The sequence below is a fragment of the Phascolarctos cinereus genome, unplaced genomic scaffold (assembly GCF_003287225.1).
Source record: "Phascolarctos cinereus isolate Bilbo 61053 unplaced genomic scaffold, phaCin_HiC Scaffold_726;HRSCAF=1367, whole genome shotgun sequence".
NCBI lineage: Eukaryota > Metazoa > Chordata > Mammalia > Diprotodontia > Phascolarctidae > Phascolarctos > Phascolarctos cinereus.
The window spans coordinates 24,984,050-25,126,714 of record NW_027556098.1 but is presented as its reverse complement, the minus strand read 5'-3'; the positions used below and the strand labels follow the sequence as shown (position 1 = coordinate 25,126,714).

At 38.0% G+C, this 142,665-nt stretch overlaps 2 protein-coding genes, 1 long non-coding RNA gene and 2 pseudogenes across 12 annotated transcripts; 1 reads left to right on the top strand and 4 right to left on the bottom strand.

Annotated features, from left to right (window-relative positions):
• Positions 1 to 4,165: 4,165 nt before the first annotated feature.
• Positions 4,166 to 71,627, bottom strand: ASMTL (acetylserotonin O-methyltransferase like). The gene is given in 14 exon segments (XM_020992916.2): positions 4,166 to 9,561; positions 12,692 to 12,814; positions 14,953 to 15,096; positions 33,584 to 33,716; positions 37,210 to 37,394; positions 38,222 to 38,384; positions 45,252 to 45,647; positions 45,649 to 45,673; positions 46,974 to 47,082; positions 53,169 to 53,230; positions 57,399 to 57,463; positions 64,295 to 64,342; positions 67,032 to 67,163; positions 71,299 to 71,627. Coding segments are annotated over 14 exon segments (1,890 nt in total). The 5' UTR covers positions 71,392 to 71,627; the 3' UTR covers positions 4,166 to 9,349.
• On the bottom strand, positions 15,103 to 28,551 carry LOC144454422 (small ribosomal subunit protein uS12 pseudogene; annotated as a pseudogene).
• Positions 71,628 to 83,406: 11,779 nt separating the features above from the next.
• On the top strand, positions 83,407 to 141,972 carry LOC110212819 (beta-1,3-galactosyltransferase 5-like). Of its 10 annotated transcripts, none has more exons than XM_020992914.2 (8): positions 94,848 to 95,460; positions 112,314 to 112,361; positions 113,847 to 113,927; positions 114,319 to 114,397; positions 123,957 to 124,068; positions 124,141 to 124,234; positions 127,202 to 127,315; positions 138,759 to 141,972. In XM_020992914.2, the coding sequence occupies exon 8, from the start codon at positions 138,759 to 138,761 to the stop codon at positions 139,713 to 139,715; it is 957 nt and encodes a 318-aa protein (XP_020848573.1). In that variant the 5' UTR covers positions 94,848 to 95,460; positions 112,314 to 112,361; positions 113,847 to 113,927; positions 114,319 to 114,397; positions 123,957 to 124,068; positions 124,141 to 124,234; positions 127,202 to 127,315; the 3' UTR covers positions 139,716 to 141,972. The 10 variants fall into 10 exon arrangements, with proteins under 10 accessions (XP_020848568.1, XP_020848573.1, XP_020848567.1 ...); XM_020992908.2 differs by lacking the exon at positions 124,141 to 124,234 and adding an exon at positions 96,454 to 96,542; XM_020992909.2 differs by lacking the exons at positions 94,848 to 95,460; positions 124,141 to 124,234 and adding an exon at positions 83,407 to 84,476.
• LOC110212823 (uncharacterized) lies at positions 94,332 to 102,809 on the bottom strand. Its single transcript, XR_002325768.2, has 2 exons — positions 101,985 to 102,809; positions 94,332 to 98,425 (listed from the first exon to the last, which is right to left on the bottom strand). It is a non-coding gene; the product is annotated as an uncharacterized LOC110212823 (long non-coding RNA).
• LOC110212822 (small nuclear ribonucleoprotein Sm D1 pseudogene) lies at positions 103,728 to 104,134 on the bottom strand (annotated as a pseudogene).
• Positions 141,973 to 142,665: the final 693 nt, after the last annotated feature.

Sequence of the window (142,665 nt, the reverse complement as noted above, 5' to 3'; positions counted from 1 at the left end):
CTGGCCCTAAGTCCACGAGTAAGTGATAGGATTGTGGAAAAGAACTACTGATTTGAACTTCCAATTTATTAATAAAAAACTGAATCTCAAAGAAGTCAAGTGACTTGCCCAAGGTCACACAGATAAAAATAGATAGGATACTAACCCACGTTCTCTGACTCCAAAGCCAGCTTTCTTCCCAGTTTACTATAATATGGTCAAATATTGTTTGTTAGGCATTTCATCCCTTTGCATTTGCCTTTTTGCCAGATACCATTTTCACTTTATTTAAACTGAACATCCACCTTTGAATGTTTAAGGAAATTTTCCAATTAAGGTTAGCTAAATAAGGATCAAATCTAGGCAGGATATCCACAAACATCCCACAGACTGCTCCTTTAAAAAAAAAAAGGAGGAAGAGTAAGAGAAGAATCTTGTATATGGCACACTTGTATACTTGGCACACTAGGTGAATAAAAAAGAATCTTCATTGACTTTGTCAACAGTGAACCTCTAATGGGAGAATATAGTGTACTGACAAATGAGGATAAGCTTGTAAACATGTTCATAAGGCTCCTTTATATAGAAGGTATTCTTCATCTTTGCAAAGCTGAAATTGATTGGGAGAGATCTACTGGCAATCTTTTTTTTTTTAATGAAAGGTGCAAAGGTGTGAGTTGCCCCATTTCTTCCAGAAACATTACCCCTCACCTCACTGATGCCCTCTGTGTAGGAGCCCTTCACTGCTATTACTGTGCCCCAACACAGCACTATTGCTATATGCTTCTCCTTATGTTGCCAAAACAGCTACCCCAAAAATGGCACAGATGAGCAAGGAGAGGGGCTCAGAATGGAGGAAGATTGGATTACATTTCAGAAATGCTACCCTCAGTGTTCCCAAAGTGCTCATTGCTGCAGAAATCCATTTATTCAACTAATGATGTCATATTGATACCAATCACGGAACATCATGATTCTAGAAAAAAAATGAAATTATACATAATCAAAGGGCAGTGGAAAGATGCATGGTAGCTAGAAGCATCCTCTATAGCATGTTACCAACTATGACATTGTTGAGGACAAGAGTAAAAGGACAATACAGAGTGAGAGCAAGTAACAAGAGATGAAGTGGTCCATTCGCACTCCTGAGATACTAAAAATACTAAAAGAAAGATGACTTCTAGAATATTGGGCAGATCCTGTGTGGAAAACCTGTGGAATACAGGGACAAGAACCCAGAGAATACAAAAGCATGCAGCAATTGTACCAAGAAGATCATGAATTAATCAAAATTCCCGAGTCAAAACAAAACAAAATCCTGCACTGTGAGTTACAGAATTACATCGTCCCAGAACTGGAAGGGTCTTCAGAGGTCATCAAGCCTAACAAATAGGTTTCTTGTCTTACAACCCTGACAAGTGGCCATCTAGCCTTTATTTGAAGACCCTTTAATGATGTTACTTCCCAAGGCAGCCCATTCCACTTTTGGAAAGGTGATATCTAGCTTTCACATCACTCAGCACTGGAAGAAAACTCATGACAGTTGGCATATACTAGACAAAGAAGTTATCATTGTACACAGGAGACAGAAAAGTGGGTCCATTTATTTCTTATCCATTTCTTATCCATTTATTTCTTGGCTTAAGCATCCTAATTTGAAAGTACTTTGTTTTTTGTTCATGGGAGGTGAAAGGGACAATAGGAGAGGAACAGAGAAAATAGTCACAGACTTGATTTTATGCTGAGAAACTTCATTCACCCTCTAGAAAAAAAATCTAGCTCCTGTGGTTACAGTATTTCCTAACAAAATTATTTAACTCATTTACTTCTATAAGGGTGGTGGCAGTTGTGACTCACTAGAAGATGAAAGTACTAAAAAGAGTAATTGAAATAACTAATCTTGGCTCTAGGGAAGGGATAAAAAAAACCACAAGTCCTTTCAGGGAGTGGAGAGGGATGACAGTGAGACTGCTAGAGACTGGATGCTGTATGCAATGTCACACTCAGTTTACTAGGTTGTTTTTTTTTTTTTGTAGGGGGAGGATTTGTTTTTTGCTTGTTTTTGTTTCAAGGAAAGTGAGGGTAAAGGGAAGTGAGTGTCCATATACACAAATGTTTATAATATAAAAATATTTTTAAAAGTTTATTGATTTTTTTTCTACATCATCAAAATTTCTCCTCTCCTCTCCCATAGAGCTATCCCATACAACAATTTTTTAAAAGAAAAATAAGAGAGGAGAAAAAAAAAGAAAATCAGCAAGATCAATAAATATATATCAAAATTATGAAAATATATGCAATGTTCTACACCTGTGGATCTCCCACTTTTGCAGAGGAGGTGGGCAAGTATCTTATTTTTCTTTTTTGGAGACCATGTTTGTTCTTTGTAATTTTTTAACATTCTCTTAAATTTTTTGTGGTTGTTCTTCCCATTTACATTGCTATTGTCATTGTGTATATTGCTTTCTTGGCTTTGCTCACTTTACTCTGCATCAGATTATGTACGTCATTCCATGCTTCTCTTATTCATCATATTCATCCTTACTTATGGCACAGTGATATTCCATATTCATGTAGTGGAATGTAACCATTTAAATTTAACAATGTAGCCATTTCTCAGTGGGCATCTGCTTTGTTTACAATTCTTTGCTCCCACAAAAAGTGCTGCTATAATTATCTTGATTTCTATGGTAACATTTTTCCTTTTCAATAACCTCCTTGGGACCTAGTAATGGAATTTCTGGGTCAAAGGATATGGACATCTTTATCACTTTATTCCAAATTGTTTCCAAAATGGTATTCATAGCTCTACCAGCAATACTCTAGTGTACCTATTTTTCCATAACCCCTCCAACACTTGAGCATTACCATCTTTTGTTATCTTTAAAAATTTCTGGGCATGAGATGAACCTTTTGGACTGTACAATAAAAAATTTTAAAGTGAGGACTAATCTGTTATCTATTTTATCCAACACATTTTTTTCACATTTTCCAAGAGTTATTTGATGTCTTAGCCTCTCCTAATCTTAGCCAGTTTCCTAATCTATAAAATGGAGATCTTACTTATATTCACAACACTACTGGGTTACTGTTCAGAAAGGACTTTGTAACCTCTAAACACTATATAAATGTGAGTTGATATTAGTGATGATTTAAATGTGACCCAAACTAAAATTTTACTCTGTATTCTCTTAAAAACTGCTACCTTATTATGACAGAGTTCTCTTCCTCTAGCTTAATTTTACTGATAAAAGCACCAAGGAAACTCTTAAAGGGAAAAAAAACCACAACAGAAAATCAGCCAATTAAGAGTCACCAACATAGCTTCAGTTAATGCTAATGTCAAGAGATCTGTGATCTATTGATGTGGGTTCTCCCTCAGAGAGTAAAGATTGCAACCCTTTTATCCCTCCTCATCTAGGGCAGTTCTGGTCCATTCCTACCCAAATTCTTTAGAGAAGAACAACCTCTTAGGGGAAGGACTATCTCTAGGTATTTTAACATGACAAAGATAACTCTAAGTTTCCAGTCATTTCCTTGTCCAAGCATACATTTCCTGAATGTTATCCTCTACATCCGAGCCCTCTCACTCACCTCTAGCAGCCTGTAAAACTTCCAAGTGAGCTGGACCAAATTAAAATGCAATTGGTAAATGTTCAACAAAATAAATAAAAATATAATGCAGCATAATGTTAATTTGTAATTTTCTAAGTCAACATGAGGCTTCCTGGGATCCATCTATATTTGAGTTTGACACTACTGCTCTTATATTACTTCCATCCAAGCTATCACTGATTAAACAATGCAATTTGCTGACTCCCATCATGCCTCTCTCTATTGCCTTTTGTTTTTAATATCAATATTCTTCCAGTGGTTTTGTGTCATGGAACTCCATAGTCTCTGAAGAATCAAAACTGATCCAAGGAGCTGTGGATGCTACTATATTGTTGCTGTGAGGAGAGACCTATGTGAACTGTAAAGTGCTATTTTATATAATTGAACTATTAACTATTATACATTTAAAAACATACCAAAAGGTGGCAGGTTCACATACCATTTAACAATAATGTCTTTTGGGTTGTTGTTGTTGGTTTTTGTTCTGTTTTTTTTTTTATTTTATTAGTGTCAGATCTATGATTTCATTGTTATAAGGAATTCTTAATGATGAGGCAATTCCCACAATAAATCAATGAATCAACAAGTATTTATTAAGCAGCTACTATATGTGGGACATTGTGCTGGGCACTAGGTGGTTCAAATTGCAATAAATGAAACAATCTCTACTAGAAAGCAGTTTACATTTTAATGGGGAACCCAAGGACACATATAAGTACATACAAAATAGACATAAGGAGAATGAATACAAATACATTCAGTGTAGCTAAAAAAAAAGGTTGTTTGGGAAGGTGAGCTCTATTAAACAAGATCAGAAAAGTCATCATGTAAGACTTGGTGGTGCTTAAGCTTAGCCTTGAAGGGAGGGAGGGACTGATTCTAGGTGGCAGACCTGAGAAAATACATTCCAACCATGAGGAACAGCCAGTTAAGTACAAAGACACAGAAATGGGAGAGAAGAGCATCTTTTGCCAGGATCAGAGAGAAGACCGATTCGCCATAATCCAAAGTGTTGGACAGAAGTAATCCAGAATGAAACTGGAAAGGTAAGTTGGGGCCAGGTTGTGAAAGGTTTTAAACGCTAAATTTGATCCTAGAGGCAATAGGGAGCCACTGAAATGTATTGAGTATGGAGTGACTTGGCCTTAAAATGAGGGCCTAGTGACAGTAACATCAAACTCAAATAGAAAGGTATCCCTGCAGGCTAAATATTGATTTAGAAAACCACAAATGAATATTGTCTATGTTGTATTATATTTTTATTTATTTTGTTAAACATCTCCCAATTACATTTTAATCTGGTTCACACTGCATTTGGGAGTTTTGCCTGCCCCTTGCTGCCTTCCTTTGACACTTCTGGAGCATTCAAATTTAGCCATCTGAATCCCTCTCTGTTGAATAGAGCTAACAAAACAGAAGAAATTCTTCTTGGTTTTCTCCAGCCATAATTCTCCTTTGGGGGTAGAAGGAAGACAGAATGTTTGAAATATATAATGTCTTAATTATTTTTGTCATTACTCAAGGTAGACCTGGATCTTTGTTGATAAACCAGCTTTAATCCAAAGACCTCTGTGCACTAACAATGCCTTGTGGGAAATCTTGTCTCCATTAGATACTTGGGAAAAGGGCCAGAACACAGATAAAGGTTTAGAATTTGGCTTCTATCTTCACCACTCTACTGAACCTGCTCTCTAAAGTCACTAATGATTTCACTGTCAGATCCAACGGCCCTTCTCCAGTTCTCTTTGAACTCTCTGCAGCATATAAAGTTATTGGCCAGTGCTTCCTCCTAAAAACTTTCCCTGCCCTTGGATTCCATGACATTGCAAAAGGTTCTTCATCTACCTTTCTCTGGATGTTCCTTTGCTAAAGCTTCTTTATCCCACTCCCTACATGTGAGTATCCCCCAGCTTTGTCCTTTGCTGTTTTCTCTACATTCTTTCCCTTAGCGACCTTATGGCTTCAAGTATTACCTCTATGCAATTAGCTGTGAAATCTTTCTCTCTAGTATTTCTTTAGCCTGAAGGCCACTCCAACATTTCCAGTTCCTGCTGGATGTCCTTTCCTCACTTCCTAACCTCCCTATTTGTGTTGATGGCACCATCACTCTACCAGCATTAAAATCATAATAATAATAATAATAATAATAATAATAATAATAATAATAATTACACAAGAGTACCTTGAGGACAGCTGAATAGTGTGGTATAACCTTTCTTGGAGTCAGAAGACACAAGTTCAAGTCTAGTTACTAATAATATACTTCCCTTGTGACACTGGGCAAGTCATTTAGCCCGAGTCTCACTTTACCAATCTATGAAATGGAAATAATACTTGCCCTACTGACCAAACACAAAACCTTGGAATTATCTTTGACTGTTCATAATCCCCTATACTCTATTAATTCTGTCTCTGAAATTTCTCATTCATCTACCTTCCATTTCCATGACTAACATCATGCCCTTGCTATCTCTTACCCGTGCTACCATAATGATGCCACAGAAATTCTCCTCATGACCAGATCTGACCAGTGACTTCTCTGCTCCAAATTCTTCACTGGCTCCCCATTAATTACTAAGAAAACAGAAATTCCTACACCTGACATCCACATTCTGGTTCCAACTTTCCTGTACAGCTTTCCCACCTTCTACTTCCCTGCACAATAGTACCTTCCATACAAACTGTAATTCTTTCTATTTTCCTATCTTTTAGTACCCTTTCCTGTCTCCAGGCCTTTATGTGTTTGTGAAGTTCTAGCAAACAATGTAACCAATAAACTCTTAGCCATCACCCACATATAATTTGTTCTACAGTCCTAAGCTAAGCAAGGAAAAGCAGATCTAAGTGTAGGGGGTTAATGCTGTCTTCTGCTCCACTGAATATTTAACTGATAAGGAAATACTACCAGCCTGTTATTTAATGCCCAGCACTAGGCAGGTCTCTAAGCAACTGCTTCACCACAAGAATTGTCAGTTAAGATCTCTGAATTTCTTTATTTTGTTGTTTTATTAACATAAATGGAGGGATAAGACCTTATTTTTCATACTGGTACCATGCTTTTCTTTCAAGATCAAATACTTACCTCTCTTCACCATATCCTTGCCCTTCAAAACCATTACTACTTAAATGTTTGCTTTCTGACTGGGATTCTAATCCTTACAGGTAGGGGGAAAGCTCATATTAACTTTAAAATACTGTCCATCTATCTGGATTTATAGCAACAGAGGAAAATTATGAAGCATTATTTACTATAAGTTGCTTATATTTTAATGTGCTGTAATTTCATCAATGGGAACTTTGAAAATTTCTATGGCCAAAAACTTCATTACTCTGAAGTCGATCTAGTGATGCACCTCTCTGAACTTAAGCTAGAATGATCCTTTGACAACAGACCTATATGCCAATACCAGACCCTTGCTCAAAGAAGTTTTAGAACTAATTAAAATGTGAAGCATCAGGTTATAATGGCTGAGATGATGTCTTATTTTAAAAGGATCCCTCTTTGACTGTCATAAGCATTTTGTGCTTTTCCTATCATAATGCATAGCTTATAAAATACAACATGGATAGCAGAAAAAGAACCAGATTTGGAATAAGGGAGACCTATGTTCAAGTCTTATCTGTGACACATACTAACTGTGATATTGAGTAAGTCACAACCTCTCATTTGCCCAGGGATCGCTAAGGCTTTAAGTTACAGACTGGTTGTCAACCTGAATCCTCTACATCAGGGGTGGGGAACTTGCAGTCTCAAGTCCATACGTAGCCCTCTAGGTCCTCAAGTGTAGCCCTTTGACTGAATCCAAACTTCACAGAATAAATTGTAAAACTCTAAGTCAAAAGGTCACAGCCCAGGATCTAGAAGGCCATATGTGGCCTTGAGGCCTCAGGTTCCCCACCCCACCTCTACACCAGTGAAATCACAGGTCCAGGGGTCCAGGACAGAGGGTCAGGACGGCAACAAGGACTGCCTATGTAGATTAGACACTCATCTTAAGGAACTGATGACACCACCCAGAAAGAGAAGAGGAGGGGGCCCAGTCCTGAGGTGTGGAGGCAGAACATGAATGATGGTCTTGCAAATGAGACTAATGCTGTTGTCCTGACAGGTAAGAACAGAATCACAACAGAATAATGTCACAAAGATTCCAGAGAGAGTATTTCAAAGTGGATAATCAGTAGTGTCAAATGCTTCCACAGGTTAAGATTAGAGTTAAGAAGAGGCTACTTGATTTAGCAATAAATAGATCATTGGTGATTTCCAGGAAAACACAGAATGTTCTAAAAGTCTCAGTGCAATTCTAAGCTATTAAAGCCTTTAGTGCACCAAGTATATGTTTGTTGCTTGCATTCATTAACTAGAATTAAGTGAGCAGAAAACAGTGGAACAATTCATACAGTGGCTAGAACTTTGTAAAGGGAAACAACTGTGAAAGGTCTAAGAATTAGGATCATTTGTGTTTCCAGAAGACTGATGATAAATCATGCTGATCATCTCTTAGAAGAGATTTGATAGAGTAGTACAGAATGAGACACACCTTTGGACATGATCAACATATAGATTTGTTTTGTTTGACTATTTGTTATAAAAGATGGCTTTTGGAAGTGGGGTGGAGAGAGAGGGACGGGGGAAGAATAGTAATGGTGATATAAAAAAAGGGGGGAAAGAAAGAAAATAGCATCCATGAATCATTTAAAAATATGTAGGAGAAGGGGCAGCTAGGTAGCTTTATTCATGAATAAAGCACATCCCTTGGAGTGAGGAGAACCTCAGTTCAAATCTGGCCTCAGACACTTACTAGCTGTGATCCTGGGCAAGTCATTTAACCCTGGATTGCCTCCCCCTCCCCCCAAAAAAATGGAGAAGAGGAAGTTCAGAATAGTCATGGACTGGTAGGGAAATGTTGGAACTAACATGTTAAATTTGAAATATATTTTTAAAAAACAAAGAAAGGTTTAGTTGCTGGGCATGAAGAAACACACAAAAGACTGTTCAACTCTAAGTACAAAAGAAATCTTATAGAAAAGGCCTGGGAAATGCTCAAGCTAAACAACAGCTTTGGCTAAAATGTGTCATGTAAGGGGCAGCTAGTTGGCACAGTGGATAGAGCACTGGCCCCGGAGTCAGGAGGACCTGAGTTCAAATTCAGCCTCAGACACTTACTAGCTGTGTGACCCTAGGCAAGTCACTTAACCCCAATTGCCTGGGAGAAAAAAAAATGTGTCACGTAGATGTTATGCATTTGAAAATCATTTAAAAAAGGAAAAATTAGAGAAATATAGATGTCAATGTATCTAAGATGAACTCTCAAAGCAAGTCAACATAAGAGCATAAAAAGAAAACATATCTAATAAAAATGCTATGAAGATATGGTAATGAAGTTACAACAATCGATTTCCATTTTCTCATTATTCTTCCTAGTTCACACTGCCTCCTATGGTGTAAATGCCGAGTGACTGTGCATTTTAAAAACCCTCAAATATTCACTGAATTCCTCATTGTTACAATATACTTTAAGGTCAGTGATATAGAAGGATTCATTATTAGTTCGCATTTATTGGAAGATGGGAAATGTTTTATAGATCATAGATATATATATGTTTTCAATAACCAAATAGGCCCATGTTATTTTTACAAGCCTTTAAGTTGAAATGATATTAATTTAATAAAATTTCATAAAAGATTTATTTTCAAAATTTATAAATGTACTTGAATATATAGAATACAGCCAGAGAAGCAGTATGATTTTTTTCTTTAACACTTAGTGCATAAAATTATATCTAACAAACTTCCTGTTTGCACAATTTCTACATTTCTGAAACCATGTTGTTCGAGTAAACATCTGTATTCGTAGCTGCTCCTCTCCTTTCCCTCTGTCTGGACAAGCATGTTCAAGGACTGCAGCCACGCACTTCTGTTTCTCTTCTTGTCATCTAAGACCATCTCACTCAGCAAAAGGCCAGATCCTGATGTTGAAAATGCAAGACAAATGTTGAAAAATTGAAATCATCTTAAGAACTGCAAGGAGTCCACCATGGCAAGGTCTTGCTTGACATTAAATATCTGACTCATATCATTGCCATGACAAGTGACTGAAGGATATAGAAAAGGTAAAGTCAGCATATGGTTCATAGGAAGAGGGTTGTAAAAAAGGTGACGAGCAAAGGAATAGAATTGAAATAGATACACTTAGGAAGACCTGAACTCTCACTAGAGTGAAACTGTTCTTCTGAGAGGTAGCATGGCATAACAGAGATAGAATGGTAGATTTAAGAGTCCAGAAGACTCTTAAGTTCAACCTCCATTTCTGACATTTACTCTGTAACCTTGAGCAAGTCATAACTTCTCTGAGAGTTCATTCCCTCATCTGCATAAAGAGGGGATTGGACCTGATGGTCCAATGATCAGCTATCATAGCTATGGTCAACTATGATCCTATGATTCAACAGCAGATGGCAAATGGTAACACAAAAAGACACAAAACTATACACACATTAATGGCTATGAAAGCTTTTATTGAAACAAAGGCAATTTTACTTTCTTTCTACTTTCTTCTACTCATTAGCCTTTGGCTAGCATTCAGGATTAACAGTCACTGATGCACTCATTCAAAATCTAACTCTGTGTTAACCTTCGCAGTTCACTTTTATCTATCTGAACAGAAGTAGGTGAGATGAAGTCAGAGCTATGGTACACTAGTGCTTTGAAAATGGTTTGAGTTCAAGATTCAAAAATTCTTGAAACTAAGTGCATGCTCATTTTAAGTTCCAAAATGGCATTTCATAATGATATTCAATTTCTGAAAAATCAGGCAAAATTTGCCTATAATTTCATATTTCCTAAATTGTAAAGAAGTAACAGAATTACTTGGCTAGCCCAAAAAACCAAACCAAACCAAAACAAAAAACTGAGCTAAATTTCAAGAATACACACAAAACATGTAACACATAGAAATTCAAGAAAAAAAAAATCCAGGCCTTCCAAAAAACTTGGCATAAGCATGCCTGGAAACGTGCCCATACAACAGAACACTTCTTCATTTATAATCTGATCAGCGGTGCAGTCCTGCAGTCTCAGAGATGAGTCCAGTGCCTGTTTTGAATGCCAAGAGATGATAAGGCAACTGGGATTAAGGAGCCTAATACTTTGCATCTATCCTATGGCTTAAGTTGGTATGGGTGAGAATATTTGCTTGCATACCCACAGACCATCATTACAGCTATCCACAAGTAGGACCACACTGTTTGAAAGGTTTAGGCCCAGGAAGAATCTGAGAAGAGCTATAAAAAAGGTCCAAGTGATGACATGAAGACTTTTCCCTAGATGACTAAACTTTATTTATGAAGGTTATGTTATGAAAATAGTTGAACTTCAAAATCCCAAACTGCTTAATTCATGGTATGTGTGGTTTTTTTAAATCCCAAAATAGCATCCAAAAAGTTTCCTGTTATCTTAATTTGCACCTGGGTAAATCCATATTTTTCCAACAACTGTTTGTATTCTGAGCTACACCTCTGCTTGCCTTCTGTGATACTAAGGGACTGCAGCACAGCTCCTGAAGGGTCTATCTTTTCTTCGCCAAGTACAATTTCAGCTACTAGTAAGGCACAGCCTGTATTTTCAAAATAAACCAAAACACAGTTCATTAAATTGACAGGTTTCTTTACACACATGCAGTTGATTGCTTCTAAACAAAAACCCAAGGCTAAGCTAGGAAAGAATTCAGAATCCTAATGAGTGGGCAAAATTGCAGAGTCTCTATAACCCTCCACTGAAAAGGTAAGGTCAATAGCACAAATTTTATCTTTTCACAGGGTAGCAAAAGAACAGGAGGATGGACAATTATTAGGAAGACAAGATAACATGAAACCCCTTGCAAGTATTTTCCATGCCTGTACTGTTTCTTTACTTACACAGATTCTGAAAGTATTAACATCTTATTTAAATGGGAAGTAAAATCAATAGATCTAGCTGTGTACAAATCCGATAGGTTCACAAGACACCAGAACAACCAGCAGATGGATGATTATTAGAAAAACAGGCTATCTTGAAGCAAGCTGTTAGATGGTGCTTGGGATAGAATGCAGGGCTAGGCAGAAGGAAGACCCGAGTTTAAATACTTCCTCTGACCCTGGGCACATCACTTAACCTCTCTCAGCCTCAGTTTCCTCATCTGTAAAATGGGGATTATAACACCCAGGGTCATTGGGAAGATCAAATGAGATAATATATAAAGCACTTTGCAAACCTTAAACTCTCTGTAAGTATTAGCTATTATTATTATTATTATTATCCAGCATATGTCTATGGTAATTTATGTATCTAGTATCAGAAAATATTAACATGCCATTTAAATGACAGATAAATCAAGTCATAAACTTCTAGTTCTTTTTATTATTAGCAAATGCTCTGGTTAAGGAATGAGCAATTTCTAAAAAGCCATTATATAGTAATATATTATTATAATGTATTACAATATACTATAATGTATCATTAATATATTATAACCACATATTACACACTATATTATAAAAGATACATTTTTACTGTATGTATTACATATAATTATATGCCATATAGTTATATGTAGTAACACATCTGATACAATATATCATTATAATATATTATGATATTATGATAATATATTATATTATTATAATGCAATACAATCTATAACATTTTATCAGCATGCCAATAATTCTAAAGGTTTAAATGCACAGGCAAAATAAATCAAATTATATCTGCCATGAATAACAGGAAATATTTTACATTATAAGATGACAGAAGTAACTTCCCTTGATAGGCGTAAATTTTGCTTGGTCATAAACAGGTAGAATACAAAAAGCAGAAATCTGACTTTACTTTAAAATCGTTTAAAATAATTTCATAAATGTCCTGTACACTGCTGTGAGATCAAAGTATTCAGAACCCACAGAACTAGCTTAATGGTTATTATCTAGGTCAACTTTGGTAGAGGAAGTACTCTGGCCCAGAGAGAGGGAAGAGGGACTTGTGGAGAAGCCACCTAATATGGGTGTCATCTGAGGAGCAGCTCTAGCCCAGCCCTCTCACAACTTCTGAAACTGAAAGTCTTACCTGGTGTGCAAAGATCTGAAATTTTACTTAGTAATGCATTAATCTTGTCATCTGGCCAGTCATGGAGAACTCTTGAAAGAATGTAAAGATCAGCTTCTGGGATGTTATCTTTGAAAAAGTCACCTAGTTACACAAAACAAAATGAAGAAAAGTTTTAGAAAGCGTAAGGCATTTCAAATATTCTTAATGAAAGGGCCTATGAGACTTTTGCCCACAATGCAGAGATGTGAGGATAGGGACTGGAACCACTATTTCATTGTCACTATGGCAACTCCCAGGTGAGGAGACTCCCTTTAGTAATGCAGGTCAGCACCATCTCTGTAACCTATCGTCTCAGAGAGCTGTCTTGAGCAGAGGTGTGAAGTATGCACAGGCCACATGTAGCCAGAAACACTCCAGAGTGTGGCTGGAACCAGATTAAAATGTAACCGGGAAATATTTAACAAAATTTTTAAAAAAAGAATAAAATATGGATAATGTTAGTATGTAGTTTTCTAAGTCATAATATGCATCTACAGGCATCCTTATGTACAGTTTAATGGCCCCTATATCTATTTGAGTTTGACATCACTAGTCTGGATCACTGAGAAGAGTGACTTGTCCAGGGTCCTATAAATAATATGCACCAGAGGTACTTGAACTTTAAATTTTTTTTTCAGTTGTTGAGCATTTTTTCCCCTCCCTCCCACTTTCCTCTCCCCAACCATGAGGAAAAAAAAAAAAGAAAAAGAAAAATGGAAGCTTTGTAAACAAGTGAGCAGTGAAGCCAAACAAATTCCCATGGTGTCCATGTACAAAATGTATGTCTCCACTCAGGAAGTGAGTAGCGTTCTTTATTATTTATCCTCTGGAATCATGATTGAACCCACTGACTTCAAGGCCAATTCTCTATCCTACTAGGCCATATTGCCTCTCACAAAGAAGTAAAAAGAGGCAAGATAGGGAGGCAGAGTAGGACAGTTAGAAATAGGACTCAGAGAAATAGAAGAGTCTATATGTTGTTTGTAAAGGTCATACTTATTAAAAAATAACCAATTTCCTCCCAAATTCTGTTATCATTATATTCTAATCATTGCCAGCAAAAGAAGGCATGCACAATGAGAAGGTAAGGCTGTCTTTTGTTTTCAATTTCAAATCAATCTAGGTCTAAGCCCACATGTCTGAAAGCTGAATCAGGAAAAATATTAAGGTGAAATCTTCCATTTCTTCCTGCACCCTATCTGAACTGTGCTAGGACTACAATGATAAAGAGTTCATAGCTGAAGCCGTCTTATCTTAACCACCTTGATTCTTTTTTTTTTTAATTTTTAATTTTTAGGCAATTGGGGTTAAGTGACTTGCCCAGAGTCACACAGCTAGTAAGTGTCAAGTGTTTGATCTGAGGCCGGATTTGAACTCAGGTACTCCTGACTTCAGGCCCAGTGCTCTATCCACTGTACCACCTAGCTGCCCCAAACACCTTGATTCAAGGGCTTTACGGACTCAATCTAGAGGACAGATGAATTCCAGAAATAAAGAATACACACAAAGAGGGGCAGCTAGGTGGCGCAGTGGATAGAGCACTGGCCCTGGAGTCAGGAGGACCTGAGTTCAAATCTGGCCTCGGACACATAACACTTACTAGCTGTGTGATCTTGGGCAAGTCACTTAACCCCACTGCCTCGCCAAAAAAAAAAAAGATTAAAAAAAATACACTCAAAGAAGTCTTAAATTATTCCAATTTTCATTCTGGTCCATGAAGCATAATGAGACAGTGGGACCATTTTCTTTTAATAACCAAAGATATGTTAAAGCAACCTTTTTAATTATGATGCTCAAAAAGCTTTCAGATTGAAAAGTTTTTTTTAAACTAGCAAGACATTTAAAAATTAAAACAAAAAATTATTTAAAATTAAATTAGAAAATTACAAAAATTCTCAAATTTCCCTTAACAACCCATACCAGTTTTTACTATTGCTTTGAAGTTCTAACTAAGATCTGACCCTCGCATTCTGTGCTACATAGAGGCAAAGCTCTATTTTGTGTACATGATAATATAACACTCTTAGGATTACAGCCCTAGAGTGGTAGGGACCTTAGAAGTTATTTTGTCCATCCCCCCATGCTTTATAAATGGAGAAATGGAGGCATATAGAGGTTAAGTAATTGGCTCAAGGTCACACAGTTAATAAGTGGCATATCCAGCATTTGAACTCAGATTCTGTGACTGAAAATACCCCCACTGCCTCTCAGCTTTCTTTTCACTTTACATTTAAAATTACCTGATGTGAAAGTTATTCGACTGGTGTCTTGTCCAGTAGGCTGAAAACCAGAAACATTTTCAATGACATCAGGAAGGTCAAATACAGTCACTTTTAGATGTGGGTATTCTTGTATTAGCACTTGGGCCAAAGCTCCCGTGCAGCCTGTAGGCAGAAAAGAATTCTGAACCAAAAATACTTTCCTGGCATTTATAAAGAGCTTGAAGCACAGCCAAGTTTGCCTTTCGGCAAGATGGAAGATACAAGCTGAAAGATGAATGTTAAGGAATTCTCTCTAATTATAGACTTCAACACTGCAAAGACCTGTTATTTTGTAAGTGTGGGTAAACCCTCTACCTACTCAGACTACAACCATTCTATAACTTACCAGATAGGCTTTAAGAGTCTGTGGCTAAAAAAAAAAAATCCATCACCCTGTGACCAGCCTGACAAGCAGCTTCACAAAAAGCTTAGCAAAGTTTGTCTTTAGAAAACAGAAATGCAGTAGAGACCACTATTCAAAGCATTTCTAGGTTAGTGTGTTGGAATGCTAAAAATACGAGTAATACCATTGAAGAATGATGTAATGCAAGAGAGTGCTTCTGCACAGCTCTCTTTCTGTTCCCACGGTCAGTGACCAATCATAGAGATTACTACACTCAGGTGTGACTCTTGACTAGCTCTGGTGATATAACTTTTTTTTTTAAAGTATCAATAAAGTATTCACTAGGCATTTGACACAAGAAAAGTTTCAAGCATAAAGAAGAGCTCTTACATCATTCCAGTCTTCAGTTTGACCCTTAGCTTGAAACACTGATGAGATGATGGAACCATTTTATTTTAATGCCTTAAGATAGGTTAAACCAACTTTTTTCATGATGACATGATGCTCACAAAACCAGTTTGTTCTTGAAGGGTCTTCATATAGCCTTGTAACAAGAAAACCTGCAAATATGCTTCCTATTTCTATAATCTGCACAATTCCATTTAAAAAAAAATTTATTTTAAATTCAAATGCAAAATGAGGGGAAGAAAGAGAACATTTCTATGCACACAGCAGACCATAAAATGAGGATTCAATATAAAACCATGAATTTCCATTTCAGAATGTTCACTTTTTTTTTTAAACATGAAAATTTTTTACTATGACAAAGGCAACATACAATTTTTATGATCTCGGTCTTTCCTTCTCAAGCCTTTGTACAAGGCCAGAAGAGAAACATTTGCAACTTTTACAACCTTGAATTGGACTCCAGGAATATCACCAACAGCATGACCTTTTCGACTAAATCCAGCAACCAAAACTTCATCATTTTCCTCAATAAAGTTCAAGCAGCCATCATTGGGAACACAGGCAGTGATGTTTTTTCCATTCTTAATTAGCTGGACTCACACACACTTCCTGATGGCAGAATTGGGCTGCTTGGCTTCCACACCAACTTTTTCCAGGACAATCCATTTTGCGTGAGATGCCCCTCCAAATGGGTTGGCCTTCAAGGCAGTGCCCAAATGATCTTTCTTATATTGTTTGTCAGGCCACTTTTGGTCTCTCCTGTGGCTTCAGAGCTTTCTAGCAGTATGAAGACCACGGCACTTACTCATGCTGTCACTGTCTGGGCCGAGAGGCCACTTTTTTTTTTAAAAGCCATATAATAAACTATATCCAAAGGGCTATAAAAATGTGCATACTCTTTGATCCAACAATAGCATTTCTAGGACTGTATCTCAAAGAGATCATACAAATGGGAAAAGGACCCACACGTACAAAAATATTCATAGTAGCTCTTTTTGTGGTGGCAAAGAATTGGAAATTGAGAGGATGCCCATCAGTTGGGGAATGGCTGAGCAAGTTGTGGTATATGAATGTAATGGAATACTATTGGGCTATAAGAAATGATGAACAGGCTGACTTCAGAAAAAGCTGGAAAGACTTATGTGGTCTGATGCTGAGGGAAGTGAGCAGAACCAAGAAAACTTTGTACACAATAACAGCCACGCTGTGCGATGACTAATATTGACAAACTTAACCCTTCCCAGCAATACGAGGATCTAAGACATTTTCAGAGGTCTTGTGATGGAAAATGCTATCCATATCCAAAGAAAGAACCATGGAAGTTGAATTGCTATTTTTTTTCTTTTCTGTTGAGTTTTGTTTCCTCTTTCTGATGGCTGCTCTTATTTGTTCTAATTCTTCCTCACAACATGACTAATGTGAAAATATGTTTAATAGGAATGTATATGTATAGTCTATATCAGATTGCGAGCTGTTTTGGGAAGGGAGTAGGAGAGGGAACGGGAGAAAAATTAAAAACTCAAAAGCTTATGGAAGTGACAGTTGATAAATCAAAATAAATTAAGAAAAAAAAAAGAAAAGCTATTTAATAAATGCTGTACATTGTTTTAAAAGCTACCCTGCTTTTCTGTGCTTCCTTCTAAGTTTTCCTTTTTATTCTGCTGTGCACTTTTAATTTTTTTCTCCCTCTCTCCCCATTCCACCCACCCTAGAGAAGGCTACAATTAAATGTGAATATATACATATATGTAAAACCATACTACAGGTTCAGCCAGGAGCCAGTATGGCAAAGTAAGAAGTAAGTCTCTTTCACCCTCCCTTATTAACCTCTTAAAGCTCAGAAAATATAGCCCCATGAAAAATCCTGGAACAGCTGAACCAGCAGAAAGATGAGAAGTTTGTAGCTTGAGGAATATAGTGGACAAATTTCAAAATTACCAGGTCAAAGAGAAAATAATAAAATAAAATAAAAAATAATTTAAAAAAAATTAAGCAGCCAGAAAGAAACAACTTAAGCTACAAGTCCAGTAGCCCAGGAAGCTTGAGGGATTAATAGGAAAGGCCCCTCTTGCCCTGGGGGAGGGGGAGCAATACAGAATGGGAGATGTCTCAGCAAGCTAGAGGAAAGCCCCACCTCAGCATACCAGGGGGAAATCCTGAACCCCTGGTGGTGGAGCAGGCAAGCATCAACACCAGGACCCCTGAGTGCCTCAGTATGGGCAGAGGAACCAGTGGAAATCGGCTTGGAAAACCACCATGTGCCACGGCATTCTCCAGCAGCCAAGTCTCCCAGTGCCTTAGCAAAACTCTGGGAAGCACAACTGCAAGAGGCAAAGCCCCAAACACAGAAACATCCTGCAGCAGCAAAACATCCATCTGCATGGAGCCAAAGAAAGCTAAAGGCCCAGGTGAGCAGGCAGTCTCCAAGGGCCAGACTCCCCAGCCCTATCCCTAGAGCTCCAGTGTGCTGATTCCAGCCCAACACCAGATAAGCTGCCAGAACCCTACAGCCTCCAACTGCCACCATCTGAGGCCCCAGCACACAAAGCCAGTGACCAGGCCCTGGGCTCGCAGCACAACAAGCTTGGGTCAGTGCCCCCTGCTCCCCAGCGAAGGAGAGCTGAATTTTTTTAAAGGCCAGGAAATAAGTAAACACCATGTACAAAAAGAAAGATATCATAAAATGCTTATTATGGACAGTGAAGATCAAGGAAGAAATTCTGAAGAGGACAACACTGTCAACCAACCCACATCTCTTTTTTTTTTTTTAAACAAACCCATATCTGAAACTCAAAAGGAAATATGAACTAGTCTGAAGCCCAAAAAGCCTTCTTGGAAGAGCTCAAGAAGGATTTTAAAAGTCAAATAAGAGAGGTAAAAGAAAAATTGGGAAAAGATATGAGAAGTATGCAAGAGAGAGTCAATAGCTTGGAAAAGGAAGGACAAACATTAACTGTAGAAAACAAGTCCTTAAAAAAAATACAATTGGCCAAATGTTGAAAAGGAGACAAAAAACTCATTGCGGAGAATTCCTTAAAAAATAAAATGGGCAAAATGGAAAAGAAGGTTCAAAATCTAATGGAAGAAAACAATTTGTTAAAAATTAGAATTGGGGGGCAGCTAGGTGGCGCAGTGGATAGAGCCCCGGCCCTGGAGTCAGGAGGACCTGAGTTCAAATCCGGCCTTAGACACATAATACTTCCTAGCTGTGTGGCTCTGGGCAGGTCACCTAACACCACTTGCCTCACTTAAAAAAAAAATTAGAATTGGGCAAATGGAAGCTAATGATTATATGAGACAGGAAGAATCGGTCAAACAGAAACAAAAGAATGAAAAAATAGATGAAAACATAAACTACCTCACTGGTAAAACAACTGACCTGAAAACTAGGGGCAGGAGAGACAATTTAAAAATTATTAGTCTACCTGAAAATCATGACGAAAAAAAGAGCCTGGACAGCATCTTTCAGGAAATCATCAAGGAAAACTGCCCTGAGGTCCTAGAACCAGAAGGTAAAATAGCCATAGAAAGAATCCATCTCTCACCTCCTGAAAGAGATCCCAAACTGAAAACACCAAGGAATATAGCAGTCAAATTTCAAAATTACCAGGTCAAAGAGAAAATACTGCAAGCAGCCAGAAAGAAACAATTTAAATATGGAACCACAATTAGGATTACACAGAACCTTGCAGCTTCTACATTAAAAGACTGTAGGGCATGGAATATAATATTCCATAAGGAAAAGGAGCTTGGAATACAACCCAGGATCAACTACCCAGTGAAAATGAGCATGATCTTTCAGAAGAGATGGACACTCAACGAAATAGGGGACTTCCAAACCTTCCTGATAAAAAGACCAGAGCTCAACAGAAAATTAGATCTTCAAATACAAGACTCAAGAGAGACATAAAAAGGTAAACAGGACAGAAAAAACAACATGTTATTAATAAGGGCAAACTGTTTACATCCCTACAAGGGAAGATGACACATGTAAGTCTTGAGAACTGTATTGTTATTACACCATATTAAAGGGGTATACCCAGAGGGGGTGGGTATAAGTTGACTTAGATGGAAATGATTTAAAAAAATCTAATCAAGTGGGTTAAATGGATCTAAGTAAGTGGATTAATCTGATCTAACTAAGGGATTGTACTGGGAGAAAAGGAAAAGAGGCAGACAAGGGTAAATTACAGTTTCAGGAAAAAAGCACAAAACCTATTAAAGTAGAGGGAAAGAAAGGAGGGAGATGAGCATTGTTTGAACCTTACTCTCACATCAGATTTGCCTCAAGGAGGGAATAACATAATCAGTTAGGTACAGAAATCTAGCTTGCCCTATAGGCAGTAAGACAGAAAAGGGGAAAGAAAAGCGAAGGGGCTAACAGAACAGAGGCAGGTGGGTGAGGGAGGTGGTGGTCAAAAGCAAAACACTAGTGAGAAAAGAGAGGGAGAAAGGAGAAAGAACAGCATAAATAGGGGGGAAATATAGGATAGAAAGAATGACACAGATAGTAATCATAACTGTGAATGTGAATGGGATGAACTCTTCTATAAAACATAAGCAGTTAGCAGAATGGATTAAAAATCATAATCCTAGAATATGTTGTTTACAGGAAACACATCTGAAACAGAGGGGCACACACAAGGTAAAAGTAAAAGGCTGGAGTAGAATATATTATGCTTCAGCTGAAGTAAAAAAAATCAGGGGTAGCAATCCTGATCTCAGACAAAGCAAAAGCAAAAATAGATCTTATCTATAAGAGATAAGGAAGGAAACTACATCCTGCTAAAAATAATCATAGACAATGAAGTAATACCACTACCAAACATATATGCACCAAATGGTATAGCATCCAAATTCTCAAAGTTCAGGGAGTTACAGGAAAAAATAGACAGCAAAACTGTGCTAGTGGGGGACCTCAACTTCCCCCTCTCTGAAGTAGATAAATCTAACCACAAAATAAACAAGAAAGAAGTTAAGGAGATGAACAGAATATTAGAAAAGTTAGGTATGGTAGACCTCTGGGGAACACTGAGTGGGGAAAGGAAGGAATATACTTTTTTCTTAGCGGTACGTGGCACACACACATAAAACTGACCTCACAATCCAATACAGAAAGGCAGAAATATTAAATGCATCCTTTTCTGATCATGATGCAATAAAAATTATATGTAATAAAGGGCCACAAAAAGACTAAAAAATAATTGGAAACTAAATAATCTAATCCTAAAAAATACATGGGTCAACAACAAATCATAGACAACTGTAACTCTTAAGAACTATTGTTATTCTATGCCCAAAGGGCTACAAAATGTGAATACCCTTTGATCCAGCAATAGCATTTCTAGAGCAATATCCCAAAAAGATCAAACAGATGGGAAAAGGACCCACATGTACAAAAATATTCATAGCAGCTCTTTTTGCGGTGCAAAGAATTGGAAATTGAGAGGATGCCCATCCACTGGGGAATGACTGAGCAAGTTGTGGTATATGAATGTAATGGAATACTATTGTGCTATAAGAAAGATGAACAGGCTGACTTCAGAAAAACCTGGAAAGACTTATATGGTCTGATGCTGAGTGAAGTGAGCAGAACCAAGAGGTCTTTGTACACAATAACAGCCATGTTATGTGATGACTAATATTGTTATACTGAACCCTTCTCAGCATAACAAGGATCTAAGACGTCTCCAGAGGCCTCGGGATGGAAAGTGCTGTCCACATCCAAAGAAAGAACTACGGAAGTCGAATCGCTATCACTTATTTTTACCTTCTGTTGAGTTTTGTTTCATCTTTCAGTTGGTTCCTCCTATTGGTTTTAATTTTTACTTACAACTTCACTAATGTGAAAATATGTTTAATAGGAATGTAAATGTAAAGCCTATATCAGATTGTGTGCCATCTTGGGGAGGGTGGCGGGGAGGAAGGGGGAGAAAATGTTAAACTCAAAAGCATATGGAAGTGATTGTTGATAAATCAAAATAAATTAATAAAAAAATAAAAGAAATAAAATAAAATAAAAAATAAGAACTATTGTTATTACACCATGTTAAAGAGGTATACATAGAGGGGGTGGGTGTAAGTTGACTCTGATGTAATGATAAAAAAAATTTAATCAAGTGGGTTAAATGATCTAAGTAAGTGGATTAATCTGATCTAACTAATGGATTGTACTGGGATAAAAGGAAAGGAGGAGGCAGACGGGTAAATTACATTACAGGAAAAGGTACAAAAACCTATTAAAGTAGAGGGAAAGAAGGGAGGGAGATGAACATTGTTTGAACCTTACTCTCATCAGATTTGGCTCAAGGAGGGAATAACAATCAGTTAGGTATAGAAATCTAACTTGCCCTATAGGCAGTAGGAGGGAAAAGGGGAAAGAAAAGGGAGGGGAGACAGAAAGGAGGGAAGAAGTAGTAAGGGTAAAGGGGAAGAAAAGGGAGGGGGCTAATAGAAGGGAGCCGGGACTGAGGGAGGCAGTGGTCAAAAAAACAGATACTATACACACTTCTATTTATGAGTTCTTTCTCTGGGGGTGGCTAACATCTTCCTTCATAGGTCTAAGACTTTCTATATTTTCTAAAATCAATCATGTCATCATTTCTTGTAGTGAAGTAGCATTCTATCACAATCATAAAACACAACTTTTTAGCCATTCCCCAATTGAAAGGCACCTGTCATTTTAGCCTATCTGATAGGTGTGAGATGAGATCTCAAAGTTGTTTTAATTTGCATTCTTCTCATCAATAATGATTTTGAGAATTTTTTCAAGGAAAAACTGCTAGTTCATATTCTTTGACCATTTATTAATTGGGGAATGACTTATAGTTGTATAAATTTGAGACCTTTATCCGAAAGATTGTCTGAAAATTTTAGAATGGTAATGTGTTCCATGTTCTTCCAATTTTCTTGTAATATCTCCCTTCATATCTAGGTCATGCATCCATTTTTACCATATCCATTTTACATGGCTTCCCTTTGACTTAATAAAAGGATTTGTTCTCTAAAATTTGGACACAGTCAAAAGGCTGCACCTAAGGACCTAGAAGGCCACAGGTTCCCTACCCCTAGTTTAAAGTATTGGTCTACACCCAATTTCTGCCATAATGCTTTCCAGCTTTCCCAATAATTTTTACCAAATAATAAATTCTCATCTCCAAGACTTAAATTCTTCAATTTGTGAAATATAAGGTTACTATAATCCTTTACTAATATGTATTATATGTCTATTCTGTTCCAAGAATCTACCTTCTATTTATAGCCAGTACAGATAATTTTGACAATTACCATCTTATAATACAGTTTAATATCTGCTAAACCTCCTTCCTTTACATTTTTTCATTAGTTTCTTTGAAATTCTTGACCTTTTGTGAATTTTGTTATTATTTTTTTCTAACTTGCCAAAATAATTTTTTTTAGTAATTTAATTGGGATAGCATTGAATTAGATAAATTTGTCCTTTTTACTATATTGGTTTTGCCTACCCATGAAAAATTAATATTTTTCAATTATTCAAATCTGTCCTTATTTGCATAAACAGTGTTTTCTAATAACGTTCATATAGTTCCTAGGTCTGTTTTGGCAGGCATACTCTCAGGTATTTTATACTGTCTGCAGTTATTTTAAATGGATCCTCTTGCTGTCTCTTCTTGCAGGGTTTTGTTGGCAATATATAAAAATGCTGATGATTAATGTGGTTTTATTTTACATCTTACTACTTTGCTAAATTTTTTTATTGTTTCAACTAATTTTTTCAGTTGAATCTCTAGAATTTTCCAAGTATATTATTATATCATCTGCAAAAAGAGATAGTTTATTACTTCCTCTCCCATTCAGATTTCAATTTCTCTTTTCCCCTCTTATTGCTATTGCTAGCATTTATAAAACAATACCAAATAATACTGGTGACACATAGTGTAGTTTCCCTGTTTATCTCTTTTAACTGTGACTATTTGAGCTTTAACTCTGAGATCATGATTGTTACCCCTGCATTTTTTTCATCACCTGAAGCAGAAGAAATTCTATTCTAGCCCTTTATTTTAACTGTATGTATCTCTCATTTTTAGTTATGTTTCTTGTAAACAACATCTCCTTAAACTCTGATTTTTAATCTATTCTGCCCTATGTTTCTGTTTTGTGGATAAATTCATCCCATTCACATTCAAAGTTGTAATGACTAGTCCTCTAATCCTAGTTCTTAGTTTTCTCATCCCTCTCCCTCTCCACCCCTTTAAGAGTCCCTCTCCTATCTTCTCCTTACCTCCCCATCCTCCACCTTAATGTACCCACCCTTCTAAAAGTACCTCTTTTATCCTGTCTCCTTGTTCTCATTTCTTTTATCCACATTTTAGAGGTAAAGAAAAACTAAGGCTAAGAAGATTTAAGCTGGGGAAAAGGAAGAAAAGCATAAGCATTTATGTAATGCCTACTCTGTACTAGACACTGTGCTAAGTGCTTTTTTTTTAAAGCAAATATCTCATTTGTTTCTCAACAATTCCATAAAGTAGGTGCTATTATTATCCCCATTTTACTGATGAGGAAACTGAGGCAAACAGGACTTGCAGAGCCACATAGTATCTGAGGCTAGACTTTTTATTTATTTATTTCCTTTTATCTATCTATCTATCTATCTATCTATCTATCTATCCATCTATTTATTTATTTATTTTCTGAGGCTAGATTTTAATCAAGTCTTTCTGACTCCAGACCTGGTGCTCAATCTACAGCACTACCACCTGCCTCTATAAGTTAAGTGACTCACCCTAAGTGAAGTGACTTGCTGAGGGTGTACACAGATGTTATTTGTCTGAGAGTTGAGTCAGGCAGTTCCTAGCCTACCTACATGTCCCTTAAAGAACTTAAAATTTCCTTTGCTTTAATTCTTTGCACATCAAGTACTCTTCAACTTGGGAGAACAATTAAATTAACCCACTAGAGAGGATTATCCTGTTCAGAAAAGCAGTCTGGTTATCAGGACAATTATGTCCCCTACTGCAATAAATTTGGTATTGGGGTTTATGTCATTCTGTTGTGAGTCTGGCTAATGTTTTCTGTCCTTCCCTTCCCTACCCTTCTCCCCAACTTCAGCAGCCCAAGCTAAACCGGTAAGATTGTTAGCAGATGTTCCAGCACCAGACTTTGGAATGCAGCGATCCCATCAAAGTAGGGGAAGCTTAGAGTTGCAAGAGACCTCAGCAATCGTCTCATTCAATTCAGACCCTAACAGGAATCCCTTCTACATCATACCTGACAAGTAGTCATCTAAGCTTTGGAAGATTTTTATACCCTTCTCGATGTATATGTTGTTCGCCCTTTAACCCAGATCTGATGAGAATAAGGTTCCAGCACTAGTAGCCCTCTACCCCTATCTGCTTCCTTTGTATCAGTTCTTCTTTTCACCTCATTTGTATGAGACAATTGCTTTTTTTACCTTTTCCTACCCAATTTTATTTTTCAGAATCACCCCATCATTCTCAGCTTAGCTCCAACCTTTCTTTCAAACTACCCAAGTAACTGATGACAGTCTTAAGAATGCTGACATTTTCACATATAAGAAGTAAACCGTTTGACCTTGCTGAGTGCCTTATAATTAATCTTTAATGCTTACCATATATTTCTCCTGGATCTTGTATGTCAAATTTTCCACTCAGTTCTGGTCTTTTTGTCAAAAATACCTGAATGTCTTTCAGTTTGTTATATTGATTTTTTTCTCATTCAGGATTATACTCAACTTTTCTGGATAAGTTACTTTTGTTGCAATCCCAGCTCTTTTGCTCTTTGAAATAGAATACTTATGGTCTTTTAATATAGAAGTTTCTAGGTCTTGTGTAATCCTCATCGGAGCCCCACAGTATTTAATTTTTTTTTTCTTGTTGCTTGTAATATTTTCTCCTTAACCTGAAACTTGGCTATGATACTCCTCCAAGTTTTCAAACTAGGATCTCCTACAGATGGTGACTAGTAGATTTACTTTCTATTTCTATTTTACCCTCTTATTCTAGAACTTCAGGGCAATTTTCCTTAATAATCTTTTGTAACATTGTATCAAGATTCTTTTTTTTTAATCATAACTTTCAAGTGGTCCAACAATTCTTATATTTTCTCTCCTTGATCTGTTCTTCAAATCAGTAGTTTTTCTAAATGAGATGTTTCATATTCTCTTCTAGTTTTCATTCTTTTGATTTTGTTTTTATTATTTCTTTTGTCTTACTATGTCATTAGCTTCCCCTTGCTCAATTCCAGCTTTCAAGGAGTTATTTTCTTCCTTAAATTTTTGGATTTCTTTTTCAATTTGATTGACTTTCTTCTGATCATTTTCCTGATCTTTTTGGATTGCTTTTATTTATTTTTCTAATTTTTCTTCAATTTCTCTTATTTGATTTTTCAAAGTCCTTTTTAAGTTCTTCCAAGAACTCTTCTGGGCTTGTAACCATTTGATGTTTCTCTTTGAGGTAGGAGTGGCTATTTTTACTCCACTCTCTTTCTCTGAATATGAACCCAGATCTTCTCTATCACCATAGTAGCTGTCTATGGTTGGGTTCTTTCTTCTTTGTTCATATATTTTTACTTATTTATATTGTTTATTACTAAATATTATTTATTAAACTATTTTTTATTTCATTTTATTTTTAGCAGCTTGTTATTATAATCAAGGTCTAGTTCTACAGTGTAGGTAATGGTGCTACCCCGACCCCAGGGGGCCCAATCTCAGGTACTCTTTTCCATCCCTAAGCCATGACTAGGGCCCCAGCCATGCTGTCCTTCTGAAGGCTGTAAACTTCTGCTCTCCCCTCTGGCAAGTACCCACAGCCAGCAGAGTCCCTGCACTCAAGCTGAGGACCTTCTCTCTCTCTCTCTCTTTTTTTTTTTGGCTAGGCAATGGGGGTTCAGTGACTTGCTTAGGGTCACACAGCTAGCTAGTAAGTATCAAGTGTCTGAGGCTGGATTTGAACTCAGGTCCTCCTGACTTCAAGGCAAGAGCTCTATCCACTGCAGCCACCTAGCTGCCCCTTAGTTATCACTTTTAAATAACAATCCTCTCACTCCCACCTCATATATGCACAACAGAAGTCTTCATTATAACTAAGAAAAAGAAATTAACAAAATCAGTCAACACACTGACCACACCTGACAAAGTATATACCTTTGCCTACCTACAGACTATCACTTCTGTATCAAGAAGATGATGATGATGATGATGATAATAATAATAGCTAACATTTATATAGCGTGTACTATGTGCCAGGCACTGTGCTAAGCTTACAATTATTATCCCATTTGATCCTCACAACAACCCTGGGGAGTGGGTGCTATTATTACCTGCATTTTATAGATAAGGAAACTGAGGCAAATGAGGTTAAGTGACTCGCCCAGAGTCACAAATCTATTAAGTGTCTAGGACCAAATCTGACTTCAGTACTTCCTAATTTTAGGCCTGGCACTCTAGCCAACGCACCCTCTATTGTAGACCTGCACAACTTGGCAGTAGGTAGGGGCCAAAATTAAAAAAGGCTAAACTTCTTTGAGCCACAGATAGGTTAGACTAGAGACAGACATGTGACAAACCGGACAGTGTGCAGTGGCAACCCTACATTTTTTGTGGGCCTGCCTGAAATCCTTTGGCGGCCACAAGTGACCCAGAGGATGTATGTTGTGGAGGCTTGCACTCTTGGCTCTTTGGAAGCAATGCATTTTATTTTGTTTTGATGCTTTTTGGTGTTGTTTTCATTTACATTATTGTAGTCATTTTGTATATGGTTCTCCTAGTCCTCTCTCATCTTAAAAATGTTTTTAATTCAGTGCAGTTTAACTTAATTAGAAGGAAAATCATTTTGACAGAACAAATCTCAAAAACAAAAGCAATTTATGTTTGCCTTTTTCCTGATTGTAGTAAGCTCTGTCAGAAAATATTCACTCATCTTGCTACTAATTTCCACCTCCTTTCCAACACTCAGTGGGATGTGAGAGGCATTAAGACATCAAGTTGGTATTATGCTGTGAATGAATGGCCATTTGGCAGAGGAGAGAGGCTGGTCTTGGAAATTCCAGTCCTAGCTTGGATACATACTAGCTATGTGACTATGGAATGATCTAACAACCTCTCAGTACCTAGGCAACTCTAAAGTTATAATAATATTTCATTGTATTCTGCAACAATATCCTATTATATTTAAATACCACAATTTGTTCAGCCATTTCTCAATGGATTGGACCCAATTTCCTTCTAATTCTTTGCTACTACAAAATAAGATGCCATAAATATTTTTGCATATATACCACATGTCTAGTAATGATATCCATGAGACAAACAATTTATATGGTTTAGTGATTCTATTAGTATAGTTCCAACACATTTTCTAGATTTTTGACAAACTACAGAAATTCAGTGACAACAACAGATACTGCAGGTAGCCTGCAAGAAAATATTAAATATCAAGGATAACTGATCGATTTATGAAGGACTTCTTGTTTAGGAGAAACTAAGGAAGAAGTGGAACACAGTACTGCTGAAAGCAAAGCAGAGTGGAGTTTGTACCCCAAAGTAACACATCCTACAAAATTTAGCTTAATCATCAACGAAAAAAAAAAGGCTTTCAGCAAAAGATAAAAACTTTAAGACATTTCTTCAGAAGAAAACAAGTGAGCAGAACATGTATTAGGAAAAACCATCAAACAAAATACATAATAAGAAAGGGATACAAATATTATTAATAGGAAAAGATTAAGCAGTGGAAGAATGAATTCCTGCCTCTAAACCTTGACAAGCAATCGGTTCATGACAATATAAAAAAAAAATTGCAACCTTTGAGGTCCACTGAGACATAACCCCTATAGGTATAATTCAAAAGGAATTAAGAGAATACTAAGGAGAGAACTGAATTAATATTTTGTGGACCAGAATCCAGACTCCCTCATAGTATAAGAGATATTTATAGTAAAAAAGAAGGGGGAGGGAAGGGATCTAAGGTCACAAGGAGAAGGCTGAGGGTGGTGTTATTTGTTTGTTTTGCTTTATTTTCTTGGTTTCTCAATCTGCCTGGGGGGCCCTGGGAGAACAAGGTAAGAACATTAGTAGAGAAGTACCTAAGAAGGGGATAACCAAATGGCTCTTACCCCCTGGAGAGAAATCATTCCCCAGATTTCACAGCCAACATGCAGGGGCCTTGAAATGGGTTGCAATCAGGAATAGTGTGCACTTCATTAGGTATTCTCCCTTACTTTTCAAAACTGACCTCTATTCCAAGGTAGCAGGGATTCCTATGAGTAATCCTAATTTCTGGGAGGACCTAGTGCTAAGGGAGGGTGGAAGAAGCATAAATTCACAGGGATGATTAACTGTCCCGAGAATAAACAGATGGTGAGTAAAAGGGCTTGTAGTTTGATAGGCATCCCTGAGTCTGGACAGGAGGGAGCTCTTTCCACCATACCCTATTGCTTCCTCCATTTCTTAATATTTCTGAGAATTTGGCTCCTCAGAGAAAGATCCTTAAAAAAAATTGCAGTTGGAAAGCAAAAGAGAGAGATCTATAATTGCACTAACAGGCGGGGTGTTCAGGTGAGAGCAATGCTTTTGTTTTCCACAAGTTCCACCTTCTATAAGGAATACAGAGAGAATAAAGCAGAATATTCCAAGCACAAAGGCCCACAAATAAGAGATTAGTAGAAGGGGAAAAGAGTAAAGATAAGAAAAAAAAATTTTCTTAGAAAAAGATACACAGAATTTGGTTTGGAGCACTATTTCACACTGTATACCAAGATAAGGTCCAAATGGGAATTTGACTTAGACATAAAAGGTACAACAATAAGCAAATTAGAAGAACAAGAAGAAATTACCTTTCAGATTGCTAAATGGTGGAAGAATACAAGATTTTGACCAAAGGATAAAGAGCATCAAAGAAGTTAATGTGAATAATTTTGATTGCATTAAATTGAAAAGGTTTTGCACAAGTCCAACGCAGTTAAACTTAGAAGAGAAACAGGTCACTGGAAAAAAACAAAACTTAAACAAGAAATTGGTATCTTAGATTATTCTCAGAAAGAGGAATGAAATCGGGCTCAAATAATTTACCAAAGGAAATAACTCCTGGTCCAGACAGAATTCACTCATAAATCAAACAATTAAAGAGAAGTTAATACTTTTGTTACAAAAGCTATTCCCTATTAAGAGAGGGAAGATGCTTTATTAAACTCGGCCCTGACACAAGCACAACAGCCCCAAAAGAGAACCCACGAAGCCCACTAAGAGGCAATAGCTATTTTCTTGTGGGCAGGCTAGCAACCAATCAGATAGGTTTGAGAATAATCAGCATATAAATGGTAATTAAATCCATGGAAGATGAATGAGATTATCAAGTGAAGTAGAATAGAGAAGAAAAGAGGTTCCAAGACAGAATTCCATGAGAAGCTTCTATTGTATACTCTGACTTTGTGTTGGAAAAGAGGATAAACATGTTAATAAAGGAATCATAAGCAAAAAACACAGATCTAAAAGGAGACTGAAAAAACGACATCTTCAATAACAGGTGAATCTATAAACCAATCAACGAAACAATAATTGAAAAAAGATAACAATGACAAAGCACATACCAAAATTACAGGATACAGATAAAATAGCCCTGAGATCCCAATTCAATACATATCATAGATCTTGAGCTGGCAGGGACTTCAGAAGTCATCTAATCTAACGCACTTATCACACAGATAAGACAAACAGGCTATGAGTGCTGAAATAACGTGCATATGATGACATAGGTAGGAAGTGACAAGGCCATGATTCAAACCATAATCCTCTGTCTCCAGTGTTATTTCCATTATAGTGTATCATTGAATACAAATTGATAAATGTGAAAACAAGGACTAATGAACTGAGTGTACATTTATGGAAACCTAGAAACATCAACAAAGCCACCAAGAAAATAGGAAAATCAAGGGGAAAATGTACAAATGTTAAAAATAAAAGAATATTGAACCCTTCTAAAAATTAGATTACAAAAAGACATCAACTATATACTGGGGAATAGCTCTTATTCTTATTGATCTTAATCAGTGCTTTGTATATCTTGGCTATGAGATGTTTGCCGTAGCCTTTGACACGGTCGGACACCCTCTTCCTCTCGATACTCTTTTCCCTCTAGGTTTCCATGATACTTCTCTATCCTCATTCACCTCTCTCTGTCACCCTCCATATCCAATCTGTTGCCATCGATTGGACTTTTTTGGGCAAAGTTCCAAGTTGCTTTCCAGTACAACCATATCAATTCACAGCTCTTTTGACAGTATATTAGCACGCTTATTTTCCCTCAGCCCCTCCCACAAGTGTCATTTTCTTTTCTGTCATCTTTGCCAATCTAATGAGTATAAGATAAAAACTCAGAGTTGCTTTAATTTGCATTTCTCTAATTACTAGTGTTTTGGAGTATTTTTTCACATGGTTATTAAGAGCTTGGATGTCTTCCATTGAAAACTGATACCCAAATGAAAGTAAACTGAACCGGTAAACTCAAGGGAACTGATTTTCTTGAAAAGACTAAACAAAATCTATACATCATTAGCTCATGAGAGAAAAAGAGAAACAGAAAAGGGACATGGTAAAATTCACAATGAGTCATGGGCAGCCTGGTAAGTCTATGTATTCCTCAGAATAAATTTTTTAAAATGTATAAAATAAATACATTAGATTACAAAAGAAACCAACTACATACTGGGGAATAGCTCTTATTCTTACAGATTTTAATCAGTTCTCTTTATCTCTTGGCTATGAGACATTTGCTATAGCCTATGACAACACAGTGGAGCACCCTCTTCTCCTTGATATGCTTTCCCCTCTAAGTATCCATGATACTTCTCTATCCTCATTCTCCTTCCTCTCTTTGTCACTCTCCATATCCAAATGCCATCTATTTTACCTTTGTTGATTTTACCTTTGAAACAAATATTTTTATACACATGAGTCTTTTTCTTCTTTCTTTGCTCTCTTTGGGGGTACAGACTTAGTAGTGTCATCTCTGGATCAAAGGACATATACACTTTATTGAACTTTTTGGGAAAAGTTCCAAGTTGCTTTCCAGAATGACCATATCAATTCACAGCTCCCCTGACAATATGTTAGCATGCCTATTTTCCCTCAGACCCTCCAAAAATTTTCATTTTCTTTTGTCATCTTTGCCAATCTAATTAGTATAAGGTAGAAACTCATAGAGTTGCTTTAATTTGCACTTTTCTAATTAATAGTGTTTCAGAGCATTTTTTCATATGGTTGTTGAGAGCTTGGATGTTTTTCAATGAAAATTGATACCCAATTGAAGAATGGGTAAAGCATACAGAAAAAACAAAAAACAAACAAAAACTATATTAAACTCTTTCTATGAGAAAAAACTTGACCCTGATACAAGCATAAAAGCCCCAAAAGAGAACAGTCTCACTACTGAATACTGAAGCAAAAAATGTTATACACACAATTATAAACAACTGTCATTCCCCAATAGATAAGTGATCAAACGAAGAACTGCAAATCCCAGCCATATGTTCCAAATTACTAATAAGAAAAATACAAATTAAAACAATTCCAAGGTTTCTTTCACCTTATAGTCAAATGGTTAAAATGATAAAAAAGAGGAATGTGTATTGGAAAGGTTATGGGAAGACAGGTACACTCATGTACAGGTAGAACTGTAAATCCAATTATTTTGGAAAATGATTTTGAATTCTGCAAGCAAAATTAAATAAACCATTCATACCCCTTCACCTAGTGATACCTACCAGACATGAACCCCAGAGATGTTAAAAACAGAAAGTAAGGTATCATGTATGTTAAAATATTCATAGTAGTACTCTTTATGGCAGTAAAATGGAAACACGGTGCTCATCAACTAGGAAAGGGTTGGAAAAAACTGGCCTATGTATGTAATGGAATGTTGTACCATAAAAAACAATAAATGTGAAGAACTCAAAGAAGCTTGAGATTGATGTAGAGTTAAGCACAACAACGTGTACAGTAACAACAATAATGTAAATCCTTTGGTTTGTTTTTTGAAGGTAATTGGGGTCAAGTGACTTGCCCAGGGTCACACAGCTATTAAGTGTCTGAGGCCGGATATGAACTCAGGTCCTCTTGACTCCAGGGCAGGTAGGTGCTCTATCCACTGCTGCCCCTATAGCTAGCTGCCCCAATAATGTAAATCAAAACAGTGTGAAAGGCAACATAGGATCAGAAATTTGGAGCTACAAGGGACCTCTGAGGTCATTTAATTCCACTCCCTCATTTCACAGCTGAGGATACTGGAGGCCAAGAGATTAAATGATTTTTCTCAAGGTCACACAGATAGTATCAGAGACTCAATTTAAATCCATGTCCTTTAACTCCAAACTCAATACTCTTTTTTTTTTTTGGTTTACCCAATGGGGTTAAGTGACTTGGCCAGGGTCATACAGCTAGTAAGAATTATGTGTCTGAGGCCGGATTTGAACTCAGGTCCTCCTGACTCCAGGGCCGGTGCTCCATGCACTGTGCCACCTAGCTGCCCCCCCAATACTCTTTCTGCCCTACTATACAAGCTTAATTAGCTGTAATGGGCAATTCTGGTTTATCAGAACAGCCAATGAAACACATTTCTTTCCTCCTGCTAGAGCCAAGAGTATACACTATCAGACTCGTTACTCAGAGCCCCTTCTAGCTGCTCACTAGATTCCTGCCCCAGCCTCAATTACTGAATGGGCCTGACTACAACCATATTCAATGATCAGAATAAGACAAACTACTTTCCTAAGTAAAATTCTTTTATCAAAACCAGAGGACCCAACAGATAGGTAAGAACAGCTCATCAGCTTTTTCGCATAAGCCATAGTAAAACATTCTCCTACCTCCCAAATCACAGGCAGAGCGAAATCTTGACAGATCAAAAGCTGTTGCCACACCCCTTGCAGTCAGCTTCATAATGCTATGCATGGCATTCATGAAACGCAGTTTTGTCTCCATGCTGTGATAATATGAATCCTGAAAATAACACCATGTCCTGAGAAAAGACACTATTCAGACGCGCGACAGACACATTTGCATCTCATTCTATATTTCTTCCAAAAGAAGGTCAAGGTCCAGGTTTAAATCCTGCATGAACCAGGTATCTTCTCTTTATCAGTTCCACAGGTACTGCCTACACCTGGAACTAAGCCAGCTATCTCCCAAAACATGCCATTGGTCAAAAAGGGAATCATGTTTGAGTGAATGAATGAGTGAACGTAAAACTAACCCTATAATCAGAAAAAGAAGTCAGAGGCTATTTGCTTGCTGTTCAGTCATGCCTGACTCTTCATAAGCCCATGTGGGGTTTTCTTGGCAGAGATACTGGAGTGGTTTGCCACTTTCTCCAGCTCATTTTATAGAAACACGTAAACTGGGTTAAATGACTCCACAGGGTCACACAGCTAGTGAGTGCCTGAGACCAGACCTGAACTCAGGAAACTGATTCTTCCTGACTCCAGGCCCAGCACTCTATCCACTGTACCACCTGACTGCCCAAGATATTTCCTATTTATCTTCAAAATAGAAAAACAAGATATGCCATTTATGTTTTATACTGTCCATAAAGTACTAGAACACTGGCATGGTGCAGTAGCATTGTTAATTTGGGTACTTGGTAAAATGGAAAGAATGACAGATTTGTGCTCAAAGCACGTGGATTCACGTTGTAGCTCTGTCACTTACTACATGTGTGACTTTTGGCAAATCATTTAACGTTTTGGATTTCTCTTTTCTCTTCTCTTATATACTGGGTCTTTGTATCTCATCCAGGCTGGAAGTGCAGGGGTCTGATCAGCATGGAAGTTTTAAATTGCTCTGTTTTTCCAACCTGGGCCAGTTCACCCTTCTTTAGGTAAACTGATGCTTCACCCTCTTCCACTCCTGAGAATTCACCACATTGTAGCCTGGCTAGTACAGATGTCTGCTTGGCTTTAGTGCAACTGCAACTTATATAACACTCAAGCTCAAATGATCCACCAGCCTAAGCCTCCACGGTGGCTGGGATTACAAGATTTATAATCATTCACTCCTGAGTGGTTCCCTTTATGATCAGCTGCACATCTGGAACATAGCTGACTCAGTCTCAGGTATAGTCACCATGACTGGCTTTCAGTTTCTTCACCTAGAAAATGATGGAGCTACCACCATTTGAGCTCTTGAAGCCCCTTAAGGCTCTAATTCTACAATCCTGTTCCTCTGGAGAAACAAAAAGGCAATCACTGTCAGTATCTCTTCCTCCCTCCCCCTTCCCTCAGCTGCCTACATATTAATGATTCACTTTTGTACATTAGTAATTTCTCATACTCCTTGCCTAAATCCCCCTCTGGGCTCTATCCACATGTTGTTAAGGCCTAGGGGAAAGAACAAATCAGAAGGGCTCCTCCCAGGTGTATAAGGTTCAATAATTGGACTTTTGCTTTTCAAACTGGATACAAGAAGGCACTGGCCTTTTGTAGGAGGAATAAGGTAAGGTCAAGTAAGGAGTTAGTTCTTCCTCTGCCCAGTTTACAAGCTGAGCCTATGGGACAGTGGAAGTCTATGGGCTTCATAAATGAAATATTTCTATATTCCAAAGTCCACAGATTAAGCTGTAGACTCAAGGTAAACCCCTACAGTTTAACTTGGCTATTACTAAATTATTCATTTAGTGACAGCTACTTCCATGGTCCAGGGGCAAAGTACAAAATCTTAACAGTTCCCAGGCTGTCACAACACTAATGATAAAGTGGCAATCTTCTGGCCAAACCAAATGTTTGGTCCCCTCAGTATATGGGGATGGGTAGGTATTTGGAAATCAATTGATCAGAATTTATTAAGATAATGGCAGGCTGAAATGACTGCTACCAGCAATGTGTCAGTGACGGGCTAGGCACTGGGGATATAGAGATGAAATCTGAATAATCTCTACCCTGAAAGCGACAATTGTACAACAAGTACATACATAAGCAAATAAAAAACAAATATAAAATAATTTTGGGGTAGGAGGATGCAGTACCAATGAATGGGGTAATCAGGAAAAGCTTCTTTTAGAAGGCAGCACTTGGGTCTAGTCTGATAGAGAGCTGGGGATTCTAATAAGCAGAGATGAAAAAAGAAGTGCATTCCAGACATGAGGGACAGCTTGTGCAAAGACCCAGAAGTAGGAAATGGGGTGTTGTTCATAGAGAACATTAAGTTACGCAGGGCAATTTGGCTGGAATGTATGATCCTGATTACGAGTAATATGAAATCAGCCTACAAAGATAGGTTGAAGCCAGATTGTGGATGTCAGACAGAGGAAATTTATTTTATCACAGAAGCTTTTCCTCTAGACACATAGGAGAATAGGAATAACCCTACTAGAAGGAGAACTTAGTCCCATGAATTTTTTTTTTTGGAGGCAACTGGGGTTAAAGGACTTGCCCAGGGTCACGCAGATAGTAAGTGTGTGAGGCCAAATTTAAACTCAGGTCCTCTGACTCCAAGGCCAGAGCTCTATCCACTGTGCCACCTAGCTGCTACACTATGAATCAATTTTATAACCAATGATGTTCCATGGACCACCTATTTCCAGTTCTTCCCCTCTCCTTTCTATTATTCATGTTGCTTATTATTAATACTTTTCCTACAGTGCAGGAATGAAAAGAAAAAGCTGTTTAAAACTCACAGCAAGCATTCTGTTACTTGTTTTTAGAAAAGAGAAAAGGTTTTTCAAATATGTTAGTTTCAAAACTATTCATCAAAATGAAGGTTTGTAGTTATTGATGGATTTCTGTGATCAATACCATGCTTGGCCTTGGTAGAGATGAGAGTCAAGAGGTACATAGTTGGTTTGCATGTTGTCTCCCCCATCAGAATGTGCTACTCCTTGAGTTCAGGGACTTGTTTTTACCTTTCTGTATTCCCACAGCTTAGTACAGTGCCTGACACACAGTAATTTCCTAAGAAATGCTGGCTGGGGGCGGCTAGATAGAGCTCTGGCCTTGGAGTCAGGTGGATCTGAGTTCAAATCCGGCCTCAGACACTTGGCACTTACTAGCTGTGTGACCCGGGCAAGTCACTTAATCCTGACTGCCTCACCCAAAAGCAAAAAAAAAAAAATGCTGGCTGACTTAAATATGCCATGAAAAATCTAGAATTTTAGGTTCTACTGCATCTAGATAGAGGTCATTATTTTTAATCTCATTGCCTTCCTCTCAAGATTATGGATATGAGAACATCTGAACTGCTGATTCATGTTTTATCCCCACCAGGAAGATATAAGCTCCTTGAGGGCACAGACTGTTTCTGGGTCTTTACATCCTTAGCACCTGGCACAATGCCTTAAATTTATTAGAAGCTTAATAAAGGTGCTTAATTAAATTAACAGTTTTTTTCAATCCTGCTAGAGACTCTGTATAATTCCATGACCTTGGGTCTTTTTCAACCACCAAAGTCTTTTAGTAAAAAGTATACAAAACTTGAGATTGGCCACTCTAACATACATTACCTGAAATAGGTCCTGAGTGTTCTTTCCAAAAGCTCGATGGTTCTGATTTGTTCCCTCTTTGACAGCAGATTCCAGATGTGTGAAGAGTGGCCAAACGTGATCGTTAGCATGCATGATATAGCCATGCAGAGAATATTCACTGTCAGACACCAAGTACTTATCAGCCAATTCTGTGTTACTGTAACCTGAAAAATAATGTGGCTGATTTTGTCATTCCTGAACTTAACAACTGAAGCAAACTTTAAATAAGTTTGTTTAGCATTACTTGAAATATTAAATATAACATAGATTATTTTTTATTTTATTTTTTAAAATTAAACAATTTATTAATTTTTGGTTTTCAACGTTCATTTCCATAAGATTTTCAGTTTCAAATTCCCCTCTTCCCCCCTTCTTCCCAAGACAGCATACAATCTGATATAAGCTCTACTTATATGTTCATATTAAGCATGTTTTCACATTAGTCATGATGTAAAGAAGAACTAAAACCAATGGGGGGATCCACAAGAAAGAAGAATCAAAACAAAACAACAAGAGAAAAGGACAGCAAACAGTACATAACATAGACTATTAACACTGATTACTGTCAATGGTGATATCTAGGGTGATGCACCTTGAATTCAATGCAGACAATAAATTGTAAAGCACCAAATACATTTTTTTTTCTGTCTTTACAACTGTTACCTTAAAGTCTTGTAGGTAACATCTGCCTATTTCCCCCAACTGTTGGCAAACAGTCTTTCAGATACTTTTCCTATCTGGCCCCTTTGAGAATATTTCACTTAACATGCCTGAAGCAACTTTTAGACATCCCTCAAATGCTCATGTGTTCTTTTTAAACTTCTGTCCCTACCCATATTGGATCCATGCCTTTTAAGGAAAAATATCATGGGAAGGTATAGGTAGATAAAAGTTTTTGATCTTTTAATCTCCTTCCCAGATTTTGAAGCAGGCTCTGACAGACTTTCAACTGCAAAGATTTCTGGGACCACATCCTATTAGCTCAAGTTACCTTGGTTGGTTTTCTTTAATAACTGAAGTGCTGTGCAGGAATCAAGTAATCTCTCGGTCCCACATACAGATGCACTGATGTGGTCAGCAACATCTTTGGCCTTCAGATGGGCTTTGCCTTTGAGCAGATCAAACACCTTTAGCTTACAGGCTACAAACATTGCCTGTACATTAAAAAGACAAAAGGACTGGTCTTTAAAAAGATATACAGAGGATTTATTTAAAGTAGGGGTTCTAAGATTACATCTTTATTTCAATATAGCTGTTTTCCCTAATAATCCTATGTGTTTCCTTTTAAGCATTTAAACACATTATTTTGAGAAGGGGTTCAGAGGCTTCACCAGGTTGTCAAAGGGGTCATGACACAAAAAAAGTAAAGAAATCCTAATCTAAATGATACTAGAGGTTCCTTCAGGTCTCATGCCTATTAAAAAATACGAGTAAAACCAAAATTTAAGAGACTTACTCTGGTTTTAGGGAAAGGGCTGTTTATTTGATTGGCAGAATAAAGCAATGTAAAATCAAGGTTAGGTCCCATCTAACTAAACTGTCTTCAGCAGATAATACTGGATCTACTCTCTTTCTAGAGTGGGTTTTTCCAAAGAGGTAAAGATTGTCAATGATTACCAAATAGCAAAACTACTCCCACAGGGTGAGATCCAGTTGTTAGATTCAGTGATCTGGTGATGAAATTTTTTTTTTTTTTGGCGAAGCAATTGCAGTTAAGTGGCTTGCCCAGGGTCACACAGCTATTAAGTGTCAAATGTCTGGTCTGAGACTGGCTTTGAACTGAGGTCCTCCTGTCTCCAAGATCAGAGCTCTATCTACTGTGCCACCTAGCTGCCACTCGAAAAATTTTAAAAATCAGGACACTATTGGTTTCCCAGATTCTTTCACTAGACATAAACCCAGTTAATTAAATGAAGATGGATTCCTTTGAATGTAATCCAGTGAAGGGCCAAATACTTCCTTTTATCTTCAATTATTTCTAATCAAGTTAGCAAGATTAGGCATGCTCTGTGATTACCTAAAATACTTTACTAGATATAAAAAAAATTACTGACTTAATAATGCCTCATACAAGTTAAACACAATTGTGCCCCTTTAAAACACTGGGTAGAATGTTTCATATACAATTACAAAAGATAAATTAGGTCTGGTTGGTGACAGTAAAGAAAAATAATAATAAAAAATAAATAAAAATAAATAAATAAAAATAAATAAAACACTAGGTAGAGTGATAGGATTAAACGTTTCTATATTAATTAAAGAAATTATATAGGGTATTTCTGGCAAATACTTATGTTTTCGTGGGGGTGGGAAGGAAGTAGGATATCATTTGATCCTGCACTGGCATGTTATAAAAGGGCTTTATGAATTCTATAAATGACATCTTTCTATGTACAATTCAGCAATCTGATTATTCCCATCATCCTTGAATACAAGTCTTCCCATTTGAATAAGACCGATGTGAATTTTAATAATAACCAACCACCAAATAGAACTGGTCTGAAGCAAAGGGGTTCTATGATGAAAATGGGAAGGAATCAGAGGCTAAAATATTACCTTGAGCACTGACAGACCACCACATAAAGACTTGAAAAGAATCTGAGACTTTAGCAGTCATTCTACAAAACTGTTCTAGCTTTTCTATGACTGTTGTTTCATTACTTGGCTTAGATTTCATTCACGAATATGGGGGCTGATGGGTGGGGAGTAGGAAGGTATGGCATTAGCCAGTTATTTTGGGACAGGATGGGATACTGGGGAAGATGTGAATATATGTTTTTTAATCAATTCTGCTATCCCTTCTGTTTTATGGGAGAGTTCATCCCATTCACATTCACAGTTATGAGTACTATCTGGGTCTTTCTCTCCATCCTATTTCCCCTTTCTTTCTCTTTTCTCCCTTTCCCTCCTCACTAGTGTTTTGCTTTTGGCTACCTCCTCCCTCAGCCCCACCTCCTTCTATTAGCCCCCCCTTTTCTTTCCCCTTTTCCCTCCTACTGCTTATAGGGCAAATTAGATTTCTATACCTAACTGATTATGTTATTCCCTCTTTGAGTCAAATCTGAGGAGAGTAAGGTTCAAACAATGCTCATTTCCTTTCCCCCCCTTCTTTCCCTCTACTTTAGTAGGTTTTTGTGCCTTCTCCTGACACTGTAATTTACTCTTGTCTGCCTCCTCCTTTCCTTTTCTCCCAGTATAATCCCTTAGTTTAGATCAGATTAATCCACTTATTTAGATCCATTTAACCCACTTGATTAGATTTTTAAAAATCATTACATCAAAGTCAACTTATACCCACCCCCTCTACATACACCTCTTTAACATGGTATAATACCAATACAATTCTCAAGAGTTATAAGTGTCATCTTCCCTTGTAGGGATGTAAACAGTTTGCCCTTATTAATAACATGTTGGTTTTTTCTGTCCTGTTTATCTTTCTATGTCTCTCTTGAGTCTTGTATTTGAAGATCAAATTTTCTGTTGAGCTCTGGTCTTTTTATCAGGAAGGCTTAGAAGTCCCCTATTTCGCTGAATATCCATCTCCTCCCCTGAAAGATTATACTCATTTTCACTGGGTAGTTGATTCTTGGTTGTAATCCAAGCTCCTTTGCCTTATGGAATATCATATTCCATACCCTACGATCTTTTAATAGAAGCTGCAAGGTCCTGTGTAATGCTGACTGTGGTATCACGATATTTAAATTGTTTCTTTCTGGCTGCTTGCAGTATTTTCTCTTTGACCTGGTAATTTTGGAATTTGGCTATTGTATTCCTCGGCGTTTTCAATTTGGGATTTTTTTCAGAAGGTGATTGGTGGATATTTTTTGTGGCTATTTTACCCTCTGGTTCTAGGACCCCAGGGCAGTATTCCTTGATGATTTCCTGAAAGATGCTGTCCAGGCTCTTTTTTTCATCATGATTTTCAGGGAGACCAATAATTTTTAAATTGTCTTTCCTGGATCTATTTTGTAGGTCAGTTGTTTTACCAATGAGGTAGTTTATGTTTTCATCTATTTTTTCACTATTTTGTTTCTGTTTGACTGATTCTCCCTGTCTCATAGAGTCATTAGCTGCCACTTGCCCAATTCTAATTTTTAACAAATTGTTTTCTTCTATTAGATTTTGTACCTCTTTTTCCATTTGGCCCATTTTACTTTTTAAGGAGTTGTTCTCCTCAGTGAGTTTTTGTGTCTACTTTTCTGTCTGGCCAATTGTATTTTTTAGGGACTTGTTTTCTTCAGTGTACTTTTTTTTCAGTTGGCCAACTGCATTTTTTAAGGACTCGTTTTCTTCAGTGTACTTTTTTTCCATTTGGCCAATTATATTTTTTTAAGGACTTGTTTTCTACAGTTAATGTTTATCCTTCCTTTTCCAAGCTATTGACTCTCTCTTGCATACCTCTCATTTCTTTTCCCAATTTTTCTTCTACCTCTCTTATTTGACTTTTAAAAACCTTCTTGAGCTCTTCCAAGAAGGCTTTTTGGGCTTCAGACCTTTTGAGGTTTCACATGTGGGTGTGTTGACAATGTTGCCCTCTTCAGAATTTCTGCCTTGTTCTTCTCTGTCCCCATAATAAGCATCTATGGTATGTTTCTTTTTTGCTCATGGTGTTTGCTTATTTCCTGGCCTTTAAAAAAATTGAGCTCTCCTGCTGGGGAGCAGGAGGCACTGACCCAAGCTTGTTGTGCTGCGAGCCCAGGGCCTGGTCACTGGCTTTGTGTGCTGGGGCCTCAGATGGTGGCAGTTGGAGGCTATAGGGTTCTGGCAGCTTATCTGGTGTTGGGCTGGAATCAGCAACACTGGAGCTCTAGGGGTAGGGCTGGGGAGTCTGGCCCCTGGAGACTGCCTGCACACCTGGGCCTTTAGCTTTCTTTGGCTCCTTGCAGATGGATGTTTTGCTGCTGCAGGATGTTTCTGTGTTTGGGGCTTTGCCTCTTGCAGTTGTGCTTCCCAGAGTTTTGCTAAGGCACTGGGAGACTTGGCTGCTGGAGAATGCCGTGGCACATGGTGGTTTTCCAAGCCATTTCCACTGGTTCCTCTGCCCATACTGAGGCACTCAGGGGTCCTGGTGTTGATGCTTGCCTGCTCCACCACCAGGGGTTCAGGATTTCCCCCTGGTATGCTGAGGTGGGGCTTTCCTCTAGCTTGCTGAGACATCTCCCATTCTGTATTGCTCCCCCTCCCCTAGGGCAAGAAGGGCCTTTCCCATTAATCTCTCAAGCTTCCTGGGCTACAGGACTGCTACACCCCATCTTTCTGCTGGTTCAGCTGTTCCAGGGTTTTTCCTGGGGTGATATTTTCTGGGCTTTCAGAGGTTAGTAAGGGAGGGTGAGAGGGACTTACTTCTTACTCTGCCATCCTGGGTCCCAGAATTGGAACTCAAGAGGTGGATATATGAAGCCTTCCCGGATGGACTTTTTGCTAAATGGGAATTCCGTCAGCTAGGAGACAGGGGTATGGTGGGTGGAGTTATATAACAGAATTGTGGGTATTCAGAAGACAGTGCCGTTTGTACCAGTGCTAAAGTGAAGATACTTGCTCACTTAATTCAATACCATGAAATGGGGAGTATGTGGGGCCTCACAACGTAATGCCCTATTACAGACCTGCATAACTTGGCAGTAGGTAGGTGCCAAAATTAAAATAGGCTAAACTTCTCTCAGCTGCAGATAGTTTTTAGTGGTTCACTTTCCAAGTAAAGGTATAATTAATGACTAAACTATTTTGCAAATAAACCATATTTTTAAAGAGGAGAAATTTCAATTAATAATTAATTACACTTATTACTTAAGATTTTCGTTTATCATGAAATCGCTCTTCTCAGACTATAGACAGACTGACCGACAATGGATGGTTGTCATGGGTCATGTGACAAACGGGAGAGAGTGCTCTGTGGCTACCCACCTGCCAAGTTAGATGATGGGCACAATTGTGACTAGTGGAAGGCAGGTTAAGCGGGGCACAGACAAAGCACTTGTTACATCTTTACTTTCTATAATATCCTCTACATTTTTCTTGGGCCACCTGAAATCCTTTGGTGAGCTGCAAGTGACCTTTGGGCTGTATGCTGTGCAGGCTTGTTCAATGGTAACATTTCTTAAGCAAGGGTCCATTAATTTGTTTTTGAACTATTTTGATAATTGTGTTGCTATAATTGGTTTGTTATAATCCTATGTATTTTATTTTGTATATTTAAAAACATTCTGAGGAGTCTATAAGCTTCACCAGATTGCTAAATAAGGTTAAGAACCCCTGCTTTAGGGGATGCTTAGAATAGTCAGATCACAGGGGGATTCAAAGAGAAGCTCTAAGGGGGTATTCCAAGACAGAACTGCATGGTCTTAGCTTCTCTTCTAGCAACACCACCACAGCTAGGGAAAGTTCTGTGGAGCAAGTTTTCAAGCAGCATAGGACACCTACTCTGACCCAAGCATCCCTCCAGGCAACTTGGTGAACCCCAAATATCTATCTCTACATCAGCACAGGTTCAAATAGCGTTGTCTCCTGGATAACCACTATTCTATTACATAACTCTCTCCACCTTATCCTTTCTAGCTAATAGAATTCCCACTTAGTAATATAGTCCATCTAGGAAAGTTTCATATAGCTACATCTATCCGCAGCATCCAATCCTGCCCCAAAATAACCGGCTAATAGCATGTTTTCCTCCTCCCCACTTACCTGCCACCAACTCAGGTTATCTTGAGTCTCAACCGGTTTGTCTCATTTTGTGCACATTCCCTTACTCCCACAACGAATTTCTGTAGGCACAACTTTTTGGTAATCAAATAATTGAGACATATAGTTTTGGTTTTAAGGTCAAGGTAGAACTCAATCCAATTCACATTTAGGAAAAAAAAAGTTTGAGAGCAAAAAAGTAAGCAAACAAAAATACCCATCAGAAATTTATCCTAGGGGCAGCTAGGTGGTGCAGTAGATAGAGCAACAGCCCTGGAGTCAGGAGGACCTGAGTTAAAATGTGGTCTCTGACCAGACACTTGACACTTACTAGTTATATGACCGTGGGCAAGTCACTTAACCCCAATTGCCTCCAAAAAAAAATTATCCTGTTATAACATTTTGAGTACAGTTATACACATTACAACTCACTTACAAGGCAACAACTTGCAAATTTGTTTGGATCACCCTTAGAGTGCTTTCTCCCTTGTCTATAGTGTTAAAATCAAATTGTTGTTTTCCTTTTATAAACTCTTGGAAAAGATTTTGAATCTTCCATTTTAAAAAGCCTAGTTTGACCTTTTCTGCACTGGAGACTTTGGAGGAGTGTTTGCTCTACACTCCAATGTGCACCTTTTTTTGAAGAGGTTAATTAAGGGGAAGAAAATGGCAAATGCAGAGCACCTGCTTTGGTAAATTGACTTAGAATGTCTTTTCTTTCCCTTTAAGAAATCTCCTGAGGAAATCTAAGGCAATGGGCTGAGAAAAAAATGTAAGATACATGGTAGGCAAGTTTATCTGTATGGGGACAGCTTTGGATTTCTACTCTGAAAGCCTGAGATTTAGGTCATTTTAAATTAATCTAAGTCAAATTTGAATGTTTATTTTTGAGGGTTTTTGTTTTCCTGGTTCACCTCAGATGCATTAGCATGTGGTTCAAGAATAAAGCTAAGTTGTCTGTGAGTGCACATCCCCAGGAAATGAAGGACATTCACACTTATATGTAAACTGACATCTCTTTCTCAACCACATTATTTAGTTTACAAATTACCTAAGGGTAAGAAAGTTGTATCTCTTAGCAACTTCTTTAACCACACCCTGAACATGGTGTGATTGTTTTTTTTTTTAACTGTGCTTATTTGTTGTTATTTTTGCAGGATAGCTAAGGGCTGTTTAAAGCAAGGACTTTGAGATGCTTTCCCCAAATAAGATTTCATTTATATGTACTATGATGACAACCACTTAGCTTGAAAATGGCTTTTCAGCTACTGAGATGAGAATTTTCTCTTTCTTCTTTGGCAAGGTCATTAATTAGAAGGAGAAAAAAAATCATGGCACAATACCTTTGAAGCTTTAAAACCATCCAAAAGCTCTACAAGAGTAGATGGAAATTTAGTCAGGCTTTCCATGTCCCCACTGCATTTCTCCACAGGCTCTCCCATCACATCTTGGCCTATTTTGTTCTTTCCTAGGCTCCCAGGAGCTCCAGAAGAGAATGCATTGTCACCTTCTAGCTTGATGGTCAAATTTCCTTGAGTTGAACTGCCATGTTCTTCATCACTTAGTACTTCAAAGGTTTCTACTGAAGGGACTGAGTCATACTTTACATGATGTATGGCATCTCTAGGGGGTGGATAATACAATTCCACCAACTTTTTGCAAAAGTGGTTCAGTGGGAACCCTACCACATTCAAAAAGTCTCCATGAACATACTCAACTAACATGCCCCCAAGGGACTGGTATGCCATAGCCACCAGCTTTGTCCCTGGAAGAAGGAGAACAGAAAGGCAGAGCAAAAGCAGAAGATTAAAAGAGGAATTAAACTCTGTAGGCTAAGAAACTAAAGCCAATTCTAGAATTTAATTTCATGCCAACCAGTTGAGGAATATAAAATAAAGCCATTTATCTCCATTAATGGGATGGTTTCATATATACAAATATGTATGCATTTGTATAAATATTTTAATTTATAAATAAATATCTTTGTATAAATAAGTATAATATAAAAAATACAAATATTAAGAAGGTGAAGATTTAGCTCATATTGACATTAATTCCAAAGGTAATACAAGCCTGACTGATAATCTATTGTTGGGATAGAAATTTTCTGACTGTGAGATGAAGGTATCTTTGAAAATTATTATAATGTGATAATGGCTTATCCTACATATGTCAACATTCTTCAAAATGGCAAAGAAATACTCCAACATACTATTGTACTATATTTATACATATGTAATAAAATGGAGAACTGAGGTAATTACATTTCAGTGTCTAGTCCATGTGTAATTACATTTTTAAAGAAACTTTCCCTGTTAGAATCAAAGCTATCTTACTGCCAAGGTCAGAAATAGGTCTTTGGATTCTCTTCTTTCCTGTTTGAATTTCTTGCCTGCTCTCATTTTCTCTGCTAATTTTCATTGTTATGTAAAAATTATTCATTGCTTAAAAACTTCTCATGCAATTTATAGTGACTTATCATAGCAACAAAGCACTTCAAAAATCTAAAAAAAATTCTAATAGTAGTATTTTGGTTTTCTTCAGCAAAATCTTGATATTTTGGGCAAAATTTGAACAAGATGACAATAGATAAAGATCCTATGTCAGCTGTACTGTTATTAATCTGAATTTGACAAGTTTCAACAAACATGCATACTTCTATATTCAAAGAACAGAAAAATATGTATGTATACTCTATTACATATAGCTAGCATTTTAAAAGGCAAATAATAATAACTTTAAGGTAATAATATGTTCTACATATTAGCTTTAAAGCTGCCCTGTTTGTCTGTAGCACCTATTATATGAAGACAGTTAAGATTTCTATAGAGAAGTAACACAGCATTGTGATCAGAAGACTATTGGAAGTCAAAAACATCTGGGCTCAAGTTCTGCCTTAAACATATACTACTTGCTATATTTCTTGCCTTCTCAATGGGTGGAGGAGGGGTGGATGGGTGGGAAAGAATTTGGAACTGAAACATAAAAAGTTAAAAAAATAACAAAATTAAATGAATGGAGTTGTGTTAAGGGATGGGGCATGTTGGCTTTTATAAAACACTTACATTGGTTCTCCACTATGAATGTATTCCCATAAAAGCTCCTCTGACAGGTCAGAAAATTTAACTTTGGTTTCCTCATAGAATTTAAAGACTTCTGTTTGTAGCTGGTTATCTGAAACAAAAATTCTACCATAAGCCAATACTTCTATCCCCAATGAAATTAATCAAGAGTAAAGACAAATTTTAAGGATTAAATTTAATAGTTTAAAATCTACAACATTTTACATCGGTCAAATCCTTTTAACCTTTAGTTGCCTTAGTTTCCTCATCAGCAAAATGGGGATAACAATTCTTACATTCCCTTGTTTTACCTATATGGGGTTTAAAAAGAAAATTTTAAAATGCTTGTGATAGCCAAATTTACTTCACTGGGTTTGGCATCCTGATGGTCTCAATGTAAGATAAGTACCATTAGGTATTTTATAGACGACAACAAACATAAATGGAATTTTAAGCTAGGAAGGAATAAACCACTATAGAAACAACACGTAAAGGTTCAAATCGTTTCACCTCACCCCCTTCCAAACTCTGGTGTGTACAGAAAATGTAGCACTGATCACATTGAACTACAGTGCACAAGGAATCACCAAGCATGTTATCTTTGTTGTCATTCAGTCAATAGAAACAGTCAAATCTCTCCATTAAGTCTCTAAATGCATGATGTACTTTAGGGCAAGGCAGGGCAGGGCCATGAAAGATATACTCTTATATTGCTATTTGCAGATTTATGGGTTATTTTAGAAAGTCTGAAGAACAAACTCTAACATATGACTATGACTTAAGTCATTTCCTGGGCCCTCCTTCATCTCTAATAATTAATTAAAAAATATTGATGTCTTTGTGCTTTTCTTTCACTTTCATTTTCCAATCCTCACCTTCCCTACCCAATGAGTCATCCCTTAGAGAAAAGATCAAAGAAATGAAAAAAAAATTCAGCAAAACTAACCAACCTATCAGTTTAGTTACAAATTATGTGGAACATTCCATACCCACCGCCTCTGCAACCAAGGGAGGGAGGTGCCTTCTCCTCTCTCTTTTCGGTCTCCAAGCATGGTCATTATCATTACACAGAGTTCAGTTTCAATTTTTGCTGCTCTTTGCGTTTACATTCACAATTAAAAAAAAAATTTTTAAAAAGCTATCCCCAGATTTTTAAAACCACTTTCATATCACAACTAAAAACAAACAAACAAACAAAAAAAGGTAAAAAAATTGGATCTCTGGAAATATTGCATAACCATATAATCTTCCTTGGGTACATTTTCTATAGTAAAACTTTCTGACTCCACATGTGTACACACATGTGTCTGTATGCATGCATATACGCACACATACAAAGCATAGAACGCACAAATGTACTGTGTAAGTTTATGCACATGCATGTACACAAATGTAATATATGTAGTATATATACCTCCGTATACATACATGCATATCGACATCTACATGTATCCCTAAGCTACTTCCACAAGACCTTTAGGCATTTAGTGGATGGATACTGGAAGCAGCCTGTCAAGAACTGCCACCTAGTGGTGTCTCAGAGCAGTATGGTCGCATTTTTTTTTACGGTGGTAGTGATAGTGGTGAAGGCCTGAACTCATGATTTTATTTGTATAGGGAACTCCCTACAATGTAAACTCTTTCTGGTAACGTCGACTGACACATCACTCTCCACTGTGGAGACTTGGAGAGCTGCCTGGAACAATGACAGGTGAATTGACTTTCCCAGGGTCACACAGGTTTAGAGGGGACTTGAACTCACATCCTCCTGGCTCTAAAGCCAGTTCTCTATTACCTATCCTAACCTGCCTTTCATAGTACTTGGAGCATTACTTAGTACCAAATGCTTTATCTGTTTCATATTTTGTCACTGTATATAAGGGCAAAAAAAAAAACTATTCCCCAGACATATAATAGTAAGAAAATGGTTTGACTGGTGAAGGCATGAATTTAGATTCACTTTCTTATTATTTGAGATACTAGAGATGCAATCAAGTCACCTAACCGTTACAGGAGATACATATGCCAAGGAAATCCTTCATGCTGTAATCCTGATTACTTTCTGCTAATAATGAAAATAATAACTGGTTTATAAATATCAACTCCCTTATCCCCAAGTTCTTTTTAAAAAAATTTGAACATTTTTATTTCAAGTTTTGAGTTCTAAATTCTATCCTTTCCTCCCTCCCTCCCCTCCTTGAGATAGTAAGCAATCAGATACAGGTCATACATGTGCAATTATGTAAAATATTTCCACATTAATCATTTGGTACAAGATGCCTTGAGTAAAAGAAAAAAAATGAAAATGTGAAAAAATAGCATGTTTTAAGTCTGCATTCAATCAATATCAATTCTTTCTCTGGAGGCAGACAGTATGCTTCATCATTAGTCCTTTGAGATTATCTTGGATCACTGTATTGATGAGAATAGCTGAGTGATTTACAGTTCTCCATTGAACAATACCCAACTTTTTTTTAAAGAAGATGGGTGAAAGAAAGGAACTATCAACAGAAATGAGGGGAAAGAAAAAAAAGGAGAGCCATTGTTTAAAATGTACACAGAAGAGAAGATCAGACTAGAAAGACAGGTATAAAACTAATGCTGAATTTATTATATCCTTTAAAAAATGGAAGCTGTGCTTAAGACATTTGTGATTCTACATAGAATCCTCTTTTTTCATTCTTCTGTGTATGTTTTGTTGTTTCATTTATAACCCCATTTGGGCTTTTCTTGGCAGAGATACTGGAGTAATTTGGCATTTCCTTCTCCAGCTCATTTTACAGATGAGGAAACTGAGGTAAAGAGAGATAAGTAACTTCCCCAGGGTCACACAGCTAGTAAGTGACTGAGGCCAGGTTTGAACTTAGGAAGATGAATGTTCCTGACTCCAGGTCCAGTGCTCTATCCACTGTACCAGCTACCTGTCTTCTGTGTATCTAGAAATACTCATATTTGATGTCTGTTAAGTACAGAACAATAAAAATATTTTTAAAAAAATATTCACAGAGCAAGTATTTTTAAATGACTTCCAGGTCACAGTTTGGTGTTTAAAGGAAGAGTCACATGACTTGGATACAAATGCAGGCTCTGATACTTAGCTAGTTGTGTTGTAAGCTTAGGCAAGTCATAAACTCATTAACCTTAGTAAGTCAACCAATAGTAATTCACTAAGTACTTACTATGTATTTGGCACTCTACTAAGTGGGAATTTAAAAAAACAAAAGACAAAACCATAGTCCCAGCCTTCAAGGAGCTCACACTCTAATGAGGGGGATAACATGCAAACAAGATACACACAGTGTAAATAGGAGGCACTCTCAGAGTGAAGGCACTGTTGGGGCACAGGGCAAGGACTTCTGCAGAAGGTGGATGAAAAGTATGGAAGGCAGTCAGGGAAGCCAGAAAGCAGAGGTGAGGAGGAGGAACATTCCAGGAATGGGAAAAGGCTTGGAGGAGGCAGATGTAGCATCACGTGTAAGAAATAATAAGTAGCATGGGACAGACATGGAAGGGAGTAAGGTGTGAGAAGACAAGAAAGCTGGGAAGGGCCAGGTCTTAAAAGTCAAACAGAGGATTTTATACCTATTTGACTGTGAAGGAAAAAGGGAAGCTAATGGAGTTTCCTAAGTTGGGCCTGATACAGACCTATACTTTGGTTTTTGGTTTTTTTGTTTTCTTTTCTTGCTTTTTGGTGAGGCATTTGGGGGTAAATGACTTGCCCAGGGTCACACAGCTAATAAGTGTCAAGTGTCTGAGGCCGCATTTGAACTCAGGTCCTCCTGACTCCAAGGCCAGAGCTCTATCCACTGTGCCACCTAGCTGCCCCTCAGATCTATACTTTGGGAAAATCACTTTGGTAACTAAGTGGAGGTAACTAAGGGGAAAAGGACCCACATGTACAAAAATATTCATAGCAGCTCTTTTTGTGGTGGCAAAGAATTGGAAATTGAGAGGATACCCATCAGTTGGAGAATGGCTGAGCAAGTTGTGGTATATGAATGCAATGGAATACTATTGTGCTATAAGAAATCATGAACAGGCTGACTTCAGAAAAACCTGGAAAGACTTATATGGTCTGATGCTGAGTGAAGTGAGCAGAACCAAGAGAACACTGTACACAATAATAGCCATATTGTGCGATGACTAATATTGACAAACTTAACCCTTCCCAGCAATACAAGGATCTAAGACATCCCCAGAGGCCTTGTGATGGAAAATGCTATCCACATCCAAACAAAGAATTATGGAATTTGAATGCGGATCAAAGCATTCTATCAGCTATTTTTTTTCCTCTTCTGTTGAGTTTTGTTTCCTCTTTCCGGTGGTTGCTCCTATTGGTTCTAATTCTTCCTTACAACATCACTGATGTGAAAATATGTTTAATAGGAATGTAAATGTATAGCCTATATTGGACTGTGCGCCGTCTTGGGGCAGGAGGTGGGGAAGAAGGGGGAGAAAAATTTTAAACTCAAAAGCATATGGAAGCGATTGTTGATAAATCAAAATAAATTAATTAAAAAAAAAGAAATAGTCCAAGAGCGGAGGCTTAGGAAAGCTGTTGTGAAGACAGAAGTGACATGAGATGGCAATGAATTTGATATGTGTGGGTTCAGTACAAGAGGGGGTGAAACTAAGGTTGCAAGCATGATTAACCAGGAGGATGGTGGTGCTCTTAACAGTAATGTTATTGCTCAGTTGTTTCAGTTCTATGACTCTTCAGGACTTCATTGGGGGTTTTCTTGGCAAAGATACTGAAGTGGTTTGGCATTTCCTTCTCCAACTTGCTTTACAGATGAGGAAACTGAGGCAAACAGGGTTAAGTCCCTTGCCTGAGGTCACACAGCCTAGAAGTGTCTGAGGCCAGATTTGAACTCAGGAAGATGAGTCTTCCCAACTTCAGGCCCAGCACTCTACCCACTGCGCCACCTAGCTACTCCCTTACCAGTAACAGGGAAATAGATCAGAGGACAGGGGTTGGGAGGAGTAAAGGAATGTAATAAATTCTATCCTAAACACAGTTAAGTTTGAGATTCTATGAGAGATCCAATTTGAGGTGTCCAAGAGGCAAATGGTGACATGAGAGTGGAGGTCAGCACAGAAATTAGGGATCAATAAACAGAACTTGGAATCATCTTTATTAGGATGATAATTGAACCCCCAAGAACTCATGAGATTGCTAAGTGAGACAATATAGAAAGGAAAAGAGAAAATGGCCCAGGCCAAAGTCTTGGATACACTCACAATTACTAGGTGTGACTTGAAGGAAAACCCAGCAAAGGAGACAGAGGTGCCAGATACATATGGCAGCTAGGTGGTACAGTGGATAAAGCACAAGCCCCAGTGTCAGGAAGACCTGAGTTCAAATCTGGCCTCAGACAGTTACTAGTTGTGTGACTCTGAGAAAGTCATTTAACTTCTGTTTGCCTCAGTTTCCTCATCTGCAAAATGAGGATAATATAACACCTACCTCCCCAGATTGTGGTGAGGATAAAATGAGATATTTGTAAAGCACTAGTTAAATGCTAGTGATTGTAATTTGGAAAACCAGGAGAGACCTGTGTCACAAAGACCTAGACAGGAGAGAGAGTATACAGGAGAAGGTGATCAGTAGTATCAAAGGCTGAAGAGAGGATGAAGACTGAGAAAAGGTCATTAGATTTGTCAATAAAGAGATTAATGGAGTAGCTAGGTGGCACAGTGGATAGAGTTCCAGCCTTGGAGTCAAGAGGACCTGAATTCAAATTCGGCCTCAGACACTTGACACTAGATGTGTGACCCTGGGCAAGTCACTTAACCCCGACTTCACCAAAAAAAAAAAAACCAAACTGAAAAAAAAAAGGTGGATTAATGGTAATTTTGTTTTTTTTTTAATTTAAAAAAATTTTTTTTGATTAATGGCAATTTTGGAGAGACCTCATCAGTAAACCAGGGGCAGCCTACTTCACAGTGCTATAAAGAATAAAACAATTGTTAAATGGCAAAGAGGTAGTGTGATATAGTAGACAGAGTGCTGAAATTGGAGTTAGGAAGACCTGGGTTCAAATATTGCCTCAGATACTCCCTAGCTATGAGACCCTGAGCAAGTCACTTAACTCAGTTTCCTCAGCTACAATGAAGGTGGATCTGATGGCCTCTAAGGTCTCTACCATTTCTAAATCCATTATTCTACAGTCCTATGAAATAAAAGTAACATATTACCTTTACTGCTGCAATGAACGATTGTTACTCCAGTAAACACACTGTGTACTTTTCCATTTAACCTACAAGATAAAGATGGTGTCATACATTTCTTATTTTTCACACTACAGTCCTGAATACAACCACAACAACAATTTCTTCTCTAACTGAAGTACAGCCAAGAAAAATCACATTTCCTAAATACATCTACCCCTACAACCACATTTCATAAATTGTAGTTTAATTTTCCCCCCAGAATATCTGGTATTTTTTCTCCTCCATCCTTCTAGTCACTAGTCCTAAGACAATCAATTTGTAAAGCAATTAGTAAATATTAACTGACTGTGAAATTTTAACTCTTCATTTCTAAAATCCATAATATCTATTGGTTGAAGCCTCCTTACAGAAGGTACCCACACCCATAAGAGAAAAAAAAACCTTCACAAATGGCAACAGAGGTGTGGCTAAGCCATGCTATAGGAGACTTAAAGGGTAGGAGTTTAAGGAGTCTCACACCCTAAGTGACATTTGAGGACAGGTTGTAGCATATGAATAGAAAAATTTGGGAATCTCCAACAATCTATTACTTTTCTCAAAAAGCTACCATATTAGTGCTTGCCTCTTTTTTAATTTTTTTTAGGCAACTGGGGTTAAGTGACTTGCTCGGGGTCACACAGTTAGTAAGTGTCAAGTGTTTTGGTCTGAGGCCGGATTTGAACTCAGGTACTCCTGACTTCAGGGCCAGTGCTCTATCCACTGCGCAACCTAGCTGCCCCATTGCTTGCCTCTTCTTAAGAAAGTATTAATACCCACACATACTGTAATATCAAACACTTCATTGTTCCGGGAAGGGCCTCTGGATTATGGAGGGGATAGTCCCTCTGCATAGTGACCTTTCAATATGACTACACCTACAGTACTCTATTCAATTCTGGGTGACACATTTTTGGAAGGGCATTGATAGGCTGAAGGGTACCAGCAAGTACCAGAGGAGGATAACCAGAACAGCGAAGGATCTCAACTAAGTTACTGCTAATATGAAGTCTAGCTGAAGCAAATGGGGTAATTTAACCTGCAGAAGGGAAGATTAGGGAAGAATATGAGAGCTTCAAGCATTTGAAGAGTTGTCATTTGAAAGAGGGATTCAATGAGCATGATGATTTCAGAAAAATCTGGAAAGACTCACACGAACTGATGCAAAGTGAAGTGGGCAGAACCAGGAGAACATTGTACATAATAACAGCAATATCTCACGAGGATCAGCTGTGAATAATAGCCATTCTCAGCAATACAATATCCACCTGCAGTGGAAGAACTGATGATGGAGTCTGAATGAGGACTGAAGCATACTATTTTTTTCCACTTTTTTAATGTGGTTTTTTTTGTGTGTGTTTTCTTTCACAACATGACTAATAAGGAAATATGTTTTGCATGGTTGTACATGTATAACATATATAAAATAACTGCATCAGAGAGAGTGGTGGTGGTGGGGGAATTTGGAACTCAAAATTAAAAAAAATAAATGATGAAAATTGTTTTTACATGTAATTGGGGGAAAATATTATTCAAAAAAAAAAAGAAAGAAAGAAAAGAAAGAGGATTTGCTGCATTCTGCTTGGCCCCAGAGGGCAAAGCTCGGAGCACATCATGGAAGGTACCAAGAGGTAAGCTTTATGTAAAAAAACAAAACAAAACAAAACAACTTCTTAAGAGGTTCTTTCTTGCAACTCTAAGCTTCCCTTACTCTACAGGTATGATGGGATCACCACAAATTGTGGTGCAAACCTTGAAACATCTGTTGCCAATTTTACCCACTTAGCTAGGGCTGCTGACGCTTCAGGGTGGGGTAAAGAGAGGAGGGGGAGGACACAAATCAGCCAAGTTCACAAACAAAAAATGACAAACTCCAATACCAAAATTATTGCAATAGGGGACATAATTGGCCTGAAAACCACACTGCTTATCTGAACAGGGTAGGTTTCTCTAGTGGGTTGATTTAATTGTTCTCCCAGGCTGAAGGCTGCTTGATGCGCAAAGAATTAGAGCAAAGGAAATTTTAGGTTCATTAAGGGACACGTTCTAGTCTGTGAACGATCCTATCCAACTCTCAGACAAGTAACATCTGTGTGGACCTTAGGCAACTCCCTTAACTTACAGAGGTGGTTGGTGGTGCAGTAGATTGAATACCAGGGCCTGGAATCAAGAAGACCTGAGTTCCAATATGGCCCCACAAGCCAATAAGTGTCTGTTTGCCTCAGTTTCCCCATTAGTAAAATGGGGATAATAGCACCTACTTTACAGTGTTGTTGAGATACAGAAATGAGATATTTGCTTAAAAAAACCAACACTCAAACCTAAAACTGTGTAAGTAGCACAATACCTAGCATGTAGTAGACACTACATAATGCTTGTTCTTTGCCTTCCCTTCTCCAACTTAAATCCTCTGAGCCTTAGTTTCATCATCTCTAAACTGGGGATAAAAAGAGCACTCCGATCACAGGGCTGTTGTGAATTAGATAATATATGTAAAATGCTTTACAAACCTTAAATTACTAGGTAAATATAAGCTATTGTTACTATTTGTTCCAGAAATATTTCTGTATAAGAATCCATTTCCATTGTCAAGAATCTGAATACTTTCTTTCTTACCAGTTATGTGACCATGGACAAAACACAGATAGGTAAAGTGATGTGTAGACTGCTGGATTTGGAGTCAGGAAGACCTGAGTTCAAATCTTGTTTCAGACACTTTAGTTAGGTGACTCTGAGCAATTCATGTAACCTCTATTTCCCCAGCTTTTTTTTTTTGGTCGAGGCAATTGGGGTTAAGTGACTTGCTCAGGGTCACACAGCTAGTAAGTGTCAAGTGTCTGGTCTGAGGCCGCATTTGAACTCGGGTCCTCCTAACCTCAGGGCTGGTGCTCTATCCATTGAGCCACCTGCGGCCCATTTTCTCAGCTTTAAAATGAAAAAAGCCCTCACAAGCTTGTGAATCAAGGGAGACAATATATTTAAAGCACTACATAAATACTACTACTGTTATTGTTATTATTAACCCATATGAGCCTCAGTATCCCCATCGTATTTTTTTTGGAGGGAAGAGGATTCCAAACTTTTAATTTCATCAGCTTAGGGTAACACCAATGTGAAAGCTCCCTCCATTTGTCCATACAGATTGATATTCCTTTCTATATATCTATAACTATATAGATATGTACAAAATTTAATCTTAAAGAGCTGACTTAGGAACTGAAAGATTTAAGTGAATTGACCATGGTCATCAGCTAGACATATCAGAGGTGGGTTTTGAACTCAATCCTTTATGACTCCAAGGCTAGTCTTCTAGCCACTTCACTATGTTTTATTCAGGTAGGGATAACCATTGTAGTACCTACGTGAGGCCCACCTCAGATAATGCAAGTAAAGCACCTTGAAAACTTGAGATAGTGATATGGATGCCAGCTTTCACCACTATAAATTAGGGGATATTTTAATTAATAATCAATTAATCAGATAATTAATTAATCTGGCAGCCTGATAAATTGTACTGTTCCATTTCAGAACAATCTCTGAATTCAGAACCAGCAGCTTTTGCTTAGAATCTGAGCATCCTCTTTTTTTTTTTTTTGGTGAGGCAATCAGGGTAAAGTGACTTGCTCAGGGTCACACAGCTAGTAAGTATTAAGTGCCTGGGGTCACATTTGAACTCAGCTCCTCTGGACTCTAGGGCCAGTGCTCTCTCCACTGCATCACCTAGCTGCCCCCGAGCATCCTCTTTCTTAAATAACATTAGAAAGGCAATGACAAGCTCTAGTCTACCTTTTCAATTTTACCTATTACTGACAAAACTCTTCTTTCATTTGTTTCATTCATGCCACACTTTCTGTTTTCAGTTTATTTTAGGTCACTTACATTTTCTCATGGCTGCTTCCCGTGTTACTAACATTAATAACATTGTTTATTGTTTTGTGCCCTTGACTGCAGATTAGGGGGCACAGCCTACTTTGAAACCTAAGGATATCTATCTACAGAGTAAGTTACAAACCACTGAAAACTATGAAAATACAACAGTATAAAAAGCCCAAAGTTCAGGTTTTCACGATGACTAAAACTTTTCTTAAGCTGAGTATTTGTGAGGTTTTATTAAAATTACTTCAAAATTAAGTTTAATGTCTTAAAATTAAGATGCAACATAGATAAGTCTCATATATAGCAAGAAACTACTCTAAAGTTGCTCCCCCCAGCACTGACCTTGACAGCATGTTATAGGCATCTTGCTTATCGGCTGGCTTCTCCAGGATTAGTCCATCTACTGTCTGAAACAAGAAAGAAGGTGAGGAGGCAGGGATGAGAGAAGAAAAGCATGTCATTTTCATACTTAGCAACTGAAATCTGAAGAATGCCATGCTATTCAATTTGTATCTAACAGATGTGACTTCTCCACTGAAGTCCTGCTCTGTGGTTTGGAAAGGACCCAGGGTTCTCCAAGGCAGTTCCAGTGCAATGCAAGTTCTACCAGTGTGTAACCTACAGAGTTTAGAAAAGCTTGGAGGAAAGGACTATGGGTAGATCATATGCCTGGTGCCCCAGGGGAAGCTTTGCTCAATTTGGATAGGCACATCAACTAGTTAGCTTCAGTGTGGTATATTTTTCAGCCATGGTGGCTCTCAAACACTATCTAGCGAGCCACGGATGTAATCTACTAGGTGGTACAGTAGATAAAGTGCTGAACTAGAAGTCAGATACACCAGAGTTCAAAGCTGTCCTTGACTACTTACTAGCTGTGTGACCCTGGGCAAGTCACTTAATTGATGGCTGCCTTAGTTTCTCCATCTGCACAATGGGTATCATAATGGCACCTACCTCCTGGACTTGCCCTGAGGATAAAATGAGGTGATTTATTATGACTTCATTTTATCTTTGTACTGATATCACTAAGCATAGTGCTCAGCACAAAGAAGGCACTTAACAAATGCTTATTCACTGATATTTAGGTTGAGATCTACATTGGTAGAGGGAGTACTCTTTACACCACTAACAGAATGACAATAATAATGATAATTTATATAGAGCTTACTATGTGCCACTGTACTAACTGCTTATACACTGGAGAAGGTGGAGAAAATGACACACGTGTTCTGACTAGGTCTGCTACAAATTTACATTACCTCAACTGGGTCCTCACTGTTGCTAGGCAATCCTACTATACCTCCCTGATCAACTTAGTATCCCTCTCTCCACAGTGGCTTTCCTAAACCTTGTCATCCCTCCTCAAACCTCCTATGGCTTCCTCCTTCCCCCACTCTCAGCTGAGACCCTAGTCTCATATTTTACAGAAAAAAATTGAGGCCATCCCCACGAACTCCCTCTTCTCCCCTCTTCCTCATCTCCTATCACTTACGTGCCTTCTGCTACTCTCCCCTCCTTCAGCCCTGTCTCACATGATGAAGTGGCCTTCCTCCTTACTAAGGCTAACTCCTCTAAAGGTTCAAGTGATCCCATGCTATCCCATCTCCTCTAACAGACTTCCCCCTCTGTCACCCCTACTCTCACTTATTTTCAATCTCTCCCTGTTTACTGGCTCATTTCCTAGTGCCTACAAGCACGCCATGTCTTCCCTATCCTGGAAGAACCCTTGCTTGATCCGTCTATCTCTGCTAATTATTGTTCCATTTCTCTTTCGACTTTTCTAGCTAAACTCTTTGTAAAGTGCATCCACAATAGGGGTCTCCACTTTCTCTTGTGGATTTGAACTCAAATCTTCCTGACTCTAGGCCTAGTACTCTATCCACTGTGTCACTAAACTGGCCCACAAGGAAGCCTTTTCTCAAGTTAACAAAAGATACTAATTACTAAATGATTGTCACCTGCCTTATTTTTTTCAAATGAGGAAACTGAGGTGTAGGACATCCATAATTCCAAAGAGGCTTTGATGTGCAATTCGTCTAACTGGAGAAAAGAGGTGGAAAGATATCTGTGCCTATTACAGTACTATGCTTAGCACTGGAGTATGCAGGCACCATGCTTGCCCTGGTATACAAGCTAGTTTGGGGATTTAGGGCAGGGCAAGGATCAGTTGGAATGGAGCCCAGCCAGAGTCAAATTCCCAGCCGCAGTATAGCCAGACACAGGGCTGGAATAGAAGCCAGGTAATTGGGTTTTTTTCAGGGGCAGTTTACAGGCATAATCTTCTCTGCAAATAACCCAAAGGCAACTAAATCACTTGACTTTTCTCTATAATCACAGAACCAAAGCTGAAAAGGCACTGGAAAGCGTAATGGACTTATAAAACAGGAGGCCAGGGTTCAAATTCCAGTATCTATGCTTAGTCATGTGACCTTGCATAATTAATTATATTTCTCAGCCTCAGTTTCCTGAACCATAAAATGGGATTAATAATATTACACTGACGATCTCCCAGGTTCTGTGAGGTAGTAAATAAGAAACTGTTCTCGGAATCAGAAAGGTCTGGGTTTAACCCTCTCATTACTCTGGGTAGTGTTCTTAACTATAAATTGCAGAGAAGGTGCTGATCTTCTTTGGCAGTAGGAGCTTCCTTCAAGGAAAGTCCCAGTGCCAGATATAGTAGGAGCTTGGGCAGGCTCCTGGGGTAGCTGAAGCCCCTATGCAGGTAGGCTCCATCCACTTGGAGCTTGACATACCTGGTGGTTGGAATTATTGCTATTCATTCATTGTCAGTCACATCTAACTCTTCATGACCACATTTGGGGTTTTCTTAGCAAAGATGCTGGAGTGGTTTGCCATTTCCTTCTCTTTTTCGTTTTACAGATGAGGAAACTGAGGCAAACAGGGTTTAAGTGACTTGCCCAGGGACACACAGCTAGGAAGTGTCAGAGGCCAGATTTGAAATCAAGAAGATAGTCTTCCTGACTTCAGGTCTGGCACCCTATGCACTATGGCACCACCTAGCGGCCCTTTTGGTTTGAATTCTCGGAAAACAGAAATCCTTTTTTGAGCTCCAACTGCCTAGATAGAGGCTGTTTCCCTCAGTTTCTGATGCAGTGACTGCAGACTGGGAGCTGTATTTTATATTCCTTTTATTCCTGTATTATGGGTTTAAAAATTCAATTACCCAAATTGTTTTAGCTAGATTTTCTAGTTTTTTAAAAAGGGAAAAAAAACCCCTTGTACTTGCTAGCCATATTTACTTAGCCCACAATGCCAATGACATCACAAGTACAGTGTAGGTACACAAAGGCAAATAAATAAACACACTGCATCTTTTACTTTACAGGGGAGTTGTGCTACATCGGGGAGTAATGTGCTACTCAGAGGGAGTGTGGTGTAATGGATAAAGCGGTCACCTGGGAGTAAGACCTAGCTTCTACTTTGGCACTCTAAGGATATTTTGAGCAGCTAGGCGGCGCAGCGGATAGAGTGTAGGGCCTCGAGTCAGGAAGATTCATCTTTCAGTTCAAATCTGGTCTCAGACTCTTACCAGCTGTGTGACCCTGGGCAAATCACTTAATCTTGTTTGCCTTAGTTTCTTCATCTGAAGAGCGCTGGAGAAAGAAACGACAAATCACTTCAGTATCTCTGCCAAGAAAACCCCAAATGGGGTCACAAAGAGTCAGACACAACTGAAAAATGACTGAACAATTCTACGAATTTCATTCACACAAGTATCCCTGACTGTAAAAGATGTTTCATGCACCAGGACAACGTTGTACACAGCAACAGCCACGTTGTGCTATGACTTATATTGATAGACTTAACCCTTCCCAGCAATACAAGGATTTAAGATATCTCCAAAGGCCTCGTGATGGAAAATGCTATCCACATCCAGAGAAAGAACTATGGAAGTTGAATTGCTATTTTTTTTCTCTTCTGTTGAGTTTTGTTTCCTCTTTCTGGTGGTTCCTCCTATTGGTTCTAATTCTTCCTTAGAACATCACTAATGTGAAAATATGTTTAATAGGAATGTATATGTATAGCCTATATCAGATTGCGTGCTGTCTTAGGGCAGGAGGTGGGGAGGAAGGAGGAGAAAAATTTTAAACTCATAAGCATATGGAAGTGATTATTGATAATTCAAAATAAATTAATTTTAAAAAAAGATGTTTCATGCATATGCAAGCAACAAAATCCAAACAAACCAAATAAGTATTATCTCATCTGCAGATATTAGACTGCTTGCAAACTGAGGGGCTACCATCTTCATACTACAACACTTCACAATGAGCACCTCAATTTCCTTATCTATAAACTAGATATATTATACCAACATTAATTTAATTTACAGTGTTATCAAAGTCTAGGTTTGGAAAGAGTCCTTAAAGTACTAAAGAGAGCAGGGGTTCTTAACCTGGCACCCACAGATTCCTCCCCCACCAAGGGGTCCAAAGAGAAATTCTGGGGAAGGGGAGTCTATGAATTTGGATTATTTCAATACCTTTGTAATTCTAGCATTTTATTTCATTCATTTAAAAATATTATCGCTAAGAAAGGGTCTATAGGCTTCCCCTGACTTCCGAAGGTGTCCAAGGAACAAAACAGCTCTTGGAGAATTTTTTAGGGGGTTGGACCTTTCTTTGGGATAGGCCCAGACTTATGATTTCACTGATGAAAAAACTTCCCCTACCAATGCTGAATGACATCTTTCTTGCTAACTGATAGTCTTGAAGAGTAGCACAGACCGAGAACTGAGAAGTTTAGGGAAGAATTCAGGGTCAGATAGCCAGGATGTCAGTGGTAGGACTTAAGGCTAGTCTTCCTAACTCTCAAGGCAGCTTTCTAGATACTATGCCACATTCCTTCTCTATATAGAGGAGAACACATTCCAAATCTTATAATTAACACACTATAAAATGATCTCCCTATGTGGTAAGCAGAAAGAGCCCTGGTTCTGGAGTCAGAGAAACTGGGTTCAAATCCAGCCTCTGATGCTTCTTTTTGTGTGACCTCAGCCAACCCAAGTAACTTACTCAAGTAACCCAGTTTCCTCATCTGTAAAATAAGAAGACCAGACTAGACAGACTCCCATCTATTATACATACACATTATATATTCTATTATATACATACATGTTATACGTAATATAATATTGGTTGGTTGCCCTTTTTTCTTGAACAGGACCAAAATGACATCACTACGCTAGAGCCAAGTCACAATGTGTCCAGCTGTGGCTGATCAGATCAACATGAGCTCGGAATGCTCTACCACAGGTCGGGCACAAATAGGCCGTGTGAACATTTGGGGTAGATTCTCTAATTTGTGCATCTCAAGTTTCCTTTGAGTTACTTCAATTCTGCTTTGCTTATAGAGCACAGCACCTTCTCTGATGTGGGCATGCCATGCTAAGCAGACCTGTGCCAGTGTTATACAATCAATTCCAAAGTTCTTTTTTTTGCCTTTTTTTTTTTTTGTGAGGCAATTGGGGTTAAGTGACTTGCCCAGAGTCACACAGCTAGTAAGTGTCAAGTGTCTGAGGCCAGATTTGATCTTCCTGATTCCAAGGCTGGAGCTCTATCTACCACACCACCTCGCTGCCCTAATTCTAAAGTTCTTAAGAGAGAGTGCATCTTTGTATCGCTTTTTCTGACTACCATGGGAGCACTTGTTCTGTGTGAGTTCTCCATAAAATTGTCTTTGGTAAGTGTACATTTGGCATTTGAAACAACATGACCAGCCCATCAGAGCTGCACCCTCTGCAGCAGAGTTTGAATGCTTGACAGTTTAGTTTGAGAAAGGCCCTCGGCGTCTGGTATTTTATCCTGCCAGGTGATCTTCAGAATCTTCCTAAGACAATTCAAATGGAAGTGATTCAGTTTCCTGGTATGTTGCTGGTATACTGTCTAGGTTTCACAGGCATACAACTGAACTGAATCGCTTCCATTACATACATATATATTACATGTAATATAATAAATTCTATGTGTGCACACATATATACACACATAGAATTTATTACATATATATACACACATATACACACATGCAAATATAAGTATATACACACACACACAATACATATATATGTATATTTTGTTGTTGTTGAATCATTTCAGTACTGTCTGACTCTTTGTGACCCATCTGGGGTTTTCTTGGCAAAGATACTAGAGTGGTTCACCATTTCCTTCTCCAGCTCATTTTATAGATGAAAAATCTAGGCCAACAGGTTTAAGTGACTTATCTAGGGTCACACAACTAATAAGCGTCTGAGGTCAGATTTAAACTCACTAAGATGAGTTTTCATGACTCTAGCCCCTGCACTCTATGCATTGTGCCACCTAGCTGCTTATATATTCCGAATTTAATAAACCAAATAAAATGGGCATTTCTATATACACTGTGTAACAGAAGAGAACTGTGCTGACCTCTGAGGTTCTTTCTAGCTCTATGATTTTATAATCTAGTCTAAGGACCCCCGAATGCCTTTGTTAAATACGTAGGACACCTTTCCCCAATAGCACTGGAGGGAACGCCTTGGTGTTATAAATCTATTTGTTTCTACTTTTCGTTTTTGGCATTTGAATCTTTTTTTTTTTAGTGAGGCAATTGGGGTTAAATGACTTGGCCAGGGTCACACAGTTAGTAAGTATCAAGTGTTTGGTCTGAGGCCAGATTTGAACTCAGGTCCTCCTGACTTCAGGGCTGGTGTTCTATCCACTGTGCCACCTAGCTACCCCCGACATGTGAACTCTTTTCAAGCTCTTATTATCGAGGCATTCAGGATTAAGTGACTTGCAGTTAGTTAAGTGTCAAGTGTCTGAGCCCAGATTCAACCTCTTATTTATTCATTTGGTTTTTTTTTTAGTGAGGCAATTGGGGTTAAGTGACTTGCCCAGGGTCACACAGCTAGTAAGTGTCAAGTATCTGGTCAGAGACCAGATGTGAACTCAGGCTCTCCTGACTCCAGTGTCAGTGCTCTGTACACTGAGCTACCTAGTTGCCCTCTGAAGCTCTTATTTTAAATGAGCATATTTTCCCCACTGTCCATAGTTGAGAAGCAATTCCCTAGATGAAAAGACTAATTACATTCCCAACACAAGCAGAAAGCATTTAGTAGGACACATGCAGAATGCTAACACTAGATTAATGAGAAATAATTGCAAAGAATCAAGGTAAAGAAGAAAGGTGAATGGTAAGGAAAGGAAGCCGTCCAAAGCCAAGCGTGGAAAACTTACCACAATAGTGTCTGCTCCTATAACAACGTCTGGAGGTCTGAAGTCTTTCTGTTGAAATTAAAATGCTTTTTGAAATAAATGTTTTTAAAAAGTTTCTATCACCCCACCCCCTCAAAAAAGACAATGTTGATGAATTTAGACACCACAATGTCATCATCAATACAAAGTTAATGCTGCGATTTGGAAATCAGTTGGAAAGAAATGGTTAGCTAAAACAATAATAAAACAGGAATATTATTGAGAATTACTAATAAGAAAACAAGGACTAATTAATCTTATGAATAAGAACAGGCTCAAACATATACCACAGTCTTTTTTTTTTTGTGAGGTGATCGGGATTAAGTGACTTGCTCAGGGTCACACAGCTAGTAGGCGTTAAGTGTCTGGGGCTGGATTTGAACTCAGGGTCCTCCTGACTCCAAGGCCAGAGCTCTATTCACTGAGCCACCTAGCTGCCCCTACCACAGTCTTTTAATGAGAATAAACATTAGCGGTACAGTCTACATTAAAAAGGCAGTTAGGTAGTGCAGTGAGTAGGGTATGGGGTCTGGAATCAGGAAGCCCTGAGTTCAAATACTGTCTCAAACATTTACTAGCTGTGTGACCCTGGGCAAGTCACTTAATAATAATAATAATAATAACAATGACAATGATAATGATATACAACACTTCTATAGCACTTACTGTGTCCCAGGCACTTTACGGTTATTACCTCATTTGATTTTCACAACAACCCTGGAAAGTAGGTGCTATTATTTTTCCCATTTTAGAGATGAGGAAACTAAGACAGATAGAGGTTAAGTGACTTGGCCCAGGTCACACTACTAGTAAGTGTCTGAGACTGGATTTGAACCAATAATAGTAATAGCTAAACATTATATTGACCTTACTATGTGCTAGGAACTAAGTGCTTTACAATGATCATCTCATTTAAGGTAGGTGCTATGATCCCCATTTTAAGGATAAGGAAACCAGAGCAAATAAAGATTAAGTGACATGCCCAGGGTCACAGGACTCTGTGTGAGGTCAGATTTAAATTCAGGTCTTCCTGACTCTAGGTCCATCACTCTATCCACTGTACCACCCACCCACCCACCAATACTTAACCGCTCTCTGCCTCAGTTTCCTCATTTGTAAAATAAGGATAATAATAGCACTTACCTCAGAGAGTTGTTGTGGGAATAAAATGAGATGTTTATAAACTACTCTGTAAGCCTTAAAAAGGGGTGCATGATTTCCATCAGATCAAAACTGGATACAAGGGAAAAGAGTTGCAAAACTAGAAATTTTCAGCACCACAGGAAAAGCAAGAGGTCTCTTCCCTTCCTTCTTTTAAAGTCCTTCTCTTCCCCTCATTCTTTTAAAGTTGCCCTTCCCCTCCAGAGTTCTTCCAACAGGGATGGGGAAGCTAAAATAAGTCAGACTGAAGCATTTGCCCTTTCACCCCAGTATCCTTTGAAGTGATTTTGCTGTAGCCCTAGCCTCTGAAGGCATGATAATATCAGAAAAAAAACTGTGAAGAGTAGTAAACCAATTTATTCTTTATTCTTTATTAACTTATTTATTTTTGACTAGGCAATGGGGTTAAGTGACTTGCCCAGGGTCACACAGCTAGTAAGTGTCAAGTGTCTGAGGCCAGATTTGAACTGAGGTCCTCCTGACTCCAGAGCAATTTATTCTTTATTACTAAATTTTGGGGTTCCCACCACTTTATCCCAGCTAGGGAGTATCTAATGAATAAACTGGAAAAGGAAAAAGGTAAATGACTTTTGGGGGGTAGGGAGAGGAAAGGACCCAAACAATTAAATAAATGCTATTTAGTAGGTAACCTGAAAGCCCTGGTTTCTTAAAGGAAAAGATAACATGTGCCCCTTCTGGCTAGTATTTATACTAATGCTTTAAAGTTTACAAAGTATTTTCCAAACATCTCACTTTATCCCCACAACAGCTCTGTGATATAGGTGCTGTCATATTACATTTCATAAGGAGGACGGCTTTATCAGTGCCGGCAACTAAAGCCAAGATGGGTAGAGGGCACAGACATTAAGAACATGTCTACACTGGCATAAGGATCAGCCAAGCAAAGCCAATAAGGTCTTTTACATTTTTTTTTAAATTTTTGGTGAGGCAATGAGGTTAAGTGACTTGCCCAGGTGACTTGCACAGCTAGTAAGTGTCAAGTATCTGAGGTGGGATCTGAACTCAGGTCTTCCTGATTCCAAGGACGGGCTGTATCCACTGCCCCACCTAGCTGCCCCTACATGTTTAATTCTTATATCACACTTGTTCCAAATATCACCCCATATCTATGAAATTTGACCTAACTGAAAATATTTTCAAAAGAGGGCAATCTTTCCTCAACTGACATAATACACTGAAATCCAACAAAAGGTCAAATAACAATTTAGCAGCATGAAACCCGCCCAGAAGGCTGTGTATTAAACCCTGCAGCCGAGTGGAGAAGTGGATAGAGGATCAGGCCTGGGGTCAAGAGGACCTGAGTTCAGATCAAGCCTCAGACGCTTCCTAGCTGTGTGATCCTGGGCAACTCACTTAACCCTGTTCGGTTCAGTTTCCTCATCTATAAAATGAGCTAGAGAAGGAAATGACAAACCACTCAAGTATCTTTGCCAAGAAAACCCCTAACAGAGTCACAAAGGGTCAGACCAGGCTGAAAATGACTGAAATAATGATAAAATAATGCAAAAAAACCCCAAGCACACCCCCAAAAACTTACCACATTCATCCTGTTAGCCACCTCAAGGGCCTTTTGTTTTGCTGTTTCCATGGCGTACTCATAAGGTGCTGAAAATGAAGTCTTGTCCAGAGTCTCTTTAAATCTGGATGGCACTACCTCAAATCGCAGGCCCTAGGACACAGAGACAGCAAGACTCACTTAGATAGTCTTACCGAAAGAAAATAAACAAACTAAAAGGCAGCAGATACATGATCATTTCCTGGATGGAATGTAAACTCCTCGGGAGTCGGGAATATTTTACTCCTTATATTGGCATCCCCAGTGCCCAACAATATGCTTGTCGATAGGCAGCTTGGTGGAACAGTGGATGGACAGCTGGACCTAGAAGACTGTTGTTGGATTCACCTCCACCTGTCTCAGCTTCCTCATCTGTAAAATGGTGACAATAATAATACCCAGCTCCTAATTGTTCGGATAAAACAAGACATTGGTAAAGTGCTTTGCAAACCTGAAAACACTATATAAGTAGCAGCTATTACTGGGGACTGACTGTTGATCATTATAAGATCATTGTTCTAAAGGCAGAAGGGACCTCAGTTGAATTTCAGACTGCCGTTCAACTAACCCTTCCCCACTGCCATGCTTGGCAAAGACTTTTTAGAGATCAGGATCACATCCTCATCAACCTCACACTGGACCACTGACTGCTGGTCGATGTTCTGGTTCCTGTGGAAGGAAGGGCCACAGCAGCTCACGGCAAGTTATGGAAAAGTTTCTATTTTAGCATCAAATGGGTAACTAGAGGAGAGGCATGGGGAATCCTAGCATGCTGAAATGGAAGCTTTTCCCTCTTAAAAGTATTCTTTTACCCAACCAAAAAAAAAAACCCAAAAAACAAACAAACAAACCAAAAAACAAAAACATAGAGGAGCAATTGGGTGGTGCAGTGGATACAGAACTGGCCCTGCAGTCAGGAGGACCCGAGTTCAAATGCAGCCCAAGACACTTACTAGCTGTGTGACCCTGGGCAAGTCACTTAACCCTGTTTGCCTCAGTTTCTCATTTATAAAATGAGTTGGAGGAAATGGCCAACCACTCCAGTTTCTTTGCCATGAAAACCCCAGATGAGGTCATGAAGAGTCAGCCACAACTGAAAAATGACTTAATAATAAAGTCTTCAGGCTTCAAAGAGTGCCTGCCCATCTCACACAATTAAGCAGATTTCCTGCAACATTTGAAAAGTTAGGCATCAAATAGGCTTTCCTTCTTGAAGATCGTAAAGTTGTTATTTCTATCTGCAGGTAATTTCCATCCTGTACTTTCCACTGACATGTCTCATTATTTTTCTCCAAAAGGCCCAGACTGAAAAATTCTTCGCAAAAAGGCACCCAAAACAAAACAAAAAGAGCCCCACCAAAACAAAACAAAAAACAAACCCAAAACAAAACACCAAACACATTTGGTCACACAGGAATCTTGTCCTAACATCTAATACATACTCCCTTGAAACCCTCTCCTGAGAGGTTATCCTGATGGATAATAAAAGAAGAACAGAGATTGGGAAGACAGAATTGTCCCTAGCAAAGTTTCCAGGCTTTACAAGTTAGAAATGCCATTGTTCAGCAGGCCACAGGATACCCTTAGCCCATGATAAACTGGTAATACACTAAATATATTTTTGTTGTATTTGTTCAGTCATGCTTGAGTTTTTGTGACCCCATTTTGGGTTTTCTTGGCAAAGATATTCAAGTAGTTTGCCATTTCCTTTTCCAGCTCATTTTACAGACAAGGAAACTGAGGCAAATAGGGTGAAATGACTTGCCCAGAGTAACACAGCTACTAAGCGTGAGGCTAGATTGGAACTCAGGAAGAAGAATCTTCCTGCCCCCAGGCCCGCGCTCTATCCATCACACCACTTAGCTGCTCACACTGGATATATACTATACACATATCCACCACCTTTCACTCAACCTTAAAAGTTATCTAATGTCCCACTAATTCGTTTAGAATAGGGGCTCTTAATCTGAGGTTCTTGAACTTAAGAAAAAAATTTATAATTGTACTTCACTATAGTTTTCTTTGTAATCCTAAGTATCTTATTCATTTGAAAACATTATTCTGAGATAAAGTCTATAGGCTTCACCAGTCTGCCAAAGATGTCTGTAAAAAGTTAAGACTCCCTGATTCAGAGGGTCCTTTAGGGCTGGGACTGTCTTCTATTTTTTTATACATAATACAAAACCTTTCACATAACAGTTGCTCAATTCATGCTCGTGAACTGTGATAGATAAGAGATGTGATCCATCTGAAAAGATTTGGGGGTGCTGAGACCCCCAAAATGCCAAGGTGGTGTTGCCTGGAACAAATTCATACACTCAAGTCTTGTCTTAGTCAAATGGCAAAAAGTTTATTGTGATGCCAATAGAAGCAGGCAAGGGTTCTTCTTAGCAAATCTGTGAGATAGTGAGGATGATGCTGGGTTTATATGGAAAGGGGCAAGGGACAATGGAAAAGAATGCCAAGGATTCTAATTAGGTAATCTAGGGGTCCAGGTGTCTCCGGATCTACAGACTGGAAAATGCAGGAGTCTGCAGAGATAACTTTGTTGATACCAGACATTGATGGAATTGTCAGAGTCATGGACCTTGGGGATCTCAAATGAGGGAGCATCCTTGGGCCTGACAGGGACAAAAATCTTTGGGCCAGGCAGCCTCATGTCTGCTCTGTTAAGAAGTATTCTGCTACAGGAGAAAATTTTCTTACTGGGCAGGAGCCTACTGAGAAATTGGGAGGCTTCCAGAGACATGACCTTAGGGCTGGGGCCAGAACACACCATCCCATCCACATCATAAAGGCCATATTTTTCTACAGAAGTTACTTCCTATATTTTCCTGTAATTTTTCTCCCCAGTCTTTTAAAATTAAATACTTGGAATTCTCTCACCTCCTGCACCTAAAAACTAACTTAAAATTCAACACAACTCAATTAAGACGTATTTAACACCTACCGTGTGCAGAACCCGGTGCTATTAGGCAATGGGGGATATAGAAGTAAAGCACAAAGATAACTATAATATACACTGCTACCTCACTGTGCATTACAGAAAGGCAAAACAAAGTGCTGCTTGAGTACCAAGGGTCATTACTGGCAGAAGGATAATTGGAATCAAACCCCATAGAGGAGAAGGGAGGTCCTTCTAGGCATTCCACGAGAGCCAAGGTGAAATGTTGGGGGCAGGGAAGGCAGGACAAAGCAAAGGGAATACTGAGACATTGATTAGCCTAGTTCGGCTGCAGTAGTGTTTGAAGGGGAATAATATGTGATAAAAATAGAAAGATAAACTGGCATCACATAGCTGAGGGCCTTGAAACCCAGGCAGAGCCCTCTGAACTTTACTCAGAGAGCCATGGAAGGTTTTTGAGCAGAAGAGTGACATGACCAGATTTGTAATTGGCCAACAGTGCTGGAGAAGGCCTGGGGGAAAAGGAACACCAATTCTCAAGAGAGGAGACATGAAATTTTTAGCTAACAGTTTGCAGTTCTTTTATCTGGGGGCCTGGAGGAGGAATGATGGGTTAGAAAAAAAAGTAGGAGAAAAATCCGCTAGCTCATTCCCTCAGTCCTCAAAATAAAATGGCTTGTTCCCTCAATCCTCAAGCGGCTATGTGGAGTAGCTGATAGAACGTGAGGGGAGCTGGAGTCAGGGAGACCAGAGTTCAAATTCGGTTTCAGACATTTACTGGCTATGTGACTCTAAGCCTAACACTAACCTCTGCCTGCCTCAGTTTCCTCATCTGTAAAATGGAGATAAGAGCGCCTACCTCCCATGCATACTAGTTATTGTTGTTAATTTGCAGGGTGAAATGAGATGTCTATAAAATATAAAATTTAAAAAATTACTATTATTGTAATTATTAACCTGCAGCATTCTATCCCTTCTTACACATCCATACCACAAAAAAAAGGGATATGTCCCATCCCAAGCAGAGGCTGCAATAAGGCTGCAAACGGAGCTAAAGCCGTGCCGGGGTGGGGGGTGGGGGTAGGCGGGGCATGGGCATGGATGCAGCCATCCCTGCCGCGCTCCCCAGCCCACCCACAGCAGCGCTGCGCCTGCGCTGTGAAGGGCACTCCAGCTCGGGGAGCAGGGAGGCCCAGGAGGTGTCAGCAGGCTGAGCTGAATCAGAAGGAAGGCCCCGCCACGGCCCAGGCCTCGCAGCGGGCGGCCTCCGTTGCTGCCCCTCCCCCGCTCCCGTCCCGGGCGCGAGGTCCAGGAGGCCCCGGCGGGGCGCGCGCGCGGACTCACGGCGCTGCTCAGGATCTCCTGTCTCCGGGGCGAGGCACTGGCCAGCACTACGCGCTTGCTGACAAGCTTCCTGATCACCGGGCACAGCACCATCGCTGCACCGATGCGGCTGCGGCCGCTGCGGCGGCGGCGGCTGCTGCTGCTGCTGCTACCGCCCTGCCCGGAGGAGGAGCAGCAGGAGCGAGGGGCGGGTGGGGCAGAAAGCACGGCTAATAAGCGTCCCGGAACAGGCTCCTCCCCCGCCCTTTTCCCGGGCGGACTCCAGGCTGGAGCTTCCCGCAGACGCAGATGCTGGGCTGCTCAACCCGGGCGCTTTCCCCAGGTAGCCAGGTGCAGGGGGTGGGGTGGGGGGCCCGCTAGGCGGCGCTGTGGATAGAGCCTGGAGTCAGCAACCTCGTCTTCTGAGTTCAAATGTGACCTCAGATATGGCCTAGCTGTGTGACCCAGTTCCTCATCTGCAAAATGGTCTGGAGAAAGAAAAGGCGAACCACTCCTGCATCTTTGCCAGGAACATGGCTGAAGCAACTGAACCACACACAGCAAGCCAAGTCCAGAGCTTAGCCTGCAAGATCTGAGTTCAAGTTCTACTTCAGACATTTTTACTATAGCTGTGGCACCCCAGGCAGGTTACACAGTTTCTCCACCTCATCTCTAAAATGGGAATAATAAGGGAACCTACCTTCCTGTGTGGTTGGAAGTAGATTCGTAAACCTTGAAGTGCTAGATCAGCATTAATTATTCTTACTGGAGAGCTGTCAACAAAGTTTAGATACGACACTGCAGGTTATTAAAATGATGGGTTTAGCATTGGAAAGGACTCGAGCCAACTCATCCAGGCCCCCTCGCCAGCCCATTTTATGGATGAGACAGCTGAGGCCCAGACAGGTCAAGTGACTTGCCCAAAGTCACGCAGCAGGTGTGGGATTAGAGCCTGGTCCTTCCACTCCGAGTGCATCTCGTTTTCTGCTGTGTGACATTACTTCCAGTAATGACTAACATTTGTGTAGCAGCACAAGTGACTTGCCCAAGGTCATGGAGGTAATGAGTGTCTGAGGCCAAATCTGAACTCAGGTCTGCCCGACTCCAGGTCCAGCCCGCTGTCCACTGCAAATACAGGCTGACCTTTCACATAATTTAAGAGTCTTAGAGAGCTGCTTAGAGTAGAGGTGTCAAATACACTGTGGCCGGCAACTGCCTAACCGGATTCAAATGTTAATTGGGAAATATTTAACAAAATAAGTAAAAATAAAATAAAACGTATAATATTATCTTTTAAAAACTGAGATGATGTTTGAACCGCAGAGATCCTTATGTATGGATTAGTGGTCCTGTTTCTATTCAGTTGGACACCACTGGCCTAGGGCACTGAGAAGTTAAATGACTTATCCAAGGTCATACAGCCAGTATGTCAGAGGGAGGTCCTACTGAATTTGAGGCCATGTTTTTTTTTTCATTTTTTTCATTAATTTATTTTTAGTTTTCAACAATCACTTCCATATGCTTTTGAGTTTAAAATTTTTTTCCCTCTTCCTCCCCACCTTCCTCCCCAAGATGGTGTGCAATCTGATATAGGCTCTATGTATACATTCCTATTAAACATGTTTTCAAATTAGTCATGTTTTAAGGAAGAATTAGAACCGATAGGAGGAATCACAAGAAAGAGGAAACAAAACAAAACAGAAGGATAAAAAAATAGCAGACAGTATGCTTCGATCTGCATTCAAACTCTGTAGTTCTTTCTCTGGATGTGGATAGCATTTTCCATCATGAGACCTTTGGAGATCCTTGCATTGCTGAGAAGGGCTAAGTCTATCAAAGTTAGTCATAGCACAACATGGGGGTTACTGTGTACAACGTTCTCCTGGTTTTGCTCGCTTCACTCAGCATCAGTCCGTACAAGTTTTTCCAGGCTTTTCAGCGGTCAATCTTTCTGAATTTGAGGCCATATAATTTTTTTTTTAGTAGGCAGTGGGGTTAAGTGACTTGCCCAGGGTCACACAGCAAGTAAGTGTCAAGTATCTGAGTTTTCTTGTAGAATTTTAGACTGTACTATTCTACTGATGTTTCCTCTGAACCTTTTGGAATCAGCCTCACAAATCTGGAGTACAAGTCAGATTGTGTCTAGCTTTCTTCTCTTTGTAAGAAGTAAAGCCTCAAAGAGGAATATATTGTTCTCTGCTTCCCTCTCTGTATCTTGTATATTTAATGTACACAAAATGCATTATTTTGTGGTTTCCTTTAAGTTGTTTTAAACCAGTACCAATTAGTTTTGATGATTATTGCTTTGTAGTATAGTTTGAGATCTAGTTCTATGAACCTATTTTTTTCTCTGTACCCCTTGTTGTACTTTAAAAAAAATGTTTTTCTTGAAATTCTTAACCTTCTGTTTCTTATTTTTTCTAGTTCTATAACAATTTGGTAGTATGATTAATATGGCTGTGAATTTGTAAGTTAATTTAACGGTATTGTCACTTCTATTATACTGTTATAGGCCCTACATATACATTCCTATTAAACATGTTTTCAAATTAGTCATGTTTTAAGGAAGAATTATGTATGTGTATGTATATGTATATGTATATGTATATGTATATGTATATGTATATGTATATGTATATGTATATGTATATGTATACGTATACGTATACGTATACGTATATGTATATGTATATGTATATGTATATGTATATGTATATGTATATGTATATCTATTAAGTGCTATCTTCTCACCTGAGCTCTAGTTTCCTATCAGCAATTGCCTCTTGTACATCTGGATGTCCCATAGGCAACATGTCCAAAACAGAAGTCATTATCTTTCCCTCCAAACCCTAGCTTCTTTTGAACTTTATATTACTAACTTTTAATGTAATTATTTTTTGATTGAAAAAGTCTATTATCTCTCCCTTCCATGTCCCTCCTTTGTTAGAAAACAAAAGAAAAAACCTAAAACTATTTTTAACAAATATGCATAGGAGAGAAAAACTTAATTTCTGCATTGCCCATGTACCAAACATGTATGTCTCAGTCTTCACCCTGAATCATCACTTCTGTGTCAGGAGGTGGGTGTTAGGCTTCAGCAGGGATCTTTTAGAATCATGGTTGGTTACTATGACTCAGAAGAAAGCACAGAAGACATCCAGGCTATTGAGTAACATTCCAGTGGAAAACATTGGTGTGGTGAGTGAGAAAACAAAAGTTTACGCTTCTGAGCATATTGATTTATTAAGCAATACATACCAATTGCATAACAAATCAGAACCAGACCTTCTCTGCTTTGGCACTGGACCCTGAATATAGGGGGAGATGGGTTTTTATTCATTAAAAACAATATGTCAAATAAGACCAATTAATTAAAAGAAAACAATGAGGGAACAAAATTAGATAATCTGATTTCTAATTGGAAGAAAGATTAGGGACTTTCCAAGTTGGTAGAGAGAGAATGAACAGGGACAATTGCCTGATATCAGAAAAAGATATGTTCCATTTCCCCCTGCCCTATCGAGTATCTGTATTCAATCAAAAGAACATGGAAACAATAACTGACTGATCAGAAAGGGGCCACTTTTCAGATAAGACACGTGTTGCTTGAGATATGTAATTGTGAGAAAACTCCTTGCAACAACCTTCAGATCTGGCCAGATTTCTGGTCAGCATAACCTAGGTCCCAAGCAGCAGGCAGAAGTGGCCCAGCTTCCCAACGATGCAGGACTAGGTTCAAACGATGCAAAGGCCTGTCACAATTCCCACAAATGAATAAAGTTTTCTCATAAGACAGAAATTAGACTAGACCCATAGTTAAGTAGAAAGGGAGCTGAACTAGCTCCAGAATTGAGTCACAAGATGGAATCAGTGTGGTTCACTCAATTCCCACTACCGTTTGCTGTTCTAATTCCCTCATTGGGGAGATCATGGAAAAGAATCACCTAGGATGTCCAGGTACAGATGAGCTATGCTCTGCGTCATTGTTGAGAACTGCTCAGTTCATGAAATCACAGATTCATTTGAATGTGTATAATAGAAATTTTATTTTGTTGTCCATTGACAAGCATAAGTATTCAAATATATTAATTATCGCAAAAGGGGGAAAAAAAGCAGGAAAAAAAATAAGCAGGTAAGTGGAAACTAACCCATTAAGACTTCCTATGGCATTGTAAATGACTATACATGTCTTTTTTAAAAGTCTTTAATTTATTTTTTAAATTAATTAATATTTTTTTTCAGGCAGTTGGGGTTAAATGACTTGCCCAGGGTCGCACAGCTAGTAAGTGTCAAGTGTTTGGTCTGAGGTCGGATTTGAACTCGGGTCCTCCTGACTAAAGGGCCAGTGCTCTATCCACTGCTCCACCTAGCGGCTCCTTGTGTCTTTCATTTTTTACGTCAGCATGGTTTTACCCAGTTTCTTTCTTCCTTTCTGTCCCGGAGAGCTATCTCACATAACAAATAGAATTTTTTTAAGATGACAAAAAGAAAAAAGACGAAAAAAGACCCAGCACAACTGATCAGTACATTGAAAGAGTCCAAATATATGTGCTATGTGCAACAGCTTTGGACTTTCCACCTGCGTGAAGGCATAGTTTGGGGATGTCCTCTCATAGTTCTTTTGAACCATGCTTATTCTTTATGATTTTGCAATATTGACTTTTGACATTTTTGGGTAAGATTGTTCTTTCCATTTACACTGTAGAAGTCATTGTGTATGTTGTTTTCTTGACTCTGCTTCACTCTGCATTGGTTCACATAGATTTGTCCATGCTTCTCTGTATTGCTCACATTCATAGCACAGTAATATTCCATTTCATTTTTCCAAAAGAATTTTGTTATTTTATTTTTTGGTGAGGGCAGTTGGGGTTAAGTGACTTTCCCAGGGTCACACAGCTAGTTAGTGTCACATGTCTGAAATCGGATTTGAACTCAGGTCTTCCTGACTCTAAGGTGGGGAGCTTTATCCACTGTGCCACCTAGCTGCCCCAGAATTTTGTTATTTTATCAAGTTCTTAAAAGTATCCCCTTGATAATTTGATTGATGGAGCATTAAAAGTGGACTAACTTTGTTAGCATTTTCGTTTTTATTATATTGGCATGCCTAACCATAAGCTCTAAATATTCCTCCAGCTATTAAGTTGTTTTCATTTCTTTTTTTTTGTAAGTAATTAATTTATTTTTAGTCTTCAACATTCACTTCCATGAGAATCTGAGTTTGAAATTTTCTCCACTTCCCTCTCCTCTTCTCCCACCCCCACAACGGCATGCAAATCTGATATAGGCTCTACTTATATGTTCATATTAAACATATTTTCCCATTAGTCATGATGTAAACAACAATTTGAACTCATGGAAGGAACCACAAGAATGAAATAATGAAACAAAACAACAAAGGAAAAGGAGAGCAAATAGTATGCTTCTGTCTGCTTCAAACTCCATAGTTCTTTCTCTGGATGTGGATAGTGTTTTCCATCGTGAGTCTTTTGGAATTGTCTTAGATCCTTGCGTTACTGAGAAGAGCTAAGTCTATCAAAGTTAGTCACTGCATAGTGTGGCTATTACTGTGCATAGTGTTCTCCTGATTCTGCTCATTTCACTCAGCATCAGTTCATATAAGTTTTCCAGGTTTTTCTGAAGTCTGCCTGCTCATCATTTCTTATAACACAAAAATATTCCATTACATTCATATACCACAACTTGTTCAGCCATTTCCCAATTGATGGACATCCCCTCAATTTCCAATTCTTTGCCACCACAAAAAGAGAATGTTTTTGTACATGTGGGCTCTTTTCCCTTTTTTATGATCTTTTTGGGATACAGACCTAGAAGTGGTATTGCTGGGTCAAAGGCTATGCATATTTTTATAGCCCTTTGGGCATAGTTCCAAATTGCTCTCCAGAATGATTGGATCATTTCACAGCTCTATCAACAGTGAATTAGTATTCTAATTTTCCCACATCTTCTCCAACATTTATCATTGTCCTGTTATGTCATGTTAGGTGTGATGTGGTACCTAAGAGTTGTTCTGATTTGCATTTCTCTAATCAATAGTGATTTAGAACATTTTTTTACATGGCTATAGAAAGCTTTAATTTCTTCCTCTGAGAACTGCCTGTTCATATCCTTTGACCATTTATCAATTGGGAAATGACTTGTATTCTTATTAATTTGACTCAGTTCTCTATATATTTTAGAAGAGAGGCCTTTATCAGAGATACTGGTTGTAAAAATTTCTTCCCAGTTTTCGTCTTCCCTCCTAATCTTGAATGCATTGGCTTTGTTTGTGCAAAAACTTTTCAATTTAATGTAATCAGATTATCCATTTTATAATGTTCTCTATCTCTTGTTTGATCATAAATTCTTCTATTCTCCATAGATCTGAAAGGTAAACTGTTCCTTGCTCTTCCAGTTTGCTTATAGTATCAGTCTTCATATGTTTTTATTTCTCTAAGTACAACTTTGGAATTGTATCTATACAAGTCTTTTGTGTGCCTTGGTAGATTGATTCCCAGATACTTTATGAGTTTTGTAATTATTTGGATTCTATTATTGCCACTTGGATTTTGTTATTATTGTATAGAAGTGTGATTGATTTTTTAGGATTTTATTTGAGGTCTGCAACTTTGCTGAAGCTATTGCCCTGATTATTTATCTTTGCTCATTCCCTAAGATTTTTTAGATGTACTATCATATCATCAGCAAATGGGACTAGTTTTATCTTTTCTTTACCTATGCTATAACTATTGCTATTGCTAGCTTTTCTAGAACTATATCAAACAATAGTGGGGAAGGTGGGCATCCTTGCTTTACTCTCATATTTATTGCATGCATATGTGTCTTTAACTTTAATTATTTTTCCAGTGAATAACAGTACCTCAAAAGCTGATTATATTGACTTAAAAGTAATAGTACCCATGTTGTCCTTGTTTTGCTAAACAATTTTGAATGATTGTATATTCTGTATAACATAAATTTATTTTCTATAATTGTTGTTTTTAACTCCACTGTTATTCTTTTGATTTTGCTGTCTTTAAATTGTTGTCATTGAATTAGCTGTCTTTAATCTCTTCAGTTAAGTATTTCCATGTTTAAGATCTTCATTGTTTCTAATGCTACAATAATATTTTATTGCATTCATATACCAAAGTCTGCTCAGCCTCTCCCTAAATGATGAACATCTAATTTATTGGATCCCAAGTTTTGGCTGCTTATTTCAAACTAGAGTATTTTTTTCCCCCTGTGAATAAGCTCAATGGGTTTTAAGTAAGGAAACGTGTATCAAAGAATATGTACGTTTCTGCAGGTTTTATTGTTTAATTCTAATCTGCTTTTCAGAAAAGCTAGATTAATTGACATGCCACCAACAATGTTAGAGCATATTTGTTTTTATTATAGCTATGCCAACATTGAATTTCATCCTTTTTAAAAAAATTTATTTAGAATTTTATTTTTCCCCAGTTACATGTAAAAACAGTTTTTAACATTTGTTTTTGAAACTTTGAATTCCAAATTCTGTCCCTTCTTCCCTCCCCCCTGCAATTGAGAAGGAAAGCAGTTTGATATAGGTTATGTATAGTCTTGCAAAAGTTATCCATAATAGTCATGTTGTGAAAGAAAACATAAACAAGAAAAAAAATTCAAGAAAAATAAAGTGAAAAAAAAAGTATGCTTCAATCTGTATTCAGATGTCATCAGTTCTTTCTCTGGAATGGATGATATTTTTCATCATAAGTCCTTCAGATTTGTCTTGGATCATTGTATTGCTGAGAATAATCAAGTCATTCACAGCTGATCATCTTACAATATAGCTGTTACTTTGTACACAGTACGTTTCACTTTGCATCAGCCCATGCAAGTCTTTCTAGGTTTTTCTGAGAGCATCCTGCTCATCATTTCTTATAGTACAATAGCATTCTATCATAATCACATGCCACAACTTGTTCAGCCATTCCTTGATTAATGGACATCACCTCAATTTCCAATTCTGAGCCACCATAAAAAGAGCTACTATAAATATTTTGTACATAAATATTTTTGTTTGTTATCTCTTTTGGGATACAGACCTAGTATTAGTATTGCTAGGTTAAAGGGTATGCATGGTTTTATAGCCCTTTAGACGTAATTCCAAATTGCTCTACAGAAGGGTTGAATCAGTTCACGACTCCACCAAAAGTGCATTAAGGTCTAATTTTTCCCACATCCTCTCCAACATTTGTCACTTACCTTTTCTTCCAATTAGCCAATGCTGCCAATCTAATAAGTATGAAGTAGTTTTTCAGAATGGTTTTCATTTGCACTTCTCCAATCAATAGTGAGTTATATGGCTATAGATAGCTTTGATTACTTCATCTGAAAACTTATCATATCTTTTGATTATTTATGAATTGGAGAATGGCTCTAATTTGACTCAGTTCTCTATATGTTTGAGAAATGAGGCCTTTATCTGAGAAACTTGCTTCAAATTTTTTTTTCACATTTAGTATTGCTAATTGTATTTCCCTCCATCCTGTTGCCCCCCCACCTCCTTTCACCCTCTCCCTCTTCAAAAGTGTTTTGCTTCTGACTACTCCCTCCCCCAATCTGCCGTCCTTTCTATCATCCCACTCCTTTTCTCTTATTCCCTTCCCCTCCTACTTTCCTGTAGGGTAAATAAGATAGATTTCTATACCCATATGTTATGTGTATATGTTACTCCCTCTTTGAACCAATTTTGATGAGTGTAAGGTTCACTTACTCCCCCCCCCTTGTTCCCCCTGTTCTGTAAAAACTTGTCTTTGCCTTTTTTTTTTTTGTAGGCAATTGGGGCTAAGTGACTTGTCCAGGGTCACACAGCTAGTAAATGTCAAGTGTTTGGTCTGAGGCCGGATTTGAACTCAGGTCCTCCTGACTTCAGAGCCAGTGCTCTATCCACTGTGCAACCTAGCTGCACCTTTTCTTGCCTCTTTTATGTGAGATAATTTACCCCATTCTACCTCTCCCTTTCCCTTTCTCCCAGAACATTCCTTTCTCACCCTTTAATTTTATTTTTTAGATATCATCCATTCATATTAAACTCACACCTGTGCCCTCTGTCTATATATACTCCTTCTAACTACCCTAATAATGAGAAAGGTCTTATGAGTTACACATATCATCTTCCCATATAGGAATGTAAACAGTTAATCTTATTAAGTCCCTTATGATTTCCCTTTCCTGTTTTCCTTTTTATGCTTCTCTTGAGTCTTGTATTTGAAAGTCAAATTTTCTATTCAGCTCTAGTCTTTTCATCAAGAATGCTTGAAAGTCTTCTATTTCATTGAATGTCCATTTTTCCCCTGAAGAATTATACTCAGTTTTGCTGGGTAGGTGATTCTTGTTTGTAATCCTAGCTCCTTTGCCCTCCAGAATATCGTATTTCAAGCTCTCTGATCCTTTAATGTAGAAGCTGTTAAATCTTGTGTTATCTTGATTGTGTTTCCATAATACTTGACCTGTTTCCTTTTGGCTGCTTGTAATATTTCCTCCTTGACCTGGGAACTCTGGAATTTGGCTGTAATATTCCTGGGAGTTTTCCTTTTGGGATCTCTTTCAGGAGGTGATTGGTGGATTCTTTCAACTTCCAATATACACCTTAAAAAAGAAACAATAAAAGAAAATCAAAAGAATGAAAAAAAAGAAGACAATGTAAAATAGTTCACTGGAAAAAGAACTGACCTGGCAAATAGATCCAGGAGAGATAATTTAGAAATTATTGGACTACTTGAAAGCCAATAAAAAAAAAAGGGCCTAGACATCATCTTTCAAGAAATTCTCAAGGAAAATTGTGCTGATATTGTAAAACCAGAGGGTAAAATAGAAGTTGCTAGTGCTCCTCCTCACCCTGGGACTGCCACCTAGGACTGCGACCCGGATTCAAGTATGGGTAAAGCCATGGCCTCAGTGCTAGCAAAAAGACCCTTGTAATCTCCTTCTGAACATTTGTTTGACCCCTTTACCATCTGTGGGCTGAGAGCTCTGGAAGCAGCCAGTGTTCCTGCTGCTGCTGCCACTGCCACTGCTGATTCAGTGGCTCCCAAGGTCTCTTCTTGGTTCGCTGGGGTTGGGGCTGTGCTGGCATTGTGCTCCACTCTCACCCAAGTGGGCCAGACCTTTCCTGTTGACCTTATAAGTTGTCTTTGGTGTCTGGGGGCTGAGGGGTCTGGAAACTGCCACTGCTGCCACTGGTTCAGTAGCCCAATGCCTATTCTGGATTTTATGGGGCTGTTCTGCTCTGCCTGCATTGGACTATGCTCCTGTCTCACCGTGGTGCACCAGACCTTTCCTGCAGACCTTCCAAATTGTCTTAGGCTGGAAATTTGTTTCATTCTGCCTTTTTGTGGGTTCTGCTTCTCTAGAATTTGTTTAGAGTCATTTTTTGAAAGGTATTTGGAGGAGTTTGGGGAAATCTCAGGTGAATCTCTGCCTTTACTCTGCTATCTTGGCTCTGCCTCCTCCCCAACCAAAAATTTCATCTTCTTTTGTTAATTTGATGGAGGGAAGGCGGCAGGTGGGATCTCAAAGTTGTTGTGATTTGCATTTCACTGGTTATTAGAGATTTTGAACATTTTTTCATATGCTTGTTCATATCCTTTTATCCTCATATCAAGAATTGCCTAATATGTTTTGATCATCTATCAATTCTTTTTTTAATCTATCAATTTTTATTTGGATAACTTTATATCAATTCCTTATAAGTTTTGGATGTAATATGCGAGATTAAATAAGAAAAGAGGTCTGAAATAAAAAAAAATTGGAAATATTTTCTTTGTCCAAAAGAAAAAAAAGAAAAATGTCTTTAGGGATATCAGGAGATATATTTGAGGACTATTTAAAATTACTCAATGCATTCTTAGAAGGTAGTTGAGTCATCACATATATCGATTATGGTAAAGTTCAAAGCACTTTGCTTGTGATAAAAAAGTTTTCTTGGTTGTGTAATATACTGAGCAAACATCAGGTTATACAAGGTCAGTTGTGAGCATGACCAAAATAAGATTGAATTGAAATGAAGAAACTCCTTTCCTATGATATGTATTTGTATATCCACAAGAATGAACAATGAGAAAAATTCCTCAGTTCAAGAGCTGTATTGAGGTGGGGCAACTAGGTGGCACAATGGATTGATCGCACTGGTCCTGGAGTGAGGAGAACCTGAGTTCAGATCTGGCCTCAGACACTTGACATTTACTAGCTGTGTGAACCTGGGCAAATCACTTAAACCTGATTACCAAGCCAAAAAAAACCCCTAAAAAACAAAAAACTCAAAGCAGATAGATAAGGGATTCATAATTCTCCATGAGTCCGCTGGATAGATTTCAGTAGGTCTGTGAACATGGATGGGAAAACATTAGCATCTTTGTTTTCACTAACCTCTAATCTAAATTTAGCATTTACTTCAGTTATGAATGTGGACCACAGGTATCAAACACATCACCAACTATTCCCACTCTTGAGTGTGGCTGAACCAGATTAAAATGGTTATCAAATTATCAAAAATGGTTATCAAAATTAAATTGGTAAATATTTAATAAAATAAATAGAAATGCAATAGAAAATAGATAATGTTATTGTGTGATTTTTTAAAGAAAATATGTGGTCCACAGGGATCCTTCTGTACAGTTTGGGGGCCCCCATTTCTATTTGAGTTTGATACCACTGATAGATAACTAATTACTCTGACAAGTGGCTGTAGGCTTCACCAGCTACCAAAGGCATCCATGACACAAAAAGGGTTAAGAATCCCTGAGCAAGACGATGATATGAAAAACCTTTATAGAATCACAGAATTTTCAAGCTTGAGATTTAGAGATTTTCTTTCTTTCTTTCTTTCTTTTTCTTTCTTTCTTTCTTTCTTTTCTTCTTTCTTTCTTTCTTTCTTTCTTTCTTTCTTTCTTTCTTTCTTTCTTTCTTTCTTTCTTTCTTTCTTTCTTTCTTTCTTTCTTTCTTCCTTCCTTCCTTCCTTCCTTCCTTCCTTCCTTCCTTCCTTCCTTCCTTCCTTCCTTTCTTTCTTTCTTTCTTTCTTGGCTAGGCAATGGGGTTAAGTGACTTGCTCGGGGTCACACAACTAGTTAAGTGTCAAGTGTCTGAGGCTGAATTTGAAATTAGGTCCTCCTGACTCCAGGGCACATCAAATACTTCTGATAAAAGTTTGATATCTAAGAATTGTCTATCAAGAGGAGAAAAAAGAACATTCTCATTCAGCCATATATAAGGAATTAATTCAGATATCTTTCTAAACAGTAAGTAGTCAAAGCATATGACCAAATAGTTTTCTGAACTCCAAACTTTTGACAATGAAAAAATACTTTAAATTACCAATGAGAAAAATACAAATTTTTAAAATGTTGAGTTTTCATCTCATGTCTGTGAAACTGGTAAAGGTGAGAAAATATGGAAATAAGTGTTAGAGGAGCAGACAGATTAATATACTATTGGTGGGATTTTGAGCTGCTCTATCTGTTCTGGAAAACAATTTGGTATCACGCAAGAAAAGTTACTAAACTTGTCATATTATTTGACCCATTGGCTAGGCACATCTCCCAAGAAGGCCAAAGACAAAAAGAAAGGTGTATACTGAAATATTAATAGCAGCATTTGTATGATTGTAAAAATAAACAAAAACATAATCTGGAAACAAAACGTTAATTGGGAAAATGATTGAACAAATTGTGGTCTACAAATTAAATGGAATATCACATCATAAGAAATAATTAATATAGGGAATTCAAAGAAATGTAGGAAGACTTATATGAACTGATTCAGGGTGATGAAAGCAGAACCAGAATAATATACTCGATTCTACGATAATATAAAAGCACAAATAGCTATAAACGGCAGTTGAACTTTGATTGATTTCTTTGACTGAACTTGGTTTTAGAGAACAGATGATGAAATATCTTTCTTGTGATTTGGGAGAGAGGTATGAATGGAATTATGGAAATGGAATGTTGATGTCATGCATGGCTGTTTTGTCAGTTGGTTTTGCTTGCTTGTTTTTCTTTGTTACAAGGAAGGGTTTAATGGGGACAAGGCAGCTGATATATTTGAAAATGACTGTGATGTAAAAAAAGAGTAATAATAATGTTTTTCTCTTTTTTTATGTGATTGAGTCTTCCTATTTTGCGCTGGCTAGAAGTTCAGCAGCTACTCACCAGCCCAATCCTGCTACTGATCAGCATGTAAGTATGGTCTGCTCTGTTTCTGACCAGGATGAATTCCTCTATTCTTGGGTAGCCTGATGGCCCCCCATTCTCAGGGCTTACATTATTGATGCCAAACTTCATGTGGACACCCAATTAACTTAGCTTGCTGTAACCTAGAAGTACCCAACTCAAGAGATCTGCCAGTCTCAAGTTTGTTCCATAGCATGTATTACAAGCTTGTGCTACCATGCCCAGTGATAATTTTTTTTAATAAGTAGAATTTACCCAGCATTGTAGAGGAAACAGAGGGCATTGTAGAGGAAATAGAAAAAGTATATTATATCCTACTGTGACAAGTGAAATCTGAAATAATCGAGGAAACAAAGATTTGAACTTCTGAGGATATTGTTTTATTAAGCAAAACATACCAAATTATATAACAAATTTGGATTAGGCCTCCTTAGCTTAGCACTGGACCCCAAATACAGGGGGAGACAGATTTTTAGGCATTAAGAGAAAACAATTGATAGGATATATACCTTGATATAGATCAGGTAATCTGATTTCTAATTGGAGGAAAGAGTAAGGACTTTCCAAGTTGGGAAAGGGAGATTGAACAGATGCAATTCCCTGAAATCAGAAAAAGAGGTGTCCTACTCCCTACCAACTGTCTGTATTCTATTAAAGGAACATGGAAACAATAACTCATTAGCCAGTGCAGGGTCAGTTTTCAGATAAGACACATGGGTTGCTTGAGATGTATAATTGTGAGAAAACTCATAACATCAATCTTCAAGTCTGATCAAGTTTCTGGCCAACATAACCAAAGCCCGTACTTAAGGGTCTCTAAGCAACAAGTAGAAGTAGTCTAGCTCTCTAGCCACTCAGAACTAGGTTCAAACAATTCAATAAAGTTTTCTCCCGATTCTCATAATTGAATAAAGTTTGTTTTCCACAAGACAGAAGTTGGACTAGACCCAAAATTGAATAGAAAGAGAACTGAGCTAGCTCCAGAATTGAGTCACAAGATGGAGTCAGTGTGGTTCTCAACAGACCATCATCAATCAATGCTGAAGCCATTGACCATTTACCTCAGGTTGAAGTCAATCCCCCTCTAGACAAATTTCCAATTAAAGAAGAGGTTTTGGATGCCATTAGGCTCCTCTCCCCTGTGGCAAAGCACCTAGTTCTGATTCTATTCCAGTTGAAATCTATAAGATGGGGGGGGGGGTCCATTTTTCATACAAAAGCTGACTGAAATTTTCTGAGTTATACGGTAAGAGGAGGTTATCCCCCAGGAATTCAAGGATGTCTCCATTGTCCATCTCTATAAAGGTAAAGGAAATAGGTTGTCCTGTAACAATCACAAGGGAGTCTTTCTCTTAGTTATTGCTGGTAAGATTCTTGCCAGAGTCCTCCTTAAAAGGCTGATACTTCACTTGGAAGATAGGCGTCTACCTAATACCCCATGTAGCTTCAGAAAGGGCTGAGGAATGGTCATTATAATTTTTGCTGTCTGACAACTTCAGGAGAAATGCTAAGAGCAGAACAGAGGTTGATAGACAATATTCATTGATCTGACCAAGGTCTTTGATACAGTCAGTCAGGAGGGCTTATGGAAAATTATGTCAAAATTTGGTAACCTGGAGAAGTTCATCAGCATCATATGTCAATTTCATGATGGCGTGCTTGCCTGGGTTCTAAATAATGGACAATGCTCTTGCACTTTCTAGTCACCAATGCAGTGAAACAAGGCTGTATGCTTGCTCCCATACTTTTCAGCATGATGTTTTCAGTCATATTGTCAAGCACCTTCAGTGAGGATGAACAGGGCAAAGGTCAGCTACCTCACTGAAGGTAAATTATTTAACTTGAAAAGGCTACAAGCCAAGACAAAAGTGGAGGGAGCATTGTGGCATGATTTTTTTGTTCGCAGATGATTGTGCACTCCATGCAGCCTCTGAAGCTGAAACGCAACAGATCAATTCTCTGCTGCTTGTGCTAATTTTGGCCTTACAATTAACACCAAGAAAACACAGGTGCTCCACCAGCCAACACCACACCATCCACACATAGAACCATTGGTTACAGCAAATGGGAGAGTTTTGAATGCTGTGGATAAGTTCGCTTACTTTTACTTTATTTTATTTAAAAAATTTTTTAAAATTTATTTTGATTTATCAACAATCACTTCCATATGCTTTTTTAAATTTTTTAAAATTTTTTAAATTAAAAAAAAAACTTTTTCCATATGCTTTTGAGTTGAAAATTTTTTCTCCCTTTTTCTCCCCCCGCCCCAAGACGGCGCACAATCTGACATAGGCTTTACATTTACATACCCATTAAACATATTTTCGCATTAGTGAAGTTGTAAGTAAAAATTAAAACCAATAGGAGGAATCATCAGAAAGACGAAACAAAACTCAACCGAAGGTAAAATTAAGTGATAGCAATTCGACTTCTATAGTTCTTTCATTGGATGTGGACAGCATTTTCCATCCCGAGGCCTCTGGAGATGTCTTAGATCCTCGTAATGCTGAGAAGGGTTCAGTTTAACAATCTTAGTCATCGCATAACGTTGTTGTTATTGTGAACAAAGTCCTCTTGGTGCTGCTCACTTCACTCAGCATCAGATCATACAAGTCTTTCCAGGTTTTTCTGAAGTCAGCCTGTTCATCATTTCTTATAGCACAATAGTATTCCATTACATTCATATACCACAACTTGCTCAGCCATTCCCCAATTGATGGGCATCCTCTCAATTTCCAATTCTTTTTGGCAGTATACTTTACAGGGATGTACACATTGATAATGAGGTTGACACATGCATTGTCAGAGTTCACTCAGTATTTGGGAAGCTCTGAAGGAAAATGTGAGAGAGCAGAGATATTAGACTGACTACCAAACTGAAGGTCTTAAAGAGCTGTTGTGCTGACCTTCTTGCTGTATGCCTGTGAATCCTGGACAGTATACCAACACCATGTCCGGAAACTGAATCGCTTCCATTTGAAGTGTGTTGGGAAGATTCTGGGGGGCAGCTAAGTGGCACAGTGGATAGAGCACTGGTCCTGAAGTCAAGAGGACCTGAGTTCAAATCCGGCCTCGGACCAAACACTTGACACTTATTAGCTGTATGACCCTGGGCAAGTCACTTAACCCCAATTGCCTAAAACAACAACAACAAAAGAAAAAAAAAAGGAAGATTCTGAAGATCACCTGGCAGGTATCAAACACTGAGGTCTTTTCTCAAGCTAAACTGCCAAGCATTCAAACTCTACTGCAGAGATCACAATTGTGATTGGCTGGCCACATTGTTCAGATGCTAAATGTACGCTTGCCTACAAGACTATTTTATGGGGAACTCATACAAGGTAAGAGCTCACATGGTGGTCAGAAGAAGTGATACAAGGACACTCTCAAGATCTCTCTGAAGAACTTTGGAATTGATTATATTACGTGAGAAACACTGGCACTGGGCTGCCTAGCATGGTGTTAGCAAAGCAAAATTGCAGTAGCTCAAAAGAAACGTGAGATTCACAAATTTAGAGAATCCACCCCAAATGTTCACATGGACTATTTGTGGCCAACCTGTGGTAGAGCCTTTTGAGCTCGTATTGATCTGATCAGCCACAGCTGGGCACACTGTAACTTGACTCCAACATAGTGATGTCACTTTAGTCCTCTTTGAGAATGAAGGCAACCAACCAACTACACTGTACTATACTAAATTCTCTATACATTAATATACTATACTGCACTATACTATACTGTAGTATATTTGGATAGAAATGAGGGCCACTAACCTGTACATAAGGATTCCTATAGGCTACACGTTGACTTAGTAAGTCACATATTAAAATTATTATGTTTTATTGAACTTCTAATTATTTTGTTAAATATTTCCCATGTGCTGGGACAGTGGGAGAAGGCTTTGTGAAGGAGGAAACATTGAACTGGACATTCTCCTTACAACCTACCTTTTCTGTCTTTTACTCTGCTTGCTTTCATGTACTCTACAGCAGTATATTCTAGTCATACTGGGCTACTTATTGTACTGTTGTTCAGTTGTGTCAGACTCTACTCTGTATGACCCCATGGACTTTTAAAAAAAATTTATTTGTCCATCAGCTACATGATTTATGACACATGTAAACAAATCAGCACTGCAGTTTGATTAATCATTATCATCATACAATTTTCTAACTGGAAAGGACATTAAAGAGGCCATCTATTTCAGCACCTCATCTGTACAAAGGGAAGAATGCCAAAGGCAAAAAAGTACCATGCTTCTCACCCCTGAAGTTCAGCCTGGTGGGTACAGATCTGAAATGGGTAAAGTGATTGAGTCTTTAGGGTCCCAAGGAAGGCTTGCCTGGCTTTGCTTATCTCTGGCCTGCAAGACTAAGGAGAAACAAAGTCAGGTTCAAGGGTAACTTGTCTTCCTATTCATGAAAAGACCAGAACTATTTCTGAGACCACCCCTAGAAAGGACCCATCTATTTAGATTTTTAAAAAATATTAATTAATTAATTTATTTTTAGTTTTCAACATTCACTTCCACAAGATTCTGAGTTCCAGATTTTTGCCTCATCTCATCCCTCTCCCAATGCAAGAGAGCGTGCATTCTGAATACACTTTCCCCTAAACTGCCCTCCCTTCTATCCCCCACCCCACCTTATCCCCTTCCTCTTCTATTTTCCTCTAGGGCAGGATAGATTTCTATACTCCATTGCCTGTATATCTTATTTCCCAGTTGCATGTGAAAACAATTTTTAACATTTGTTTTTAAAACTTTGGGTTCCAAACTTTCTGCCTCCCTTCCTCCCCACCTACACTCATTGAGAAGGCAAGCAACTCAATACAGATTGTACCTGTGTAGTCATGCAAAACACTTCCATAGTAGTCATGCTGTGGAAAACTAACTATATGTCTTTTCTTTTTAAAAATTTTATTAATTTCTTTTGATTTATCAACAATCACTTTCATATGCTTTTGAGTTGAAAATTTTTCTCCCTCTTCCTCCCCATCACCCTCCCCAAGACACCACACAATCTGATATAGGCTATATATTTACATTCCTATTAAACATAATTTCACGTTAGTGAAGTTGTAAGTAAAAATTAAAACCAATAGAAGGAACCATCAGAAAGATGAAACAAAACTCAACAGAAGAGAAAAAAAAGTGATAGCGATTCAACTTCCATAGTTCTTTCTTTGGATGTGGATAGCATTTTCCATCATGAGGCCTCTGGAGATGTCTTAGACCCTTGTATTGCTGAGAAGGATTAAGTTTATCAGTATCGTACAATGTGGCTGTTTTTGTGTACAATGTTTTCTTGGTTCTGCTCACTTCACTCAGCATCTGACCATACAAGTCTTTCCAGGTTTTTCTGAAGTCAGCCTGTTCATCATTTCTTATAGTACGATAGTATTCCATTACATTCATGTACCACAACTTGTTCAGCCATTCCCCAATGGATGGGCATCCTCTCGATTTCCAATTCTTTGCCACCACAAAAAGAGCTGCTATGAATATTTTTGTACATGTGGGTCCTTTTCCCATTTGTATGATCTCTTTGGGATATAGCCCTAGAAGTGCTATTGCTGGGTCAAAGGGTATGCAAATTTTTATAGCCCTTTGGTCATAGTTCCAAATCGTTCTTCAAAATGTTGGGTCATTTCACAACTCCATCAACAATGCATTAGTGTTCCAATTTTCCCACATCCTCTCCAACATTTATCATTTTCCTGTTTTGTCATGTTTGCCAATCTGATAGGTGTGATGTGGTACCTCAGAGTTGTTTTGATTTGCATTTCTCTAATCAATAATGATTTAGAGCATTTTTTTCATATGACTATAGATGGCTTTAATTTCTTCATCTGAGAACTGTCTGTTCATATCCTTTGACAAAACTAATTATATTTACCTTCATCCTATCCTGTCGCCTGTTTATCCTCTTCTCTCTTTTGACCTTGTCCCTCCTCAGAAGTGTTTGCTTCTGATTACCTCCTCCTCCAATCTGCACGCCCCTCTATCATCTCCCTGCTCTCTTATCCCTTTCCCCCCTTATTTTCCTGTAGGGTAAGATAGATTTCCATATCCAACTGAGTGTGTGTGTTATTCCCTCCTTAAGACAAATCTGATGAGAATAAGATTCACTTATTCCCTTCCACCTTCACCCATTTCCCCTCCACTATAAAAGCCTTTTTATGTCTGTTTTATGTGAGATAATTTACCCCATTCTACCTCTCCCTTTCTCCTTGTCCCGTGTAATCCTCTGTCACCCCTTAATTTTATTCTTCAGATATCACCTATTCATCAACTCAACCTGTGCCCTCTAGCTATCAATCTATCTATACACATGTATAATTTTTTTTCCCCTCCAACTACCCTAATACTGACAAAGGTCAAATAAGTTACAAATAACATCTTTCCATGCAAGAATGTAAACAGTTCAACCGTAATAAGTGTCTTATGATTTCTTTTTCCTGTTTACCTCTTTGTGCTTCTCTTGAGTCTTGTATTTGAAAGTCAAATTTTCTATTCAGCTCTGGACTTTTCATCAAGAACGCTTGAAAGTCCTCTGTTTCACTGAATGTCTATTTTTTCCCCTGAAGGATTATGTTCACTTTTGTTGGGTAGGTGATTCTTGGTTGTAATCTTATGTCCTTACATCATATTCCAAGTCCTGTGGTCCCTTAATGTAGAAGTTGCTAAATTCTGTGTTATCTTGATTGTGTTTCCACAATACATGAATTATTTCTTTCTAGCTGCTTGCAATATTTTCTCCTTGACCTGGGAACTCTGGAATTTGGCTTCTTAGGAGTTTTCCTTTGGAGATCTCTTTTAGGAGATGATTGGTGGATTCTTTCAATTTCTATTTTGCCCTCTGGTTCTAAAATATCAGGGCAGTTTTCCTTGATAATTTCTTGAAAGATGATGTCTAGGCTCTTTTTCTGATCGTGGCTTTCAGACAGTCCAATAATTTTTAAATTCTCTCTCTGGATCTATTTTCTAGGTCAGTTGTTTTTCCAACGAGATATTTCACACTGTTTTCTATTTTTTTATTCTTTGTTTTTGTTTTACAATGTCTTGATTTCTCATAAAGTCACTAGCTTCCAATTGCTCCATTCTAATTTTTAAGGAAGTATTTTCTTCAGTGAGCATTTGGACTTCTTTTTCCATTTGGCCAATTCTGCTTTTGAAGGCATTCTTCTCCTCATTGGCTTTTTGGACCACTTTTGCCATTTGGGTTAAGCTATTTTTTAAGGTGTTATTTTCTTCAGTATTTTTTGGGTCTCCTTTAGCAAGCTGTTGACTAGTTTTTCATAATTTTCTTGTATCACTCTTATTTCTCTTTCCAGTTTTTCCTCTACTTCTCTTACTTGCTTCTCAAAATCCTTTTTGAGCTCTTCCATGGCCTGAGACTGATTCATATTTTTCTTGGAGGCTTTGGATGTAGGAGCTTTGACTTTGTTGTCTTCTTCTGGTTGTATGTTTTGATCTTCTTTGTCACTAAAGAAAGATTCTGTAGTCTGACTTTTTTTGCGAGGTTTGCTCATGATTCCAGCCAATTACTTGAGTTTTAAACTCTTTGTTAAGCTAGGGGTCTGCTTCCAATGTGGAGAATGTACTGTCCCAAGCTTTGGGGGTTTTGTGCAGCTGTTTTCAGAGATACTTGTAGGCACCTGTAAATTTTCAGTTTTTCCAAGGTGGTATGATAAAGGGCATGCTGTTTACTCCTTTTCCTGGACCATATTCTGGTCTGTAAGTGACCACAAGCAGTCTCTTCTGTCTTGGAACTGTGAGGAGGATTCCTTCTTCACTGCCACTACAAGCTCCACCATGCCAGCACTCCTCCTTGCCCCAGGATCGCCACCCATAACTGTGACCCAGATCCAAGCACAGGCAAAGCAAGAGAATTCTGCCTCAGTGCCAAAGAGATCCCTGTAATCCAGCTCTGATTAGCCACTCAATTCACCCTCAGTCTGTGGGCTGGAAGCTCACGAAGCAGCCCCTGCCCAGTGGCTGCAGCCGGGACCGGGCTGGGACCAAGCTTCTGTCTCACCCCAGTCACAGACTTTTCCTACTGACCTTCTAAGTTGTCTTTGGTGTTTGTGGGTTGAGAAGTCTGGAAACACCCACAGCTGCCTGTGATTTAGTCCCCTGAGGGCGGCTCCAGGTTAGCCGAGGCCTGTTTTGCCTGTGAACTGTGTTTCTCTCCAAGCCCAGCACAATAGACCTTTGTAATCAACCGTCTAGGTTGTCATGGGATAGAAATTTGTTTCACTCTGTCTTTTTGTGGGTTCTGCTGCTTTAGAATTTGTTTAGAAACATTTTTTACAGGTATTTGGAGGTTAGAGGGAGAGCTCAAGCAAGTCACTGCTTTTACTCTGCCATCTTGGCTCCACCCCCCCACCCCCATCATGGATTTTTCTTGCCAAAGATACTGGAATGATTTGCCATTTCTTTCTCCAGTGTGTCCCCATTTTACAGATGAGGAACTGAGGCAAATAGTGGTTAAGTGACTTGCCCAAAGGTAACACAGCTAGTAAATGTCTGAGACCGGATTTGAAATCAGATCTTCCTGACTCTAAGCTGACTGATTTATTCACTGTACCATCTAGTTGCTCTGGGCTACTTATTAGCTGTCTCCTAATCTTGTCTTTTTCTCTACCACCTCTGTGCATTTGCATAGGTCATTTTCTTATGCTAGGAACAAATTCTTTCCTCAATTCCACCTTTTTTTTTTTTCAAGATCCAGGTCATCATAGGTACCTCCTCCCTGAAGCTTTCCCTCATCCTACCCAGTGCAAAAATTTTCCTTCCTAAAATTTTTTACAGTTCTTTGTCTGGATCTCTCCTTTGCCCAATCACAGTTTTTCCTGGTATCATATTTATTGGTGACTTATGTCTTGCATCCCATTTGATTATAAGATCCTGGAGGGCAAAATATTGTGATATTTTCATCTTTATTTCTGCAAAATCTAGTACAGTTCCTGAGTATTGTATTGTTTCTTGGACTGAATTTATTTAAAGTATATATTGAGAGAAATGGTTATTTTTCTCTTATCTTAATAACCAATTATTGAATTAGGACTAAGGATTTGCCCCTTTTCTGTTTCCTCATTCAAAAATCAGCCCCTGTAGTTTATTCAGACAGCCTTTGAAATATAGGGCTGATAAGGAAATGAAATCTTGAGTGAAATATACCCAATTAGGAAACTTAGATTTGATCAAAAAGTAAAGAAATTCTAGTCTAGGGGAAGTGGATTCCCCCTTTTCTCTACCCCCTAGACGGGGGTAGTCTGATATAGATAATTCTCTTGGTCGAAGACTGAGTGATCAGAGTCACATTTCCCACACTCTTATTAGAATAAGCCCACCTCTCATAACATTTATTCTCTCATTACTTGTTAACCAATCAGAGTTTATTTCCACCCTCAGGAACATTCACTTTTCCAAGGGCACATAAGTATTGAGTGGGTTCCATGAGGGGTCTTTGGTTTATGAGATGACCACCTTATATTACTACTCACCAGCCATAATTAATAAAATGATTAATCACCCAGAAATTATGTCTCTCAAACTTTTTATACATCATAATGTAGATAGGACTTGGATAGAAAGAGAAGAGTAAGGTATTTCAGAAAAAGAAATATAGCCTGAGCAAAAGTATTGAGGTAGGAAGGACCAGGATACCTATGAGAACAGTAGCCTGATTGGGTTGAGTAGATGTTATGGAGTCATGGGAAGTAAGGTTAGGGAGACATGTTGTATCAGAGCAGAATCAGGTTTGGATTTCATATAGTAGATGACGAGACTCTTCTGGGTTCTTGAGTAGTGGAATGACATGATAAAAGCCATATTAACTTTTTTATAAAAATGACTGAACAACAACACATAGCTCTTTAATGTTTTCATTGAGATACACATACATAGGAGCACGTGCTCATGCACACGCACACATACACATACACAATCTTATTTAATGCTCATAAAGACTTTGCATAATAGATACTATAATTTCCTCCTCTTTACAGATAAAGAAACAGAAGCTGAGAGGTTAAGTGACTTGTCCAGGATCACATAGCTTGTAAGTCCTTGAGGCAGGATTAGAAAACTCAGCTTCAGTGTTCTATCCACTATGCCATTTACCTGACTTGACTATCCAGCCAGAATTGGGACTGTTTTGAGAAAGTTGATTCCTTGAGGACCCCAACTCAAATGCTAATCAGTATTAGTCAGTTCATTATGATTCCATAGGAGTGGTGATGATAAGTTCTGTATATTTGGCCCCAGAATGATGAGCTACAGATTGTAAATTCACTTACTTAACATAGGAAGTTAACCAAAGGTCTCCTCCCTTGTTTTTCCTTGTTATGGTGATCGAGCCCACTGTGGTGGAAGTGACTGAACTACAAGGGAAGTTCCCCAAACTTATTTCTGTACCTCCAGACCATTCTCTCTTGTTCAACGTGAGTAGGTATCCATCTTTTGACCACCTGGCCAGTGGAGATATTCCTTGTTTTACCCAACCTGTGACCCTGCTGATATATCATATGCTTATTTTAGCCTATGCATCATACGTCAACCAATGGAATTATTCTGTATTTGGTATACCTGTTCTTGAACGTTTAGATATCTAATCCTATAAAAATAGGACCCTGAAAGGAGGGGGTATCTCAGACTATGAGGAAGATCTGAGGGCCATTTCATTAGAAGGGACCATAGACCCTTTAATAAAGTGCCATTGGCCCAGAGCTTTGCCTCGGTTTTTCTTATTGTTAGATAAGATGGTTAGATCATTTTTTATTACCACATTACATCCTGCTACGGGAAGGTGACAAACCCCAACCTCTTTTGGCTGGCTCCTGCAAGGGACCCAAAAAAAGGAAGTGCACACGGGGTCAAATTTTCGATGATGGCTGCCCCACAGACACAAGCCCTTGGAAGTTGGACTCCCCTCACTGTCTGCACGGAAATTCTATGAGTCTGAAGTAAATCTCTTCAACATTGGTGAGTCTGCTTTGATTTACCCTAAATTCCTTTTTCTTTAAGAAGGGTCCTCTGTTGGGCTAAGAGGAACTGTTTGAATTTGTGACTAATCTGTCTAAATTTATCAGCTCTGGGGCACTCAAATTCTACTTTTTAATAAAAATTGTATGGCCATAATTTTAACTTTTTAAACATAGGTTACTGTATGTTTATCCTCCATTTTTCTTACTTTCATTTTGTTAAGATCAAGGAGATTCAGCAGTGGAAGTGCTAGTTCCTCATTTTAGCCACCTAGCTACTAGTTAACTTAAAAACTTCGTCTTGTCAGGGTTAAAATATATATTTTTTGCCTTTAAAGTCTTTTAACAAGGAGTAATTAAATTATTCTTGTCATTAGCAGAGAAATCTCTTAAACTGGTTGACGGGCAACTTTTGGACCCTAATTGATAAATCTTATAAGGAAAGATCTTCCATGTCCCCTGTGTGACTCTAAACATTGGGCTGTAAGCCAGAGTGTGGTTCTCTATGTTGACCTGAGAATTCAGCCAGTTCTCAGGAAAAGATGTGCTCTGGGAACCTGGCCAGTTCATCAGAACATATCAAGTTAATTAATATTTGAAGATGTTTTGCTTGCTCCAGGAACTTGTCCAGTTCCTGGACCGAGGTAAAACATCTACTAGAATCACAGACACTTCTGGCATGGGGCCTTCTTTGTTAAAGGCCCTATTTAAATCCTAATTGGGAAAGCCATCTTTGGATTCTCACCCATGGAGAGGGTGCTCTGCCTGGGACTTTCCCAATCGGGACCCTGAAAGCTGTATCCTGGGAATCCCCAGCTTGGACTTCAGGTGTTAGTGCTTCCCCGAATTGGTGATGTTTTCTTATATCACTGCTATCCTTTGTATTCTTAGCTTGACTATAGCCATATTGCTACTTGTATGTTGCTGTAAATCTAGCTTTTTTTTTAACCTGTATTATAATCTTAATTAAAGCTATCTTCACTTCTGTCTCTAGGAACGTGTCTTATTGTAGGAGCGAAGCTGAACCACACTTTTCTTCCTTAATCACACAGAAACTTAGGGGAGAGATTCCCAACCTCAACAGTAAGCTGTCAAGGCTGTGACCATCCTGGGTCTCCCACCCTCTTTTGACCTGAGAAGAAAGCTTATTTTAATTTTACAGATATGAGGAAAGGAAAAGGTTATTTTTGCTTGTATTTGCTTAGGACTAAGTCAGTTATTGACAATCAGAGCTAAATTTTCAGGAAGTTTTAAAGGAAAGTAGGTATAAATTTTGCTGAATGTTCCCTTATAAAGGACCTTTAAGCCCTTGTTGACCGGTCTTAGGACCCTAAAGGTTAAGCTCAGAAATAAAGAATTGGAAGTATTGGTGAATTTGCCAAAACAAATCCTTAAACGTTTGAGTGTTAGCTGTAGGAAAGACACTCATGTAAGCAAGTCTCTGGTGGGTTGGAAATTATCTCCCTTGCTTTATTTTGACAGTTTGGGAAAAGGGTGGACTGCCTGTTCAGGAGGGATATCTGAGAGAGGTAATCTCCAGTGTCTTCAGTTGGGGAGCTTCTCGAAAGGAATAGCTAATAACTCAGGTCCTCAGGAATCTAGGCCAATTCTGTCAAGGAATCGTTTCTCCAAGTAAGTGCTGCTTCTGTTCAGGGACACCCTCAGGAGAGATGGGGTTGGGCAGAAGAGTAGAAATGCATTCTTACAGGATCTCCACTGGGTAGAATCTTGGCAGCCTGGGAAAAGGATGGATTCCCTGTCCAGGGTGGGATGACTAAAGAAAGAGTGTTTTGTTTGAGAATACAAAGGGTTTGGGGAATTGTTTTGGCCAAAGCATGGAACTTCTGATTAGTTAGAAAGTTATGGAGTTTTATGGAATAACCTCCCAAGCCATCTTAGAATAAATGAAATATTGATATTATTCAATCTTTCATCAGTCTCAATTTCTCTTCCTGTGATTACACTTTGGCAAGAAGTCTAGAGGAATGGAATTCTAACCAGCTCTTCTATCTATTAGGGACCTGTCCTGAATACAAAGTACACTTCAAATGGGTGAACCCAATTGGCAAATTAGACTAAAGCAATTTGTATTGTTACTAAATCAGATGTTTTATTGAGAAGATTCTAAAAGCATTAACATGATTAGGAAGCAGAAGAATTATCTTAGGCTGTTAGCAGGCCTCTAGCTACAAGATGGTCATAAGCTTTTTTTTTTTTAAACTTTAAATCTAAAAGCAGTTATTTATTCCATTTCTGTAATTTCAAATGTTACAGAACATGATAGACAATTAAGGCAAATAAACTATTCCCTTCATCCCACTTAACCATGTGCAAGTGTCATGGTATTCAAGAGGCCCTGTAAACAACCCTTTTCCATCAACTCACCCTGGATAGTCTATAGCTCGGCTGTGAGAAGTGCCTTTTCCATCAGAGCATTTTCTAATAGTCACTATTACCATTCATGAAACAGCCTGAGAATCAATAAAATCAGATTTTTGTATATTTTAGTACCTTCATAGCTAAATGAAAAGATTTAGAGGAACCGAGGAGTCATCTTAATTTGTGTACTTCGTACACAAATGGTTTCTTAGAAGCCTTCAAGAACTTCCTGTTTTTTGTTCCATCTGAATCCTCTTCTTAAAGGCAGATCTCTTTTTGGCTAGCTCCACACCTTTAACCATTATTCAGCCTTTATCCAAACAAAATAGTTGCCATCTCAAGTCAATCCCAGAGCATCAGAGGTGTGCTTCCAGGGGGGGAAGATAATCCAAAGCAAAACTTTATCTCATATTAAGCAGCACGGATTCAGTGTTCAGAACAACCTAGCCATGCTGACTCCTGTATTGATATTTGTACTGTACTGCAAGTGCAGCAGACTAAGTAACATTTGGATCATCTGAAGAAATGTTCTCTTGAGCCATGTTTGATACTGCACGATGCCACACCAGCTGAGTGTCATCCATCACCTAAAAGCAAATAATAAAGGTTTATATGACCCTTTTGTAAATAAACTTAAGGTAACCTTCCTCTGAAAAGCTCATAAAATCAGTGGTCGAACATAGTCATAAATTCTATACTTAGTAGAGGAGACACGTAAGATCTTGACTTTACAGTCTTCTGCAAAAAACTTAGGAGAAGTTCAGGTTTGATTTAATGTTGTGTCTTGTTATATGTTCTGTGTGTGTCTGTTTGAAACTAAGTTTAGGAATAGTGGGTTCTTTATCTCAGATAGAAAGGCATCTTATATAATTAGGAAAATCTTTAAGACAATGGAAAATGTGTGTCTGTTTTGTGTGTGCTATTCGTGCTTTGTGCTAACCCATAACTAGCCTATGTTTTACCTATGCTTTTTCTTTCAAACTTTCAAAAAGGTTTAAAAGAGGACACATATCTCTCTGTTTCTCTGTTCCTAATACTGGCCGTGTTGAAGACTGATGAGATGAAAGACCTACAGAAATTAACTGAAAACTAAGATACTAAAAAAAGATTGGAAATTTGTTAAAAAGGAATAGTTATTTTTCACTTCTAAATTATAATTTGGATGTCTTTATAAAGTATTTTAGTGTGCTTATGGGGTACTAGCAGACTGTAGAGTTTAATGAAAAACAACAACAACAACTCACAGGTCAGTTATTTCTTAAAAGGGGATTTAAAATGATGGGGGTTGATTTGAAGCTGAAGTTTTTGTTTTAAGAACTGTCATAGTCATGAGATATGTTTAGGAGAAATTCAGTGAAAAAGGAATTCAGAGAAATGTTAAGATAACAAAAACTTAGGGAATGATATAGGAGAAATTTGATCTGAAATCTTGTGACCTTAAATAATTTAACAACTCAAAATTTAAAAAGGAAACACATTAGCTATGCTTGAAGAAGTTTCAGTTAGCGGCTAGCCAGTCTCTAAGTCTGAAGTTTTGAGATATCAATCTGTGAAACTGGTTTTAATTTTAGTGTAGAATAAAAACATACTTTAAAACTGTACTTAAAGTTGGGATAAGTCTATTATTAAAAGATAGAATAAGGAAATTTTAGACCGTCTTCAGGAAAGAGTAAAAGTGGGTAGAAGTAGAATTCATTTACCATTCTGTTGTTTACTGCTTTTAAACAACCAACCTGAGGGTACAAGCAAGTCCTCACTAGGTATCCCAGATTGAAGGTGATTCCCAAAGCATTCCCAGAAAAAGAAAACTTGTTTTGAAATCAGAAAGCAACTGAAGGTAAGTGAGATTTAATGATACTGCTACTGTTTAAGTCCGTTGTTTAGGTAAATTAGAAACACAGTAAAACGTGTTGAAATCAATTGGTTAGTGAAAATAAGTTCAAATTGTATAATTAAGGCTATAGTAAGTTAGGGAAAGAATCACTGAAGATAGAATTAACAAGAATATAAATAGGTATAGAAGAAATTAAGTTCATGCACACCTATTAGAGGGTGCCACCACAGAGGACCTCCTTGAGGATCTCTTAGTCTTATGAGCCTGGACACCAAGTCTGTGACTATATCTCCAAAAGCCTCTCTTAAAGGCTGAAGGGGATTGAACCACATGACTCTTCAGGACAGGGACCCCTATTTCCCAAACCCTAAAAATATAAGGTATAGTTTAATGTACATGAAGAGGAGAAAAGACAATGCTGCTGGCATTGACTGGAGGAGCGGGACACTGTGATTACAGTTTCAGAGAGCTGGGGCCAGCAGTGGAGCCCTGTAACTCTTTAATAGGACCTTAGTAGTTTTCATGGTATTTGGGCTGATTACAGCCACACCAAGACCATTTTGAGCAGCTTGCAGTGAATAGTGGCTTTGCAAGTAAAAGCCATGAAAAACCATAAATGATCATAGTCATAAATAATCAAGGGTGCTCAGATTAGAAAAGATCAAATTAAAATGAGCAGATGGCAAATAAAAGTATAAAATACTTAAATTTTGAGAGGGAAAAGCAGAACTTGCAAATTATTAAGAAAACAAAATTAATAGACTTAATTTTGAATGATTTGAAAGGAAATAGAAAAAAAAATTACACCCTGAGCCCCTCAGAAAAGTGCAGTCTCCATCAGATAGTTATCCAGTAGTGCAATTCCTGTCATATTCATGTGCCGTAGTTGGGCTTTGGCTGATGCCCTTGGGCATTGCCAAAATAGCTGGATGAATGCCTTTTCAGCATTAAAAAAAAGTTTAACTTTGAGAAGGAGACAGATGATTTCTTCTCTAAAGTCTTCGTGCTGGCTAAAATCTGTGACACCCTAAAATGAGGAACTTGTGCTGAGAGTTGTTTTTAAGTCTATTTGCCTATCACTTATAAAAACTATGTGATTGTAACTAATTGATATTAACTGTGCATTTGTAACCAATTTGTAACCAAGGGGTTTACTAGAGGAATCAACCAAGTAGAAGAAAGAAAGAGTAGTGTTGCATAAGGAAATTAGAAAAGTAAAGGATGAGTTGAAGGGTAAAGAAAGTTGGAGTCTCTTTGCATTGGCAGTGTAAATTCAGAGTTTGAAAGTAAAGGGTTTTGGAATTTTGAAAAGGAGATTTCAGAGAGGGTCTTAATCCCACTGAAATAGAAAAGATGTAGATTTTTTTTTTTTAAGCAGTGCCTTCTTGGTAGTTGTTGTTATGTCTTCCTTCCCCAATCGACATAAGTCTACAAAATATGTTAGTTGATTGATAGAGAAAAGATCATCTCTTTGCTCTGGTTTAAATAGTCATGCTAAAGGATTAGTAATTTAGAAAATTCAAAGGAATTGATTTGGCTCTTTGGGTGACTCAAAGAAACAAAGAAGCAGTAATGGGAAGTTGTGAGTGTCACCATGAATCTTTTTTTTTTTTAATATAAGCCAACAAAAAAAATAAGGGAATGTTGTGCAAAATGAAGTGTAGTTATTGCTATTAGTCATAATAAATAAAAATGACTGGGTTGAAAATACTGTAATGGTAGTAAATTAGACACTCTAGTCAGTCCTTGTATGTACATAGGGAATAATAAATATTTACACTTATCTCCGAGGGTTGTTGGGAGAAACACATAGTTGTGAAATGCTTAACACAATGCCTGGCTCGGGTAAAGGATGAGCATTGTCGTGTTCAGACCTTGTAGGAATACAATTGAACAAAATGCTATAGGTACTTTTTCTAATTGGCATGGAATGTTAACAAAATTGGGAAATTATATACCAAACATTTTAGATTATTACTAAAAACAGGCTTAAGTAATTTTCAGACACAGAAAAAGCCTAGCATGTGGTGGGCACTACATAAACTACTATGATTATTTTGAAAATGCCAGGAGTAATAAGATAAATGACTTTCTATGAATTGATAAGTTTATAAGGTATTAAACTAAATCATTATCACATGATTTATGATATTTTAAGTGCAAGAAGGCTAAGACAAGTTTTTAAAGCAAGTTTCTTCCTCTTTTCAATCTTAATACTATTACATTATAAATACATCTATTATTTGATTATTAGAGTGTATTTTAAAAAAACTAGAAAATAATAACAATAATAATAATAACAAATGACTTACTGTTGGGAGAAAAGCATGGTAAAATCCTCTTAGGAGATCTTTGTAAAGTTCCTTGGGATGAGCCCTACTGACAGAGTATTGTGAAACTCTGCATCACTGCCCATTTGAGGAACCAAGATCTCTCCTGGAGATTTTCTCCGGAGCAGAAAAAGGAAATTTTTTTGAGCAATAAGTGGGTGTCATTTGGGATCACCTGGAAACTCAAGTAATTGTATCTTTTAATGCTATTACTTTGAACCAACTATTCACTGTATATCAACTTGTGGCAAAGTGGAAACAGCAGTACAATACTAAACAGTCTTTTATACTAAACAGTCTTTTAGATCTAGGTGACTGGGATAGGTAAACCACTCCTTCCCAGAACTTCTATCCCCAAGTATACATTTTTAGTTCAAGTCAGTGTGGCACACAAGGGATAGTAGATTTATTTTAGCAAGAGTGGGTTACTCTAGACTATGTCCTAGTGGCAATTTACATGAAAGCCATTTGTCCAACTTGCATAGCTTTTAATCAGCTTGCATTTCAGATCACATCCACTGGTGGCCATCTGCTAGCTTGCACCTCTCTTTGAGCACTTACAGAAAAAGATTACTGTGCCCAAATCAGTCCTTGACCAAGGTTGAACTATTCCCTAGTTCTAAAGCTGTGCACAGCTCCCTCTGATACCATAGCTTTTGCCAAGGAAATTTTTTTAAATAAATTTATTTTTAGTTTCCAACATTTACTTCCACAAGATTTTGAGTTCCAAATTTTCACCCCATCTCACCCCTCCCCCACCCCAAGATGGCATGCATTCTGAATACCCCTTCCCCTATTCTGCCCTCCCTTCTGTCTCTCCCCCCCTTCTCTTATCACCTTCCCCTTCTATTTTCCTGTAGAACATGATAGATTTCTGTACCACATTTCTATATTTCTTATTTCCCAGTTGCATGTGAAAACATTTTTTTTAAACACGTGTTTTTAAAATTTTGGGTTCCAAATTTTCTTCTTCCCTCCCTCCCCACCTACCCTCATTAAAAAGGCAAGCAACTCAATATAGGTTATACATGTGCAGTTATGCAAAACACTTCCATAACAGACATGTTGTGAAAAACTAACTCTAATTTCCCTTAATCCTATCCTGCCCCCCCATTTATTCTATTATTTCTTTTGACGCTGTCTTTCCTCAGAAGTATTTGCTTCTGATTACCCCCTTTCCCAATCTGCCCTCCTTTCTATCATCTCCCTGCTCTCTTGTCCCTTTCCCCCCCCTCCCATTTTCCTGTAGGGTAAGACAGATTTCTATACCCAATTAAGTGTGTGTGTTATTCCCTCCTTAAGCCAAATCCTATGAGAATAAGATTCACTCAGTCCCTCTCACCTTCCCCCGTTTCCCCTCCAATGTAAAAGCCTTTTCTTTTCTTTTTTTTGTGAATAATTTACCCTGTTCTACCTCTCCCTTTCTTCTTCTCCTAGTATAATCCTCTCTCACCCCTTAATTTTGTTCTCCATATATCACCCCTTCATCTTCAACTCACCCTGTGCCCTCTATTTATCTATCTCTCTGTCTATCTATATACATGCATATAATTTTTCCTTTCCCACTACCCTAGTACTGACAAAGATCTCATGAGTTATAAATATCATCTTTCTTTCTTTTTTTCCCCACATTTGTGTTTATTAAAAACTGACATCATAAACAAAACCTGTACAAAAAAATATTCTGACTTTTGTGGAATTGCATAACAATATTCACGGAAGAAGTTACCTTCTGGGACCCCCTCTTCCTCTGCCACGACCACGTCCTCATCCTCTACCCCGATCTCGGCCTCTTCCTGCAACAGCTTCCCTTTTCTTAGATTTCACCTTTGGTTCAACATCCACAAGTAAAGTATCCAGAGGCAAGCTGTCTGGGAGGATAAAGTACCGAATGTTATTTCCTCATATACTCAGTGTTTCCAATTATACAGGTTCTCTGTTCTTCAGGTTCATTTTCACAGCTTTAAGATGTGTATTCATACTGATATCCACACCTGTGATTGTTCCATGTACTTGTGTTCCATTCTTCAATTCGATGGTTACAGTTTCATGACTCAACTTCATAAAAAATTTCATGAGCTCCTTCACGGCGCCGTCAACCTTTTGGTCCAATAGGCCTCGAAGCAATGACTGCTACGGCTCTAACACGGGCTGAGGGAAATATCATCTTTCCACGCAGGAATGTAAACAGTTCAGCCTTAATAAGTCTCTTATGATTTCTCTTTCCTGTTTACCTCTTCATGTTCCACTTGAATCTTGTATTTGAAAGTCAAATTTTATATTCAGCTCTGGTCTTTTCATCAAGAATGCTTGACAGTCCTCTATTTCACTGAATTACCATTTTTTCCCCTGAAGGATTATATTCAGTTTTGCTGGGTAGGTGATTCTTGGTTGTAATCCTATCTCCTTTGCCCTCCGGAATATTATATTCCATGCCCTGTGGTCCCTTAATGTAGAAGCTGCTAAATCTTGTGTTATCCTGATTGTGTCTACACAATACTTGAATTGTTTCTTTCTGGCTGCTTGTAATATTTTCTTCTTGACCTGGGAACTCTGGAAGTTGTCTATAATATTCCTAGGAGTTTTCCTTTGGGGATCTCTTTCAGAAGGTGATTGGTGGATTCTTTCCATTTCTATTTTGCCCTTTGGTTCTAAAATATCAGGGCAGTTTTCCTTGATAATTTCTTGAAAGATGATGTCTAGGCTCTTTTTTTGATCATGGCTTTCAGATAGTCCCCATAACTTTTAAATTCTCTCTCCTGGATCTATTTTCCAGGTCAGTTGTTTTTCCAATGAGATATTTCACATTGTTTTCTAATTTTTCATTCTTTTGGATTTGTTTGTCTTGATTTCTCATAAAGTCACTAGCTTCCAATTGCTCTATTCTAATTTTTAAGGAAGTATTTTCTTCAGTAATCTTTTGGACTTCCTTTTCCATTTGGCCAATTTTGCTTTTTAGGGCCTTCTTCACCTCATTGGCTCTTTTGCCATTTGGGTTAGGCTATTTTTTAAGGTGTTATTTTCTTCAGTATTTTTTTGGGTCTCCTTTAGCAAGCTGTTGACTAGTTTTTCATGATTTTCTTGCATCACTCTCATTTCTTTTCCCAGTTTTTCCTCTACTTCTCTTACTTGCGTCTCAAAATCCCTTTTGAGCTCTTCCAAGGCCTGGGACTGATTCATATTTTTCTTGGAGGCTTTGGATGTAGGAGCTTTGACTTTGTTGTTTTCTTCTGGTTGTATATTTTGATCTTCTTTTTCACCAAAGTGAGATAATATAGTCTGGCTGTTTTTGTGCTGCTTGCTCATGATCCCAGCCAATCACTTGAGTTTTAAACTCTTTGTTAAGGTAAGAGTCTGCTTCCAATGTGGAGAATGTACTGTCCCAAGCTTCAGGGGTTTGTACAGCTGTTTTCAGAAATACTTGTAGGGACCTGTAAATTTTCAGTTCTTCCAAGGTGGTATGACCAAGGGCAAGGTGTTTACTCCTTTCCTGGCCTGTGCTCTGGTCTATGAGTGACCACAAGCAGTCTTTTCTGTCTTGGAACTGTGAGGAGGATTTTCTCTTCACAGCCACTACAAGCTCCGTCATTCCAGCACTCCTCATCCCAGGACTGCCACCCAGAACTGTGACTCAGATCCAAGCGCAGGCAAAGCAAGAGATTCCTGCCTCAGCACTGGCAAAGAGATCCCTGCAATCCCCCTCTGATCAGCCACTCGATTCCCCCTCAGTCTGTGGGCCAGAAGCTCAGGAGGCAGCTGCTGCCCCAGGGGGCGCTCCAGACTTGTGGCTGGGATCTAGCCTCTCTCTCTCACTGCAGAAACAGACTTTTCCCAGTGACCTTCTAAGTTGTCTTTGGCATTTGTGGGTTGAGAAGTCTGGAAATCGCCACAGCTGCTTGTGATTCAGTCCTCTGAGGCCTGCTCCAGGTTTGCTGTGGCCTGCGCACACACGTGCTCTGCTCGCAGCCTGGCATGATGTACCTTTCTGATCAACCATCCAGGTTGTCTTGGGCTGGAAATTTGTTTCACTCTGCTTTAGAATTTGTTTAGAGCCATTTTGTTTTCCAGGTATTTGGAGGGGTTTGGGGGAGAGCTTAAACAAGTCCCTCCGCCATCTTGGCCCCACCCCATCCCGTTCTTGCCAAGGAAATTGTGCCCAGATATGATCCACTTGCCCGCATTGGACTCTGCTGGGGGGGATCTCATCTCATTCTCTTCCCATTGTATTCTAGAAATCCTCTGATAGCTTTTTCTGTAGACCAAGGGGGGAATGATGAGGGAAAATAGGTGAAATTTGTGAATAGCAAACCAATTCTAGATAAGAGGCTAATATATAAGAGAAATAATAATTATCTAACTCTGAGCTGCAATTAGTTGCTGTTTGAAGAAGAGTATCTTGGGACTTCAATTTGCTTCTATTCGAAGTCTTGAATCCAAGTGTAAGGGTTCATCATTCAAAGGAAATGCCATGTGCCCCTGAAGTCTGAGGACAGCCATAGGTGGATGGCTATACCTGGGAAAGTCAAGAGAATTTCACCTCAGGAAGGTGAAAGTAGGATTCTCTTGACCTGTCCCCATCTGGGTAAATAAGAAACTTTCCCAGTTGCCTAATTCTGAGGCTGGCTATGGCATCCTGTCATACAATTGGCTGCATATGACTCATACCTGAAATCAAACAGAATGAATGCCATTATGTCTCTGCCTTTCTCACATAGCAAATTCCCTTGGCAAGGGAAAGTGTAAAAGAAGACGAACCCTATAGGTGATTTTTAATTAAGTAATATATGCTAGTGAGGGATCATTTTGAATTAGAGACTACCCTATAACGTTCTTTCATCATGATAATATCATTAGTAGGAGATGTGACACGATTTTCAAAATTGGATTAAGAATTTTATGCATAAAAATTATTTGAAACATCTATTGAATAACATTAAGAGAGACAAAGACTCATTTTCCTATTCAGGCCCTCATGTTGCAACACTTAAAATTGTCTGAAGTTTCATAGATTAATACTGGAGATAAGATTTGAATTATTTTAGTCCTTCTAAAAATTAACGTGAGGATAATTGGGTATTGATGGAACAGTTTATGGGACCGAATTGTTGTTCAGTTTTGGTTTGAAGAAAAGAATGTTAGGCTACCTTGTGTTGCCTAAATGGGAATAAAAATGGGTTTTTATTACCACTTAGATGTTGAGCATGTCTTGAAAGGCAAACATGTTTTATTATAAATAACTTATTTGATCTGTACTGTCTTGAAATTGACCACTTAGTGCATTTATACATCCCATCCCAGAATTTTTTCTTGCAATCACAATTATTTGACAAACTTTAAATGAATTTAGTTGTGTATCAGGGGTCATCATCTTATTTTTAAAAAGTGTTCTGGGGCAGCTAGGTGGCACAATGGATAGAGCACCAGCCCTGGATTTAGGAGGACCTGAGTTCGAATCCATCGTCAGACACATAACACAGTAGCTGTGTGACCGTGGGCAAGTCACTTAACTCCATTGCTTCGCCCAAAACACAAAAGTGTTCTGTTAATAATTCTCTACCAGAATCTGATTCTTCTAGGGGAGGGATGAGCAGCTAAAGGAAAATAGCTAGAAAAGAAAATAGCTAGAGTGATAATTTTTCAGTTGGTTTTAATAAATAATTGTAACAAGATTAGGTAATTGTATATGCCAAATATAAAATCTGGGTTCAGAATTTGTTTTTAATTTTTTAGTTCTTATTTGAATTTGCCAACTTAAAAATGTAAATTCTCTGCTAGTGATGTTCATATTAGTGCTATTAAGTTTTGAGTTGGCTCTCACTACCTCACCTGGTTATTGTCATAGCAAATTAGAATTGTATTTAGATCTATTTTGTCAGAGGTATTTAACAGAGAAGGGGAGCTCTGCAAGTGACCTGAACTGGAGAATCAAATACACTAGAAGCTGCTCTGAAGCTTCCGGTATTTCTAGGAGGAGAGATCTCCAGATGACCATAGGATTGTATCAGAGGATGTTTCAAAGACAGGACGACTGTATGAGATGGGATTCTTTATCATCATCGTCCTCTTCACAAGTAGTTCCTCACCTACCTGTTCTTGAGCCTGCAGTGACTTGAACCTCAAAACCTTCTTTTCAGTTTTCTACTCTGGCTTTTGCTCCACCACTGACAGCAATGACTGATAACACTTTGAATTCCTTTCTTCATGGAACTCATTCTATTCCTTATTTTCCCTCACTCCCTATGTTACAGCTATCTATATCTGTTTGTGTTGTCTGCAAGGATCTTACATCTCATCCTCATAATGGGGGAGCTGTTTGTTAAAATTGCTTGAACTGTTTTCATAAACTCAAAAGATTTCCAGAACCTATATGTAGGGCAAACAATGTTTGCATTGCTGCACTTGAAGTAACTGCATACAGTCTCCCATTTTGCTAGTGAGAGGTTCACCTCAGACATTTATTGTTACATTTAGTATAGTACAAGTTATTATTTAATCAAATGGAAGATAATCAGTATGTTATAAGGTGTGCCCATTTTCCTCTTTACTATTATCACCTTTGTGCCTCAGTGAGGGGACAGCTGCCTGCTGGTCTTGCTTCACACATGGAGGACTGCCCTCCATGCATCTAGATTGTCATGATCCAAAGAAACACTGGGGTCTTTTTGTGGATCGAAGTGGGGAATGAGAAAGTTGATTCCTTGAGGACCCCAACTCAAACTCTAATCAGTATTAGTCAGCTAATTATGATTCTGTAAGAGTAGTGATCATAAGTTCTGTGTATTTGGCTCCAGAGCTGTGAGCTGCAGATTGTAAGTTCACTTGCTTAATCTTAGGAAGTTAACCAGAGGCCCCCCGCCCTTGTTTTTCCTGGTCATGGTGACCAAGCCCTGTATGGTGGAGGTGACTCAACTACAAGAGAAGTTCCCCAAACTTATTTCTGTACCTCTAGACTGTTCTCTCTTGTCCAACATGAGCAGGTGTCCATGTTATGACCACCTATTCAGTGGAGATATTCCTTGCTTCGCTAACCTGTCACCCTGCTGATATATTGTTTGCTTATTTTAGTCTATGCATCATATGTCAACCAACGGAATTATTCTGTATTTAATATAGCTGTTCTTGAATGTTCAGATTTTTAATCCTATAAAAATTGGGCCCTGGAAGGAGGGAGCTTTTTTTTTTTTTTGGTATCACCATTGCTCTGCTTGGTAGGTAGTAGGTGTCTAATAAATTTTTACTGATTTACTGAAATGTCAAGTGTTGTAATGGATAGAAACCTGGAATCAAGAAAACCAGCATCTAAATCTTGCCTTAAAGAACTACTAGCTGTGTGATCCTGTGATCATGAGGAAGATCTGAGGTCCACTTCATTAGAGGTGACCATGGACCCTTTAATAAAAAGCCATTGGCCCAGAGCTCTGCCTCAGTTTCTCTTATTGTAGGTTGGATAATTTTTTATCACCTCAATTTGTTTAAAAGAGTTGCTCTTCAGGGGCAGCTAGGTGGTGCAGTGGATAAAGCACTGGTCCTAGAGTCAGGAGGACCTAAGTTCAAATCCAGCCTCAGACATATAACACTCGCTAGTTGTGTGACTTTGGGCAAGTCACTTAACCCCAATTGCCTCACCAAAAACAAACAAACAAACAAAAAAAAGAGTTGCTCTCCATCATGGTTCGATGCTTTTGAGGGTTTCTCAATAGTAATAGAGAGGTAATATGATTCACTTGTTTTAAGTCTTGAGAAATGGGTTTCAAAGTGGGATAGAAATCACAAAAGCCGTATTAAATTAAACCTTTATAGTCTATTTCTCAATGGAACTTCTGCTCTCGACTCTCACTTTTTTGCCAGTCAGCTAAAATTAGTCAGTTGTTAAGTGTCCTCTCTTCTCAGCCCTATATGCTGTATATTAAGGAGTTAAATAAACATAATCCCTTTCCTGAGCTCCTTAATTTACACACTGAAGTGACACTGTAAGCTTTCTGCCAGGTCCTTGCTGAGGAATAATGGAAAGAATCCTGGGCCAGATGTCAGTATTGGTTACTTCACTAACTGTGTGACTCTGGTTAAGTCACTTCACTAAGTCAGTCTGGGCCTCACTTCCCTCACCTGTAAATGAGCAGATTGCTCCTGACTATTCTTCTTTTTTCACCTTGAGCAAAGTTGCCTGACCAATCTATGCTTCACTTTCTCCATCTGAAAGTGAGGATAACACTATTACTGAAGTAAAGGAAGAGTTAAAATGATTTATTTTTCTCTGGGGTTCAAATTTCTTTCTTGGCAATGCCAACCATGTTTGGCAATACTTTGCTTCCCAAGATGGTACTCCATATAACCTTTGTCTGACCAGACCACTCCTGCTTCCAAGTTTTTTTTTTTTGGTTTGTTTTTTAAATGAGACCTTTTTTGGGTTGGGAGCTCTTCCTTTTCTTTCTTCTTCTTCTTCTTCTTCTTCTTCTTCTTCTTCTTCTTCTTCTTCTTCTTCTTCTTCTTCTTCTTCTTCTTCTTCTTCTTCTTCCAGAGCTAGTAAGTGTCATGTGTCTGAGGCCAGATTTGAACTCAGGTCCTCCTGACTCCAAGGCCAGAGCTCTAGCTGCCCCTAACTCTTCCTTTTCTTGTCTTGGCATTCTTTACTTTATTCTTTCAGCAACTACTAGAATATCTAATAGCTAATGTTTATAGAATGCTTCAAATTTTTCAAAGCATTTTATTCACATTATCTCATTTGATCTTCACAACAACCATTTGAGGTAGGTGCCATCATTTACATAATTTTACAGAGGAGGAGGCTGAGGCTGAGAGAGGTTAAGTGACTTGCCCAGGGTCACATGGCTAGTAATGCTCTGAGGCAAGATTTGGACACTGGTTTTCTTGATTCCAAATCCAAGTTTCTATCCACTAGGACACTTTACTGATGTTTCGCTAAGTCGGTAAAAATTTATTAGACACCTAATACATGCCAGGCTAAGCGACAGTGATACCAAAAAAAAAAAAAGTCAAAAGATAGTCCCTCCTCTTAAGGAGCTCACATCTGATGGGGCAGACCACATAAAAACAATTACATACAAACAAGCTGTCTACAGGCTAAAGTTATGTATAGGATCTTCCATAAAGCCTTCCCAGACTAATTAGAGACGTGATGATTGCTTTCTATCCCCTTCTCTATAAACAAGAACATTTACTAAATCAATCAATTGATAAACATTTATTAAGTGTGTACCAAGTGCCAACCACTGTGCTAAGCATTTGGGGTACAAAAAGAGGCAAAAGACAGTCATTGCCTTCAAGGAGCTTACAATCTAAAGGAAGAGACACCATCCAAACAATTATATATACGGTAAGTTGCATATAGGGTAATTAAAAATAATTAAAAGAGAGAAAGCTCTGGAATTAAGAGGTGCTAGGGAAGGTTTCCTGTAGAAAATGTGGGATTTTAGTTGGCATTTAAGGGAAGTCAGAGAGATCAGTAGTCAGAGGAGGAAGGAGGTCCCCTTTTATTTACTGCTCTATCACATTCCCTTACCTTTTTAATTTATTTTATTTTATTAATTTATTTTGATTTATCAATAATCACTTCCATATGCTTTTGAGTTTAATTTTTTTCTCCCCCTCTCTCCCCACCTCTTTCACTAAGGTCGTGCTCAATCTAATAGAGACTATACATATATATTCCTATTAAACATATTTTCACATTAGTGATGTTGTAAGTAAGAATTAGAACCAATAGGAGGAACCACCAGAAAAGATGAAACAAAACTCAGTAGGAGAGAAAAAATAGCAAATAGTATGCTTCAATCTGCCAGACCATACAAGTCTTTCCAGGTTTTTCTGAAGTCAGCCTGTTCATCATTTCTTATACCTTTACCTTTTTTTAAAAATTCTGTTTTCTTTCTTTCTTTCTTTCTTTCTTTCTTTCTTTCTTTCTTTCTTTCTTTCTTTCTTTCTTTCTTTCTTTCTTTCTTTCTTTCTTCCTTTCTTTCTTTCTTGTTGTTCCAGATCTATGTTCTACCCATGTAGGTATGGTATGTAAAAGCCCTCCACAAATAAAGATAAGTAATTTTTTTCCATTAGAATCAGCTAAGAGCATAAAAAGGTTAAGTCACACAGCCAGTATGTGTCAGAGGCAAAGCTTGAGCTTTTTTGCCTGGACTCCAAGGTTGTCCTTCTAGTAACTATTTCTTGTTACTTCTAACTTTAGATAAATAGTTTACATCTGCAAAGGATATTTGTTATTTATTTACACATCTGTTTAGTTATCCTATCATTGCCATTATTAATCATGTGATTAATCTGTGATTTTTTTTTTTTGGTAAGGAGCTTTGTCTTTCTATCCCAAGCACCAAGTACAGCGCCTAGCACATAGTAAGTACTTGGCTGGTTGTTGTCCTCTGTTCTCTCTCTCTCTCTCTCTCTCTCTCTCTCTCTTTTTGATAAGGCAATTGGGGTTAAGTGACTTGCCCAGAGTCACACAGCTAGTGAGTGTTATGTGTCCGAGGTTGGATTTGAACTCAGGTATTTGAACTCAGGTCCTTCTGTCTTCAGGGCCGATGCTCTATCTACTGTGCCACCTAGCTGCCCCAATTCGTTCTCAAAGAGGGCCAAAATGACATCACTATGTTAGAGTCAAGTTTCAGTGCCTCTGACTGTGGCTGATCAGACCAATAGGAGCTTGGAATGCTGTATCACACACAGGTCGGGCACAAATAGTTCACGTGAACGTTAGGGGTGGATTCTCTAAATTTCCATCTTGCCTTTCTTTTGAGCTACTTCAATTCTGCTTTGCAGAGGATACTTAATAAATGCTGGTTGTTAGATTGATTGAGGAAACTCCCTCAACCAAACCAGATCCTATAATTTATGATCTAAGAGAGTTCCCTGGGGGCATTAAGAGATTAAGTATGAATGGAAAAAAAAATATTGTGTTTCTGTGTCAAGCTCTATGTCATATGCTGGGCATACAAATACAAAAGCAAAGACAGTCCCTGCCATTGAGATGATATTTTTTATTTTCCATTTCCTTTTACTAATTGTTATTATGCCATTCCTCCTGGAATACTTTGGTTTAACCACATACAGCTAAAATCTGACTCATGGAATGATAATAATAAGGGAAGACTTTTTGACAATAAGAAGCCAAAGAGGAGTTTTGAGTTTCTCAAGGTGATTTAATTATTTCTGAAGGGATTCTACTGCAGCAGACTCTGTAGGCATGTAAATCTCTCCTCTGACTCAGCTCATTGTGAACCCTCTAATTGCAGTTTAATCTGTAACCTGACTTAGTTTGTATATAGAGTTTGTTTAACCAGATTTGCTTCCTTAAGGAATGTATGAGATTATGATTCTGTTTAATTAAGTTTGTTGAACTTTTATGACATTATGGGATTATGAATCTTTTTTTTAAACTTTTACACCTAAAAGAATGTATGAGATTGCAATATGTAAAAAAATTTATTTCTTTGTCTCTCTAGCATAATCATCTCTATAAAAACTTGTCAGAAACTCCAATCTGGGTTCAAAATATTTTTTCTGAATTCTGAACCAGTGCTTAAGCATAATAAGACTTAGGTTTTTACTTCTATAATTTCTGGGTTGTGATAGATTTATTTTATCATCAGTAACCTACCACATAAACTCAAAGAGGAGATATTTCTCCCTTAACACTCTCAAGGAGCTGACATTGTAATAAAAGTAGGTAACACATACAAGGAAGTAGTATCTAGAGGAGGGTGTTTTGCTTTAAAAAGTCACCAGAATAGTGAGCAGAGGCACAGGGGAGTAGACTGCTATGGGAGAAGAATGATAGAGCCTTTCCAGTAACCCAGGCAATATTGATTTGTTCATTCTCAGAAATATAAAACATGCTCCAGGAGAGGTGCAGAGGGTAAATACTGCAGGATATAGTCTCTGGTCTGGACAGCAAAATGTCTGGTGAGTAGATGTTCAGGGAATAAAGTAAAACATGGCTGGGAACCCTAGATCTGGGGAGCTGGGTATTCACCAATCAGGACAGCTGGGTCCAGTAGGGGAGTTCTCCATACGAAAGGGTTAAGTTGTCCCAAGATCACAAAGCAAGTATGTGTCAGGGAAAGGACTTGATTTAAAGACTTCCTCACTCCCAGGTCACTCTCTGTACTACTCCTGTCTGCCCATTATTATGATTATTATGTTTTATGGATGAACTTTGTTTTTCATACCAGACCTTCCAATAAACACCACCACCCTTATGGCACCCTCCCTTATAACAACAAAAAAATACTTCAGCTAAATGATCCAATACAGCAACCACGACTAACAGAACATATACATTCTTTCTCCGTAGTCTTCTGAGAGGAAGGAAACAAATAGTTGTGAAGCTCCTGCTATGTGCCAATAGGCCCTCATTGACGCAATCCTCGGAGGTAAGTGCTATTAATTTTCCCATTTTACAAGTGAGGACACTAAAGCAGACAGAAGTAAATGTTTGATGCCATATCTGAACTCAAATTCTCCTGTTTCCGGGCCCAGTGTTTATCCACTGTGCCATTTAGAAGGATGGCCAGCATCAGCCAACTGGAGTCATTATTGATCACTGCATTTGATCTGTGTTCAATTACTTTTATTATTGTCTTTATTTACATTCTTATCATTGTTATACATGATATTTTCCTTTCAATGTTTAATATTCTTTGACCTGTTATTTTTCCAGGGGATGTGATGTTAGCTTGCTGTAGTCTCTAAAACAGCAGTTCTCGTTAGGGGACGCCTGATAATCCTTAAGACATTTTCAAAAGGTCTAGGAAGTAAGAACAATTTTCATAATAATACTAAGGCCTTTTAATTTCTAATGTGATAGATATAACACACTTGAAAAAAGCTTTTTGGGAGATCATAGGTTAATTTAATTAAAAAAAAGAAAGAAGAAAACCAAATTACCAGTACCAAAAGTGAAAACAGTGAATCCACCACCAATGAAGAAGAAATCAAAACAATAATTAGGCACTTTCTTGCCCAACTGTATATGCCAATAAATTTGACAATCTTAGTGAAACGGATGAATATTTATAAAAAATATAAATTGCCCAGATTAACAGAAGAGGAAATAAAAAACTTAAATAATCTCATCTCAGAAAGAAGAAGTTGAACAAGTCATCAATGAACTCCCTAGGAAAAAGTCTCCAGGGCCAGATGGATTTACAAGGGAGTTCTATCAAACACTTAAAGAGCAATTAATTTCAATACTATATAGACTATTTGGGAAAATAGCTGAAGAAGGAGTCTTACCAAATTCTTTTTATGATACAAATATGGTGCTGATGTCTAAACCGGGAAGAATCAAAACAGAGAAAGAAAATTATAGACCAATTTCCCTAATGAATATAGATGTAAAAATTTTAAATAAAATATTAGCAAATAGATTACAGCAACTTATCACAAGAATAATGCACTATGACCAGGTAGGATTTATACCAGGAATGCAGGGCTGGTTCAATATTAGGAAAACTATCAGCATAATTGATTATATCAACAACAAAACTAACAGAAACCACATGATCATCTCAATAGATGCAGAAAAAGCTTTTGACAAAATACAATACCCATTCCTATTAAAAACACTAGAAAGCATAGGAATAAATGGAGTCTTCCTTAAAATAATAAGTAGCATCTATCTAAAACCTTCAGCAAGCATCATATGTAATGGGGACAAGCTAGAAGCATTTCCAATAAGATGGGGGTGAAACAAGGATGTCCATTATCACCACTGTTATTCAATATGTACTGGAAATGTTAGCTTTAGCAATAAGAGAAGAAAAAGAAATTGAAGTTTTAGAATAGGCAAAGAAGAAACAAAGCTATCACTCTTTGTGGATGATATGATGATATACTTAGAGAATCCAGTAAGAAACTACTTGAAATAATAAACAACTTTAGTAAAGTTGCAGGCTATAAAATGAACCCACATAAATCATCGGCATTTCTATATATTACCAACAAAGCCCAACAGCAAGAGATAGAAAGAGAAATTCCATTTAAACTTACTGTAGACATTATAAAATATTTAGGAGTCTACCTACCGAAACAAACCCAGGAACTCTATGAACACAATTACAAAACACTTTTCACACAAATAAAGTCAGATCTAAATAATTGGAAAAACATCAGTTGCTCACAGGTAGGCTGAGCTAATATAAAAAAAATGACAGTTCTGCCTAAGCTAATTTACTTATTCAGTGCCATACCAATCAAGCCACCAAAAAATTATTTTGTAGAGCTAGAAAAAATAATAACAAGATTTCTTTGGAATGACAAAAGGTCCAGAATATCAAAGGAACTAATGAAAAGAAATGCAGGGGAAAGTGGCCTAGCTTTCCCAGATCTTAAATTGTATTATAAAGCAGCAATCATGAAAACTGCTTGGTATTGGCTAAGAAATAGAGTGGTGGATTAGTAGAATAGGTTAGGTATGCAAGACACAGTAGTCAATGATTATAGTAATCTACTATTTGATAAATCCAAAGACCCCAGCTTCTGGGATAAGAACTTGTTATTTGACAAAAACTGCTGGGAAAACTGGAAAAGAGTATGGCAGAAACCAGGCATTGACCAAAATCTCACACCGTATACCAAAATAAAGTCAAAATTGGTTCATAATTTGGATATAAAAACTGATACTATAAGCAAATTGGGAGAGTAAGGAATAGTTTACTTGTCAGATTTATGGAGAACAGAAGAATTTGTGACCAAATAGAGAATACTATGGAATGCAAAATGGATAATTTTGATTGCATTAAATTGAAAAGATTTTGCGCAAAGCCAATGCAACAAAGATTAGAAGGGGAGCAGAAAACTGGGAAAGAATTTTTACAACCAGTGTCTCTGATAAGGGTCTAATTTCTAACATGGTAAATATTGATTGATATAACACACATGACCAAAGCTTTTTAGGAGATCATAAATAATTTTTAAGATTATAAAGAGTCCTGCGACCAAAAAGTTTGAGAATTGCTGCTCTAAAGCAATACTTCCCAAGATTTTGAAACATTCAGTGAAACCAGATCAAATTATTTTAGAAATATTTTTGAGGGAGTTGTACCTTAATAAAGTATGCCTTATTAACACTTTGGATAATATTTACGAAATTCAAAATTAATTTAAATATGCTAAATAGCTCACTTACTTAAGGCTACATGTACAAATACTCCTTCATGAAAGTCCTATATGGCAGCAAGGTGGCTCAGTGGATATAGTGCTGAACCTGGACTCAAGAAGACTCCTCTTCATGAATTGAAATCTGGCTCAGACACCCACCAGCTGTGTGATCCTAGGCAAGTAATTTAACCTTATTTACCTCAGTTTCTCCTCTGTAAAATGAGCTGGATAAGGAAACGGCAAACCACTCCAGTATCCTTGCATTGAAAACCCCACATGGGGTGTGTCATGAAGAGTCAAACACGACTGAAAAATCACTCACCAATACCACCAACAAAGTCCTATACCCATGCCGTGTCACTGGAATAAAGGTAATCCTAGGCTCTGACGGTGATGGCATGGGGTTTCCAACTCTGCTAGATCCTAACAAACCAGAAAGATTCTCAGTTTGGATCCAACACTTGAGAACCAGCTTAGCTACATTTGGACAGATTCATCCTCCAGGGGTTGGCCACGGACTACAGTTTTCTTTTGGTCAGAGTAACTCAGGAAATTATTTATTGTGGGGCATCTGGAATCTGCATTGGTCAAGGGCATACTCACATAGTTAAAATCGCGGATCTGTAATTCTTAAAATATTTAAAAACCAAATGTGTAAAAACCACAATCTCTGTCCTCCAGCATTCCATCAGCAAATATTTTGAAGCTAAAGTAGATAAGGGTCTACAGTACAGTTGGAGAGGCAGATTTAGAAACCCCAATAGAACAAGAAATTTGAGTTAAAAATACATACAGCCACATTTGTACATTTCAGATAATTTCCCAGTAAGTTAATGGAAAGCTTTCTTTGGCATTAAGATAGTCAGTTTGATCTTTTTCCAAAATTCCTTCAGGGCATTGTCTGTTCCATCAACCAGAACTACTTCAGTATTGTAAAGATTCAAGGAAATAGTCTGGTCATTTTAATACCTTTCCTGCCCCACTCTCAAATAATAATTTATCTTTACTAGTTATGTGACCCTGGGGAAGTCAGTCAACCTCCATCTACCTCAGTTTCCTCATCTGTAAGATGAGAATAATAATAGTACTTATCTCCCAAGGTTGTTGTGAGAATCAAATGAGATGATATTAATATTATTATTATTTTTTTTTTTTGTGGTGAGGTGGGTGGGGTTAAGTGACTTGCCCAGAGTCACACAGCTAGCAAGTGTTGTGTGTCTGAGGCTGGATTTGAACTCAAGACCTCCTGACTCCAGGGCTGATACTCTATCCACTGCACTACCTAGCTGCCCCTGAGACGGTATTTTTTAAAAGCACTTAGCACAGTGCCTGGTACATAGTAGGTTGTATATAAAATATTATTATTATTATTATTCATACAATGCTTCAGAGTTTGCAAAGTGCTTTATATACCTTATCTCATTTGACCTTCATAACAAGGTTGTGTTGTGAAGTGTGTACTATAAGTATGATTATCTATCATTTCTAGAAGGGGAAACTCAGCCTGGAGAAAAGAAATGAAGTGACGAACCCAGGATCACATGGCTAATGAATGTCAGAGGTGACACGGAACCCAGGTTCTCCTGGTTCTATGTGTAGCACTCTATCTACCACACTGTGTCCCCTGAAAGGAATGGGGGGAAGAAACCTTCAAAAAAATTTTTTTTGGTCTGAATTATCTAGATCGGGGAAGGGGGAACCTGGGGCCTTGAGGCCACATGTGACCCTTAGGGCCTCAAGTGCAGCACTTTAGGACCTAGAAGGTCATATGTGGCCTCGAGGCTGCAGGTTCCCCACTCCTGATCTAGACAATAACATCAACAATTCCCTTTACTTTAGCATTGTATATTAAATTTTAGTCATTCTTAATATGCATTTCACATACACCAATCTATTTGCTGTTAATGTTTCTTCTCTTTGATAATCATTGGCACATGTTGTTATAGAGAAAACACCAATTACTTGCTTTAAAAAATTTGTCACATTACCTGGAAACTCAATCTTGGCTTTGGGTGGAAGAGCTCCCTGGCAGTGTGGGGTTTGGTTTAAGAATCAGGTTTCTAAAATCATGGCTATTTATAGTTCTTTCTCTGTATGTGCTTGTGTTCCCATAAGACTTTATTTAAAAATGTAAATACCATTCTCAGCTCATGGACCTTACAAAAACAAATAGTAGGCTGGATTTGATCCATGGAGCCCTATGCATAGTAGTAATGGTAGTTTGCCAAAGCCTGGTATAGGAGAAGCCACCAGTGATGAAATTCCCTCTAGCAATGCAGATCAGCAACTATTTTCTAACATAGTTTGACAGAGTTCCTTAATTAATATTATAACATTTAATTAAATATAATGAAACAAAATGTTACAGGAATACTCATGGAACTGATGTATCAATACCATTCTTTTTTTCTCACTGCAATAGCATTTAACAGAATTAAATAAAAGGTAATAATATATGAAGTATTACCCAGTGTGTAATATAGCCATAGGCTGTCATTCCATTGGATATATGGACTCAGTTTCTCTGAAAGGCAGAAACATTTTCTGCAGTGAATTAAACAACTTTGAATTATCTCTCTTCTCCCTACCTATTGAGAAAGCAAGAAAAATAAAACTTGTTATGAATATGCATAGTTGAGCAAAACAAATTTTCTAATTAGCCATCTTGATAAAACATATGCTTCAATCTGCACTTTCCTATCTGTAGGTGGATGGCATTTTTCATCACAAACCTTCTGAAATTGTGGTTGGTCATTGTGTTGATCAGAATTCTTAAGCCTTTCAAATGTTTGTCTTTACAATATTGTTGTTATAATATAAATTGTTCTCTGGGTTCTGCTCACTTCACTTTGTATCAGTTTATACAGGTCTTCCCAGGTTTCTCTGAAACCATCCCTTTCATTAATTTTTATAGTATGAGTATTCCATCACACTTATATATCATAAGTTGTTCAGTCATTTACCAATTTTTAGGCACTTTTTCAGTTTCCAATTCTTTGCCAATATGAAAAGAACTGCTATAAAAATTTTTTTTCCTCTTTTTTTTTTTGATCTTTTTGGAACATAAACATAGTAGTAGTATCACTGAACCAAAGGGTATTCACAGTTTAATTACTTCAGAGGCATAATTCCAAATTGCATTTCAGAATGGCTGGCCCACTAACAATGCCTGTTTTTTTCCACAGCATTTATCATTTTACTTTTTCAACAGTACTATTCTTAATCCTTCATAAACAAGACTGCTCCACCTCCCTACCAGCTCTTTGACCACTCTCTTCTATTACCCCCTTCTTTTTGAGCTTCCTTTCATGTTTTGTCTTCCTCTTTTAGAATGTAAGGTACTTAGTGATAAGGACTATTATTATATTTGTATTCCCAGTGCTTGGCCCTTATTAGTGCTTTAAGAATGCTCTGTGTTTTAAAGATACTGTTTTATATTTCAAACAGTTCATGTTTCACTATTTGCCACACAGGAACACTGCTTTACTTCATTATCTCTTATTTTCTGCAAATAGTATAAATCATAGGTGTATATGTAACTTGATATTGAAATGTTCCCTACAAGCAGAAAATAAACTAGGGGGGCAAAGGACCTGCTTCTGGAGAGGTATGATGAAACATAATGGAATGCACCCACACTCCTCTCCCATTCAGAGCATTCACAAATATTCCCTCACTGAGGTCTCCTATCTTAGGCTTTCTTGATCTTTGCCTTCCTTCTTTTCTCCTTCCAATATCAGCACTGAGGCCATTCTTGTGGCCTACTGCATAATAACCCCCCTCCCCACAGGCTGATTTACTTTTTCACTACAAAAATTTTGTTTCTTCCATAGCTGCCTCCTTAAGAACTCCTAGTCCTTTCCCTTTTGGTCACTGAGGCCATTCCTAAAACCTATTAGAGACTAGCCAATGTAAGCACTGTCCTCAGAGCATGTGCAGGGTGCTCTTCCAGTTGCCAACAGGGTGGTAGAGGCTAGAAAGGTGTGATGACGTAGAATGGAAGGACCATGATCCCTAGATCAGAGCATGGGCAAGTATCTTGACTCTTTCTGGTCTGTTCTCCTCAGGGAGGAAATATGCCTTTTGAGTTGGCCACTGAATCAGAACTGACGCAGACAAAAGACTCTCATGAGGGTTACTCGTCTCTCTTTCCTGTCTGGCTGGTTCAAGTACGGAAGACTGAAAAGTCTCTAGGGAGGAACAGACTTTGAACCCTCTTTGAATATGGGCCTCTATTCTTTGCCTCTTTGCATTAGTACTTTCTTGCTCTTAAGTGAAAGAGTATTAGAGATAGCTATGAATTTGTGAGTTTGAAAGGTCAAAGGAGAACCCTTGGGTCCAGGAGTTGGAATCCATGTAGGAGGCAAGGGGATGGTACATCTATGAGGAGTAGGAACCAGCATAACAGTGAGAAGAACCGAGTGAGGTGGGAACAAACTGTCCAGCTACTTTCACATTTGGAAATGAGCTTGGTGGTATGGTTCTTTTACAGCAACTGCATTGGAGTTGCTACAAATACAAATGGAGAAATTTTGAATCCTGTGCACAAGTTCACTTACCTTGGCAGTATACTTTACCTACCCTATCCTTTGTGCAGAGACACTTGTAAATCTTTCTTCTGTCATACCCAGTCTAACAAATTTCCATAGACTTTCGTGGTCCAGCATGATGCCTAATACTGTTAGGTATGTCCAAGAACTGTATCTCTCTGTCCCAGAATGCTCAATAGCATAGAGGCTTTGCCCAAGTTCTAGTTACCTGAATTTAGCCTTTTTGGTAGGTTCAAAATTATTGCTATTCCCAGATATTTACTGAGACAACCAGATGCTGTATTTGCAGTTTTCTCAAACACCATGATAGCAGCAAGGCACAAGGAAGTCACTGGCATTGATTGAATAGGGAGTAGTGTTCAGATTTTAATTTAGGAAAATTACTTTGGCAGCAATATGAATGTTGGCCTGGAACAAAGAGAGACTTGTGGAAGGCCAATTAGTAGGCTGTTGCAATAATCTAAGTGAGAGATGATGAGGGCCAGAACTAAGGGAGGTAGAGAAAGGGTCAGATTATAGAGGTGTGGTAAAGGTAGAAACAGAATGATCTGGCAAGTGATGGGATGTATGGGGTGAGGGAAAATGAAGGATCCAGCATAGTGCTGAAGTTATGAACATGGAACACTGGAAGGGAGGTGATTATAGACAGAGTAGGGATGACAGCATCAAAGAATACTGAGAGGAATTAGAGGTTCTGGTGTAGGTTTAGAAGGGGTGAGGCATAGGGAGAGATGGAAAGATAAACATTATAATCAGGGGAAATTCAGGGTTCTTAAAAATAGAAGCAAAACAATTGTGGGTGATATCAAAGTCAAAGATATGACTTATGTGTAGCTGAGGTGGAAAGGAGGGTATTTCAGAGAACATTATCACGTATGTAGAAATCTACTAGAATGAAGAAAGAAATTAAAGTAGTGAGGAGAAGTGTGGAGTTAGAGTAGAGAGGAAAAGTGTGAGCCTGATGCTGAACTCACTGAGAAAGGATGGAGAACATACGGGGTATAGGAAAGTAACAGCTATCAGAATTTGGATTGGGTGACAAATTTGGGTTGGATTAACCTCAAAGGAGCAGTTTCTTAGTAATGGTTGTAAAAGAAATGGCCCTGAAAGAGTAAGAAGTATTCTAATTCCACCAGTACAATCAGTTGGTCAAAGGATACCAGTGAAAATGCAACCTGTACTTGGAAGTGTGGCAAGGAAGGCATTGTCATTAGGAGGAAGTCAAACAGGTTTTGTGAAGTTCAAATGAAATAATGGATGTAAAGTACTTTGCATACATATATATGTGAGTTGTCATCATCATTATTACTATCATCATCATCATCATTATTACTCTAGCCTGGTGATGACTTAATTTCAGAGCCTTCTAATGCACCCCTTGCTGAGCTCAATCAATGGTAACTGAGCAATATAGGGGTGTGCTGATAAATGTTTAATAAATTAACTCAAGGTTAAAAAATGTATGCATACTTAAATTTAATCTGTGTTATTAACACTTTCTTAAGTCTAGAAATCAGAAAAACAATAAATCAAACCCTAATTTGTTATAATTGTGGATTTCTGAGGTGTAAATGTTCACACTATAAATTTAGCAATAGGCTCTAGTAAGCTGATGAGAGATGGCTCCAGCAGACCCCTGGAGCCAGGTTTAAGGGGAGTGCTAATGGTGGAAAGAGTGTGAAACTAAGAGTTTAAGATGAAAGATATTTGCCTATGGAGCAGACATTGCAGAGGGTATTGTGGAAAGGATGGGCAGATCTGGAGTGGGTCATTATCAAGATATGATTTAAGTGAATGAGTGAGTATATAGCTGAGATTGAGGAAGGTGGTTTGTTCTTTAGCTGCTAGGGTTTGAGGAGAATGAAAGAGTGTGTATGGGAGTATACTAACTACTGGGGAATGAACCCAGGCAGAAGAACAGTAAAGTCCACTGATGAAGGCAGGTGATTAGACTATACTATTTTTGCTCTTATTCTCTCTCCATATCCCTGCAAACTTTGCATTATAAACTTCTAGAGAGCAGAGCTTTTGTCATTTTTAATGTATCTCCAGCACCTAGTATGGTGCCTTACATATAGTAAGCATTTAATAAGCATTATTGAATTGAACTTAATGGAAATACACACACACACACACACACACACACATGTTTTTAACAGTGTCTTCTGGAAAATATACATGGATGTAAATGACTGGGAAGGTTGAGAAGATAGTTTTATGAAGGTAATGGCAGTATCCTCCTGACTCAGTTTCTTTACTGTGCGATTTACTTTCTGAACAGGAATATTTCCTTCCTGAGCCTGGCTATAATACCCTGTGAATAACGAGGACTTCTGTTGCATGACTGGCTGTTCCAAAAGATATCTGTGACTTTTACCTGAAATCAAACAGAGGTAAGGGAATATGTCTGGGTACATGTACAATAGGTCAGCCTTGTTATAACTGTTTCCTTCCTCCTTTCGTAGCAAATTTCTCTGACCACACAAGAAAATTGCAAATGTTCTATAATAGATCTTATTGTTACAATCATCAAGCATCTCTGAACTGCTATAATGGAATGTAAGTATAAAGAACCTTATTGCTTTGATTTTACTGTTCTAAATTTGTGACCATTACTTTTCTCAACTTCCTAATCTAGGTTTATAAGAAAAATTAGTTCTTGGGCTTGCCATCTTCTTGCTTATTTGTTTAATAGTTATATATTCATGTGTTAGGTCTATACAGTATTACATCTTTTCTGAATGATATGAGGATAATATATCTTTAAAGGAATGGTAGAATAAAGATATGATGTGATAAAAGTGTAAAAGTTTTACCATTTAAAATTTTATTTATTTTATTTTGAGCTTAGGAAATAAAACAAACATTTCTCTAACAGTAGAAAAGGAAAAAGTTGATTGTATGTGAAACAGCAAATCTATTATGTATAACTTGCTATTCCTTTTAAATATGTGATAAAGCTATCATGTAACTTTTTTCCTTCCTTCTCCCCCCCACCTCCCCTGCTCTAGAGATAGCTTTCATTAGGCACAAATATGTGTGTGTGTGTGTGTGTGTGTGTGTGTATACACATATATAAAACCATTATATACATACTTATATTTATCAGTTCTTTCTCTGGATGCAGATAGCATCTTCCTTAATGTCTTTTCTGGTTAATTTGGGTATTTATAATAGTAAAAATGAGTTACTCGCTCAAAGTTGTTCTTAAAACAATATTGTTGTTACTATATATAACATTCTTTTGGTTCTGCTCATTTTGTACTTCATTACTTCATGCAAGTCTATCCATGTTTTTCTAAGATCATTGAGCTCATCATTTCAGTAGAATACAGTAGTATACCATCTTAATCATATACCACAACTTGTTCAGCCATTCCCCAAATGATGGACATCCCCACAATTTCCATTTCTTTGTTGGGAAAACTGAAAAGCAGTCTAGCAGAAATCAATATCTTACACCATTTTTTCAAGGTGAGATCAAAATGGATATGTGACCTAGATAGAAAGAGAGAGATTACAAGAAAATTTGAAGAACATGGAATATATTACCAATCAGACTTATTGATAGGTGAACAATTTATGAATGAATAGGAGATAGAGGCAGTGTGAGGTATAAAATGGCTAATTCTGATTACATTAAATTAAAATATTTTGTACAAATAAAACAAATGTAGCCAAGATCAGAAGGAAAGCAGAAAATCAGGGAAAAAATTTTCATTTTAATGGATTAATTAACTTCACATTGGAAAAAGCATCAAGATTAGACCATTTCCTCTTGAGAACTAGGATATATGTGATTGATTTTCAAATGTTTCCATGGGGTGAAGAAATATACTTCAAGGATTCATCATAACTGCAATTATATTAGTAGCCTCCCAATACCTGTGGAAATGCCTGTTCTGACAGGCATACGTTTTCTGAAACTTATATGAACATATCCAGAGAAGAAAATGTACAAGAATGTGGTCTGATATGCTCATATCTAATCTTCAACCAAAGGTGACACTGTGATAAGAGAATTTCTGACTCAGGCTTCTTGCCACCACTATGCTAAGAAAAACTGCCCCAGCCTCTAATCTGAGCTGTTTGCTTGAAGCAAGCAGGTCATACTTTTTGCTGATGTCTGCAAAATCAACCTTGGGACATAAACTTCAGGTCCACATTTGACCAGCTTATCTTCCCCTTCTGTTGTTTGTTTCCTGGTACATAAAACCTTATCTTTCCCTCCTCCTTTCTATAAAATTCCATTGTCCCCATCCTGCTTATGTATTCAAATATAACTTTACTAGAACTGAAGCTCTGGGATCACTGAATGATTGGTAATTTTTCAGCATACCCTGCACTCTGAGCACATGCTATATTGCAGTTACACTATCTCTGCACCATTGATTCAGTGATTGGTAGCAGTACCTAACCCATGGACTATTGCATAATTTTCATCTCACTAAGATCACTTATTGTATTAGAGGTTCACAGTATACTAAGCCTGGCAGGAATATTAGAGATCATATAGTCCAAAAGGAGTGAGGAAACCAGGTTAAAGATGTTACAAGAAAGGTATTACAAGAAAGGTGGAGCTTAGGTAAGGCCTTGGTCACCTTGGACATGGGGGCCATGATGCCATTTTGTGAAGGGGCAGGATTATATGATTCCTCTAAGGACAAGGCAGCTGTTCCTACTCATATGGGCTCCTCATGCCAACCTTAGAATTCCCCTTACTATATGATCCTTAACCTGCCCCCAAATGACAAATTGATTCTTTTACCCTAGGGCAAGATGCTTGCCTTTGCTAGTTAATAGTACTAAGTCACCTATCTCACCTCAGAAGAATCCATGTCTGTGACAAATTAGTACCATCATGGGAAGGAGGAGGGCTCTCTAGTCTAGAATTTCCTTGTATTCAGTCTCAAGGAAAACACCCAATAATGATGGACTACTTTTGGACCTAGTTCAGCTAACCCTCTCTGGCCCTTCCTTTTTACTTTTCCTTGGTAGAACTGCACAACCTTGAGGTGCCTGCCCCTCAAGGCTGAAGCCTATTCTGGAGAAATAGCTCAGGCCCTTTTCAATTGGTAGAACTTTTCTCCTGCAGGACTATTTAGTTAACTCCTACCCAGAAATGTGTCAGAGGACCAAGCCATGGTACTGTTGGGAAGTGCCTTTCTTTCTTTCTTTCTTTCTTTTTCTCTTTTTTTTTGGTGAGATGATCAGGGTTAAGTGACTTGCCCAAGGTCACACAGCTAGTAAGTGTCAAGTGTCTGAGGCTGGATTTGAACTCAGGTCCTCCTGACTCCAAGGCCAGAGCTCTATTCACTGTGCCACCTAGCTGCCCCAAAAGTGCCTTTCTTTCTAACAGCATGGAGGAGGAGCCAACTTGACTGTGTGTTTGCCTGTGAATCCAGAATATATTTTTAAGTGTATTTCATTTCATGAATCATTAAAATGATTAAAATAATTTTCCTTTAAAGGGATATCAGATATGAAATTGTCTAAATGACGCTGGTTTTTTGTTTTTCCTTCTAGTGATTGTTAAATGATCAGATGAACAGACTTCACTAAGTGGGAAAGTGGAATAACTTTTCTTATATTATCTCACCCAAGACTTCAATTCCAGGGGATCATTTTGCCCAGGAAAAAGTAAGTCATTGTCATAATTAATTCCATACCTGTGCTGAAGAATTATATTGAAAATGAAGGAGTCTAACTTGCTAAGGAGGATTCTACTCAAATTAAGAAAGCTAAACAGAATATACATTTGTCTGATGGAGATTTAAAAAGAAAAAAAGGTAACCCTTACTCCCCTCATCACTTTTCTTGATTCACATTAGAATAGATTCATTACTTTATCCTTTCCCTTTACAACTGTCAATAAAATGCCCCTGTGCTATTTCCTTAGTAAGCAATTTAATTGGAATAGATAAAAGGTAATAAAAGAAAAATAATAATTCATATATAAACATAATTTGTATATTCTATTTTATCCCCAGATATAGTTTGTCTTCCCAAAGACCGAAACCCTCATCACGCAGCAATCTGCTTTTTCTCATAGTTACCTTCCAGCAGGGAGGAAGATAGTTAACTCAAAAAATCAATATATTATATTTAGACTTCCCATTTCCCAGTGGCAAGGATGATACAAAGTCATAACTAGTTTAGAATGTAGAAACTTCAGTGATTCTATTGGTCACAGGTACATGAACAAAGTTCAGTGAAAATAGCACCACCTTTGTAGTCAGAGGGGCCTGGGGCCCCAAGAATGCTAATCCTCAGGGTTGCAATTTCACTGTGCTTTGGTCTCTGGAGCTCTGATACTTTGGCACGTAAAACAAGGTGATGATAAACTGCCACAGAAGCTAAGACCCGCAGTGTACTGTCTGAATATCATAAATCTAACACTGACAATTGCAAGAGGACAGGCTTTATTGGTATCGTTGTGTCCCTCTGAAGTCTCTCTTTACCTCTTTTTAAAAATTTGTTTTTTAAAGCCAAATTTCTTTTTTTTAATTTAAGCTAGGCAATGGGGTTAAGTGACTTGCCCAGGGTCACACAAGTAGTAAGTGTTATGTGTCTGAGGCCGCATTTGAACTCAGGTCCTCCTGGATCCAGGCCCGGTGCTCTATCCACTGCGCCACCTAGCTGCCCCTCTTTACCTCTTAATCATTAACCTTTTTTAATCTCTTTTTAAAAATTTTAATTAATTTATTTTTAGTTTTCAACAATCACTTCCATAAGCTTTTGAGTTTTAAATTTTCTCCCCCCTCCCTTGCCATTTCCATCCCCAAGATGACATACAATCTGATACAGGCTTTACATATACATTCCTATTAAACATATTTTCCCATTAGTCATGTTGTAAAAAAGAATTAGAACCTATAGGAGGAACCACAAGAAAGAAGAAACAAAAGAAAACAGAAGGAAAAAAAAGGAAATAGTATGCTTCAATCTGCATTCAAACTCCATAGTTCTTTCTCTGGATGTGGACAACATTTTCCATCATGAGACCTTTTGAAGATATCTTAGATCCTTGCATAGCTGAGAAGAGCTAAGTCTATCACAGTTAGTCATTGCACAATGTGACTGTTACTGTGTACAACGTTCTCTTGGTTCTGCTCACTTTGCTCAGCATCAGTCTATGCAAGTCTTTCCAGGTTTTTCTGAGGCCCACTTGCTCATCGTTTCTTTTTCTTTTTCTTTTTTTTAGGTTTTTCTTTACTTTTTTAGTTTTATTTTTTTTAAAGCTTTTTATTTTTAAAATTAATTTATTTTGATTTATCAACAATCATTTCCATAAGCTTTTGAGTTTTAAATATTCTCCCCCTTCCTCCCCACCTCCCTCCCCAAGATGATGTGCAATTTGATGTAGGCATGTACATTCCTATTAAACATATTTTCACATTAGTCATGTTGTGAGGAAGAATTAGAACCAATAAAAGGAAACACAAGAAAGAGGAAACAAAACAGAACAGAAGAAAAAAAAAGAATAAATAGTATGCTGCAATCTGCATTCAAACTCCATAGTTCTTTCTTTGGATTTGGTTAGTATTTTCCATCACGAGGCCTCTGGAGATGTCTTAGATCGTTGTATTGCTGGAAAGGGTTAAGTTTATCAATGTTAGTCATCGCACAACATGGCTGTTATTGTGTACAACGCTCTCTTGGTTGTGCTCACTTCATTCAGCCTCAGTCTATACAAGCCTTTCCAGGTTTTTCTGAAGTCCGCCTGTTCATCATTTCTTATAGCACAATACTATTCCATTATATTCATATACCACAACTTGTTCATCCATTTCCCAATTGATGAGCATCCCCTCAATTTCCAATTCTTTCCCACCACAGAAAGAGCTGCTATAAATATTTTTGGACAAGTGGGTCCTTTTCCTATTTGTATGATCTTTTTGGGATATAGCCCTAGAATCTTTTAATCTCTTAACAATTGAAAGGCTATGCTTGGGCGTTCTCTGCCACACTGCCTGCAGTTCCTTTAATCTGCTTATGCCAAGGAGGCCTCACCCGTTGCCTTGTCCCTATTCAACTTGATCCAATTTGGAAGTGAGGCCATCCCCTCTCCCTCTAATTTATACTTATACATACACAGCATAGCCCAGTGTCACTGGGCTTAAATCATTTAAACTTCTCTGAGTTTCACTTTTGCCAAATGTAAACTGGGAACAGTAATAATACCTGCCAATTTGTTTCAAAACCTATTCAAACGACTCCAAATAAGTCATCATCATTTCAATCATCTATATTTTCTTTAATCTACCTGTTGCATCAAATATAGTTTAAAGCAATCACTTTTTATTGTTCCTTAGATTTATATCAGTCTCAGCATGTCCTAGGCTTTAGAGTTCCTGATATAATTTTTATCAGACCATTGGTACTTTTAAAAACATTCTGCTCAGCTACTTATCTGTACTTCTTTCTTCCATGCATATCTAAACAAACTGAGCGTGAACATACATTCGTGTAATCCACGTTGGTCTTCTTAGGCAGCTCTTTTTTTCTACTTCTATCTATTCCTGTTTAGGTCTTAAGAAGCTTATGTTTGGGTCAATTTCTCCAGCAAAATATTAGGATATTAGACCCAATCTTTACTTTCACTGAATCCTTTGAAATATCCTTTCCCCCTTTTTAGGGTAGAGAACAGATTATGTCTGGTTTTGCTCCCTTTTTCTATCATGCTGCTGAGGTTTCTATTGTTTCTGCTTCGGTAAACAGGTCCTCCTAATTGGCAAGAATTGCATCTGAAATAGCTATTTCCTTTGTCATTTCCTCTGTCTTTTGAAGGCAAATCACAAATTTATCAATTTTTCTGCTCTTAGCAGAGGGATTTATAGATAATTGAAGTTCCCTTTTACTACAATGTCAGGCTTTGAAGCTAGATTCATGACCTGCTTCTCACGTTCCTTATCTAATCACTTCTTCAGTCTAGTTGTATAGTAGAATATTCTTGTAATAATATTATGTCTGTTTGTACCTCCATCGGCTCTCAAATGCTCAATCATCCATGTTTCTTCCCTGGATTTCCTCACATTTTGTATATATTCTTAACATATGATGATATTCCATCTCACTCCTTTTAACTTTTTTTTTTTTGGCTAGGCAATGGGGTTAAGTGACTTGCCCAGGGTCACACAGCTAGTAAGTGTTATGTGTCTGATGTCGGATTTGATCTCAGGTCCTCCTGAATCCAGGACTGGTGCTCTATCCACTGCGCCGCCTAGCTGTCCCTTAACTTTTTCTTTGAATAAAGCTGGTACCCTCTCACAAAATCTCAATGATGCCTTTAAGGTCAAATTTCATTAGATTATAATCTTGATTTCACTTTTTTCATACCTGTACATTGTGTGACTGTACATAGCAATCTGAAGCTGTGGATTATATTGCTGGCTGTCTTCATAAATGTAGTCTTCTGTGAATGACTTTTTTTTTCACTTCTTATGTTTTTCCCTTTATTATAAGTGATACTGTTTGCGGTGGATTTTTTGTGCCTGATCTATGGTAGAGCGTTCAGAGCTCCTATTGGTCTGATCAGCCACAGTCGGACACACTGAAACTTGACTCCAGCGTAGTGATGTCATTTTGGTCCTCTCTGAGAATGAAGGACAACCACCACTGTCTGTAGTACCAGACTTATTAGATTTATGTGTTTAACCTCTTTTTCAGTTTAACGGCCTCTTGATTAGATGCTTGAGGCTCCAGGCAAATGGGCTTTTACTGGTTTTTGTTAGGTTCACTCCAACCCTACAAAGAGCCTATAATTTCTGGTAACGTCAGATGTCGCTGTGGAGCTAGGACTGTAGTCCCTCCTCATTCCCTGCTCCCTTCATGGAGTTTTGGTGAAGCAGAAACGCCCAGGCTTAGGAACCTGCTGCCATACTCTCCTAGTGAGCTATACTATATAGTTACCATAATAATGGACATTTAGAACCCTTTAGTCATTAGGGAAGTCATTAGCCACGTCTATAAGGAATCACCTCTCTAGCTCAGGATAGCATCACATGGACTTGTTGACCACCAAGCTAGGATGTGAGACCGCAGCCTATATGTTCTGTGAAATATAAAGCTCTCAGAGCTGCAGTCTCTCACTCTGCAAAGATGTTCAGGGGCATTCTCTGATCATGGCTTGAAGTAAATCAGCATAAAAGGGAGGATCAATTTTCTGTCTAAAGGAATCAAACACACAAATGTCATTTGATACACTGAAGGAGTAGTTTAAAAGGTAACTAGGACACTTTGGGTTTAAGTCCCTTCCTTTTAGATGGGTGGGTGAGGAGAGAAGGCAGAGACAGTAAGAGGAGACAGAAGAGGGTTCCTAGCCATATGGGTTCAAAGCCTGAGCAGGGTAGTGGTGATCCACTGCTAGGCTTGTCTCTAATTTGTGGTTTCTGCTGTTGCATGTGCTTGTGGCGAACTCTGGGAGGACTCAAGTGCTTTTCACTCACTTGTACTGCCCCCTCTCAGATCTACTTCCTCTTTCTTTTCCTCTGCTGCTCCTTTTGCTGCTAAACCTAGTATTCCTTTCTTTCCATATCTTTGTAAGTTTGTTACCAATTCTACCCCTGTTCTCATTTTATAATCATTCTTTAAGGCCTTCAATTACATTTCTTAAAATCCTCATGGAAAAAGGAGAATCCATATCTTTACCAAGAATGCTGTTACATTCTTCTGTGAGCTTTGCAATTTTTCAGTCCCTTCCAAAATCAGGTATAGTACATTTGATCTATGGAATAATATCAAATACACATCAAAACAGAACAGAATAAAAATGATTAAGCCATTATCCCAAATAAGCATATTGGGGTGCCATGAATAACAAATATACATCAATAATACATGTAACAGAGCATGACATAAAGCATCAGGTCCTCCTGACTTGTCAGTTGAAAATTTCAGGCCATTTTCCTCCTGCCAACTGAACACTTTCATTAGTGTTTCCTCATGTTATTTCCCAAAGGACTCTTCTTTTTCATTTTCCCAAAGACAATGTGTCATTAAAGTATATTGACACTTGCAGACAGTTCGTATCTCCAGCTAAATTCACCATCAGTCTTTGGAACACTTTCCAAAGGTATCTCTGAGATATGTCATGAATTTTCTATGACCACCCACTTTGGGTATGTGTTCAAACAGTTAAAATCCATATGGGCAGATGGAAGCAGTCTTCTTTTCTCCCTCTTTTATAGGAATTTGGTAATATGTACTATACAAGCTCAGTACAGAAAGCCCTAGCTAACTACCAGATAACTCAAGGCATATTGGACTCTTAGGTTAATGTGCTGCTCTGTTATGCTGTTGTTCAAGGTTTGGTAATTATGTATTCATAACTTTCCATTTTTTCTTCAGTATCATTATGCTGGGCAATGTATTTGGACTGTTGGACTCTGTGCTAGTGCCATTCACCAACAGGTTCTTTGAAGCCATTAAACACAGAGGAATTTTTCTGGATCTTTCTTGAAATGTCTGAGAGTCAGTGAGCCGGATAATGTAAACTACTCCTTGGGAACATCCTATGTTCAACTCATGTGGTGAAAACACTTCTGTCTGCTTGCTAAATTTCTGACTCAGCAGTTCCTTCCATCTCTCTAGCATTGGAAGTTATCAAAGTCAAGTTTCTCTGGTTCTACTTCTGAAGAGCCAGGGTTCTTATAGCGCTGCTTTTTTCTAGGTGCTTTGGATTAAGCTTCATGGAAAGTAAAAATTTCTAGATATTGAGTCCTAGATGATTGTTGCCAGTATTTTGTTAGTGTCTTGAAGAAACTGGATTTTTTTTTTCAATTAAAAATGATGCTCCATTGACACATATTGGGTCTGGACACACTAAAGCTAGAACGCCCATTCTTTTGTTTACACTAGCATTATTTTCAGGAAATTTCAAAGTCACTTCAATGTATCCCAGGTACAGCTGGGTTTTGTTAGTCCTCCAAAACCAAAGCATTCAAGAGGCTTTGTAGATTTCGCCTTCAAATGTTTATTAAATAATGATTGGAACATGATGATCATGTGTAGTCTACATTCCTAATTTTCACCACCACCTCAACACAATATATTATGGGAGAGATCCACTAGTTATTATTGATGACTTCATAGTCTCTGCTTGTGGGGACCAGGTTGAACACTTTTCTGGCCCCACTTCTTTTTCTTGAAACTGGGCCTGTGTCCAATAGCTTCTATACTGCCAAGATTACGTTCTCCTCTCAAGTGTATGCAATCTATATGTGACTATCTTCACTACAGTTGTAGCAGAAGATGTCTCTGACTTTCTGGTTTTCTGCCAATGACAGGGTTTGTGTACCAGCCTGTCATTGCTTTGTACCAATGTTTTTAGGGGACCATTGCTGTCCATGGTATTCTACTTCAGAACTTTGGGGATTCTTTGTCAGGCTCTACATTCTTTTGGGGGGGGTAGGCAATGGGGTTAAATGACTGACCAGGGTCACACAGCTTGTGTCAAGTGTCTGAGGCTGGATTTGAACTCAGATCCTCCTGACTCCAGGCCAGTGCTCTATCCACTGTGTCACCTAGTTGCCCACATAGGCTCTACATTCCTAGTGTGATTGTGTTTTTAGTGTTGCCTTATATTCTTAGGTCATGTTTTGGGATGTTTCTGAAACATTTATATGTGGAGCTTCACAGTAAGAATCCTTCTGAACATCACTGGGCCTATTTTCTAATTAGGGCACTGAGTCTATCAATTTTTCCAAACCATATAGATTCCACGTAAGGTATCAGCTTTGCAATTGTGTTCGTGTCAATTCTCTTTATCAGGCTCTTGCACACTATTCAACCTTACTTCAATTGCTCTCCAGCCTCACCTCCCTCAACAGTTGTAATAGATTTGTCCTCATATGAATTATAAACTTAGTTGTTTTTTCTCCTCTGTGCTGAAATACTCAAATATAGAATATGCCCCAACACACTTTTCATGTTTATGCAAACAAGTTGTCAACATGTCATATCTAGTTTATCATAGACCCTTCCCCAAAGTCTCTAAGTATTTTTATTAATGCTCTCCAACAGCCTTTCCACCTTCTATGTCAGAAGTCTTCCAACTGCATAATGCCACTGAAGCCTATGTAATTCAAGTTTTCCCTAATTGTTTCCTAGAAAAGTGTGAGTCGTCTCTTGAGAAGCTTCCTAATTTGGCCTAATAGTGATTCTTTGCTATTATATATGTTTGTATGTCTATCTGTATACATATAATTTCTTGTATAAATGCTTGCATATCTATCTATATATGCACAATTATGTATGTGTACAGCTAGATATACATACATATGTGTATGTGTATGTATGTAGGTATAAAATTTCTGCATGCCAACCTTCAGGTGATACTTTGCTTTTCTGCTTCGTTCAGTGGACCTATCCCTCCTCTCATTTTCAGGTGAGATATCTTTGTGTGACTCAGGGATTTGTATGATTACATACAGGAGGGTTATTAAACTTACCCTTATGACCTTTTCCATGAGTTAACTGATTCATCTTCCATGAACACAGAAAGCTTAAGTTTGGACCATCTCCCCAATGCCACAATCTATAGAGAGAGTCAACAACATTAGAGAAGGAGAAGAGAAGGAAATAAGCACCTAGGAAGAGCTAGAAAGAGAAATTCCATTTAAAACAGCTGCTGATAGTACAAAATACTTGAGAGTGTATCTGCTACCACATACGCAGGAATCATATTGAATACAATTACAAAACATTTCACACAAATAAAGACAGATCTAAACACTTGGAGAAATACTAATTGCTCATGAATAAACTGAGCCAACATATTAAAACTTACAATTCTCCCTAAATTAATTTACTTATTCAGTTCCATACCAATCAAATGACCAAATAATTATTTTATGAAGTTAGAAAAAAATAATTACAGAATCAATCTAGAAGAGCAAAAGGTCAAGAATATCAAGGGAATCAATGAAAAAAAAGTGAAGGAAGAGGGCCAAATAGTACCAAATCTCAAACTATACTACAATGCAGTAAATATCAAAATAATTTGGTACTGGATAAGAAAAAGAATGGTTGATGGCGAAATAGGTTAGGTATGCAATATACAGGTACGCAGTGGCCACAGTAATCTAGTATTTGATAACCCAAAGATCTCAAATTTGGGGGCAAAAGCTTATCATTTGACAAAAACTATTGGGAAAACTGGAAAGCAGTCTGGCAGGAACTAGGCATAAATGAACATCTCATACCAAGATAAAACATATGAATTAGACATAAAGGGTGATATTAGGGGAGCATGAAACAAATTACCTGCCAGATCTATGGGCAAGGGTCTTCCCTATATTTATGATCAAATGAAGAGATCACAGGAAGTAAAATAGATAATTTTGATTACATTAATTTTTTTTTTTGCACAGACAAAACCAGTGCAGCCAAGATTAGAAGGAAAGCAGGAGAAACTTTCTGTAAAATGTTTTTTTCCCTCCTAAATTCAATAAAGTACAAAACTAGAATGAAGAGAAAATTCAGTATATAGTAATTCTCAAAATTTGTCAACATTATAATAAATTCATTTCTAGTGTCAAGTTGTAAAAAGGAATTAGTAACTTATTAAAATGCAAATAAAGAATAGAAAATTCAAAATCAAAATTCATCCTTTAATGTTGCAGCTAAGTTCTGTGTAATCCTCATTGTAATGCCCTGATATTTGAATTGTTTATTTCTGGCTGCTTGCAATATTTTCTTCTTGACCTGGTCATTCTGGAATTTGGTTATAATTTTTCTTGGGGTTTTCATTTTGGGATTTCTTTCTGGAGGTGATCAGTATATTCTTTCAATATCCATTTTGTCCTCTGGTTCTAAGATATCAGGGCAATTTTCTTTGATAATTTCTGGAAGTATGATGTCCAGGTCTTCCTTTTGATTATGGCTTTCAGGTAGTCCAGTGATTCTTAAATTATCTCTCTTGGATCTATTTTCCAGGTTAGTTATTTTTCCAATGAAATATTTTACATTTTCTTTTTTTTTCATGCTTTTGATTTTGTTTGATTGATTCTTTATGTCTCATGAGTCATTAGCTTTCACTTGCCTGATTCTAATTTTTAAGGAATTATTTTCCTCAGTTAGCTTTTGTACCTCCTTTTCCATCTAGCCAATTCTGCTTTTTAAGGAGTTGTTTTCTTTTTCCAAGATGTTGATTCTTTTTTCATGATTCTCTTGCATCACTCTCATTTCCCTCCCAATTTTTCTTGTCTCTTATTTGATTTTTAAACTCATTCTTGAACTCTTCCATGAGTTCTTTCTGAGCTTGAGACCAATTCCCATTTTTCTTTGGGGCTTTGCCACAGGTATTTTGACACTGTTGTTGTCCTCTTCTGAGTTTGTGTCTTGATCTTCCCTGTGACCATAATAACTTTCTATGGTAAAATTGTTTTGTTGTTGTTGTTGTTGTTTTTCTCATAATTTTCAGCCTTTCCCCATGCTCTTAAATGTGAGCTCTGCTGCTGGAATGGAAGGGGCATTGTCCCAAGCTTCTTGTGCCAGGGGCTGCAGGTCCTGACTGTTTGCCTGGTGTGGCATTGGGGTTACTCTGAGGCCCATGGGGGACCTTTGTGCCTGGTACTCCATGGTGAGGGTGAAGTGAGTGGAGGCGGTGGCACTGCTGGAGGCTGTAGGGGTCTAGTAACTTGCCTGCTGCTGTAGCAAGGCACATGGGGGAGGTTTCCTGCACTGGCATTTGCCTGTGTGCTGAGGCACCATGGAGGGTCCCAGTGCTGGCATCTACTCTTTTGCCTGGCTATGTAAGGGGTCCTGGCACCGGATTCTACTCGCTTGTGCTGCACAGGGGCTTAGTACCTCCTGTTCGCTTGCTAAGACAGGACCTGCTGCTGACTTGCTGGGATGCTTCCTGTCCTGGACTGTGCTCCCCTTTTTACCCAAGTGAGACAGACCTTGCCTGCCAACCTTCCAAGTTTCTTGATTATTTTACCCCATCTTTTGGATAGATCTGCCTTTCCAGAATTTGTTTTGGGACACTATTTATAGTTGTTTGGAGGTGAATATGGGAGAGTTAAGGCAATTCTTGCTTGGTCCACCATCTTGGCTCCTGGAAGTGCCAGGAGGTGACTTCTCACTTGTAATATTAGGTGTTGCTGTATCCTTTTCCCTCCCAATCAGAAAGAGAGGTTGGCATCCTTACAGATATTCACCTACTGCATTGGCTTACTTTGACGTTTCTTTCAAAGCTGCTCTCTGATTCTGAGCATTCTGATTCTGGTTAAAGACATATCTGCACAATACTGGGAACAACTTTTTATCTAAAGTGATCAGTCATACAAAATACCATTTGCAACATTGAGGAAGTAGTGAAACGGGTAAATAAGACACTTTAGGTTTAAGTCTCCATCCTAAATTCGTGCCTACCTGCATTTTGCAAGGCTTATTAGCAAGATAACAGATCTCCCTCAGTTATGCATGGATATTCAAGGCTCATTAGTATTATGACAGATCTCCCTCAATTGTGCATGGACAGTAAGATTTGTAAAGATAATGTGTGTATATATATATATATATATATATATATATATATATATATATATATATATATATATATATACACACACATATATATTCAAATTAAGGTGATTTATGGGACAATTTAGCTCAGAGAGGAAGGCTGAACTTCTGAACCTATGAACTTCTTCACTCAGAGACAAAGAAAGGGACTGAGGTAGTTATATAAAATACAGAATATAAAATCAACTACAAATAGAATTAATTACAAAAATAGAATTGACTAAGAAGTGGAATAAATTTGATTTTCTTAGCACTATATGCAGGAAATGCTAGCTATGCTGCTGCTGTTGCTGTTACCGCACTTTTTCTGTTTTGAAAGCAGGCTTCATTCTCTCTGATAGTTGGAGAGTAGAAATGCCTTCTTCAAGCCCCGTCATTTTCTTCTCGTACCACTATTAAGTATCAGAAGCAGGATTCAAATTCAGTCTTATCATGTCTCTGCATCCTGTGTTTTTTCCAGTATGCCATATTACATAAATGTTAAGTATTATTATTATTATTGTCCCAAAAGAGGTAGTTTTGGGGTCTAATAATTGGATTTTATTTCTTTCAGATGGTTTACCAGAAGATTAAGATAATACGTGTTTTCATTATTATTCTTGTGGTTTCTTGTTTGTGTTTGATCACATATAACATGAGCTTAACAGAAATCTGCACCTTTTGGACAAGAAAAGAAGGCACAGTAGTTTTCAAGAAAAATAGTGGGAACTTTCTTCAGCTCCCAGATATGGACTGCAAAAAGAATCCTCCATTTTTGGTTGTGATGGTGACTTCATCCCACAATCAGATTAAAGCACGGATGGCTATCCGTGAGACCTGGGGAAAAGAAAGAAGTGTAAAAGGTAAACGTATAGTAACATACTTTCTGCTAGGAATCACAAATTCAAAGGACGATGATGTGGTGACACAAGAAAGCCAGAAATACAGAGATATTATCCAGAAAGACTTTTTGGATGGATATTTCAATTTGACTCTTAAAACAATGATGGGGATAGAATGGGTTCACCATTTTTGTCCTCAATCTGACTTTGTGATGAAGACTGATTCTGACGTGTTTGTAAATGTGTACTATCTAACTGAGCTCCTTATAAGGAAAAACAGAACAACCAGGTTTTTTACTGGTTTTTTAAAGATGAATGAATTTCCAATTAGAAATATATTTAGCAAGTGGTATGTAAGTAAATATGAGTACCCATGGAAAAAATATCCACCTTTTTGTTCTGGAACGGGTTATGTTTTTTCTAGTGACATTGCAAGTGAGGTTTATAATGTTTCAGAAGAAGTCCCTTTTATTAAACTGGAGGATGTTTTTGTGGGACTCTGCCTTGCAGAACTAAAAATTGAACTACAAGAACTACACTCAGAACAGACATTTTTCCCAAATAGGCTTAAATTTTCTAGCTGTCGCTTTAAGAAAATTGTGACCTGTCATTTTGTCAAGCCAGTAGAACTGCTGACATATTGGAAAGCTTTGGAGAGGTCCTTAGATGAAAAGTGTCCAGCTGTTTAAAATGATAATAATGACATACCAGGACAAATGTTAGCCATTTTGCAGTGACATTTTGGCAGGAAAAGCATGTTTTTGAATGGAGAGTCACAACCAATCCACATTAGGGAGGGAGAGGAGGACAGAGCCATGTTCCTCAGTGTTCTGAACACAAGACTAAAATTTTAAAACCCAAATTGTAATCCTGAAATGATTTATTCTTTCTAATTTTGAGCCCCCTCAAAATGAAAACAACCAAGTAACAGTTTATCGGCACCTATAATTATTCTCCTTACCTCCAACCTATCCTAGCATCCCTTGATGTTTATGCTATATTGGATTAACAAAGGCATCATCAATAGAGATGTCTCCAAGTCCCTGGCTTCATTAAGAACTAGCTAGATAAACAGGGAGGCCTAATGTTCTCTGCTTAGTATTCAGTGCTTCATTGAGATGAATCATTATATCTCAATTCAGCACTAGACAACATCCAGGTCTAAATTAGGCCAGCACTTATTTAGACTTTATGTTCAAAGCCCCAAATGATAAAAAAACTGAGTATGTAGAACATTCTGTTGTACTACCGATTCTCATTAGAGCTTGAGTTTATCCCTGAGCCATTCTACCATTGAAATTCAATTCTATATGTCATTGATTGTTCATTTAGCACCGAAGAACCACTGTTGGGAGCACAATGGCTCAGGTACTCATCCCTCCCTATATCTAGCTAGGTGAACCCATTTAGTGGTGGAGCCTTCCTATAAGTAAGAGGGTCAGAATCCCCATTATCACACTCATTTGCTTGCTAAAAGCCTCCACCCCGTTGTCTGGGTGATTATACTAATTTTAGTTATGTTGACTTGTGAATTTTAGTGAAAGTCTTGATTTCTGTTTGTGTCTTTTCATTCAGGTATGGAGCAGATAGTTTTTTTTTTCCTACACAGTAAGAGGGGTACTAAGCATAAAAGTAAATTAATGCATGCATTAACAGAATGATTAGACAGAATTTACTAACTTAACTAAGAAGTATTGGTATATTTATCTGGGAGGCTAATATTATGACATACCAGAATATAAAACAATTGTGCAATTATGGTAATTTCACCTCAGCACTTCCCCTTCCATGAGCTACTGTTGCCCTGGGGACACTGAAGCTCCTTTTGCTTCTCAAGACCTTTGGATCTTTTGACACTTACAGAGTTCCAGTCCTGGACATAGTCATCATGGGATAGTCCTTCATCTAAGATAAGGAAGAAATAAAAACAAAAGAATACGTTGTGCTTGTGACTGCAAGGAGTCTGGGTGGAGATAGGACGCCTGGCTCTTAGGATGCAGCTCTAGGTACTCTTCGCACTTCATAGCTGGAAAGAAAGAGGAAATTAAAGGTCTTAGTAGCTTGCTTTTTTATATCCCAAGTCATCAGTTCTCCTGGCTCAGCAGCCAATTGAGGAGATTATAATCATATAGTGCAAACTGCATGTATGCCCCACTTAACTTTTTGTGTGGTGAGTTGGAACCAGGCAGAGAACACCTGCTGTGCATGCTCCAATGAATGGCTGCTTTGGGCCAATTTACCCATGTTATATTTAGGTAGAATGAGATGAGCTACAGTATTTCTAAAATTTTCACACTTAAAGGAACTTAGGGTTTAAATGTTAGGGTATAAGCATATTCATTGCAAGGCTCTTAATGAATGAATTAAGTTTTTGCTAAGTTAATATTCCTTTATTAAACATGTACTATGTGCCAACCATTTAAGAATTTCAGAGACTCAACCTTTTGGGCTGTTCTAGTCAGCTGGATAAGAAACTCCTGAACTTTGAGTTTTTGAGTTTTCTCTGTCATTTTTTTTTCTGAATAGATGTCTGAATGTACTTTTTTCTCAGGGATATGGTGAAAATGAGGTAACTTTTTGCAAAGAGCTACAAGCTTTTGGAAACATGCCTTACATAATACAAATTAGTAGTTTGTTACTATTGTTTATTAATATCACACCAGACTTTAATGGGTGATTATTATAAAGCATCTCAAAAGTGTAGAGTACTAAATAGTAATGTTCTTATGAATATGTTTGAAATGAAATGAAATGAAAATCTTTTTCCTGAACCTGAGATCCTCATATATTTGGTGCAAAATGTTCATGACAGTTCAGATGAAAGTTTCAACACTTCCATTCTATAAAACTAATATATTATTTTGAATAGATTTTTAAAACCTTCTTTCCTTGTTTTGAAGCTGCAATGTACATTTCATTCAATTAAATAAATATTTATTGTGTCTATTTTGTGGAAGGCATTATACTTGGCATTGACTTTATAAAGAAGAAAAAGATACAGCCCCTGCCTTTGAGGAGTTTATGGAAAATGGGGGTAGGGAGGAGAAATAGGCCATGAACACAAACAATTATAATACGAGGCAGAATATACTATGAGAAAGAAGAGGTCAACACAAAGTTCAAAGAGAAATCTGAGAAGGTAGAGATCACTTTTGACTGGGTGGTGGGTAGGGAAGTCTTCATGGAGGAAATGTCCTTGAAGCATCAGAAGTATTTCCATAGGTAAAGCTGAGGAAGGAGTCTATGAGGGATAACTTCTTATGAGGGACAACTTGCATAAATATATAAACATGGTAAAGGAATAATTCAACTTGGCTGGAATATACCATTAAACAGATGAAATCAGAGAAGAGGCCAGTTTGGAGAGAGGTGGTAGAATAACTTCTTACTATGTCACAGGTTTGAATGTCTATGATTCTATTCATTTTTTCCCATAATTTTGTCAGTTTTATATTTCACTGAGATTTAAATGTAGCATGAATATACATGAATCATCATTAGTAGAATATGCATTCTCAGTGGTAGCAATGGGTTTTCACTGATTCATCCATGTTCCTGGATGGACTTCTGGACCCCACTCCAGATATAATAGTTTCTGCTTCCTAACTAATCTTCTGGACCCCTTAGAGCACACAACTA

Coding starts and splice junctions, on each gene's coding strand:
- LOC110212819 (XM_020992909.2), top strand. CDS start 138,759: ATGGTTTACCAGAAGATTAAGATAATACGTGTTTTCATTATTATTCTT.